This window comes from Sebastes umbrosus, chromosome 4 (genome assembly GCF_015220745.1).
Source record: "Sebastes umbrosus isolate fSebUmb1 chromosome 4, fSebUmb1.pri, whole genome shotgun sequence".
NCBI classification, from domain to species: Eukaryota; Metazoa; Chordata; class Actinopteri; order Perciformes; family Sebastidae; genus Sebastes; species Sebastes umbrosus.
Genome location: NC_051272.1, coordinates 36574078 through 36681468, shown reverse-complemented (window position 1 = coordinate 36681468; position 107391 = coordinate 36574078). Strand labels below are relative to the sequence as shown.

The 107391-nt window shown below is 42.7% G+C and overlaps 6 protein-coding genes across 11 annotated transcripts; all 6 read left to right on the top strand.

Moving 5' to 3' along the window:
* Positions 1–305: 305 nt before the first annotated feature.
* On the top strand, positions 306–16700 carry dkk3b (dickkopf WNT signaling pathway inhibitor 3b). 2 transcript variants are annotated; one of them, XM_037767694.1, is made up of 8 exons: positions 306–747; positions 868–944; positions 1348–1476; positions 2453–2533; positions 10558–10650; positions 11431–11575; positions 14376–14526; positions 16436–16700. In XM_037767694.1, exons 1-8 carry the CDS (start codon positions 321–323, stop codon positions 16458–16460), a joined length of 1128 nt encoding a protein of 375 aa, XP_037623622.1. In that variant the 5' UTR covers positions 306–320; the 3' UTR covers positions 16461–16700. The 2 variants fall into 2 exon arrangements, with proteins under 2 accessions (XP_037623622.1, XP_037623624.1); XM_037767696.1 differs by lacking the exon at positions 868–944 and having other exon boundaries at positions 412–747.
* Positions 16701–20081: 3381 nt separating this feature from the next.
* On the top strand, positions 20082–57212 carry far1 (fatty acyl CoA reductase 1). Of its 3 annotated transcripts, none has more exons than XM_037767687.1 (13): positions 20082–20715; positions 29284–29402; positions 30691–30807; positions 31764–31939; positions 33095–33274; positions 37498–37675; positions 39167–39211; positions 41271–41398; positions 42418–42485; positions 45253–45424; positions 48350–48479; positions 53597–53724; positions 54044–54203. In XM_037767687.1, the coding sequence occupies exons 2-13, from the start codon at positions 29328–29330 to the stop codon at positions 54201–54203; spliced, it is 1557 nt and encodes a 518-aa protein (XP_037623615.1). In that variant the 5' UTR covers positions 20082–20715; positions 29284–29327. The 3 variants fall into 3 exon arrangements, with proteins under 3 accessions (XP_037623615.1, XP_037623613.1, XP_037623614.1); XM_037767685.1 differs by lacking the exon at positions 45253–45424 and adding an exon at positions 44453–44624 and having other exon boundaries at positions 20121–20715; positions 54044–57212; XM_037767686.1 differs by lacking the exons at positions 20082–20715; positions 45253–45424 and adding exons at positions 20800–21183; positions 44453–44624.
* Positions 57213–67384: 10172 nt separating this feature from the next.
* On the top strand, positions 67385–70249 carry LOC119487053 (ovochymase-2-like). Its single transcript, XM_037767708.1, has 4 exons — positions 67385–67617; positions 67723–67820; positions 69687–69784; positions 69895–70249. The coding sequence occupies exons 1-4, from the start codon at positions 67545–67547 to the stop codon at positions 70157–70159; spliced, it is 534 nt and encodes a 177-aa protein (XP_037623636.1). The 5' UTR covers positions 67385–67544; the 3' UTR covers positions 70160–70249.
* Positions 70250–70553: 304 nt separating this feature from the next.
* LOC119487037 (ovochymase-2) lies at positions 70554–87151 on the top strand. Its single transcript, XM_037767689.1, has 12 exons — positions 70554–70705; positions 70779–70942; positions 71075–71276; positions 72872–72901; positions 73077–73167; positions 73469–73602; positions 75973–76116; positions 77347–77471; positions 77568–77661; positions 77827–77958; positions 79160–79261; positions 86816–87151. Exons 1-12 carry the CDS (start codon positions 70597–70599, stop codon positions 86974–86976), a joined length of 1488 nt encoding a protein of 495 aa, XP_037623617.1. The 5' UTR covers positions 70554–70596; the 3' UTR covers positions 86977–87151.
* Positions 87152–90383: 3232 nt separating this feature from the next.
* LOC119487045 (NADH-cytochrome b5 reductase 2) lies at positions 90384–97766 on the top strand. 2 transcript variants are annotated; one of them, XM_037767698.1, is made up of 9 exons: positions 90384–90540; positions 90848–90985; positions 92384–92456; positions 92878–92984; positions 94202–94331; positions 94929–95012; positions 95415–95500; positions 95602–95701; positions 97512–97766. In XM_037767698.1, the coding sequence occupies exons 1-9, from the start codon at positions 90526–90528 to the stop codon at positions 97682–97684; spliced, it is 906 nt and encodes a 301-aa protein (XP_037623626.1). In that variant the 5' UTR covers positions 90384–90525; the 3' UTR covers positions 97685–97766. The 2 variants fall into 2 exon arrangements, with proteins under 2 accessions (XP_037623626.1, XP_037623627.1); XM_037767699.1 differs by lacking the exon at positions 92878–92984 and having other exon boundaries at positions 92384–92452.
* A 1472-nt stretch (positions 97767–99238) lies between these two features.
* On the top strand, positions 99239–106801 carry poglut3 (protein O-glucosyltransferase 3). 2 transcript variants are annotated; one of them, XM_037767682.1, is made up of 6 exons: positions 99239–99602; positions 101117–101314; positions 103239–103522; positions 103676–103880; positions 104535–104731; positions 105281–106800. In XM_037767682.1, the coding sequence occupies exons 1-6, from the start codon at positions 99368–99370 to the stop codon at positions 105719–105721; spliced, it is 1560 nt and encodes a 519-aa protein (XP_037623610.1). In that variant the 5' UTR covers positions 99239–99367; the 3' UTR covers positions 105722–106800. The 2 variants fall into 2 exon arrangements, with proteins under 2 accessions (XP_037623610.1, XP_037623612.1); XM_037767684.1 differs by lacking the exon at positions 99239–99602 and adding an exon at positions 100840–101040 and having other exon boundaries at positions 105281–106801.
* Positions 106802–107391: the final 590 nt, after the last annotated feature.

Below are 107391 nucleotides of genomic sequence, written 5' to 3'. Positions count from 1 at the left end.
TAGAGTTGTGATGTCCCATCAAACAGTTGTGACAATTACACTTAGAGTTTAGAGAATGTTAAAGGGACTGTTTCAGAAAATGAGTCAAAGAGATTGAAAAGCACTGTAAATTAAAACATATCAGTTATATCAGTTTGTGATATTAGTTCTTCAATAACTCTCACAAACTTACTGTACTTCATCTCATAAGTATAACAATAAATTGGGATTATTCTGTGCATGAGGTGAACTTCACGTCTGTGAACCCGTGCCAACAGCCTCTCATCTGTTCTAATATTCGTGTTAAATCTCATCACTACAAGCAGCCGTTTGATTCTGACATGTACTTCACTAAATACAATTTGAACCTTTTCCACGCCATTAAACCTGATTTGTTCCAGTTTATAACCCCCCCCCCCCCCCCTCACCACCTCCGCTCATCAGACTTTCCAAATAAAACGGATCCAGCTGTGTGCGGCTGTGCGCCTCCGTGCGTCACACTGCTCCGCTGCTCGGTAGACTGGCAGACCGACCGAGACAGAGAGACAGAGAGAAGGAAAGATGTCCGGTATCATGCTGCTGCTTGTTGCTCTGACTCTGTGCCTGTGGAGGACCGACGGTTCGGACCGGAGCGGCTCGGACCGGAGCGGCTCGGTGATCCTGCGGGACGTCCTGGAGAGAGGCCCGGCCAGTCTGACCGACATGTTCCGAGAGGTGGAGGAGCTGATGGAGGACACCCAGCACATACTGGAGGAGGCTGTGGACCAGGTCTGCGTCATATTCTATTCATTTATACTAAGGGCACAGTTGTAGGCTGGAGAGCTGAAATAACCAGCCATATATCTGCTATTCAGATCAATCTAATCATACATCTGATGTGTTTTATAGCAGTGGAAACAATCGGTGTCAGTCCCATCACGTTTATTTGTTTTGGCAGACAGCTTCATGTTGACTACCAGACTGAGGTACTGAGCACTACACATAGTTTCCATGTCTGACCCACACCATGTCTGTCTGAATACTAATAGTCCTCATCATAAGAGTTTGTGTCTAGTTCATTCATTAAAAGAAAAAAGCTAATACAGAATAACTTAGTGTGACCGAGAACACCCAATTTCGTTTTGGTACCGGCTGAGACTCCTGGAAGTCAGCCTGCTCTGAGCTCTGTTGTTTTCCCCCTGAAACTGGCCTAATAAGTGTGCTGATTTCTCAGTAGTCACTCAGTGCATCAGCAAACTCTCTCTCTCAGTTCTAGAGGATTCATACTCCTTCACCATATGGAAATCTGATATGGACATAATGGAAATGCCATGTGCTTTATTTAATATACGATTTCTGAATGGATTTCAACATGTATTCTAACAACAGATAACTACTGAGAGTGCTAAATCATCTTTAACGTCGCTGGATCTGCGTACTACTAACTACCACAATGAGACAAAGAAGATGACACCGGACGGAGACGGAGCGGTTCAGGTCCTGGATAGAGCTGACAAGGTAGAGGTTCACTTTTGATCAACAACAAACCTTTTTAATCTCTTTGAGGTCATGTTTCCATAAATGGGCAAAAATCAGCTTTGTTTATGTCCTTTACATTGTTGAGGGGCTTTAGGAATGGGCTGGAGGGTTGTGATACACATATGATGAACACAAAGACTGATTGTTGTTTAAAGGGACTGTTTGTAAGAATCAGAAATTGCTTGTTAACAGCGACACCTGTGGCCGTTAAGTCAACGAAAGTCAGCGTCCTGTTGCTCGCGCTTGTGCTCGCTCTACATAGACATGAACGAGCATCGCTCAAAACAGTGAGGCGACACACGTCAGCTAAAAGCACAATATCACTCTATATTTCAGCTGCTTGGCAATAATGTTAGCTGACCAGACGAAGGTCTCTCCATGAATCAATGCTGATCCTAGAGTTGGCTTTTCCTGCCTCAGACTCCCGACCGCGGCCGGAGGGAACAGGAGAGACACCGGAGTTTTGGTCGGAGACGATAACGTTTCTCTCTGCGGAGCCCCGTCACTTCACAAGACACGGGAAACCTCTGTTGGTCTGGAGGAGCTGCAGCAGTTATTTCTGCACAAACGTCCACTGTACATTCACTAGATATTCTCAGAGCTAAACTAACTCTTCTGCAGTGTGGAGTGTGCACGCACGCACGTGAGAGTGGAGCGACTCCAGCCCAGGAGACCAAAGCTACGGTCTCCTCTGTGTCTTCTGGCCACGGTCGGGGGGGCTGGAGCAAGAAGAGTTGACACTGTTTAACAGACGGGCTTCACTAGATAGAACTTTGCGGTTTTGGTGCTTCCGTGTAGTTTGTGTTGGAGCCACATGTGAGCGCGCATGGAACACCGACCCACAATGATTTATACGTGTAAGAAGTTACAAACAGTCCCTTTAAGTGATTGTAGGGATAAGGGTATTTTGTTTACCTTTTCTAATACAACATGTCACCCCTTTTGCCATTTATAGGAGACAAATAATAAAACAGGAGAGATTCATCTTTCACACATCCACGTGGAGGTTTCTGGTAACTGGAACAGTGCGGATCACGTGAGTCTTTTGCTTTCCCTGTCTGGTCTATGTGAATGATTAGAGGACTATGGGGCCTAATGCATTCTGGCCTCAGTTTCAAGGTTTAAAGGTCCCATATCGTGCTCATTTTCAGGTTCATACTTGTATTTAGTGTTTCTAATAGAACATGTTTACATGCTGTAATGTTTAAAAAAACGTTATTTTCATCATTCTGTCTGGCTGAATATACCTGTATTTATGCTCTGTCTGAAACGCTCCATTTTAGTGCATTTCAACAGAATTGCGTTGCTAGGCAACAGTTTGGGTTCATGTTTACTTCCTGTCAGCTGATGTTATTCACATACACTGCAACAGGAAATAAACTGGGACACATTTAGAATGTTTACGTTTAAAACCGAGTAATGATCTAAATATTGTATATTTGTGACATCACAAATGGACAGAAATCCTAATGGCTTGTTTCACACGCGCAATTTCTGAATACAGGCTCTGTGTGTTTCTCTGTATATTGAGCGTTTTGATAGTTAACATTATTTATATAGCACTTAAACCTGCTTTATAATATAAAATACATGAAAATCTCACTTTTTACAATGTGGGACCTTTAATTTGGTTTCTGCTGACATGATTAGAACCAAACCAAATAGCTGATCAAGATGTGAGTGCACTCTCATGGCTTTTTGAGCATATAGCAGTGTAGCGTGTTAGCTCTGTTTGTCCAGCTGATAGCCTGCTGACTCAGGATTACACAGATGTGTGTTGTGGTTTTCAGACAGAAACACAAAATCCAACCGCCCCACTTTCAGACCAAATGTTTCTCTTTTAGTAGCGATGATACGATCTGAAACGCAGCCCTCTGGAAACACAGATAGAGGCTTGAGTCTTTATCATGTTTTATCACCAGTTATATGCTTTTTTTAACTGAAACATTTTATTCAGAACACTTCATTTAAATGTGTTGCGTCTACTTTAACATTTCCCCTCAGTTTTGTAAATATTCATAAAGTCTGTCAGAAGAGACAGAGAGGTGGAGTGCTTTCTAAAACTGTGGCTGCATTGTCCCAACTCGTTTTATAAAGAGTGAGATCATCCAGCAAACAGACCCCTAACATATACTTTTCACAATTTTTAGCCAATAGGAGGCCAGCTTAGATTGAGGTCATTATTGCTGCTTGCCGCCTGTTTTGCCATTTTACTTTACAACGGTGGTTTTGATCTTTTGCTTTCCTGGCAGCCGTACAGAAAGTGGTTGTGTTAATAGACATTGCTGCTGGAAAAAATGCCAGGGAAGCAAGTAAGCCTGCAGGCCAGGCTGGATAAGGTCTGCTCTTCAGAAATGACTAACTGTATAGAAATTCCACCCTCTATACTTGAATTACACACAAGGTAGTCACAGCAAAGTTGGTTGACTCAGCACTTCATAGGAAATACCCAGTACACATTTTTTCTCTTAAGACTAAAACTTGGATACAGATGGTTGTTGATTACACAAAAACCTCTAACTGTCACCTAAAGCTGTTGCAGCTTTATACAGATGTCTAAAACAGTAAAAAGGTTTTAGACATCTGTGGCAGATTTGCTTAGCTGTTTAAAAGTGATTCAGTTACAGTTAAAGTGGCAGTAGGCTGTATATTTTTGGCATCGTTGGGCAAAAAAATTCCATAATAACCTTTCAGCATATTGTAATTCAAGTGTTCTGAGAGATAACTAGACTTCTGCTCCTCCTCATGGCTCTGTTTTCAGGCTTTAGAACATCTAGCCCGTGACGGGAGACTTTGACCAATCACAGATCATTTCATTGAGAGAGAGAGCGTTCCTATTGGCTGTGCTCCGGTCATGTGACCAGAACTTGGCATTCCTTCAACAGATTTCACAATGGCTTCCGCGTCACAATCTTTCTCATTTTACAGCTAAACCGTGCACTACAAGATGATTCTGAAAACATCTGATGAGATAAATAGGCTTTACAGTAACAGAATATTGATTCATATTTGATCAGCGCTGCCTAGTTTGACCGTTTGGTCGGAGTTCGCGAGTGATTGACAGCCGGCTCTCATAGACGGCAGATGGACAGCAGACCTCAGATCAGCTCTTACTGCTTGTTTTCCTCCGGTCTGTGAAATCTTGCAGATGCCGTTAGGAGCACCGGAGGACACAGAGGAACATGATTTTTTTCAGGTTACCTGTTTCATGTACTACTGTCATGATATAGCGACCGTTTTATAAAAAAACTACTTTTTTTTAATCATATTTGCTCCATTAATTTAGATATTTTAGTAAAAGTCCCTAGAGGTGTATGACTCAACTTTTCCCCATGGTCTAGGGTGGAAAAAGTTAACAAAAATCACAATAAATCATAATCGCAATACTTAAAAATCACAATACATATCGAATCAGCACCCAAGTATCGTGATAGTATTGAATCAGGAGATAAGTGAATCGTCTCAGACCTAATCATTAAGTATTTATGATGGAATAGACACAGAATCAAATTAAATGTGCCAGAGGAACAAAATTCAGGCTTTAACAGCCAAATTTTTCTCCGGGGGGGGGGGGTGCTTTATCCCGAACCCCCCTAGCTGGTTACTTTTTCCCACTGGCTGGATACTCCATATACTTGTGGAATTTCCTATTTATTTAAGTAGCACAGGCCTTTGTCACATGGATGTATGTATATACACATTTTTTTTCTGACTTCGGGTAGCTCTCTCTTCTTTCACCACACATGTGTTTGCATCCTGGTCTGTGTGCAGATAGCGTAGGAGGAATAAAAGATATCATAAAAAGATATATATATATGTGTGTGTGTGTGTGTGTGTGTGTGTGTGTGTGTGGTAGCGGCTCCTCTGGAAGGAAAATAGATCGATCTTTAAGTATTTAATTCAATGATGGTTTCCTTTAAGAAGGTCCATCTTGTTGCTCTCGGCGCCATTATCATTAGAATTTGTTTATCATTAAATTATAAATTCCTCATCTTCCTCATCTTTAAGATGATTCGGTAATCGAATTTCTGATGCTACAAATGCAGTCCTGCCCCGTCACTCTTTATTCTGTGTGACTTCTAACCTGTTTTTATCTGAGAGCAGCTCCGAATTCACTGCAGAAGCATTAAATCAGTCCGACTCAAACACACAACGGTAGCTCTCTGCAGAGCTACGACCACTTCTTCTTTCTTTCCTTCTTTCTTTCTTTCTTTCTTCTTATTCTTCTTCTTCTTCTTCTTCTTCTTCTTCTTCTCAGTTACAAGGTTCCTGTGGTTCCATAAAACGTCTTAAATTCAGTCAAATGAAATAAAATCAAGGTAATGCTGGTCATAAATTGTCTTTAATTCACTGTAATTGTTCTGTTTGTGTTAAATTTGCAGATGGTGCATTTAAGGCTCATGGGAAAATTGTGATGCATCATAATCTACCGTAAACGTCCAATAATGTGTATTTGTTTGATTAGCTTAGTATAAGATATTGTTTCACATATTTTACTAATCATTTTCCGAAATTTTTCGGATATTTTTCACTAATAGTTTTCCAACATTTTTTGGTTATTTTTCAATAATATTTTTCCATAATTTTTCGGATATTTTTCACTAATCATTTACTGTCATTTTTCAGATATATTCAACATATTTCCAAACTGTTTATCATGCTTTTAGCCTCTTTATAAATAGATGTTATTTTGGTTGCGTGTCATCTTTTGGCTGTCGTCAGTTGTGGTTGCTGATGGGGAAATGCAAGTTTAATGACAAATGGTTGGAAGGAAGGAATATAAGTTTCGGAGGTGGTTGGTGCCGGCAGGAAACAAAGTACGATGTTATTTATGCTGAAAGACTTACACGTTTGTGTTGTTTTTCAAACAAAGTCATAAGCTTATTAATTTTTTTATATATTTTTTTATTACACACGGTCAGTGGATGCACACACATGTAAAGGAACATAATAAGAACACCAGCAGATAAAAAAAAGACCCACCACTCACCACTGATTGAGACTTTCCTCCAGTTTAACGTCATTCAAACACATTTAGGTTGAACTGGGCACAACTGGTCGACTAACTGGTGATTTGTTTGTTTTTAAGTGGCCATGAGCCAAAAACAGGAGTACAGGAAACCGTGATATAGCTGTCCAGCAGTGGTGCATGTTGGGTAACTGTCATGGTGGCTGGTTAAAGAGACCAAAGCACACTTTAACACCAAACACCGCTGTGAGACAAATCGGTACAAATTGGTATTTATCCACTTTATAGGATTACAAAGGGGCCCCTGTGGGGCGTCTCCATGGGCCAGAGACCGAGACCGAGGGAGAGCGGGGGGGGCCAGAGACCGAGACCGAGGGGGGGCCGGGGATCAGGAACTGAGGGGGGGTTAGAGGAACAAAGACGCTCCGGGAACCAGACTGTCAGAGTCCGTCTATACTGGTCCAGACTCAACTCTCTGCTTCAGTGGAGGAAGAAGTTCCAGCATCCTTTACTGAAGGAAAAGTAACAACACAGCCAGAGCTGAAACCATTAATCAATCAGTCAGCCCATCAATCGGAAATTTATTGACAGATATTTAATCAAGTAATTGGGTAATTGATTATTTGTTTAAGTCATTTATTTAACAAAAATCCCAAATACAATACAGTTTCCAGATGTGTGGAATCGCTGCTTTTCTCAGTTTTATGTTGCTATTGTTTCATTTTATAGACAATATGATTAATCGACTAATTCAAAATGTTCTTTTGACAGATGCAACAGTTTGAAGATAATATTTATTTTAACTATGTATATAGCAGTGTTAGGGCTGCACAGTTAATCTAAATTTTATCAAAATCGCAGTATAGCCTACTGAAATTTTCTAATCGCAGGAGGCCCAATATTTGTGTAAGGCTAAATGTGTCCAAATACTGTTTTTAAATTTATAATTTTTTTTCATATTTTTCCGACATTTTTCGGATATTTTTTCCCATATTTTCCTAATAATATTCTGATATTTTTCACATATTTCACTAATAATTTTCCGACATTTTTCGGATATTGTTCACTAATAATTTTCCGTAATTTTTTGGATATTTTTCACATATTTCCGAATGTTTTATCCTGATTTTAGCCTCTTTACATTATTTTGTTACAGTTACTGTTATTTTGTTATTGTCATTACTCTTTATGTTATTTAGTTTAGTTTTCACATATTTTACTGATAAGTTTTGACATTTGACATTTTTCACGTATTTTCAAATATATTTACTATTTTTTCACGTTTTACTAATAATTTTCCGACTTTTGTTCGGATATTTTCACATATTTGAAAGGCTAAACGCCAACAAATTTGAATTGAAGCAGAATACTTACTTACTAAACATTTTTGTGAATTTTGGAAATGATTACATCCATCTTTTTTTCAATACATTTTTTTTAATTTTTGACTTTAAAACACCCTGGAGTTATTGTAAATGTATAGAACACAAGTCACAAATAAACCTATGCAGCCACCACTGGAATCTAATTCTACTAATAATAATATTAGTGTAGCCTGATCTTTATCTGACACTGGACAGAAATACCAGGTTCAAACAGAATGTGGCCCACTAAGTACCAAAAATTATATATTTATTTCTTATATGTTGTATAATGCCCTTGTTAAGCACTTTGTGACTAATGTCTGAAAGCCCTATATACTGTAGATACATTTTACTCACTTACTTACTTAATACTGGGCCTGTGAGACTAATGACAGCTGCAGTCATCTGACATTTATTAAGATAATTACAGGGTATTGTGTGGTGCGTGTTTTGTAGCTTCCAGTGTGTCTCAGTTCTATTAATAATGTCTTATTTTATTGTTATTATTATTATTATTATATATACAGTATAGGAAAGCTTTAACATCAGAGCCAGTTATACAGTGATATATTTTAAAGATGAGTTATAAACACATCCTGCTTTCGGGCTCTTGATCCTGTCTGTGACTTTGACACAGTCAGAGGTTTCAGGGACTTGGCTCTGTTTCTATGCAGATTTTCCAGAGGCAGCACACACAAAGATAAAGACTGAAAAAACAGTGGTGAGCCAGCGCTGTTTTTGGCAGACACTGTTTCCTCTGACCACTGGAAAAGAGTTGAACTCAATCTCAAATATCTTATTAGCATTCCAAGAAAAGCCCAACTAAACCAGTCTGATGTATACTACAGGAAAAAATCTGCCCCTAAAACCATTCAATTATTTAAATAAGCAATATGCAGTGTAATCGTTACCCATTTTGTAGCATGCTGTACTTGGTGTTCCTGCAGATATCTGATTGAACAAACAAGGTTTTACATCACATTTATATATTTCTAACTCAGCTGCTGTGGAGTTTGACAGCAGAATGTGTTTCAGAGATCTAAACATTTAGGTTTAGTGTCAACTAGCGATGCACCGATACCACTTTTTTTCAAACCGAGTACGAGTACAAGTACTTACATTTGTGTACTCTCCGATACCGAGTACCGATACGAGTACTTCTCTGTGCCAAAAGACCCTTGTTAACAGCCAGCTGGAGGCTGTGAGCGACACACGGCAGGCTGGGGAGTCCCGCATACGAGGCGGTGCGCCGCCACCGGCTCTAGGTCGGCTTGGAAAGACTCGGGGCGAAGGTGGCTCGAGGCCGAAGCTTAACAGTGCTCCCCGCACGGACTGTCGACCGCCATGCTGCGGCCCACGTAAAAGGCGTCAGGGGTCTGTGGCGATGTGTGCAACCCACCCGACCCGTCTTGAAACACGGACCAAGGAGTCTAACGCACGCGTGAGTCAGAGGGTGCAAGCAAAACCCTGTGGTGCAATGAAAGTGAGGGCGTGCGCCGGCTGAGGTGGGATCCCGGCCCAGCAGAGGGCGCACCACCTGCACGTCTTGCCCGCACTGTCGGGGAGGTAGAGTGTGAGGACCCGAAAGATGGTGAAGAGAGGTTAACGTCACGCTACCGTAAAGTGGTATCGGTGCCGTTGTATCGGAGCCGTTTTGCGAGTACAAGTACATGAGCAGAGTATCGGACACGATACCCGATACTGGTATCGGTATCGGTGCATCCCTAGTGTCAAGCAGTGAGTCATACAGTCATACTGGGAGTCAGTTCTATTAATGATGAGTAATAGGCTGCACTGGCATCATGGAGAGCCTCCCTATATGATTTAACACTATCTTACCAGACTAAACAAGATTCTTCGTGATTGGTGGAGATGGACTGTGGCTGGCAGAAACACAACTTCAGAGACCATCAACCACTAGGAACTCATTAGATGGGGAGTGCAGTGGACAGCTGTTTTAATGTGATACAGGAAAATGTAAACCATAATTATATTTGGTTGAGTGCTTCCTGATGGCGTGGCATATTACAGTCATCAGATGAACTATATATTAATACAATTATTTTACCTTAAAGGTCCCATATCATGCTCATTTTCAGGTTCATACTTGTATTTTGTGTTCTACTAGAACATGTTTACATGCTGTAATGTTAAAATAAAACTTTATTTTCCTCATACGGTCTGCCTGAATATGCCTGTATTTACCCTCTGTCTGAAACGCTCCGTTTTAGCGCATTTCAAGGGAATTGCAATGGAATTGCGTTGCTAGGCTTGCTTTGCTTTGGGACCATGTTTACTTCCTGTCAGCTGATGCTATTTACATACACTGCAACAGGAAATAAACTGGGACACATTTAGAATGTTTACGTTTAAAATCGTGTGATGATCTATATATTGTATATTTGTGACATCACAAATGGACAGAAATCCTAACAGCTTGTTTCAAACGCACAGTTTCTGAATATGGGCTGTATGTATTTCTCCATGGATTGAGTGTTTTGATACTTTCACAGTGTTTGTATATCACTTTAACCTGCTTTATGATATAAAAGACATGACAATCTCACTTTTTACAATATATGACCTTTAAATCAAAAAGTTGAAATTGTGATTTTTGTTGAGACAATATGACAACATTTATTTAAATGAACACTACAGTCTAATTTGACCCGCTTTAATTCTGTGCTCTGTTACTGACTATACAACTCTTGTTATCTGTCAATTCAGGAATGCATGGTGGATGAGGACTGTGGTGACCTGAAATACTGCCTGTATGAGATTGAGGACTCCAAGTGCCTCCCCTGCATACCAACGGATATGGTGGGGATTCAGTCAGTGCTGCTTTAGTTAAAGCTGCACTGATCAATGTTGGTGTTTCAACAATGGATCAAATGGCTATAAGTTTAATGTGAAAGTTGTAGCTCGTAGTGACAAAAGTGACATTTTGGCCAGTGGCCAAAAAGTTAGTAAATGCTGCTTTAAAGGTGTCGAGTGTTCAAATATCAGCACCTCATGGTCAAACTAAATGTCATAGAATGGGATCACGGCCATAATCAAATTGGCATTGGCATCGTTGATGCTAGCTTTTTATTGTGCTGAATCACTAGCATCAACTTTCTGCATCACATTGCTCATAAATCATTTGCATCTTGTCACAAATACCATAGCCGTGTCTTGGTAAAAGGTAACTTTAAAGGATAAATAGTGAAAGTAAATGTAGTATTCATCCCCTGTTCATCAGTATAAACAGCACCCTCTTTCTGCTCTGTGCCATAAAGCAACCTCCCTTTATTCTGCAGAGCAACCCAGAGTAAAATAATCTGACCCAGTGCTGTAAAATGAAAAATAAAATGTACCAATAGAAAGTCATATATACATGGATTATCAACACGATGCAAACAGTAATAAAAAACAATGTTAGCTGAAGTGTTAATCCTGTACAGTAACGCATCATTAATAAATCAAATGTCACAAGTATCGAAATGTTTAAAAAGCTACACATAGTGTCTTTTATTGGAAAACTACAAAAATACATTAACCATGTGTGCAGCAACAGACCAAGTGTGCTTTACTCTGAATGTACGTGTGTCCCCACTTCAGCCCTGCACTAAGGATGAGGAGTGTTGCTCAGATCAGATGTGTGTGTGGGGCCAGTGTACAGTCAACGCCACCAGAGGAACAGAGGGAACTATCTGTCAGGGTCAGAGTGACTGCAGGACGGACCTCTGCTGTGCCTTTCAACGAGGTGAGCTTTAACGGTGACTAACCTCAGAGACTGACACAAAACAAAACACACTCTTACTTAACCTGCCATATTCCACATATATAGTATGAACACAAATACATGCTGTAGTGTAGGGTTTGTTATTTTAAAGGGACTGTTTGTAACTTCTTACACGTATAAATCATTGCGGGTCGGTGTCCCATGCGCGCTCGTGTGTGGCTATGCTGTTCAGACTCAGACTCCAACACAAACTACACGGAAGCACCAAAACTGCAAAGTTGTATCTAGTGAAGCCCGTCTGTTAAACAGTGTTGGCCGCGGTCGGAGGACGCGGGGGAGACCGTAGCTTTGGTCTCCAGGACCGGAGTCTCTGCTGTACTCTGCTCCTCTGCCTGCCTTCACACACGACGCTCTCGTTCTCCCTCTTTCGCTCCACTCTCACGTGCATATGCACACACTCCACACTGCAGAAGAGTTAGTTTAGCTCTGAGAATATCTAGTGAATGTACAGTGGACATTTGTGCAGAAATAACTGCTGCAGCTCCTCCAGACCAACAGAGGTTTCCCGTGTCTTGTGAAGTGGGCTGAACGGGGCTCCGCAGAGAGAAACGTTATCGTCTCCGACCTAAACTCCGGTATCTCCCCTGTTCCCTCCAGCCGCGGTCGGGAGGCTGAGGCAGGAAAAGCCAACACTAGGATCAGCATTGATTCATGGAGAGACCTTCGTCTGGTCAGCTAACATTACTGCCAAGCAGCTGAAATATAGAGTGATATTGTGCTTTTAGCTGACGTGTGTCGCCTCACTGTTTTGAACGATGCTCCTTCATGTCTATGTAGAGCGAGCACAAGTGCGAGCAACAGGACGCTGACTTTCGTTGACTTAATGGCCACAGGTGTCGCTGTTAATAAGCAATTTCTGATTCTTACAAACAGTCCCTTTAAGGTCAAATTCATTTAGCTTATACTGTATGTCTCCACATGTCCCTCATGTAAGCTTTTATTTTCCCTGTCCTTTTTCCATAATGTCATTTTCTCATCTACACTACTATATTATATTTTCAGTTGTATCCACTATTGCCTCTCATATCCTTTTTTTGTTTTTACGTTGCTTGAAATGTTCTAATGCATTTTGTAGCTACTACTGTTATTTTGAAGTGAATTTAGGTGAACTGACCCACTTCATTTACAAAAACACATATTCTCACTGACCACTAGTCATTTAGAAGCTTCTATTTATCCAGGTTTTTAGATGTCTCTAAGATTCCTGCTTCCCCCCCAATACAATGGAGGTGTAGCAAGGATAAAGGTTAAACCACTGGAGGTCAGCAAAAACAAAAATCTTCAGTGGCTGTTAAGTTGCTCTTTAAGGTTCTTATCTCTTTCTATCTTCAACGTAACTAAAGTCCATATACAGCACACGGTCAAATATACTGTATGAAGTGCCCTCCAGTATCAAATGGAAATGATGAGGAAAAATTACTGGCCATTAATCCAATTCAATTGTATTCATATAGCACCAAATCATAACAGAAGTAATCTCAGGGCATTTTTCATATAGAGCAGGGCTGCGGTGGAATAGTGAAAAAATGACGTCCTAACGTCTTCTCCTAACCACTTCTCCTTGACCTCGATGGAAAACGTCATGAGGTCAAGGAAAGATGAGAAGGAGAATTCAGAAGGACTCAGGAAAAGACTGCTCTTTCACTAGGCTCCGTAATTATGATGCGACGGCGGATGTTAGTGACGCAGGTCTGCTGTGGTGAAAATAGAAATGTTCTGAAGATGGACTACAAACGGCGCTGCTCCCTCCGTGCGTTGTTAAATAGGTCTTTCAATGACAGACTGCTTCACCCGCGGTGTGTTAAAGAGATACTACAGGTCCTTCTGCTGCTGGAACACTCTATCAATAGATAATAAAGAATCATCTGACCTAACGTGGACAATATATGATTAATATTGAGTTAAATAGTTGGAGTTATGAAGAAGGGGTAGGATCATATACTTCTTCCAACTTCTTTTCAGACATGTAATATTTATTTATGTTGATTATTTGTTAATTGATTGTTTACTGTTCATTTTATTTGTTATTCTTGTTTTGTTTTTTACTGAGGTATTTGTTACATGTTCACAATAAATAATTAATTCAAAATAAAGTGAAACGAAATCAGTTCACTCATATTCAACATGAATCCCAATTAGTATATGAGCGTATGAAAATAATATGCAAGATAAGCATATCGTTTGTTATCAGGAACGGCCGAATGGTGCGTCGCTTTAAATGCTGCGGACGCAAGGAATTGTGGGATGTTATTCTCTCTTTTCCTTTGGTAAAGGATGGTCCAGTGTATCCTCTGCTAAAGGAGATAATAAAGGAAGCATAGAAGCTCCTTTCCTCAGCATGTAGAGAATTCGAACAGCTCTTATCATGGCTGCTACTGAGATACTTACAGGTCATTTCACTCCGTTAGGAACCTTCCTAAGCAAAAAGGACTATTCGAATGCAACCCAGGTATAGACCATACTCTAGTGCTCTTATCACACTCAGACCAAATAGCATACATTCATAGAACTTGTCTGATTTTAATTAAAGTAATTATATGATTGTTTTTCACTGATTGATGTAATCTGTCTAAACTCTTCAAACATGGCCCAAGAAGAAGAAAACTGAATGGAGACATCCATGGGAAAATACTCTTGTCTGAGACTAGTGTTAATGTCGAAGTATCTGATATGGGCTTTATATTTTTGCTTTGTGTGTAACAGGCAAAGTAAAGACAGTTTTGGACTGCCATTGTTTTTTTCTCTCTGCTGCTTCCTCCAGAGCTGTTGTTTCCAGTGTGTAATCCCAAACCAGAGAAGGGAGAGTCCTGTCTGAGCCACCCCAACCTGCTGATGGACATGCTGGCCTGGGACCAGGAGGGTCCCCGAGACCACTGCCCCTGTGCTGATGACCTCCAGTGCCAACCTCAAGGGTGAGAGCAACACAGAGTATACATGTACACTTATAATCCCCCAAAAATAAGGATGTGCAATAGTTTTAAGTTTTTTTTAGATTGAAGTAAAATCTTATTGTTGTAAATTTGTAACATACATCATACAACTTGGGATAACAAGTGATCTAAGTTATACTGTATGTGGGGGAACACAGTAGAGAGCTCGTTCTCATTCCCAGGGCGTCAAATATCGAGGCTTTGTCATGGCCGTCGGCGTACGGTACCACCGCACAAGGCACCCTTTAGTATGAAACGCACCGGGTGTTCCATAAACTACAATATAAACTAGTTTGGTTCATATCACGGTTTTGGGGTCACGGTTTTCGGTTCGGTTCGGTATATTTGTTACAGCGAGGAGGTCATGTTCCGATTTCAATATGCTTTTCATTTATTTGACAAAAATAAATTAATAGATGTTTGTCTTAACAAAAGTATGGCTTACATAAAGAACATAAACATAAACTTCTTCATTGACAAATCTTAATTGAAAGAATAGGTCTTCTACAGTTATTAGTGAAAACAAAAAAGGCAGATTTGTTATTTTCTTATAAATATGATGAAATTATAAACTAAGGCCGTACATTGAAGCATAAGCTCAACCAGAACTATGCCAAAAAACGTTGCGTTTATGAATGAGGTATGAGCTGTGAGCTTATAGCTCATTCAACAGTGGCTCATTGGTCATAATTCTTACTATAACAGTTAAGGCACTCAAATACTGACATATTGTCAATAAGAAAAAATACATTACAAAAATAAAATCCAAAATGTAAGTAAAAAGGCTGTTGTAAATCCTAAACTGCTGCTTATGCTAGTTTATAAAGGGCAGGCACAACAGACTAACATTCACACGTGAAGGCTCACACACTTTGACCATATGCTTTAATTCTGTATTGTTAACGATGGAGTGTTGTCGTATATGCAGCGATAAACACTCTTCTAGCATTAGATATTACTTTGTCACGGTGTGAATCTGCAGTGGGAGGCTGACTGAACGCTGTGTGGGGGAACGGACTCTCCGTCCAGTCTGCTTTTGTTTCGCTCCGCTGATCAACACATTCGGGTGATGCCGTCATAATTAAATGTTTCAAGTCTCCACATATAAACCCGACTTCTGTTGAACAGTGTCGGCGTACAGTTTGACACAAATTGTTGTCAATTTAACTCGACTATCGGCTACTGGGCGCTACAGCGCTGCTACCATTCCTTGTGTGCTGCTAAAACTTTCCGGGTAAAACTCACGCTCCAGAGTTTCTGTTCCGCGCGTGCGAGTAGTAAACATAAACAGCTGTTTGGGTAACGGCGAACCGAAAGGATTTTTGCGGACCAAACCGAACGTCCTGAACCAAACGGTTCAGGTCAAATACACGAACCGTTCCACCCCTACTGTAAACCAATCCACGGCAACAGTAAACTCTCCGAGAACATGCGCCGGGAGTGTGTCGACGTCGTTTAAATAGCAAATAGACACAACGGGCGGGTGAGAGGGGAGGTGGATGGGCCCAACAAACACAAGACTTTCATCTAGCAGACCGCTGGTCATGTCCTGTGCATTCCCGTGTCTTAAGTATCACTTTAATGTTGCAATCAGCTGTTTGTTCGTGTCCCGTGTTCACAACCTTCAGTGTCATTTTCACCGTACAAACGTCGTAGTTTTAAGTCCATCCATGTAGTTCTTTCCTAAACCTAACTATAGTGGTTTGGCCTAATCCTAAAGTGACACCAACGGGTAACTATAGTGGTTTTGGTGCCAAAAATGAAGTGACACCAAGGGACATGACAAAGTGGCGGTGTGTGACGAGTTGGGATGAGACTGTGTTGGAGTAGAAGTAAGCAAAAGCATTACTGTAAATTTTTTCCTAAATTCCTTCTTTTTTTTCTGATACAGACGTGGATCTGTTTGTGGAGAGTAGTCCTGGAGATGGAGAAAGAAAGAGGAAGTTATACATAACCCCGTCCAGGAGCTACACTAACATCCTTACTGAGCATTGACCAAAGAACGACCCGTCTGCTGATCAACAGTTTATAAAAGAATATCGTGTTGTTTCAGGACAAGACTTGCACTGTATTATTTATGCCTTATTATGACCAATGCCTACTATCATGCACCAAATAAAAGACTTGTTTTTAAGTTTGACTGAGAACCAAGAAAAGCAGTATTGTGGTATTCACAGATTCAATATGGACCCGTGTTGGCTGGTGATTCCAAAAACTGGGGAGGACAGGAAGAAAACCAACCCATGGCATCATGTTACTTTACACTAGTTGGCTACTTATCTCTACTTTCTTATGTTCAACGAAAAATAAGGCAGTAAAACAATGGCTTACAAGATTTTTTAAAAACACTGTGTGATGAACCTCGTGTGTGATGAACCTCGTGTGTGCTGCATGCCACCTTAGTCCCGCCGTGGCAGCGAGGCCAGAGACTGCGCCAGCAGAGCGGAGCTCTCCGTTATTTCTCCGACAGTGTGCTTTTAATGTCCCTGTAGCAATTTCTGATTCTTACATAGAGTCCCTTTAAGACGAGGAATCCAGAACATTCATTCATATAACGGTAATTCATAATGTAAAGTGTTTGTTTACCTTGATAGACAGACATGGATTGAACCTAATGGAAGAGGACAGGAGACCTCAGGGAGGGACAGATGAAGAGGAGGCAACACAACAGACCTCTCGTTCCACTGAAACACTGTCGAACGGTCTGCAATTGCGTCCTCAGGTCTTTTACAGCGACAATCCTCAGTTATTTGACTCAAACGTATCCAGGAAATCACATTACAGACACTACCACTGACTACATGTGTAACGATACGGTCACAGATTAGCACTTTGACCATACACGGTCCAGCCATGGGCTATGTTTCGGCATAGTCTTGTTGTTAAGATGGTTGTCAACTAGAGCAGGACACAGCACTGACCACTAGAGAGCAAACTGTTGTCCCTTCTGTGTGTCAGGAAGTGTAAGCTGTAACACACACATACACACAAATGAGAGGAGCCGCATAAAGGAAATATTCAGGATGACGCTGATAGTCACCTGATTTTAATGCAGACTGATATGGATCACACACACACACACACACACACACACACACAAATAGTACAACTATAGGAAACAAAAGGGTCTTTGACTTGAATATCAACGTTCCCTAGATTTTGGATTTAGATTCAGTTTTTCCACAGAGAGAATAATATCTAGACGCCTCTGTCCACGTTTTGATGCAAAATTTGTCTTCTTTTATTTTTGGAATTTTTCCTTTCAGTTTTTTCAGTCTATTTGCATTTGAAACTCTTTGCTTATGCAAAATGCCTTAAACAAAACTTTCAATGGGAAAACCAAAGATCCTGCACTTTGGTTAAAGGTCCCATATTGTAAAAAATGAGATTTTCATGGCCTTTATATTATAAAGCAGGTTTAAGTCCTATATAAATACTGTGAAAGTATTGAAACACTTAATCCAGCGAGAAATACACACACAGCCCGTATTCAGAAACTGAGCTTTTGAAACAAGCTGTCAGGATTTTTGTCCATTTGTGATGTCACAAATAAACAATATATAGATCATTACACGGTTTTAAACATAAACATTCTAAATGGGTCCCAGTTTTATTTCCTGTTGCAGTGTATGTGAATGACATCAGCTGACAGGTAGTCATGGACCAAAACTGTTACCTAGCAACGCAATTATGTTGCAATTCCGTTGAAATGCACTAAAACAGAGCGTTTCAGACAGAGGGTAAATACAGGCATATCCAAGCAGACAGAATGAGGAAAATAAAGTGGGTTTTTTTAACATTACAGCACGTAAACATGTTCTAGTAGAAACCCAAAATACAAGTATGAACCTGAAAATGAGCACGATATGGGACCTTTAAGACCTCTTATATGGATACCTGTGAACTGAAGTGGGAGAAGCAGTTGGTCTTAGATTCAGAAGTATGTTTCCCACTGCAAACAATGTTAAACCTGTTTAACCTTTGTTCTCAATAAATGCTATTCCTGTCAGTTCAGGTATAGCCTACTACAGTACAGAGCCTCATCCACCTTTTCTATACCAGCAAGAGCTTTCAAGAGTTCTTGTAAGGTTTTCATCGCAATCAACATCTGTATTTTTCAGCTTCAGCCAACTTTAATCCAAAATACAAATGTGTACTTCAAAAATGTATTCATCAAGTTACACAAAGCTCAGCCAGCGTTTGTTGTCTGTGTGGGCATAGTGGCTCAAAAGGTCCTGATTTTAAAAAGGGGTCTTATTGTGTGGAAAAAGCCATCCTGTGTCGGTGGGCTTCCCCTGGATGTGCTGGATTCCCCTTCATGAAAACACACACTATTAGGTATACAACTGCACCTTGCCCTTAAGGCTAGATTACCAACCGTTAATAACGGTAAGTGCACTGGGGCCCCAGACCCCTAGGGGCCTCAAATGTCCCAGGTTCAATGCATGTCAATTGGTTTTGGTAATTTGATTGCAAATGTGTAGGGGGAATTTGCACCAATCAGCTAAGGTGGGTCTGGCATTATTTGTCTTTTAGAGAGGCCCTGTGTCAAAATGTAGTTTTAAGACATTAGTGTAACCTGCGGGCCAGTTTGTATTTTTTCAGCATTTAGAGTGCTGGTTTTATTTCTTGGTGTCTGTATCATTTCACACAGGGTTGAGGAGGTCAGTCGGGGCTTGTGAGCAAATGTTTGCCCTGGGGCCCCCTTAACAGGTTGATCTATGACTGCTCATGAGTAAGGTGGAGAGATGGGACTGTGCCTTGTTAAAGAAGAGGATGGGTCAAGTGCAGGGCATTAAGTCTGCCATAAATGATTCATTTCAAAGTGATGCTATGTGGGCTGAACACAGTGGCCACAACTGATTATTACAGGATGGTGAAAGCAGAAACGTAGTTTAATTGTAGCACTACAAGTAGAGAGAAGAGTCATATAGTAAGCAAACTGGCTGAATAATGTCAGTTAGCAAAATATATCTAAAGGTTCACATTAGCTAAGAGGCCTATAGCCACCACAAGCTGCTTGTCAATGGCATGGATGTATTAAAGCTGAAGTAGGTGAGATCGGAGCAAATATGATTAAAAAAAGTTATTTTTATAAAACGTCGCTATATCGTGACAGTAGTACATGAGACAGATAACATAAAAAATCTGCAAGATTTCACAGACCGGAGGAAAACAAGCAGTAAGAGCTGATCTGAGGTCTGCTGTCCATCTGCTGTGTACGAGAGCCGGCTGTCAATCACTCGCGAACTCCGACCAAACGGTCAAACTAGGCAGCGCTGATCAAATATGAATCAATATTATGTTATGTTAATGCCTAAGTCTTTAGCTGTAAAATGAGAAAGTTTGTGACGCTGCCGCCGCCATTATGAAATCTGGTGAAGGAACACCAACTTCCGGTCACATGACCGGAGCACAGTCAATAGGAACGCTCTCCCAATGAACTGACCTGTGATTGGTCAAATTCTCCCGTCACAGGCTAGATTTTCTTAAAGCCTGCAAACGGAGCCAATAGGAGGTGCAGAAGTCTAGTTTTCTCTCAGAACACTTGAATTACAATATGCTGAACGATTATTATGGGATTTTTGCCCAATGATGCAAAAAATATACTGCCTACTACCACTTTAAGAGAAAATGGTCATACCAAACCAGTAAGGCTGAGGCTGTAGCAGCAAAACCTTTGAGTGTATTGAGTTGAGGAAGTGTGTGTTTTATAACCATGTAGGAATTAAACCTCTGTGTTAGCCTATTTCTTGTTTCACATTGTTTCACAAGTTACACAGTGTGGCTGTGTTGGGAGGTTTTGGATCCCCTCAAGTTGGCATGCATACATTATTTGTCACCTGACTGGAGTTCTATGCCCACCCAGATTACCTGTGGACACCTTTAGAAGGCGCCTTTTAATTCCCCTGAAGCAGTTGTTTTTTTTATTGAGACGGAGTGAAATCCGGAGGAGTGAGAGCTCCTTTCACCCTATCTGTGTCCCGCTTACGTCACGGCGGTCCGCTGGTGTATCCGCCCTGCTGCTGCTGCTGCTGCTTCCTGCTGCTGCTGAGGCTCCACTCCGTCGCTGCCTGTAGCCTGTAGCCGTCTAGCCGTACCCGCTGCTGCTCCTCCTCACTACCTACACATTCACAAGTTCAACAAACCGGGGAAACGTCGACATTTCCGGTACGTATACCCTTCGAATTCCGTCCACGGAGCCGTTTGTTGCCCTGTAAGTCAACTGTGGAGCCCGTTCCCGGTTCTCACTGCTGGTGTGACAGGCGGCGGCTCAACGTGTGACACCGACGAGGAAGAGATGGAGGGAGGGAGGGAGGGAGTGTGCTGGTCGGAGATCCGCACGCAGATATAGGGAGCAGCTCTGTGGACATTTACCGTACCCCCCCGCCCCCCACCTCCCCTCACTAGCCGACCACAGAGACGTGTGTCACCGCTGCGACCCCCCAGCAGCCACCGCGGCGCTCTCACACAAACATCTACATTCAACGGTGGAAAAAAGCGGTTCTCTTTTTCCCCACCCACCACCGTCTGTGTGTCTGTCAGTGTGCTGAAGCTCCTACACGAGGAGGGTTGAGGAGGCTCTTCTTTGAATGTAAGCCGAGGTGCTGGCTGGCTAGCTGCCTCCCAGGCTTCACGGTAATCCCATTAAAAGGCTGTCAAAGCCCAACAGTCGCTGTGGTTTTACTGGAAGCGTCGCCCACTGTGGCCGGTGGACGGTGAGAGGTCATGATGGGAGGCAGCTGTGTGTAACGAGCATCACGGGATCCGGTGTTTCGTTTGTGCCTGTTGGAGTCTGGTTTCAGTCTGTGTGTGTCAGTCTGCTCTGATGAGCTGCTCCATGTCTCCATCTCCTCAGCACTGCTAAACATGCGGGATTGTTGCAGTTTTGGACTGTGAGAGGGAAATGGTGCCCTCGTCAGGTTTAACAAGTGTTATTTAAAATTTTTCAAAGCTATTGACTAATGTATTGTGAACTTAAACTAGACTTTTGGAGGCAGTTTGTGATTCCACAGAATAGTGAAACCATCAGTGTATGAATGCAGATCCACCGTGTGCTCTTAAAGGTCTGCCTAGTCCGAGTCAGACCGGCCCACTTTCTAGTAAAGTGACCAGTCTCTTCTTGCTGTTGATGGTCTCATGACATTCCTCGTGTCTTGTTTAACTTGTTGTGGGTGATTTGAACTGAAATACAAGTCCACACAAGCCATGTGCAAAAGATGGTGCATTGTGACATCACCGTGAGCAGGAAGTTGTCATTTCTTACTGGAATAAGTACGATGGAGATATTAGGGCCACATTGAGAAAAAAAAAAAATCAGATTTCGAGAATAAAGTCATATTACCAGAAAAAAAGTCGTAATTTAATGAGAATAAAGTCATAACTTTACGAGTAAAAAATTATATTACGAGAATAAAGTCATAACTTTACGAGTAAAAAAGTTGTTTCCCCAGCAGGTCTGTGTGGTTCTTTCTTCGGAATAAACGCAGTTTCTTGCACCATCTTTTCAAGGTCCTGATACTGATGATAATGTGGTGCTGATGTGCCAAAAGATGAAGTATTTCCTTATATGTGAAACCTTTACTAAAGTATAACTTCACAAGATGCTCCACGTTCTTCATTTTCACACACGCTGCTCTATTTCCCCTCTAAAATAACACCTCAAATTATTATTATGATTTTATTCTCACAATGCTAAGACTTTTTTCTCGTAAACCTATGACTTTATTACTATAATATTACGACTATTTTCTCGTAAACCTATGACTTTATTACCATAATATTACGGCTATTTTCTCGTAAACCTATGACTTTATTCTCGTAATATTATGACTTTATTCTTGAAATCTCAGATTTATTTATTTTCCTCAAAGTGGCCCTGACACTCCGTCGTAGTCTTTGTGACCAACTCTTACAATCTATAAATGCTTTCCCTGCTATCCCTGGCAGAGGGTTTTTACATTAGTAAGACATGGGTTGCTCCTCTGAGACAGTTTTTTGTCATCTGTCTGTAAGCTATTTAACATCAGCCACAGGTGCCCAGTTTAAGCATTCTAATGCGTCTGATCAATTATTCAGAGTGAAGATGTGGCGTCAGCCTGCCTGTAAGCTACAGTAGCTCTGTGACAGACGCGTGATCAAAGGCCACAGCGGGTCCAGATTACAGAGCTGCCGGTTTGTTAGCATGCAGACAAGAGAGGATCTTAGTTTTCCAGTCTTGGCTGATCAGTGGGAGAGTGTGACTGTTCTCTGTTCAGGGAATACTGCAGAGGCCAAGTTGTCTTTTGTCCCAGTTCTGCATCGTTCCCTCCGGCATGGAACGCAGTGACATAAACAGGACACCAGCTTGGTGTGTCAAGATTTCTTTTTTCATGACTTCTTCAGGACAAAATCCAGAAGTTTCTCTCTTTCCTTGGTCCATGACCACATTTTGTTTGTTTTCTCTAATATGGACACACTGGATATGTAGACAAGGCAGCAGGAGGAAACATGAGCCTTGGTATAGTCCTTATTACCTCAGTGACTCGCTGGCAGTCATTCTTGAGCCCTGTCTAAAGTTGTCCACCCTCTCTAGGGTTCGGATCTGAAGCCTTGTTTGCAGCCTGGTTTCTGCCATTTGAGAAACTTCTTCTGTAAAGCAGGACATTTTGTTGAGTCGCATATGTAATACACACAATATGCAATGGACTTCCTAGATACCATTCTACCAAGTAGGGATACATCGATACCACTTTTTTTCAGACAGAGTACAAGTACTTACATTTGGGTACTTGCCGATACGAGTACTTCTCTGTGCCAAAAGGCCCTCGTTAACAGCCAGCTGGAGGGTGTGAGCGACACACAGCAGGCTGGGGAGTCCCTCATATGAGGCGGTGCGCCGCGATCGGCTCTAGGTCGGCTTGGAAAGGCTCGGGGCGAACGTGGCTCGCGGCTGCAGCTTTACAGCGCTCCCCACCCGGACCTCGCTGCACCGTGGACAAAGGGCTCGCTGCGCCATCTCTCCCCGCCGGGGATGGCTCCCGGTATGACTGTCGACCGCGGCGGAACTGTTTTCAGACTGTTTTGCGCCCCAACCGCGTTGTGCCGCCAGATCGGGCCACCGGACCCATCTTGAAACACGGACCAAGGAGTCTAACGCATGCGGGAGTCAGAGGGTGCCAGCAAAACCCCGTGGCACAATGAAAGTGAGGGCCGGTGCGCGCAGGCTGAGGTGGGATCCTGGCCCAGCGGGGTCGGGCACACCACCGTAAAGTGGTATCGGTGCCATTGTACCGAGTACATGAGCACAGTATCGGACTCGATACCCGATACTGGTATCAGTATCGGTGCATCCCTAGTTTGTACTATGATAACACACCCTGACTTTACTCACTGAATACTGAATGCTAGCACAAGTTGTGGCCCAACAACGTTCAACCTGCGTTGATATTAAACAAGAACCCAGATGTACCTACCTCCAGCTTGCCACCTGGACCACAGCTCCTACCTCCCAGGTCCCTGCTCTTGAGCTGGCCCAGGCCATGGAGTCAAACACAAACCTCGTGACTGTGGTTGTCCTGTCTGCATATTTTGTTTTTATACCTAAACCCTGTAGACCGATTTGTTTTGCATGTTTCCTTAATATTTTTTAGTGGATAGCCTATTACTTTTATTTTGGTTGATGTCTAAACAGTATTTTTATAATTTATTAGCCCACTACTATACAGGTGGGCATATTTAAAGCTCAATATCAGCTCAGCACAGCAAGAGTACTGGCTGTAAATGTAGATAAAATGACCAAATACATGCACATAAAATGCGTTAAAATCACCACCACAATATTTACTGTACAAGAATGCCTACAGCCAATTTAGTAATTCTTACAAAGTTTTCAAGAAGACATGAGCTAGGAGTAGCTGAGTCTGCTGTGTGTAGTGGAAGAATGATGAGTGTGAGCAATGCTGCATCGATGAATGAACCACTCTGCATCATCTGGGCTAGTGTTAGCCAGAAGGCATGTGAGAGAGACATGTTTTTGATTCCTATACTTCATGCTGTGTGTGGTGTAAGCCAAACATGACGGATCAGCAGAACCGCATCATTCTCACCGTGAAGCCTGCTGGAGGCAGCATGCTGTGGGGCTAGTTTTTTGCTCCAGACACTTTGAATGAGGGTTTATATCCCAGAGCGCTGCATGTAGTCCCACACTGTAGTCCTACAGTCACAGAACTGACCTCATTGTACACGTTGTGACTTATTACTCTCTCTCTCTCTCTCTCTCTCTCGTGTTCTTGTACATCCTGAAGCAGCCTTGAGTCAGCGTGCAGCTTGGCCGTAGTCGGCTCTGGCGGGCTTACAGCTGAAGCTTGCCACTTGGCACAGAATGTGATGCAGCAAACTGTACATCTGCAGCACTGGCCTGAGCCTGAGCAAGTGTCCACAGAGCGTAGCGCACAGTAGCACAGTATTCTGTTAATGTCCTCTTTCAATTCAATTTCAATTATTTGATGTGTGTGATCTGCTGCTGCAGTGTATGATGGCAGAATTCACTGACAGGGTTTAACTGTGTATTTCTATTGAGACTGGTAGTAACGAGGCATGTTTGGTTTTATACATTCTGTGTGCCGAGCTCTGCACACAAGTTGGTCAGAAATGGGAACTAAGAAGGGTCTTTCATGCTACTTGTTCTCCAAATCACAAGCACGAAGGCTTGATTATAAACTTAACCCCTGAGTTCCTGATTAGAGGCCCAGTTAACACTTTACTAGTCCAGTGTGACGGTATGCAAAGCTGAATAACTGGTTTGACTGTAACTACATGAGCAGTGCTGCTGCTGAAGCTCAAGCAACTATAACAACAGCAGACTCTTATTGAACATGTGTTGGCGGTGTAAAGTCTGCAGGCAGTACTGGACTGGATTATTGTCATGGTTTCAAAATGAATACCAAACATGGTTTTAGCTTTATTGACAGTTTAACCTCGATAATCCCAGATGGCTGATTGTAAACTGTTGGTTTCAGATTGAATTCCTTGGCACCACCATATGCCACACTGTGAAGTGGGAGGCCAACACCAGCCATATAATTATACCCCTGCGACAGCGTATATAGCGTGTGTCCATCCTTCTGTCCGTCCTTCCGTCCGTTCGCGTCTCACACTTTCGTCTCCGGAGCAGAACTGGGAAACTATTTAATTTAGGACGTTTTCCAAATTGTTACAATGCTGCATATTGCCTCTAGTTTGGTTTGTGTTCACACGGCAGCATTTACAAGCGGTCCAAAAGTTTGATGCGCAAAGAAACTGCTCTGTAATTGGTCAGAATTTCCATGCTGGAAAACTCCCTGAAGTAAACAAAGAAGAGCAGACTTCCAGAACGCAACAATAGAGGGACAACTACGCGGCTTGATCTTGGCCCTGGTCATCTTTTTTTTTTTTTACCTCGTAGCAATGCTTTAATCCAAAAAGCTGCAATGCTTTCTCCAGTTGGGCCGGATCGAGGTCGGAGCATGTTCTCACCACAAACAAAGCGTACCGAACCATACCGCAGTTCGTTTGGAAGCAAATCGAGACCACCCCTTCAAGGAGATCTCAGTTCGCTTGTTTTGGCGCTGCACCCGAGTGCGATTGCCGTGTTCACACCTCCCCAAACGAACCGCACCCAGAGGGTAAACACTCCAGGGTTCCATTCAACCCAACTAAACAAGGCAGGTGTGAAAACGCCCTTAGGAACTTCAAATTTGGTATGATGGTGGACAGTGTGGTCTAGTTGCGCCTTTTGAGGCTTAAAAATGCCCCCAAAAAATCGTTGAAATTTTGGACAAAACTTTTTTTTCTTTTTTTCGACTTCTATTTCGTTTCCGAATTAGAACTCAAACTCTTGTCTTCTACTGACTTTATCCTGAGGAATGTGAGCTAATAAAAAGCTAGATTGTGCTCAATAGACTAATTCCATTAGTTCCAAAAGGGCAAAACCTTTGGCCCTGCTTTGGTAGGGGTCAAGTGGTGAGCGGGGGTGGGGGGGTGGGGGGGGGGGGTGTGTGTATGTGAGCCATGCTCACTTTTGCCTTGTTAACACAGCCCACCAGAGGCTTCACTTTCTACGCCAGCTTACACGGTTTGGTGTGACTGTGGAGAGTGTCTTCGCCCTCTCAGTCAGTCCCAGTGTGCTAACACAAGCGCAGCACGGACAGAGCTGAACACACAGCGTATAAGATCCGTCCGTCTCCTCCATGTTTGCCTCCAGTGTGAGATGCAGAAGGTGATCGCTGACTCCCCCTCACACTGCTTGCTCCCTCTTCAGATCCCTCCCCTCTGGGAGGAGATTCCAGAGTTTCAGGTGAAGCACAGATCCTGAGACTGTTCCATACTTGAACTCTGACGCACAAACACTTTTAGACCAAGCATCGGCCAACGAGCACTTTAAAACGAATGTAGCGGCCCAAAGCACTTTAGGATCTTTTATCCTAGTGTGTATGTTTCAATGTATAAATGTGGTTACTGTTTTCATTATTTACTTCTGTGTGTGTTTGTCTGTTTTTAAGAGGTGACCTGGGGCAAGTTCCTATTAACTGTGTTGACGTGGCAATAAAGGATTGCCTGAGGTCCTTTGAAATCCTGTAGACAAACATACTGTATAACCAGTGTAGTCCTGTTATTCAGCGTTTATCTGCTCACAGAACCTAGATATTTCTGTTGTATTTCCATCTAGGGGTGGGCGATACATCGAATATAGTCGATGTATCACGGCATGTCCCACGCGCGGTATATAAAATGACAATATCGCGAACATCGACTACAAATTGTCATGTAATGTTTTTAAGGAGCAGGGAAGCAGGCTTAGCAGGGAATTCCAGACGTCCCTCTCCCCAGCAACGTTTTCCAGCTCTTCCTGGGGGGACCCCGAGGCATTCCCAGGCCAGACCAGATATATAATCTCTCCAGCGTGTTCTGGGTCTACCCCGGGGCCTCTTACCAGTTGGATGTGCCCGGAAAACCTCTAAAGGGAGGCGTCCAGGAGGCATTCTGATCAGATGTTGAACCACCATAACAGAAATGTTAATGATTAGATGAGTTATCTCCTGAATGGCCTGTTATCAGCTTGGCGGTGTCATTCTGCTTAAAACCAACATAATGTGACTGATAAGGCCACATACAGTAGTGCATAGAGTCAACACATCCCAATGGGATCTCCTCTTCTCTAATGATTGCCACAGATGAAGGACTAGAAAGATCCGGTCAGCCGATTAGTCGATCATCAGAAAATGAATCTGCAATCTGATGATCAGCTGCTTCTCATTATGAGCAAAATCACCAATATTCATTGGTCTCAGCTTCTCAGATGTGAAAATGATGACATCACCTTGGCTATGGAAAATGATGTTGGCTATTTTTCACTATTTTCCAGATTTTTTTCTAGATGAAAGATTGAATCAGTTAAATCTAAAAACACAAGTGTCAGCTTAATTGATAAGAAACGTTAGTTGCAGCCCTCCTTGGGACTCGTGTATCTTTCCCAGTCTGTATACTTGCAATGGTTGCAAATGGCTCGCCTGTATGTTACGGGATAAAACTGCCGTCTAGACTTACTAGTTTATAGTCGACAAATCTGAAGTGTCTGCTAAACTGTAGGGAGTTTCATACTTGCTGTAAAAGCCCCTGAAATGTTGGTTTGATATTTTAAGTAATTCTGTAACATTAAATGATCGAGACATCAACAGTGAAAGTAACAAACTAGAGATTGTCTTGTGATGGGCGGCTTCACGCTGGTGCAGTGGTTAACACTGTCGCCTCGCAGCAAGAGCGTCGCAGGTTTCAAACCCGGCTTGGGGCCCTCCTGTGTGGAGTTTACATGTTCTCCCCCGTGGTAACGTGGGTTTTCTCCGGGCTCTACGGTTTCCAGGTTAGGTTAGGCTCGTAGGTGTGAATGGTTGTCCCGTCTCTATGCGTCAGCCCTGTGATAGTCTGGCAACATGTCCAGGGTGTACCTCACCTTCGTCAGCTAGGATCGGCTCGGTTACAGATGATGGATGGATCTTGTGATGGTATCACACCAGCCACGACGTGTAAAGTGTGGGGGGGAGGGCCCTTTGCTCAGACCACACCCATCTTCAAACTCTGTCTTCATTTTGATCTCAACTACACATCTGTAAAGTTTGTATTCAACATAATACCGTATTATCTCAGTGGAAATGCACTGAAACAAATTAGTAAATGTGACACAAATATAAATGTAAATGTGACACAAAAAGGCAACTTATGATTTTGGCCATTAAAAAATATGCTTGGCTGGGGAATTTTTTCATCTACCAGTCACAACCACAACTGTTACCAGATTTACATTCCAATATTTCTAAATCCTGATTGGAACATGGAAGTTTGTGACATCACTTTTTCCTCAAACTCTTCATGAAATCTGTCCTGTAAAACGTTGTCAGAAAAGTAGTGATCATAGAGGACCGCCTCGCACGGTAAAAAAAACAAACAGGCACATATTCAATAAGGTCCTGTTGTCTCTTTGCTGTTCTGTGTGTTCCTGACAGAGTGGAGCTTATGAGGGCTGGAGTCTGCACAACACCAACTTCCTTCTATAAAGCTACAGTCCTGACTTCCTCATACAGTGGATCTTTATTTCACTCATTTAGATTCCTATCTTCAGTCTCCACATGGGGAACGCCTCATAGAGCAAGTCCAGGCATGATGCCAGTCTCATAATTGTAACTGCGCCTTTTGTCTTCTCTTATTTCTGTCCTGTCTTTGCAGGTGGAGTGGTGTCAGGGAGCTCACTGAACAGGACGACCGACATCATGGTGGTGAACATCCCAGAATACTATGCAGGAAAAACTGTGCTGATCACCGGAGCAACAGGCTTCATGGGCAAGGTAAAGTAGTAGTTGAATAGGCAGGGAGCCAACTGGGCATGAATGAACCAACAATGTGAGCTAACATGATGCAAGATGAACCTCTGTGGAAATTCTTTTCACTCCAACACGACGCTGTACTTGCCTGCTTTTATTAGAGCGCACACGTTTCTGCTAACTTCACATTAAGTATATTTACATGTAGATTTCAGGTCTGTTCACGCCATATAGTCACGCAGGAAGAATGAAGATTGTCCACCAGTTACAACAGTCTTATTGTATGCTGAATTGTGGGTGTTATGCTGTGAAGGCATGAGTGAGATTTTTTTTTTTATATATATATATATATATATACTTTTTTCCCCTTTTTTTCAAGGTTGTTTTCAAATATGCAATTTACAGTTTGTAATTACAATAGTTTATAAACCAATTTATAAGTAGTTGAGCTTAGAGACGAACACAATAAGTACACAAGAGAAAACATCAGTATTTAAAATTGAAATTAAAAAAAAGAATAGAATGAAATAAAAATAAAAAATGAATAATAGTAATACAAAGAGAAAAAAAAGTAATAATAATGATAATAAATTTAATAACAAATAAGTTAATAGAAAACAAAAAAAGGTGGAGGGTGCAGAGATATAGCAATATCATTTACATGGCCACACACATGTGTCCGACTTCACATGTAAGGTCACCTCCAGGCATACTTTATATATATGTGCATGCGTGCTAACCCACAGAGTCCATCTCTTCTCAAAAACATCCTCCATATTCCTTATTTTGCGAGTTCCCTTCCATAACTTTTACTTCTTCAATTAAACTTTTCCATTTTTATAAAATTTGTATGATGTGAAACCGAGTATGATGCGCTCTGCTTTTAAATACAGAGGTTTTTTTTGAAAATGTCTTCTATAAACATAAAAACTTTGACCAAACCAAATTCAATAGACTGCATGTGTAGACAATGTGTAAGTGAGTTGCGTTACTTTCGCCACAGTTTCTCCAGCGCTGAGAACATTCTTAGTTTAACAGCAGATGCATGAATCCCTTTTTAGTTGAGAACAACTGATAAATGTGGCAAAGCATTCACATGGTCGTCCTTTAACCGTCTTATTCTACCAAACACAAACACAGCAGCCGTTGTTGTTCAGATGTTGTGGAGGAGGAAGCAACACCTCAGTTTACTCCTCTCCACTTCTGCAATGGACAAAAAGAGGAGGTTCCAGTTCTGAGTAGTGTGCAGTGCCTGCGAGCATCAACTGAACAGAAGGTGATTTGGTAGCTCTTTACCTGCTCATTGTTAAAGGTGCTGCTGGAGAAGCTGCTGAGGTCCTGCCCGGGAGTCAAAGGTGTCTACGTGATGGTCCGGTCAAAAGCTGGGCAGAGCCCTCAGGCCCGCATCGCTGACATGATCAACTGCAAGGTGAGAAGTGGGCTCAGAGATGCTCCATCTGATGGGGGTGTGTGTGGAGGAGGTGAGGGACCAGCTATGTGTAAAGTTTGAGCATAATGCAGGAGTTGATGCTATAACTCGGTAAAACACAGTTTGCACCACACAAGCTGGTTGTAACATGGAGTTAAGATGGCAGATGGATGTGACGGTTGTTGTGGGAGGAAATTTCTCTTCAGTGTGTTTTCGGTGGGAGCACATTTCCTGTGACCGACTACATCCTTTGTCACTTATGATGACACTGACATGCACGCTCAGTGTTGTGCTCTTGTAATCTTGAAGATTTTCATTTGAATAAATGCCAGTTAAGTCACTATCTATCGCCAAATGAGGTAACTCAGTGATGATTGAGCATCTGGCCCACTGATGAAGGCCCTCGCCTTTGCAGTATTAGGAACTGGGGCTGTATTCAAAACCGCCTACTACATACTACTGAGGACGGTTAAAGTGATGTATTTAGCAGTATGCTAGACCAGGCTTTAGCCTTTAAACCAGCTCTTAAAGCACTGGACAAAAGAACAAACTCGTACCACTATTACAATATTATCCAAAAATACAACTTTGAAATTAGAGAGCAGCCGTCAGTAGGGATGCACCAATACCACTTTTTTTCAGACCGAGTACGAGTACAAGTACTTACATTTGGGTACTCATCGATACCGAGTACCACTACGAGTACTTCTCTGTGTATCGGAGCCGTTTTGCGAGTACGAGTACATGAGCACAGTATCGGACCCAATACCCGATACTGGTATCGGTATCGGTGCATCCCTAGCCGTCAGCCATGCATCACTGACACTACCAACAGTAAGACAGGGAATAGAAGCTTTTCTCTGACGTAAATGTATGGACACTGAATAACTGTCCTATGATTTTCAGTTTACTGTGTACTGTAACATCATTTTGACTTCATCATTTTCCCCACTCAGTTGTTTGAAAGATTGCAAGAGGAGCAGCCGGGCTTTGCAGAGAAGATCGTAGCAGTGACCAGTGACCTCACACAGCCGGAGCTGAATCTGAGCAAAGAGGATCAGAGCATCCTGGCTGACAACGTCAACATTGTTTTTCACTGTGCCGCCACCATCCGCTTCAATGAGCCACTCAAGTGAGTTGTCCCTTTATTTTTGCTCAATGTCTTGATCTTAATATCTTGATGAACTTCTTGGTAATATGTACAAATATTATATACAGTCCATTGTTTTCCTGCATCTCTCTCTCTAATGGCACTTTGTCAGTTAACCATGTTTATCCATGTGTTTTTCCCTGATCTTGTACGATTGGTAAGTGTTTATGGTCTGTTGTGTTTACTCAGTCAAACTTAGTCAAACTTAGTTGCGTGTTGCAGGGTTCTTTCATGTTGTGTCCCGTACACAGACAGAAATGTAAAACTTTAGGTGGAGTTACATGCTGGTACTATTACTTGACAAACAACAGCGTTTGCCGACTCCTTTTTTCTGTCTGTCTGTCTGTCTGTCTGTCTGTCTGTCTGTCTGTCTGTCTGTCTGTCTGTCTGTCTGTCTGTCTGTCCAAAGCTAATCTCTTATATTCCTGGACCCATCAGCCTAATATTTTTTTGGTGCTCATTTATGACTGTATGCTGAAGGACCTCTCCTAGTTGCAGTGATTCACACTTTTTGAAAACCTATTTTATTGACAACCTATTTTTTTTAAAATTGTATTTATTTTATTTGTTTTTATACCGTCATTGGCTGCTGACTCCTCAGCCCCCTTGACCGCCCGGTAGACGCCCAGGTTTGGACCCTTGTTTCCGCTAGGGATTAGAAATTGTTCCTCTCTTGATTTGCAAGCCAGAGCTTACTAATTAACACAGAAAATGGAATCTATCTTCTCGTCTTGCATATCTTGACCTCACTCGGACGCCAAAACATTCCGTCTTAGGCCAATGAATGATCCATGGCCTGTGGCTGACAAGTGATCGACCCCTGAGCCCAGCATCGTGATTTAAAAGCTCCTGTCCACACCAACACCGGGGTGCAGAACTGCATCGGCGTTAATAGCATTCATTGCGTGCTTTAAAAAGTAACAGTTCTGATTCATCAACAGTGTGCAGGTTGATTTTTGCGAGTGCAACTGGAGGTGGACTCTAGGGCTGTCACTTTTCCCCAAATCAAGTTTGACAGATACTGGTACAATCCCCCCCCCGTTGCAAATAACAAATGTGTGGGAACCAAGAACCAAAATATCCTGCACACTACCGATCACTTGTACTCACCTGTACTGTCTTCCTCTCCCCTCTCAGAGACGCCATGCAGCTGAATGTCCTGGCCACCCAGAAGATGCTGGCACTGGCCCACAGGATGAAGCACCTGGAGGTCTTCCTTCATGTCTCCACAGCCTACGCCAACTGTGACCGAGAGCTCATTGAGGAAGTTGTATACCCTCCCCCCGTAGACTACCGCAAACTCATCGATTCTCTGGAGTAAGTTGATCTGGACTGTTTCCAGTGAACGGCTACTGCAACAGTCAACAACCTGTTGTGGTGATTGTTGATTTGGATGGCCTTGTTTATGTATACAGATGTGTGGAGGGTCTTTTTTTATCTTTAGTATACAGTAGCACTAGCATGGGATTATGGTTGAGGTTTTTAAAAGGATTCTTAATTTCTTCAGATTGCTAGATGCATAAAAAGCAAGTAGGACTGTATTATCAAGATTAATGTCAGCGACACACCGAGCAATGGCAGCTTAGCCATGGCTGTAGAGTAAACAGCTGCTTAGTGCCACTAATGTTGGAGAGGGCCGCCAGTCTTAGCTGCTGAGCTAGATTAGTAAAGCATTAGGAGCCTGCAGAGTGAGCGGATATGAGTGGGATGATTCTGAGGGATCGGGTGCATAGTGTCGTAAAGCTTTTGAGGGAACTCGGATGGATGCGTGCAGAAAGACAACACGCTGGGTTTGCCTGTGGAGGTTTGAACAAAACTGACCTTTTGGAAACAGATGCAGACTTGAATGCAGAGTTGCTTGGTCGTAAGGGAGACCAGTTAGCTCAATGGACTGAAATGTGATGTTCTGGATGCCTTTCCTTGCTGCGAGTGTAGAACGCAGGGCTTCCAGAGTCCGACCAAAAATATGTGTATCTCTGTCTCTGCTGTCACTGGACCCTACACTCGCTCGTCGCTGCACTCATTACGCTCCTCATATATCAGGGGTCAGCAACCTGCGGCTCCGGAGCCACATGCGTCTCTTTAGCCCCTCTTCAGTGGCTCCCTGTGGATTTATAAAAATGGAAATGTATAACTGTTTTTTGTTTACATTTTCATTTTATTTATCATTGTTGTAGGTCTATGGTACGACGATACGACGGAGTATTAGGGCCACATTGAGGAAAAAACATAATAAAGTCATAGGTTTACGAGAAAAAAAGTCATAGTATTATGAGAATAAAGTCAGAAGTTTAGTATATATATATATATATTGTAGTAGTCGTTTTACATGGTATTTTAATTTTTTTTTCGTAAAGTTATGACTTTATACTCGTTATATTACAACTTTTTTTCTCATAAAGTTATGACTTTATTCTCCTAATATATTAAAACTTTTTTTTAAAATAGTATGACTTTATTCTCATTAAATTATTACTTTTTTCTCGTAAAGTCATGACTTTATTCTGGAAATCTCAGATGTTTTTTCCCTCAATGTGGCCCTAATACTCCATCGTACATTGTCTCTTGGGCCCTCACTGCATTAGACTTATATACTATATACTTAGACTATAAACTGTGTTACCTTCATCACAATGCTCAAATGTTTTGTGGCTCCAGACAGATTATTATTATTATTATTTTTTTTTTGCCTAAAATGTCTCTTTTGATAGTAAAGGTTGCGATCCCCTGTCTTATGCCAACAACGTAACATGTAAACATGTGGATTGCACTTAAACACGGTCTTGGCCAGTTTCATACGGTAGTACCACGAGCATCAAAACTGGCGTGTGGTATTTTCCACGTTGTTTTCTTCCTCTACTCTCGTTCGCAGTGCGAGACGGGGGCGCGGAGTAGTGGGGGACAATTGGCTCCTTAGACCTCCTATTTCCAGCGTCCTACTGTTGGCTCAGACAACCTCATCTGACTCAAAAAAAAAACATTTATCTGCACCTTTATTCCTGTTTGCAATCATTTACATAGTGTGTTATGAAATTACCAATGTGTATGGGAACTTACAAAAAAAGGTAACGGTTAAAACATTACTGCAGCACTAAATGTTGGGGCAAAAAGTTTTGGGTGCATCTAAATTATGAGCTGGTGCACCTACCTGTAACATGTTGGGCACACCAGTGCAACCACTATAAAAAGTGTGACTGGAGCCTGGGAATGTTTCACGTGTTCCATTCAGGGTGGGTCAGATTTACTTTGTTTGCTTATAGCTGCACTTCAAACCGAACAGTTCTCGACCTTTGTGCAAACTATGTATAATCACATGTAAAGGTCATATCTTTCAATGGTAACCAAGCTCAACGTGAGTTCAGCTCATCTAACCGTTGAAGCCTTTCCGTGGTTTAAATATTTGATGTTATTAAATGATTTAGCAAAGAATTTAAGAGACAATAATTCCATGCAAAACAGTGATGTGAAGCTGTTCCGCTTCAGATCACTCAATCAATTATCATTTAAGTGCTTTATAAATACTGGTCAACTTTCAAAACGCTCAATATACGGAGAAATACACACATAGCCCGTATTCAGAAATTTAAACAAACCGTTAGGATTTCTGTCTATTTGTGATGTTACAAAATATACAATATTTAGACCATTACACGGTTTTAAACATAAACATTCCAAATGTGTCCCAGTTTATTTCCTGTTGCAGTGTATGTAAATCACATCAGCTGACAGGAAGTAAACAAGGACCCAAACTGTTGCCTGGCAACGCAATTCCATTGCAATTCCGTTGAAATGCACTAAAACGGAGCGTTTCAGACAGAGGGTGAATACAGGTATGTTCAGGCAGACAGTATGAGGAAAATAAAGTTGTTTTTTTTAACATTACAGCATGTAAACATGTTCTGGTAGAAACATAAAATACAAGTATGAACCTGAAAATGAGCATGATATGGGACCTTTAACATCTACTATATTATTGTCACTAAGAACCTGTTAAACAGTGTGATAACTTAAAGGGCCAATTTAAAGTGAGAGTATAGTAGTATGGTCATCCCATAATATGGTCTTGGATGAATGAACTTGAGACTGGTGTCATTTCAAGTAGGTGGTACAAAAGATGATTCTTTTCAACATGAACTTTTACTACAGATAAATGGACAAACGCGCCACATCGCGATGTAATAGAATGCAATTATCAGATCGCAGAAGCTACGATAAACATTAGTTACACAACGACCAGAGGGTCAGAAACACAAGTTTCAAACATGCGAATGAGAGTAAATGAAAAAAAAAAAAGCCGGGTTTAGGTGACATCCACATGTTGACATGTTACTTTGTTGTCAGAGAGAGCAGAGCGCTGGGAGCAGACGGCTGTTCAGGTGGTGACGAAATTGGCAGTAAAGTTGTCAAGTTGGTAGTAAATGAACTGTGATCAGTGAACTAGAGATCAGTCAGATTCATATATGAATGTTCACACCAGGCCTGTTGTTCTGCTGTGCTTTTGTTCTTTATTCACTTTTTATTGAAGTTAAGTCATGATGATTATTTTGCACCGGTCCACTGTGATTGAGAAGATAAGGAACTTTCTTCTAAAGCCATCAATCAAAAACACAAATGAGAGAATGATGTCTAAGAGGATCAATGCTGATGAGTTTCTCCTCTGGGATATCTCAACATCTACTAGATGGATTTTTACACGTTTTAGTTTCCTGATGGTGGTGACCTCCTGACTTTTCCTCTAGCGCCACCATGACATTTTGCGTTTGTGAGTGAAAGGCCTCAGTATCTATCGGCTGGATTGTCATGAAATGTACACATTCAGGATTAACTGTGATCACTCTCAGCATGTTAGTGTCGTCATTGTGAGGAGGGATGCACCGATACCGATACTGCATCGGATATCGGGCCGATGCTGACTCAAATAGCTGGATCGGATATCGGCGACAATGGGGCCGATCTATTCAATTCAATTTTATGTTTATATAATATATTTATATATTATATACTGGAATTTTAATTCCTTTTGACCAATTTGTTGCTGCAATAAAAAGGTTTACACCTGGTAATTTTGAGGATTTTTTGCCAAATTGCTGGTGTACGATTTATTATTTTGATAATAAATAATAATTAAATAAATGTATATCTAAATGATGTATTTATTTGTCACATTTTGTTTTGTAAAGTAATGTTTAAGTTGAGCCTGATGTTGCCTTACAGATAAAAGAATGATCCCAGTCGCTTCCACACAGTGAGTTCGGATTGGTACTCGGTATCGGCCGATACACAAAGCCCGGGTATCGCTATCGGTATCAGGACTGAACAAGTCAGATCGGTGCATCCCTAATTGTGAGCATGGTAGCATTTAGCTCAAAGCTCCGCTGTGCCTCAGTACAGCCTCAGAGCAGCTAGCACGGCTGCAGACTCTTGTTTTCATTTATTTCACAGGATGTGAAGACACATCTGCGTTAGTACTGTCGCTGATTTAATAAATGTAGCCAGTATAACACCGGTCTTATTTCTTCTTCTCCTTGTTTTTGGTGCAGCTGGATGGATGACGAGCTGGTGTCAGCTCTGACTCCCAAGCTCATCGGGGAGCGTCCCAACACCTACACCTTCACCAAAGCCTTGGCTGAGTATCTGGTGCAGCAGGAGGCCGGAGACCTCAACGTAGCCATCATCAGACCCTCCATAGTTGGAGCCAGCTGGAAAGAGCCCTTCCCCGTGAGTGATTTAGGCTCTTGCATTGCTTTTTCATGATTTTTTTTTTTTTTTTCCATGTCGGCAACAGCCGTGACCGGAGGCATCGTGTTTTCAGGTTGTCCGTCTGTCCGTCCCTTTCTGGTGAACGTGATATCTCAGAAACACCTGGAGGGAATTCCTTCAAATTTGGTTCAAACATCCACTTTGACTCTGGGATGAACTGATTAGAATATGATTAGATCATGTTTTTGGCGATAACAAAATTCATATGCAAATTAAGACAATTTCACACAAATGTCTAACAGGATTAAATGTTATGACATTTTGGACAGACATGATGTAAGCTGACACTTGACTGGTTGGCGGAGGCAGACAAATGCAAGGCGGTAATTCTAGTTTAACTAACTCGAAGTCAGCGAGAGAATTACTGTTGAATAGAAATTGTTCACTGCATCCTAGATTAACTTTGAATGCTGTTTAAAATGTATCAAGAAAAGGCAAAGCATAGAGAACTACAAATCCCAGCTGGGAGTGTCTTGTTGTCTTCTGGGTTTGTCCTGTTTTTAAAATATGTGCCAGTCTTCTGAATAATACCATACATTTAAAAGTGTTTAGAGGCAGAAATCTGCTTTCTTAGAACAAGGTCATGTTGAAAAAACCCAGTTCCACATAGGTTCTGGAGCGTAGGGTGAGAAGCTGGTCGACATAGTGAGCAGGGAGAGGAAGTCATTGTTTCAAGAGTACAGAAATAATGACATTTGAAGCAGCCATGTTTTCTGGTGTGTGTTGAACACCACCTGTGCCACAGATTTTAAAAAACTGTGGAAGAAAGAACTGTTCCTTAGGACACTACGCAGATTTCCAGCCCACTCCTCCGGTCTCTTCTCTGAAACAGCGGGGCTGTTGGGAGCAGCTGAGCAGTGAATGAGGAATGTGAGGAATGTAGAATGTTAAAAAGATCTGCACACCTTTTGCTCTTGGCCAATCGCTGTGGAAAGCAGAAGACATTGCATTTCTGGTTAAGGAAAGTTTGAGACACAGAGACAGCTCCTGTCTGAATATCTGAAAGGTACATTTTCACAGTTATCAGACAGAAACAGTCCCATCAAAGTGTGTGTGCGGCGATGTCAGCAACCCACCCGACCCGTCTTGAAACACTGACCAAGGAGTCTAACGCACGCGCGAGTCAGAGGGTGCAAGCAAAACCCCGTGGCGCAATGAAAGTGAGGGCCGGCGCGCACCGGCTGAGGTGGGATCCCGGCCCAGCGGGGTCGCGCGCACCACCGGCCCGTCTCGCCCGCACCGTCCGGGAGGTGGAGTGAAAGTAAGGTGGGATCGGTGCCGTTGTAGCGGAGCGGTTTTGCGAGTACGAGTACATGAGCACAATTAAAACTACTATTATCAAAAAGTCAGTCATTTATCAAGAAAAAGTACGAATGTATTATCTGTCAATTAAAGAGCTAATGGTTTCACTGCTAATTCTGTGCTCCTTTCCTCTGACTGCTCTTTCAGGGTTGGATTGATAACTTCAACGGACCCAGTGGAATATTCATAGCAGTAAGTACTGACAGAGGTGATCTGTATCCTGCAGTGAAAACCTTGTCTGTTCTCATCTGAACGTGATCCATCTATGACACCAAGCTGCATCAGGAGAGGTCCAGTACTAATCCTGAGAAGCATTACCTACTGCAGCTTTGGCTCCTTTAAAGGACAACAGATTGACAACTTGCTCCAGATGCTTCTTTGACACAATTACTAGTTCATCTAATGCTTTGAGCTTTTTGACGGGTTAAACCAAGGGTCAGCAACCTGCGGCTCCGGAGTCTTGAGCCCCTCTCCAGTGGCTCCGGAGTCTTTAGCCCCTCTCCAGTGGCTCCGGAGTCTTGAGCCCCTCTCCAGTGGCTCCGGAGTCTTTAGCCCCTCTCCAGTGGCTCCGGAGTCTTTAGCTCCTCTCCAGTGGCTCCGGAGTCTTGAGCCCCTCTCCAGTGGCTCCGGAGTCTTGAGCCCCTCTCCAGTGGCTCCGGAGTCTTGAGCCCCTCTCCAGTGGCTCCGGAGTCTTGAGCCCCTCTCCAGTGGCTCCGGAGTCTTGAGCCCCTCTCCAGTGGCTCCGGAGTCTTGAGCCCCTCTCCAGTGGCTCCGGAGTCTTTAGCCCCTCTCCAGTGGCTCCGGAGTCTTGAGCCCTTCTCCAGTGGCTCCGGAGTCTTGAGCCCCTCTCCAGTGGCTCCGGAATCTTTAGCCCATCTCCAGTGGCTCCGGAGTCTTGAGCCCCTCTCCAGTAGCTCCGGAGTCTTGAGCCCTTCTCCAGTGGCTCCGGAGTCTTGAGCCCCTCTCCAGTGGCTCCCTGTGGATTTTTAAAAATGGACTGTTTTGTTTTTACATTTTCATGTTTATTGATCATTGTTGTAGGTCTATGGTACGACGGTACGACGGAGTATTAGGGCCACATTGAGGGAAAAAAAAATAAATCTGAGATTTCAAGAATAAAGTCATAATATTACGAGAATGAAGTCATAGGTTTACGAGAAAAAAAGTCATATTATAAAGCAGTAATTTAACGTGTTATTTTTGACTTTTTTCTCGTAAAGTTATGACTTTATTCTCGTAATATTACGACTTTTTTTCTCGTAAAGTTCTGACTTTATTCTTGTATTATTATGACTTTTTTACTCGTTAAGTTATGATTTTGTTCTCGTAATATTACAACATTTTTTTCTTGTTAAGTTATGACTTAATTCTCGTAATATTACAACTTTTTTCTCGTATAGTTATGACTTTATTCTCGTAATATTACGACTTTTTTTCCCCTCAATGTAGCTTTAATACTCCGTAGTACATTAGTGCTTTGGTCCTCACTGTATTAGACTTATATCCTATATACTTAGACTATAAACTGTGTTACCTTCATCACAATGATCAAATGTTCTGCGGCTCCAGAGAGTTTTTTTGTGGGTTTTTTTGCCTAAAATGTCTCTTTTGATAGTAAAGGTTGCTGACCCCTGGGTTAAACAAACCCCTTTTTTTGTTTGAAATGACAAACGTTCCCCCTGTGGGTGGAGAACAGCCATTGTTGGTCTATAGTCCATGTAGCGTTCTGCAGAGTGTTGGCTTATATCATCTAACCTGTTCTCTGATCCGACTGCAGATATGTACTCACAGGGTGTGGAAGGAAATGGTGTGGGTGGGGTTGTAAACACTGTGGAGCTGGTGGAGCAGTTCAGATTATCCAGCTTTTTATCAAACGTTTCACTGTGTCATTAACCTCTGAGTGTCCTTCCACTCACTGCAGCCGAGCAGCTTTCTCTTTTAGCTCATTATGTCACAGTGCAGTTATAAAACAAGAAGATAAACTACCAGTATTTACAGAGCGACTGATGGCTAAGCCCTCCCATCTCTCTCAAACTGGCTGCACGTCGGAGAGCCCCGGGATCTGGCGTGTCAAAGTTCAATCAGATTGAACTGTGTGCGATGCAAAGTAGGCAGAAAGTAGGCTGTGTCTGACTGTCCCATTAGTCCAATACTTGAAGTTGGGATCTGTGGGATTCTTTACTGACTATAATATATATACGTTTTGGTAAACTTGTCAAGTTAGTATTGGTCTTTTCTTCCCCTTCTCTAGGCCGGTAAGGGGATCCTGCGTACAATGAGGGCGTCTAATGACGCTGTGGCTGATCTGGTGCCCGTGGACGTGGTCATCAACGCCACGCTGGCTGCAGCTTGGTACTCTGGATCACAGACACTCAACAGGTTCGAAAACACTTGATCACATACATCTTCTGAGGCCTGTACTACGAAGCGAGTTCAACATACCCAGGGTATCTTCTCGTTATCTGGCTTCACTAACCCTAACAAACGAGATCCCGCTAAGCGTTCCTACGACACTGGTTATCAACTCGATAAATCAACCCAGAGTTTCTCTATCTGGATATGAGCACGTTCACATGAACGGGCTGCAGCATATGAACAATCACAGACATGAAGAAGTATACTGACAGCAGAGCGGCACATTTTACAAAGGAAGAGCGAATTATATTTGACAAATAGGAAGAAGTTAAACACAGAATCCAGACTAAAAGTGACATAGTTGAAGCTGCCAAATGCAGGAAGAACAACTGGCAAAAGAAAAAAATTGCCGATGTGCGAATGTGTAAATTAACAGACTTATTAATTTAACGGAATACTCAAAAGTCAGATCTAGTCGTCTAGATGGGGCAGTGATGTATAAATAGCTTTCAGAAGTGTAATGGATGAGGTCATTACACTTCATTATGACCTTTGACAAAGTTGTGTCATGTGTGACTATTTCAGCCTTTCAGCTCCGTCCCCGACTCCAGCGGTGTGAAACGGACTTGAGAGCAAGTAAAAAAAATTAATTTAACAACATAATTCAAAGCGGCAAACACCCACAGCATAAAACCAGCTGTCCTTCCTTCATGTGTCAGTTTAAACTGTGTTGTTTTTAGTCTGGATTATGATTTAAACTTCCTCATATGTGTGTAATATTATCATACGATCTGCGCACCGAGCTCTGATTGGTCAGTAGGCGGTGCTTTTATAGGAGTTGATCTCTTATCTGGAACATAACCTGCTCCGGAGCAGGTTAGGCGTTCAGCTAAGTTACCATGGCGATCTACGTCTGCGTTACCTCGCTAACCCTAAATCCTGCTTCGTAGTTCAGGCCTCAGGTCAGTTTGGATTGAAATGTTGATTGTACTTTGAAAGTAAAATTCAGTGGATTTCTCTGAACTATTCCGTCCATTTTCCAGGTCTAGAAACATCATGGTTTACAACTGCACGACCGGTGGGATCAACCCGTTTCACTGGGGGGAAGTTGGTATGATGCTTGTTTTCTCTTCCCCTAAACACAGCCTCTGTACAGGCCCCTGACCATGGGAGCTATAGTATATCTAATGACATACTCTGATTGTAACCCGATCCCCTGCCTGCCACACCCACACTGAGAGCTTTTTGTTCTCCTCTTCCTTGTTGATCCTGTTTGTAGCTGGATCCTTATGAATCCCACCCTCAAATAGAAGTCCAACCCTGTTGCACACAGACATTGAACCAATCCCACTCCTTGTCCTTTTAGTCACACTACATACATTCACTCCTGAACTTAAACAAATCAGTAACGTCAACCTATACTGGCTCGGCAGCCTTAAATCACCTTGTTCCAGCTGGTGCACGGTGAATGAAATAGTTGAGTCCTCATTAATGTAAAGCACTCATGGAAAGTGAGATGTGATGTTGGATTCAGGATGTTAGGAAAATTAATCCATACTGCCTAAACAGCCCCGTGGATTTAAAGTTGTCCTTTGATGCTGTTTTTCTTTTGCCATTCTCTAAACTTGTGTAGTCCAGCTCTGTTTTTATTACACAGTGCTCGCTTCAGGGGGTGGACAGAATAACGAGAACACCTTATAATCTAATGCTGTCTGATACAAGAAATCTCAAATAGTATTTAGTGACAGGCTAAAGTTCACCCTGGACCAAAACATTCTCACCCTCAAGGTCCATTTTAGTGTCCGTTCTGGAGATTTCCATCATCATCCTCATTAGGGATGCACCGATACCACTTTTTTTCAGACCGAGTTCAAGTACAAGTACTTACATTTTGGTACTCGTCGATACGAGTACTTCTCTGTGCCAAAAGACCCTCGTTAACAGCCAGCTGGAGGGTGTGAGCGACACACGGCAGGCTGGGGAGTCCCGCATACGAGGCGGTGCGCCACGACCGGCTCTAGGTCGGCGTGGAAAGGCTCGGGGTGAAGAAGGCTCGCGGACGCAGCTTTACAGTGTTCCCCCCCTGTACCTCGCCGCACCGTGACGGGGCTCCCTGCTCCCGGTGCGACTGTCGACCGGGGCGGACTGTCCTCAGTGCGCCCCAAACCGCGTCGTGCCATAGTCCATGTAAAAGGCGCCAGAGGTCTGTGGCGTTATCGTCAACCCACCCGACTTGTCTTGAAACACGGACCAAGGAGTCTAACGCACGCGCGAATCAGAGGGTGCAATCAAAACCCCGTGGCGCAATGAAAGTGAGGCTGAGGTGGGATCCTGGCCCCGGGGAGTCGGGCGCACCACCGACCCGTCTTGCCCGCACCGTTGGGGAGGTGGAGACTGAGGACCCGAAAGATAGTGACGAGAGGTTAACGTCACGCTGCCGTAAAGTGGTATCGATGCCGTTGTATCGGAGCAGTTTTGCCAGTACGAGTACATGAGCACAGTATCGGACCCGATACCCGATACTGGTATCGGTGCATCCCTAATCCTCATGATCCCAGTCTTGTACAGCAGGTGGAGTTTGGCCCAGCAGGTTGGAAGTTGATTCACGGCCACAGCAGTTCACAAAACATCAGAAAATGAACTTGTACTATTCCATGACAACTGGGCTCGTCTGCTGAGGAAGATCATGTGACATGATCAAAAGCTCCAGAACAGCTGTTATTAGACCACGCTGTGAAATTGTTTTGCCCAAATAATGAAGCTCCAGTATTTTCTGGAAACTCTCAGAGAAGTCAATAGACATGTTAATCTGTAGAAAGTTAGATTTGCATCATTCTGTTTAGTTAGTCTGTGTCTTGTGAGGTACACAGTTATAGTATACTAATAATCTATCATTATATTAATATGTTCTACTAACATTTGGGTGAAATACATGAGCTTTATCAGAGGAGGTATTTCATTCTTTGACAGATTGATTTTAGCCAGCAGTACCAAAGCTTTCAGTCAAGCATATAAACAAGAAGAACTGTATTGACCTGCTGATTGCTGACCTGTGTTGAACAACCTTCTGTCTCTTAGAGTACCATGTAATATCCACATTCAAGAGGAACCCCCTTGAGCAGGCCTTCCGTCGGCCCAATGTTAATCTCACATCCAATCACCTAATCAATCAGTACTGGATCGCCGTGAGCCACAAGGCTCCGGCCTTCCTCTATGATCTGTACCTCAGGCTGATTGGACGAGAGCCCAGGTAACCATCATCATCGCCGACTCGGACGCGCCGCACCTCTGCTGCTGTTTTAACACCAAAACCCCCTCTCTCTCACACACGCGCACACACACATCCTCTGCTGCTTTAGTCCTGTCACTTTTCTTTTTAGTGTGGTAGCCTAACGTGGTAGCTGCGATGCTAATGTGTCACATGATGCTTGTGTGCAGTTGTTGTTGTTGTTGGGAGGTGAAGAATGTATAACCCAGCTGCTCTCTTAACTGATGGGTTCTGCACTCTTTCCATCTTGCTACCTGCAATGTTCGTATTCTCCGTTGGGTTCCCAAAATGTCAGCGCTAAGGTCATCTCAGTTCAGCTGACCAATGGACTGAGGTGGACTTCAGTCTGAAAGACACTTCTGGGAACCCAACCCTGGTGTTGGCCCTGTGAAAAAACCTTTGCTAGCTGCTGAATTGTCAGTTAAGTGAATTGGATCAGTTGTCTTTTTGAAATCCAGATAGTAAAAGATGTCACGCTGCTGCTGTAGTGACTAGCGGTGGTCATCACACAGGGCCTGCATGGTGCCTAGTGTCCATAGGAGGAGGAACTTCTTCACCTAGTCCTCTTTGTGTCCTCCTGTCCTGTCGTGTGTGTATCTCTCTCCTACAGAGTACTGTATAAACATGACCTTCAAGAGCAATCCCTTAGAGCAGGCCTTCAGAAGGCCTAATGTCAATCTGCGCTCCAACCCCTTTACTAATCAGTACTGGACCACTGTCAGCCACACGCTGCCAGCCCTGCTCTATGACGGCTATCTCTGGCTGACAGGCCGCAAGCCCCGGTAAGGTTGCAACTGCCAGTCAGCCCCCCCACCTTTCCCACAAACCCACCCTCCCATCCTGTGTGTGTGTGTGTGTGTGAGTGTGTGTGAGAGTGTGTTTGTTGTTTTACCGACTGGTTCTGTGGGATGGTGGGAAACAGAACAAAACCAAAGCAAACGTTTGCTGTGTCTTTACCCGACCTCGTGGTTTCAGCTGGACTTTATTAGTGAAGACGGGAGTCGTGACAACGAGAGCACGTTTTCAGCTTCTTGCTCTGTTTTTTTAGGAATATGTTTTTATTTAAAGGGACTGTTTGTAACTTCTTACACGTATAAATCATTGCGGGTCGGTGTCCCATGCGCGCTCGCGTGTGGCTACGCTGTTCAGACTCAGACTCCAACACAAACTACACGGAAGCACCAAAACCTCTTGGTTGTATCTAGTGAAGCCCGTCTGTTAAACAGTGTTGGCCGCGGTCGGAGGACGCGGGGGAGACCGTAGCTTTGGTCTCCAGGACCGGAGTCTCTGCTCCTCTGCCTGCCTTCACTCACACACCGTGCTCGTTCTCACTTGCTCTTTTGCTCCACTCTCACGTGCATGCGTGCACACTCCACACTGCAGAAGAGTTAGTTTAGCTCTGAGAATATCTAGTGAATGTACAGTGGACATTTGTGCAGAAATAACTGCTGCAGCTCCTCCAGACCAACAGAGGTTTCCCGTGTCTTGTGAAGTGACGGGGCTCCGCAGAGAGAAACGTTATCGCCTCCGACCAAAACTCCGGTGTCTCCCCTGTTCCCTCCGGCCGCGGTCGGGAGGCTGAAGCAGGAAAAGCCAACACTAGGATCAGCAGTGATTCATGGAGAGACCTTCGTCTGGTCAGCTAACATTACTGCCAAGCAGCTGAAATATAGAGTGATATTGTGCTTTTAGCTGACGTGTGTCGCCTCACTGTTTTGAGCGATGCCCATTCATGTCTATGTAGAGCGAGCACAAGCGCGAGCGACAGGACGCTGACTTTCATTGACTTAACGGCCACAGGTGTAGCTGTTAACAAGACATTTCTGATTCTTACAAACAGTCCCTTTAAAGGAGACTTCCCTTTTTGTGAACATGACTTCCATTATTGCCATCCCCCCCCCTCCACTTCTCACCCAATCATGGAAAATCCCAAGGCACCATGGGACTTTTTGGTCATTTAAAAAAAAAAGTTGTGTCCAGTCAGAGACAGATGACGTCCCACTGAACACAACCCCCCCCATGCATGTGAAGTGACTGATACATCCACATGTATGTGTTCTCTCTTCTCTGTAAGCCAAGAGGTATTTCAGACGTTAGATGTAGCCCAGTACCACCAAGCATTCGCCCCTCAATACAACCGCTCTTTAGCCGCTGACTTTGCACGTGGTGTTTGGCTGTCTGAAATGAATTTGGCTTAGTTTGCTGACTCACATTCTAGGGGGGTTGTGGTTTGATTTGATTGGTTCTGTCAGCAGCTGCAATGTAAGTAATGATTATCTCTGCCTCTGTGTGCTGATCAAACATGCATGTCTGTCACGTCCTCTGAATCCTTCACAGGAGGAAATCTGAGTCCTCTCGATCTGCCTCGACATGTCTTAAAAATCCCAGCATGTCTTCAGATAGAGCGGGGCCCATCGCCGGACGAAGGCCTTCGTATTCAGACACAAATTGAAATCGTCGCAAACCATTCGATTACTGTCAAAGGTTTTTAGAGAACAGTTTCAAATTCATTGCATTACAAACGTACAGTTTGAGGACTCAGAGACTCTCCTGTGATCTCACTATAATGGCCACTGCTGTTTTTAACATTCACACCCTTATTACCACAACACTGGTTACTGGTTTGGGAATGATGAAGCTCCAGAAACCTGAACTAACACAGATGTATATTAACTGGATTCACTTGTGTGAACAGGAGGACAATACTTGTCTACATAGGGAGTCGGTGTCCCTGGCAGCAAAAGCAGGTTTCATTTGTTGCATTTTCATTATTTCCTCTGACCTAAATGTAGATTCTGGGTCTCTATACCAGCATAGTGTGTGTGTCCTCCTGTCCCTGCACACACATTCAATCCAGTTAGTCTGCAGCTGAGTTCATCAGTCATCGTCCTCAGGGGAGGAGGAGTCACACACCAGACTACTGGCAGTGCTGTGACGATGTTTGGACAGCCCTCTTGACTATTTGGAAAATAGTTAAAGTGAATCTTTATATTATTAATTTATCTATATATATATATATATATATATACATATATATATATATATATATACTGGCATCCGTTCTCTCTATGAATCATTATATCATTTGAACATGTCAGAGCCAGACCTGCAGAACACGGTGTCCACGACAGTTAATGTTAACATTGTAAAAAATAAAATGGGGGGTGTGTAGAAAACTATGGATGACCCCAAATGTCCAAGCTTAGCTTAAAATAATAAAGTCACAAGTTTAGATCATTCAGGGTCAAGAGGTGCACAAACACACATGGCACTGTACAGCTCCAATATCACCTGCATATGTTACAGTTATCACAATCAAAATCTGCCCGAGGCACAGAATGTGAAACATGTCGTTCTGAGCTAGTCGATGCACATCTGTTACGGTGTTAAATGACCAATTGTGAGACTAAATCAGAACCCCCGTTGTTCCTCCTCTAACGTTGATGTTTATCTCTGCTCTCCCTTCATTATTCCTCCTCTCACACTTGTCCACCCCTCCATCTCTGCTCCATCCCACCACCTCTCTCTACTCTACTCCACTCTGCTCATGCATCTGGCCGTACACTCCTCTTCTCCTGCATCGTCCTCATCGATGTTTTGTCGACCGTCCCCCCTTTGATCCGTTCTTCTTTTTCTCATCTTCCTCCACATTATTGCTGCCGTCCCTCATTCTCCATCTTGCGTTCCACCACCCCTTTTTACGACAGGATGATGAAGACAATCACACGCCTCCACAAAGCCATGATGGTCCTGGAGTATTTCACCAGTCACTCCTGGGTGTGGAACAACGACAACGTGGCCATGCTGATCGGCCAGATGAGCCCTGATGACAAGAAGGTACTGTAGGGAAGGACGCGCATGACGCTGATCCTCACATCATTCACACTGTGTACACCCCCCCACACACACACTCTACACAGCGAGGAGGCGGCACACTGATTAACCACTCCATTAGTAGGCTGGCTGCAACACAGTGACTTATTCATCCACTGGTGACGTCTACTAGTAGGAACAGGGGAGCTGTCTGCAGGAATTTGTGGAGGATGTGACTGTCACTTTATGTCCTCTTGTCTACACATTAGAGCTGTTGTTCCCGTACTATGAGACACTGACATCCATTCATATCTGATGACCAAATACTCTTAACGCTGTGTATTACAGACGTAGGCAAAGTTGTTGGTAACGTTCCGTTAAAGAGAGAAAAACCCACAATGGTCACTGAAATAACTTGAAACTGACAAAAGTAATAATAAATAAAAATTCACTGAAAATTAACTAATGAAAATCAGATATTGTTTTTGAATTATGGTTCAGCAGAATCATTTAAAAAAACAAACTAATGAAACTGGCCTAGACAAAAATGATGGTAACATTAACTTAATATTTTGTTGCACAACCTTTTGAGGCAATCACTGCAATCAAGTGATTTCTGTAACTCTCAATGAGACTTCTGCACCTGTCGACAGGTATGTTGGCCCACTCCTCGTGAGCAAACTGCTCCAGCTGTCTCAGGTTTGAAGGGTGCCTTCTCCAGACAGCATGTTTCAGCTCCTTCCACAGATGTTCAATAGGATTTAGATCCGGGCTCATAGAAGGCCACTTCAGAATAGTCCAATGTTTTGTTCTTAGCCATTCTTGGGTGTTTTTAGCTGTGTTTTGGGTCATTATCCTGTTTGAGGACCCATGACCTGCAACTGAGACCAAGCTTTCTGACACTGGGCAGCACATTTCACTCCAGAATGCCTTGATAATCTTGAGATTTCATTGCACCCTGCACAGATTCAAGACACCCTGTGCCAGATGCAACAAAGCAGCCCCATAACATAACCGAGCCTCCTCCATGTTTCACATTAGGTACAGTGTTCTTTTCTTTGGATGCTTCATCTCTTCGTCTGTGAACATAGAGCTGATGTGACTTGCCAAAAAGCTCCAGTTTTGTCTCATCTGTCCAAAGGACATTCTCCCAGAAGCTTTGTGGCTTGTCAATATGCATTTTGGAAAATTCCAGTCTCGCTTTTTTATGATTTGGTGTCCTCCTCGGTTGTCTTCCATTAAGTCCACTTTGGCTCAAACAGTGACGGATGGTGCGATCTGACACTGATGTACCTTGACCTTGGAGTTCACCTCTAATCTCTTTGGAAGTTGTTCTGGGCTCTTTGGTTACCATTCGTATTATCCGTCTCTTCAATATGTCATCAATTTTCCTCTTGCGGCCACGTCCAGGGAGGTTGGCTACAGTCCCATGGACCTTAAACTTCTGAATAATATGTGCAGCTGTAGTCACAGGAACGTCAAGCTGCTTGGAGATGGTCTTATAGCCTTTACCTTTAACATGAAGGTCTATAATGTTCTTTCTGATCTCCTGAGACAACTCTCTCCTTAGCTTTCTGTGGTCCATGTTCAGTGTAGTACACACCATGACACCAAACAGCACAGTGACTACTTTTCACCCTTTAAATAGGCAGACTGACTGATTACAAGTTTGAAGACACCTGTGATGCTAATTACAGGACACACCTTAGTTTAATATGTCCCTATGGTCACATTATTTTACATCTTTTCTAGGGCTACCATCATTTTTGTCTAGGCCAGTTTCATCAGTTTGTTTTTTAAAATGATTCTGTTGAACCACAATTCAAAAGCAACAGCTGATTTTCATTAGTTAATTTTCAGTAAATTTTTATTTATTATTACTTTTGTCAGTTTCAAGTTATTTCAGTGACCATTGTGGGTTTTTCTCTCTTTAACGGAACGTTACCAACAACTTTGCCTACGTCTGTATATTAGGAAGTCTACAATAGTATTTGAAGTTCCTCATTTTGGAAATAGTTGTCTTGAAATGAGTTTTAAATGCCTTTCTCCCACCTAGCAAGTTGGTGCTGTTAGCAGCTGAAGGCTGCTAACAGCACCAACTTGCTCAGGAAGGTTCCTAACGGAGTGAAATGATGCTGAAGTATCTCAGTAGCAGCCGTGATAAGAGCTGTTTGAATTCTCTAAATGCTGAGGAAAGGAGCTTCAATGCTTCCTTTATCATCTCCTTTAGCAGAGGATACACTGGAGCATCCTTTACCATAGAAAAAGAGAGAATAACTTCCCACAATTCCTTGCGGCCGCAGCATTTAAAGCGACGCACCGTTCGGCCGTTCATAATAACAAACTATATGCTTATCTTGCATATTATTTTCATACGCTCATACACTAATTGGGATTCATGTTTAATATGAGTGGACAGTGACCACCATTAAGTTTCACTTTATTTTTAATTAATGATTTATTGTGAACATGTAACAAATACCTCAGTAAAACACAAAACAAGAATAACTAATAAAATGAACAGTAAACAATTAACAAATAATCAACATAAATAAATATTACATGTCCGGAAAGAAGTTGGAAGAAGTATATGATCCTACACCTTCTCCATAACTCCAACAATTAACTCAATATTTATCATATATTCCTGTTTATTTCAATTCCAACCTTAGTAATGAAGTGATATTTTTCACCGGTTGTCCACGTTAGGTCAGATCATCCTTTATTACCTGTTTTTTTTTTTACAAAAAGCTGTGGTCTAATTGGACAGTTTCCAGCGGCCTTCAAAGAACTTACAGGAAGTCCCAGATATAGTGACATCCTGTTAGATCCGATCTGTAGGCTACTTGTAGTTTGCAGACCACATTCAGATTTATTTATATTTATTTGTAAATCTATGTGTAAATGTGTGCGTGTATCTGGCATCGGATTCTATCCTTTATTCTCTTTATGTCCGTGCTATAAGTGCTATATTAATAACCTTCATTATTATTATTATCAACCACACAAGATGTGTTTGTTAACAGATGAAACCTTCATCGCACAATATGAGACTAATAACCTACAATCTAGCGTTAAATATTACAATTACACAGAAAGATGTGACTTTCTACAACACGTGGTGTTTGTTAAGAGCCAATCAGCTCTTTGATCAGGCGACAGCCATGCGTTTCCCATAATGCCCTGGGTCTTGCAGTCGGTGGAGAGCAACTGCGACGCCTGGCTCTAAAAACTGCGGCCACCTCAATCTGGTGAGGTTATCGCTGCTCAACGTGTGCATGACGTTAGAGCAAGTCGGACACAAATCTAACCGGCGTGCATTGGGCGCCGGTGATTGATTCTGCTCAGGCCTGGCTCATCTCCAACGAGTTTATAGAATCAATTTAGCTGTTGACACATTGTTAGTGTTAATAGTAACACCTGTGAAAAAAGGCCTGCTGTGTCTCTGTCTCTCGGGGCAGCGCCGTAGAACCAGCGCTGGTTTATCTCTGGTCTACATGGTCCATAGTGTGTATTCCCTAGAGGATTGGTTTTACTGACCAAGGTCATCTCTAAACTCATCGTCATCATCAGGTCAAATGTGGAATTGGACCAATACTTTGGTTAATGACCAAATATCTGAAAGAAAATGACATTCCCATGAGCCTCAGCTGAACTCTGAGTTTAGTGCTAATTATGTTCAGCTAAGATTGTAAAGCTGGTAGATGTTACCTGCTAAGCATCAGCATGTTAAAGGTCCCATATTGTAAAAAGTACGATTTTCTTGTCTTTTATATTATAAAGCAGGTTGAAGTGCTATTTGAATACTGTGAAAGTATCGAAACGCTCAATCCGTGGAGAAATACACACAGCCCGTATTCAGAAACTGTGCGTTTGAAACAAGCCGTCAGGATTTCTGTAATTTTGTGATGTCACAAATCTACAATATTTAGACCATTTCACAGTTTGAAACGTAAACATTCTAAATGTGTCCCAGTTTATTTCCTGTTGCAGTGGATGTGAATGATATCAGCTGACAGGAAGTAAACATGGACCCAAGCTGTTGCCGAGCAACGCAATTCCATTGCAGGTCCGTTGAAATGCACTAAAACGGAACGTTTCAGACAGAGGGTGAATACAGGTATATTGAAGCAGACAGTATGAGGAAAATAAAGGTTTTTTTTATCATTACAGCATGTAAACATGTTCTAGTAGAAACACAAAATACAAGTATGAACCTGAAAATGAGCATGATATGGGACCTTTAACAGTGTCACTGAGAGCATGCTAGCATTAGCATTCAGGTTATAGTACCACAGAGCCACCGATGTGGCTGTAGACTTACAGTAAATAGTGTTTACATTTTAGATTAATATTGATTTATAGTGATGTAGTGTTTATATATTTACTGTTGCTTTTTTTCACAATTCCCAAAAAACTTCAATCATCCATCAGTGTATGGTGGCTGAACACATTTTTTGTTTGTATTTTATATTTCATCATCATAACCTTTATTTAACTAAGAAGTCACATTGAGATTTAAACCTCTTTTACAAGTGAGACCTATAGCCAAGACGGGGTCAAATAGCAGCATCCAACACATAAAAAGAACATTTAAATCACAACGGCAACAATAGGTACGACAAATACATTACGTCATCATCCAGTGCATTAACAGGGCAGCATGTTGGTCATGTGTTTTGCTATTTAATTGAAACAACTGCAGCTTGCAGTGACCACTTCCTTTACTCTATGTTTAAAATCATTTAAAGAGATCAGGGTCTCAGGTTTAAGCTTGGCCTGCAGATGGTTCCTGGACCAAGGACCGTAGTGGAATAGGCTTCTGTACTGATAGAAGGAACTTTAAACTGAAGCCATTAATGTGACCTTAGATTAGAGCTGTTTTGGAGAATTACAAACTTCCGGCTTAATTAAGTCAGAAGTTTGCCAGAGATGATCTTACAGACTAAAATGTACCAATGTTTTGTCCTCCGCAGAGTGAGGGACGACCATCCTTTTTTTCCCTTCTGTAATATCTACATTAGTGGTACCAGCCACTAAAACAAGTCACCAAATCTAAATGTTGATAATAGATGTCATACCTCTGATACCAATCATTTTAAAGGTGACTGAGAATGTTTCTTGTGTTTTGATCTCTGTAGGTGTTTAATTTCGACGTGCGTCAGCTGCACTGGGCGGAGTACATGGAGAGTTACTGCATGGGCACCAAAAAATATGTCCTGAACGAGGAGCTGTCGGGTCTGCCTGCTGCACGCAAACACCTCAACAAGTAAGAGTGGAATCACATCGAGACACGGCAACAAATCCAGCGTAGTAGTCCTCTAGGACACCATACAGTAGATACATATCCTTCAGTCCAACCTTCCATTAACCAGTGGGGGGGCGGGGAGGGGTGTCAGATTATCATGGAGTGGGTAGTCCAGTCCGAGTGGCAGTAATCCTCCCAGCTTCCTGCTCATGTGAATAATTGAGTATTCAGAAACTTTAGATTAAAAGGGGAGGGTCTGGAGAACTAGACTCGTGTGTTCAGAATAAACCGTCTCACACTTCACGTCTTCATGAAATCCATGATTTGTCTGTCTCCCCAGGCTGAGGAACATCCGCTACACCTTCAACACCGTCCTGGTGGTGCTCATCTGGCGCGTCTTCATCGCCCGCTCCCAGATGGCCAGAAACATCTGGTACTTCGTGGTGAGCCTCTGCTTCAAATTCCTCTCCTACTTCAGAGCTTCCTCCACCATGAGATAATGAGCCCGGGACAGGGCGAGGGGCGGTGGGCGGCGGCCGGCGAGGCCAAGGGGGCCAAGAATTGAAGAAGAACCACCGGCCGTGGATGATGAGAGCTTTTCCTGCTGTCTGTCTCTTGGCCCCCCGCGTTTGCCTCGAGGACTAAGTGGAACCGTTAAACCCCCATGAACACAGACGGGAGCTGCTGGACGAGCCTGGAAGTCCACAGCACGTCTAACTGTTGCATATTTCCGATCCATCTAACCCCATCTCTAGCATCTCATAAAACTCAGACTAACAGCACTGGGACTAGTTAAAGACACAGGATCATCATTCTGTTCATGTCCACACAGTCCAACCCCCCCCCCACCCCCCTTTGGTGCCAGCTTTACTGCTGCAGGGCACCCAAACCTGCTCCACCTCGTCGGTCTGCTCGCCTGGCTGCCTGAAAAACAAAGCTATGCATTGGCTGATGCTCTGCTTCAAGAAGCCTCAGTTGAGTTTTGAGTCAGTCCAGGCTTCCTTCTTCTTCTGGAGCTAAATCTTTCATTGAACAGTAACCACTTCAGCTGCTGTGTAAGTTCAACTTTTTGGTTTTGTTTTCATTCTTGTTCTCCCTTGAGTTTGTGTGTGGTTCTTTTTTCTGCTTGTAAGGCCTATTGAAATGTTATAAAAACCTGGTATTCTCAGCAGGGTTTTAATCTGGCAGCAGCTTTTGCTCGGCAAAAGCGCATGCTGCTCTCAGCTTTCTGGGGCGGCGGAGCCAGGTTTTTTCACATTTGGTTGGAGGCAGTTGAAGGAGGATTCAGCAGAGGCTTGTTCAGGGACAGACTATTCTAGAGATCATTGTTTAAAGCAGACCAAAGCCCTTTACACCCAACAGCTTGGTAGAGATAGAGAGAGAGAGAGAGAGAGAGTGCCCTACCTAGAGTTGTCTTTTACTCTTCAGAGACACACACTCAACACCAGTGCACTCCTGAATGTCCCCCAGGGCTCGTTCCCTCATTAGGACCAAGCACAACGTAGATTGTAATCCGATGGCTTTATCCAGTCAGTGCCTACCAACTCATTGTTCTCACATCAGCATCATCTTACAAATCAAGCTTGTTTTTCTTGCAGGTTAATTCCTTTTTCTTTTTTTCTTTTTTTTCTTTTTTCATATCTGAAAGTCATTTGATTTTCAAGCTTTTTTTTTTGCCAAAATACCTCTTAGCTGGCAGACTGGTAGCTCAGTGGAGGATGAGAACAGAACATATTGTCACTTCTGGCTTCTTTTCTCTACGCTATACTCCAGAATTGAAACTCTTTTTTTCAGTACCGGTTGACCTACTGGGTCACGGACCAGTCGGTCACTGTGGGTGATGACTCTTTTGTTATTACACTACTTTCAGGTAGCTCCAACTGTAGCTCGCCCCCCTCTGTGTGAAAGGTTCTGTTAGTCATCTCCCTCCGTGTGATCGAGTCATTTTATGGGTCCTGGTCTGTCATGTTACTCGTTCATTGAGTTGCTTCTGTAAATAGAAGTGTGCAGGATTTTGGTCATGTGCTCATGCTGTTTATAAGCTGCTGGGAAACCCTTGGACCATTCTGTTGCCTTCATCATTCCGTCTTGTTACATAAGAAATGTCGATTTTGTTACAGAATTGGCAACATGAGGCTCATAATTAACCCCTCTTTGCCAGATTAAGTCTTGGGTTTAACATGCCCGAGGTTTACCTGTCTGTTACTTATTAGGGTGTGACCGTGTGCATATCCCTGGTCGTGCTTGCATGTGTCTGCTCAGAGTGTCTTCGGCCATAGCGGCTTCAAAACAGCGACACGTCCATCCTGTGAATGTCCTGTTTTCATTAAGGAATGCGATGTCGGTGTTTTTCACGCCATTTTTTACAAAGGATCATGTGACTTGGTGGTGGAAAGACGAGTGCAAGTTGTGAGTCGTGCCTGAACTTTTTTCCAATATTCTAACAATGTGAACAGAGAGCAATCAGATCTATGTTTTCTAATTATTTTGTGTACAGCTCTATTTAGGTAGACGATGAAATGCAGATGTATTTTTTATGCTATGATATCGCGTGGCTATTTTACCGACGACAAGCTTCCTGAAGCAACTCCAGCTGCTGTAAATACGTCAACAGGAAGAGCGGTCTGTCCAGAGCTCCATTTAAATGTTACTGTACGTGACTTTACTGTATAGTATGTACTTGTAAATTTTCCCTCTCTGAATGTAATAGCAGAATAACGCAGCCTGACTTGTTCGCACAGCCAGAATCTTCCTTTGACTCCTGAAACCTAAACTAAACTAACAACGCTGTTCCTGGCTGTCATTTTAACATGAAGTGTGCCGTGTGATGAATTGTTGCTGTTTGTAACTCCATCTGCTTTGTGACGGGTCGAGTGAGGAGGTCAGTTCGGCGATGCCGAATGGCTTGTTGGGAGAAAAGCAACGGTGTGTCTGATTTAGGGTTCTCTTCAAGCTTGTTCTTGAGAAGTGAGAGGAACTACCGAATCCTACCAATGGTTTGTTCATCAAACATCAGCATCTACTCCACTTGGAACAAATCCTTAATAGAGTTACATTGATCCATTATGCAAATAATTGAAAACATAGTTTTAAATATCTAAGTATTTGTGTATAACATGAAATATTCATCAGTAAATACGCAATAATCTCTGGACTTTCTCCAGTCTCTGCTGGTTGCCTAGCAACCTCACGATGACGAGAAGACGCCCCCGTTGCACAGCAACGTGTCGGGTTTTTGTACAGATGAGACAAGTTTATACAACATGTTAATAATTAGAGAGCTTCATAGGGGTCGTGGCTGGAAGGTAACCCACAAATTGCAAAACTCCGGTGAGATGGTTAAGGTTAAGGCTTAACAGATTTTGAAAATGTGGGAGAGCCCACACATGACGACATGTTCTGTTAAATTGAACAGTTTTGTTCCTGTAGTGTGTGGAGAGCAACGATTTGGCCCAAACAGCCAGCACACACTAACAAATTCATTCATGAACAACAAGTGTCACGACTAAGAAAAACCAAAACGGAAATCTCACAAAATATCTCGCGATCAAACGTGACTTTAGTGTAAACAAACATGGCCGACGGCGGGGAGGGGGAATTAGTGGTTAGTTTTTGCACTAATTTGTACTGAAAATTCCCGAAGGAAGGATGGATGGGGGAGGGGGGGATTGTGTAGTGTGTACCCGGCATTAGGCATTGACCTGGAATGATTAATATAAGGTTATGATAGGTCGTCGGGCAGCGAGTCTTGCAAGAGTTTTTGCAATTTGCAGGTTACCCTCTAGACACGACCCTTTATAGGTGCTGATTAGTAGATTTTATTATCTTCGGACAGAGCCAGGCTAGCGGTTCAACCTGTTTCTAGTCTTTATGCTAAGCTAAGCTAACAGGTTTTTGGCTCCAGCAAACATGAATGATATCAAAATTAACTTTTGGCAAGAAAGAGAATAAGCGTATTTCCCAAAACTATTCCTTTAAGTTATGTCTGTCAGGTTGTCATAGTCTTCATTTCAGAGCGATCAACAATCAGAAAGTCACCAGGGCTGTACGGGTGTGGTCGGATCACATTTGATCGACACGGGCATGTTGGCAGGCGTTGCTAAATCCTGATTGGTGCATAGAAATGTGTGACATCACCCTTTTCCACTTCAAATAACTAATGAAAAAATCTAAATCCAGAAATCTCACATGACATAACCATTGTGAAGGAAACTATATGAATAATGGATCACAGCTTTGGGAACTCTCATTTTGGATTTGGCGCTCCAGCTGGTTTATATACTGTATATGTAATCATTCTTTACTTTTCCCATGTAGGGCTAAAGGCTCATTCCTTGTGGATATTCAAAACAATCCGTTGTGATGATGCACTGTTGTTTTCATGTACAGATGTTACCAGTCTGTTTTCTTCTCCTTCCGATGGCCTGGTGTATTGATCACTGGTATCAAAGCGGGAGTGATGGTTTTCTTGTTTTCACGTGGCCAACACAACATGGCCGTACTAGCATAGTTAATAATAAGTTTCTCTTCTGAGGTTGGGATAGTTTCAGACTGGTTACAGTGTCAATGCTCATTTTTTAAATGTGTTCATGTGGTTCTTGAGGTGACTGTCGTTTCGTTGCTCCTGCTTGCACGGTGAGCACACTGTGTTCACTTTCAGAAGGAGGAAAAGGAGTTTTTGCCATTGTCAATGTGAAACTCCAAAAACAATAAATCAATGGGTGCCTTTTTGTTTGTAAACCAAAAAAAGAAGGAATAAACTGTTTAATCCTCTTGCTGATCGAGACGTTTGATTTCTCTGTAGACCACGTGATTGACAGTGAAACAAATGACAAAGTAGGAAACTCATGTCCTCTGAGATGAGGCTTGATGGGGGGGTTGTCTTCAACATCTTCACTTGCAGTGAGAAACAAGACCTCTCCAGTGTGAAACAATATCCAGACACAATCTCCAGCGTCAGTTTGCTTAGCAACCAGAGTCAAGTGAGGGCAACAGATCAGACACAACAGCATTTATGTGAACCAGTAGTCGGTCATGTTACCTGCCCCTGTATGGGTATAAACACTGCTGATCTTTCACAGCGTTTATGTGATGAGGACTTTTTAAACAACCTACACACAACTCCACTCACAAATAAGTGTGAGACGTGACACCGAATACGAAAATGTGCAGAGGTTAAAGGTTGCCATTGCACGGCACTGAATATCTCAGCAGATGAATGTGAAAACAGCCTTCTAGTGTCAGAGCACAGTAGAGAGGGGGTGAGATTCTAAATATGTCAACCCAGAATTTGGGGAATTTTTACAAAATTTTGAAAAAAAGTTTGACCTGGTATGGTTTAATTTTGACATTGTATGACTTATCAAGTCAAATGTTTTGTTTTAATTATGCCTAACTGGAACACCACTTCGATTTGACAGAATCTGAAATTGACTTCTCCTTGCTGCACAGAGCAAACAAAACAAAAGAAACACAGCTGCATGGGGGCGCTAACTCATGGATGTATAAAGAGAACTGGATACAGCGTTGGAGGCGGGGCCTCGTTCATTCCTATGAGAGTTGCTCAGTGGCGCATGAAGACAAAATGGCTCGACTTCCGCCTGGAAAAGTACCCGGATCTTGGGCACATGGAACATGCGCAGTAGCATTCGTTCGGTCACATGACTCGGTCACGGCGGTCCCAACATCACGCCGTCGTCACAGCTTGCGTTCCGGCCTCGGTCTGGGTCTCATTCACATGAACAGAGGAAGGGAAATAACTCTGGATTCAGCTATTAGTGCGTTTTACAACTTTTAGGACCTCATTTTTTAAATAAGGACTATTAAAGTGTTCATACTGGGGAGTTGATTCACCTCATAAAAAATTATCCTCTGAGTTACAGACGTCTCTTTCCCAATGTAAGTCTATGGGAAAAAGTATTTTTGGGCCCAATGGCATCACGTGACGGACACGGAAGTTGTAGTACCGCCGTTTGGCCACTACGAAAGTTGGGATCGACGACCGCCGCTCTTCCTGGGGGCTTGCGCTAACTCCATGTAATAGACAGAGCCCTGCATGTGGTCAAACAGGAAGAATCAGCTGTATGCCAGTCTTAGTTTTTATCTCCCTATTGGCTCACAGCGTTCGTTTTTTGGCATCTTCCCAGCTCAAATAAATCCACTTTACACAATGAAACACACTGATAAAATGCTTTGGCATCTTCCAGCTTTACATAAAGAATTCATGGACATTACACACGTAGGCAAAATTGTTGGTACCCTTCTGTTAAAGAGAGAAAAACCCACAATGGTCACTGAAATAACTTGAAACTGACAAAAGTAATAATAAATAAAAATTCACTGAAAATTAACTAATGAAAATCAGACATTGTTTTTGAATTGTGGTTCAACAGAATCATTTTAAAAAACAAACTAATGAAACTGGCCTGGACAAAAATGATGGCACCCCTAGAAAAGATGTAAAATAATGTGACCATAGGGATATGTTAAACTAAGGTGTGTCCTGTAAATAGCATCACAGGTGTCTTCAAACTTTTAATCAGTCAGTCTGCCTATTTAAAGGGTGAAAAGTAGTCACTGTGCTGTTTGGTATCATGGTGTGTACCACACTGAACATGGACCACAGAAAGCTAAGGAGAGAGTTGTCTCGGGAGGTTAGAAGGAACATTATAGACAAGCATGTTAAAGGTAAAGGCTATAAGACCATCTCCAAGCAGCTTGATGTTCCTGTGACTACAGTTGCACATATTATTCAGAAGTTTAAGGTCCATGGGACTGTAGCCAACCTCCCTGGACATGGCCGCAAGAGGAAAATTGATGACATATTGAAGAGACGGATAATACGAATGGTAACCAAAGAGCCCAGAACAACTTCCAAAGAGATTAGAGGTGAACTCCAAGGTCAAGGTACATCAGTGTCAGATCGCACCATCCGTCACTGTTTGAGCCAAAGTGGACTTAATGGAAGACGACCCAGGAGGACGCAAATCATAAAAAAGCGAGACTGGAATTTGCCAAAATGCATATTGACAAGCCACAAAGCTTCTGGGAGAATGTCCTTTGGACAGATGAGACAAAACTGGAGCTTTTTGGCAAGTCACATCAGCTCTATGTTCACAGACGCAAAAATGAAGCATACAAAGAAAAGAACACTGTACCTAATGTGAAACATGGAGGAGGCTAGGTTATGTTATGGGGCTGCTTTGCTGCATCTGGCACAGGGTGTCTTGAATCTGTGCAGGGTACAATGAAATCTCAAGACTATCAAGGCATTCTGGAGCGAAATGTGCTGCCCAGTGTCAGAAAGCTTGGTCTCAGTTGCAGGTCATGGGTCCTCCAACAGGATAATGACCCAAAACACAGCTAAAAACACCCAAGAATGGCTAAGAACAAAACATTGGACTATTCTGAAGTGGCCTTCTATGAGCCCTGATCTAAATCCTATTGAACATCTGTGGAAGGAGCTGAAACATGCTGTCTGGAGAAGGCACCCTTCAAACCTGAGACAGCTGGAGCAGTTTGCTCATGAGGAGTGGGCCAAAATACCTGTGGACAGGTGCAGAAGTCTCATTGAGAGTTACAGAAATCACTCGATTGAAGTGATTGCCTCAAAAGGTTGTACAACTAAATATTAAGTTAAGGGTACCATCATTTTTGTCCAGGCCAGTTTCATTCATTTGTTTTTTAAAATGATTCTGTTGAACCATAATTCAAAAACAATTTCAAACTAACGATTTTCATTAGTTAATTTTCAGTGAATTTTTATTTATTATTACTTTTGTCAGTTTCAAGTTATTTCAGTGACCATTGTGGGTTTTTCTATCTTTAACGGAAGGGTACCAACAATTTTGCCTACGTGTGTAAATACCCTCAAGAGTCTCTGATGCTCTGATTGAGTGAAGCCAGAGACAAATGCTCTGCCACTGATCTGTGAGGGAGGAACTATCTGAGCAGGATTTATAGTTTCTCTCTTGCAGCTTCACACGGACAGAAGACAGAAAGACAATAAGACGAGAGGCAGCGGTGACTGTTTGATAGCTGGCCTCTCTTCATGTATCCATTCAATATGTGGCTCATTAGATGGTGAAAACAGTCCTTCAGTGATGGGAGCCCTCAGTATGTTGTGCTCTCCTCTGCAACACCTGGCAACGGCCGCATAGCAACCGCGGCCCAGCAACCATCACCAGCACTGAGTCACAACCAGCCGTGCAGCCCAGTGGCCCAGCAGGCCCCACACGGCCCTGCACAGATTCAAGACACCCTGTGCCAGATGCAGCAAAGCAGCCCCATAACATAACCTAGCCTCCTCCATGTTTCACATTAGGTACAGTGTTCTTTTCTTTGTATGCTTCATTTTTGCGTCTGTGAACATAGAGCTGATGTGACTTGCCAAAAAGCTCCAGTTTTGTCTCATCTGTCCAAAGGACATTCTCCCAGAAGCTTTGTGGCTTGTCAATATGCATTTTGGCAAATTCCAGTCTCGCTTTTTTATGATTTGCGTCCTCCTGGGTCGTCTTCCATTAAGTCCACTTTGGCTCAAACAGTGACGGATGGTTGCACAAACAGGAACCAGGGGCTTACTGGGCTTAGAGTGGGTGCCCAGAGGCACAAAACACACATACACGCACACACACACACACACACACACACACACACACACAATCCCTCATGCTCTTACTGAACTATACTGTGTATCTGAGAAAGAGAGGGCATTTTAGCACTTAAAATAAATTAATAATCTGGATCATTTTTGTATACATAGATGTCCGTTTTGCTACTTTACTATGGAGGACGTAATCTGCCAAAATCAAAAATAAATAAATGACTCAATAAATACAATAATATCCCATTAAATGTACCAAAATATATATATATATAAAACAAATATAAAAAATAAGTGTAGGCATTAATTAATTGATCAAATTAATTGTCATAAATGACATAAAATTATATTTCTGTTTTAATTTGATTTATTTATTACTTTGTATTAAAGGTCCCATATTGTAAAAAGTGATATTTTCATGTCTTTTATATTATAAGGCAGGTTAAAGTGCTTTATAAATAATGTTAAACTATCAAAATGCTCAATATACGGAGAAATACACACAATTCAGAAATTGTGCGTTTGAAATATGCCTAGCAATGCAATTCTGTTGCAATTCCGTTGAAATGCGCTAAAACGGAGCGTTTCAGACAGAGGCAGACAGTATGAGGAAAATAAAGTATTTTTTTGAACATTACAGCATGTAAACATGTTCTAGTAGAAACACAAAATACAAGTATGAACCTGAAAATGAGCACGATATGGGACCTTTAATGCCCCTATTTAGCTACTCTTCTATTTAATTTCCCCTTTTATTATTTAGTTATTTTTTATAATGCCTCCGCACCAGCGACAGCAGTGACCGGAGGCATAATGTTTCCGTCCATACCTACGTATATCCGTCCCATTCTGGTGAACGTGATATCTCAGGAACGCCTGGAGGGAATTTCTTCAAATTTGGCACAAAAGTCCACTTGGACTCAAGAATCAATTGAGATTTTGGTGGTCAAGTGTAAGCTCAGTGTGATCTCACAAAACATGTGTTTGGCCATAACTCAAGAATTCATATGCTAATTATGACAATTTCACACAAATACAAATAGGGGGACATTCACATGCTGCGATTTTTTTGCCCTCAAATCCATTGTTGTAAATGTATACACCCTGAAGGCGCACTCAAACACAGGAGCGACGCGCAAGTGTTCCCAATCGCTTAAAGGTCCCATATCGTGCTCATTTTCAGGTCCATACTTGTATTTTGTGTTTCTACTAGAACATGTTTACATGCTGTAATGTTCAAAAAACTTTATTTTCCTCATACTGTCTGCCTGAATATATCTGTATTCACCCTCTGTCTGAAACGCTCCGTTTTAGCACATTTCAACGGAATTGTGTTGCTAGGCAACAGTTTAGGTCCATGTTTACTTCCTGTCAGCTGATGTTATTCACATACACTGAAACCAGGAATAAACTGTGACACATTTAGAATGTTTACGTTTTAAAACTGTGCAATGGTCTAAATATTATATATTTGTGACATCACAAATGGACAAAAATCCTGACAGCTTGTTTCAAATGCAGAGTTTCTGAATACAGGCTGTGTGTATCTCCCTGTGGATAGAGCGTTTTGATACTTTCACAGTATTTATACAGGACTTAAACCTGCTTTATAATTTAAAAAAACATGAAAATCTCACTTTTTACAATATGGGACCTTTAAACTGTAGTTATACTTGCGCAAGACGGTGGGCCACCGTAGATGTCGAGCGCTATGAGCATGCACAGAGTTTATGCTCAATGCATTGTTTGTTACAATATGCTTCGAAACACCAGGGGGCGTACAAACAAAATATTCTGTAGATAAGCAAGAAGTCAACGAGTGGTACTGGAAAGGAAAGCGGGCTGCCCGGCAACAGCAGTAAACACTAAACTCCGACATACGTACCGCCAAACATTCCCTTTGTGTACTGTAATTTTTATTGTCGCTTTTAGCTTTTACAAAATTATCTCAGATTCTTTCGCAGCCTGCGGCAAAAAGCCTCTTCTTTCATTTTACTGCCTCACCCTTTTTGTCCGAGAACGTCCCAACATCCAGTTGAAAGGTCAGACTGACCGACACGTGGAGCAGTAAAGTTACTGTGAGGGATTTACGGTGCTGGAAATCCATTTATCTTTGTTTTGACTTAGTTTAGTTTAGTCAGTTAGGCTTCTACTGCTAAATTACTAATGTCATCATCGATGTCATCACAGCTCGCAGGTTTTTGCACCTTGGATAAAAGAATGAAAGCGGCACGGCTGACGTTTATAGACGCTGAACGGCCTCTAACAAGCTATGACATTTTGGACAGACGTGGATGTAAACTGCAAAACTACTTTATTTTGTATTCATTTTAAATTTAAAACAGGGCTGCAGATCAACCGTCCGAAGCTGAACTGTTTCGCGGACCCGCTGCCGGTCTCCTCCCCAAGGCTGATCTGGTTCAGAGTGGGAACCTCCAGGCTGATGCCACCGAGCCTGTTCTCTCCATCATAGGACTCGCCGCCCCGCAGAGTGCCCAGTGTGTGCCACCGATCCTGGCTCGAGCAGAGGCTCTGAGAGGTTTGGAGCCTTTCAGGGGATAAACACTGGTGATGATGTAGATCACGGCACCGAGGAAGGCCAGGGTGCCCACAACACCGCCACCAATATTATGTTTTATAAGATAAGCCTTGCTTACACTGTGTATTTTTGTCATCCACCGGGCACGATCATGGGAAAATAAAGGTTAGCTAGCATAGCCAGCGCGCTAGTTTATCCCTGTGTGTGCCGCGGCTCTCAGTGACAACGGCACCCTGACATCGGAGACTCTTCTTGAGCCCTGATCGGTGGTACACACACGGGACCGCCGGGTGACGAACCCACAGAGAATTATCACCCGACTCTGCAGTTCCCCTCAACTCTCCGTCACTTTTTGCGTCTTTCAACTATAGTTGTTTTGTTTCTACGACCCACAGTGTTTCTGTTTTTGTAGAGCGGGTACATAAAGAATGTCAAAGTGCTGCTTCACACAGAGCTGCTGTCTGGACTTTTGACATTTGTTCCAAGTAGGCGGCACGCATCGGTAAAAACTAGTTGTGACAGAATTCAAGGATCGAAACCCAAGCTTTCTAAAACTTTTTTTTACTGCTTTGGCCACATGTCTGACTCACGCTGTTCTCTTCAACAGCTCAATCATAAAGTGAATGTGGTTTCCTGTATCCCTTCTTGTAAAGCTTTGCCTCAAAGGTCAGGCTTTCACAATGAGCTCTTTGACTCAGGGAGACGGTCACTTCTGTAAACCTAACATCCATCCATCCATTATCTGTAACCGCTTGTCCTATTCAGGGTCGCGTGGGGGGGTGGTGGGGGGCTGGAGCCGATCCCAGCTGTCATTGGGCGAAGGCGGGCTACACCCTGGGACAGGTCTAAACCTAACATACAAAATCAAAAAACATCAACAATGGAATTCTTTTCTGAAATGAAAATCAAATCGTCTCATCTTTTTGGCTGGACCGCAGATGGCCAGCCCCACTAATGCCAGTCTGTCAGCTAGTGACTGACCGACTGACTGAGTGATGAAGTTACAGGATTGGTCGGCCCGATGTTGGAGTTTCCTCATTGGTCGTTGCTCTTTCAAAAAGGCGGAGAACAGTTCTGTGTTTATGTTTTCTGGGGAGCGTGTCAGTGGTTCAATGTATCATTACATCGTGCCGTTGTTGTGCTTGTGCTATTGTTTATGTTCGTTTAAGTTACATTATGTTGTGCTTCGTATTGTGTTACCGTGCATTCACACCAAGCGCTAAGCAAATTTTCGCCTCGCTTTCCTCCAGAAATAACCACAGTTGTGTCTGGGTTCATAACAAACAGACTGTGCTGTGATTTAATTTCAATAAACGGATCAAAATGATGCCGAAATAACGACATTATGATGTTGATTTGTAAAAAGACAGAATTCATGCTTTGTCAAGTCTGTCTGCAACACAACAAGCAAACAAGTTTTAAAATGCTTGTTTTCTGAATGGAGTTTTCGGTTCGATCAGTGCCAGGCTATGCTAACATTGTAGCTGCTCCATCAACACTCAACATAACATCATCTAGGCATAAATACGGCAGCGACGTTGTTGTAAACGGATCAAACGTGAAGCCGAAATAACTACATAATGATGCTGATTAGTAAAAAGTATGAATTCATGTTTTGTCGGGTCTGTCCCAAGGCTTATAGAAAGGAGGCTGGGTCACGGGCAGACTTGTGTCTTGGGGTATGGGGTATAACACATGCGCAGTGTAACTGAAGCTGTGCTCGTGCGTTGCGATTGTCTCAATTTCGGCGAGTACAGGTGAGATTTTACTGCATTACTGTGTAATACCCCCAAAGATACGACGTGTGACCCAGCCTCCTTTCTATATGCCTTGGTCTGTCCGCAAGACGACAAGCAAACAACTTTTAAAATGCTTGTTTTCTGAATGGAGTTTGGATCGATCAGTGCCAGGCTATGCTAACATTGTAGCTGCTCCATTAACACTCCATCTAGGAATAAATACGGCAGAAACAACGTCAGTGATGACATACACTTTAGTGAAGTATGTATATATTGTTAGACATCACTTATATGATGAATGCTTTTGATACACATGCTTTAATAAAAAACTGAAATACGTTTAACCTTCCATACTGTATGTCATGCTAATACCTTTTCACCTTGTATAAAATGTATAATATACTGACTAGTAAATGTTACCATTTACTATTACTGAATGTCATTTGCTTCATTATAAGTTGTCTTTCAATCAAACATAAGTGGAAAAAACTGTTCACAAAACATAATAGACATGACCACTGACTATTGGTGTAACAATTCAGCCACAAATTCACATGCTGACCATAAACGGTCCAGACAGATACTTAGTATTGACCGAGTCTTGTTCTTCTCCTTTTTCTCCATCTGCATGTACGTCAGCATGTGTGTTCACATAATGCAACAGCAGCAGCAGCTAGCCTCTCCTGGATCACCGTCTGCATATTAGGATGGTTCCTCAGCAGCCGGGCTCTTTGTGTTGCCGTAGGAACGCACCACACGGTTGACCTTGAGAGTGCCAACACTTTCTCTCCGTAGATTACTGCAGTTGCATTTCATTGTGAACGCACAAACCACCCACTGCAAGACTTTACTGGCTTGTTAATGAGTATCCCCCCTCACACACACACACACATACACACACCGGGTCTAGAAAGCAGTTGGTTTCCCAGGAGGACCCATTCTTGATGTGTGTGTGTTCGTGATGAGGACCGCCACCACTCTGCTCTCTCTCTGGTTCTGGGTAAAGCCCGCTGGCATCAATGCTGCACCAACAGGTGAGTGATATAGTGGACATGGAAGGCAGACACATAGGACCTTACATGTCTTTAATGAACGCAATGAATGTGGGAAGCCTGAGAAGATTTCATCCTGTCCGTCAGGTTCAAAGTGTGGGATTCCTCCGGTGTGGAGCCCCACGGTTCACTCTCTGAGGGTGGTCGGAGGGGCCGAGGCCACAGACGGATCACATCCATGGCTGGTCAGTGCTTTACCCTTCTTCTTTGAACATGATGATGATGATACAAATTTTGATGTTTTTTTGTGCATGATAATTTGTGTTTTTTTTCTACACTGGGTATACATTGTACCATTTTTAGCCCGTTTCTGGCCCGAATTTTGAGCCGCACGACTCATTTTAGAGTCGGACCGAATTTCAGCTTTGTTGTGCGTCGTTTGTCTTGCAGTGTACAAGGGGGGGGGGGGGGACCGAGGACCGATTAACTCCTCCCGACCGGCCGTTAGACATCGGAATTGCTGACATGTCAGAAATTTTGGTCGGCCGACTACAGGCTCTCACACAGTTGAAGCAGAGCCAACGTCAGAGCCTTCTTTCTCCTCTTTTTACAGTAATCAGAGAGTAGCTATCAAGATAACGATGTAGTCTACAAAAGTTATATAGCTACTAAAACGTAGCTGGCTTACCTCCAATTCTCTCTGCAAAATGGACAAGCCATACTGTCCACGTCTTCCTGGCCACCTGAAAGTCCAGATAACGTTACGCCGCTGCCTTTTTTTTTCCAGCAGACAGGATTGCACAGATGATTTTTCATTTTATTTCAAAATTTATTTTGAACAAATAAAATAAAGAAACAGAGAATGATCATACCAACGAGTGGACAGCCAGAAATAAGTAGTATTTACATACAATGAAAAGCATAAGAAAAATAAATTGTCAAACACTTGATGCCTTGATTTACATATTCCAAAAGGAGTGAGAAGAAGTATAAACTTATTTAATCCCAACCCTTCTCAATAAGTCATTCATTAATAATTAACCAGCTTCCTTATTGAGCCATACATATATTCTAATTACATTTTCCTAAACATGTCCAACTATAATTACTACCTTTAATCTATGTCATACAGAAATATAAATTAATTACTGATATAATTATCCTTATCAAAATATACATTTGTTATCAATCCAGAATACCAATTTATTACTTATAATATAACTTAATCACAATACCAATTCATGACTTACATATTTAACTTAATCATATTGACTAGTTGTTATCTTTTCTTTTCTTATATGCGCATATTTATTTTTTCCAATATACAATTTATAATATACAATTTATAATATACATATATATATATATATATATTTATATATGATGAAGGCAGCACGTTTCTGTCTTGATAGCATTGTGACCCGTACAGACTTCTGCTAGCAAACAAACTTTACCTGCCTCGGAGCTTTCAAACAAATCTTTATTGACAACTGTCAACAGCCAGAACGGCCCTCAGGAGCCGACCGGATGGGTTTTTTCTTTCTATTTTACACGTATACAGTGGGAGCACTCAGGCCGTGGCTGGAACATAAAACCTGAGCTTGGGCTTTAAATTGCAAACGATCTCCTCGTACAGCAGGAGCAGGAAGTACACAACAACATTGCTGAAACTGTACAGCGTATGCTCAGCTTAAAGTGTCAAGCATGGCGAGACCAAATGTAGCAAAAGAATGGAAACCAAGATAACCTCTGAATATTTAGCCATGCTGGCTGCTTTATCTGCGAAGCTGCTGTCAGTCGGCCGAGGCTTCAAACCAGACTGGTGGGGATCAACAAGGTTGTTCTGGTGGAGATGTGCAGAGTTGAGCAAAGACGGCACGCTCATGTGTTTTAGAAAGAAATGGAAGAAGAAGAGGCAGGTCTGTAAATCTGTACATCAGAAGGGTTCCTTTAAAAGAGGGCTCACTCGAGCTGCTTTTAGAGCGTTCAGAGGTTTTCATTTTCCCACTGGTGCTGAACTGAAAGAAAAACTGTTGCTCCAAATGATAAATCAGTGACATGCAGGTACTTCTCTTGGCTTACATCTGTATGTATCCGTTCTCTTTGCTCAGGTTTCCCTGCAGAACAGGGGTTCTCATTTCTGTGCAGGGTCCATCCTGACTGATCGCTGGATAATGACCGCTGCACACTGCTTTACATCACTCTCAAAGTACTGTTGTTACTTTCTTCTGTTCCCTCTTTGGTGCTACAATTTAAAGCGCCTTCTATGTGTTCCTGCTCTGCACGCTGATGAATCCAACACTTCTCTCCTGTGTCTAGAGAGTTTCTCAGTGGTGTGAGAGTGGTGGTGGGAGAGTTTGACCTGAGAGTGGACGATGAAGAGGAGCAAGTCTTTACCATCAAGTCTGTCTCAGTCCATGAGAAGTACAATCACGCTTTGCCTATGACCTATGACATAGCTCTGGTGGAGCTGGATCAGCACATTCTACTGGGCAGGTTTTCCATTTTGACAATCCGTATAGTTCAGGGGTCAGCAACCTGCGGCTCTTTAGCTCCTCTCCAGTGGCTCCCTGTGGATTTATAAAAATGGAAATGAATATATTATGAGAAATAATCTTGATAATAAAAGTCAGAAGTTTACGAGAAAAAAAAGTTGTAGTATTATGAGAATAAAGTTATAATATTATAAAGTAGTAATTTTACGTGTTGTTTTCTTTTTTTCTCGTAAAGTTATGACTTTATTCTCGTAATATTACGACTTTTTTTCTTGTAAAGTTAAGACTTCTCAATTCTCAGATGTTTTTCCCCTCAATGTGGCCCTAATACTCCGTAGTACATTTGCACTTGGTCCCTCACTGCATTAGACTTATATTCTTTATACTTAGACTATAAACTGTGTTACCTTCATCACAACAGATTCTTTTTTCTTTGTCTAAAATGTCTCTTTTGATAGTAAAGGTTGCTGACTCCTGGTATAGTTACTGTAGCTCTGATCCCGTTTTGTTACGTTACTGCTATGTGATGTTTATAACAGGAGCCCATGTCCAGCCAATATGTCTGCCTTTGCCTGGTGAGAGCATCCAACCTGAAACCAGTTGCATTGTGGGTGGATGGGGCCGGATTAAGGAAAGTAAGTAGTTCAAATATTGTTAAAGCAGACTTGAGCTTTTTATTTTGTTATATTCTATTCTACTGTTTCCTAGAGGGTCGTCTTCCTGCGGTACTGAGAGAGGTCCGGTTAGACTTGGTGGACCCGGCCAAATGCAAACACGTCCTCCGGACTGTTAACCGGAGACCGGCTCGGCCCCAGCCGGCCATGACAGTTCTGTGTGCCGGGCCAGAGAGAGGAGGGAAAGATGCCTGCCAGGTAGATCTGCCTAGTTCAGGAGCAGTGATGTGTCACTGATACCTGGGGACCATCAATCAGTCATCACTTCTGAAGGAGCATCCTTATCTGGTAGCTTTAAATAGCGTCTCCTCCCCTTCGGCCTGTCTCCAGGGGGACTCGGGGGGTCCTCTGGTATGTCCGGCGGGTTCAGGCGGCGGCCACTGGGTAGCGCTGGGTGTAACTTCCTGGGGGAAGGGATGTGGTCGGAGCTGGGGAAACAACGGCGGCCGCTCCCCTTCCAGGAGAGGATCTCCGGGGGTTTTCACTGATGTCAGGCGGCTGCTGCCTTGGATTAAGCTGAAACTGAGAGAGGGTAGGTTCAGATTGATGGTTGTCATAAAAAAGTCACGCTGATTCTCTCAGAAGTCAGCATGAGGCCTCATAAGCACATCACAAGATGGGGAATCTGTCTATTTATTTTGAACCATTATTAATCTGGGGTCTATATAGAGCAGGGATCACATGATCACAGTTTGTTAGGATAAGCCAATGCTCAAATGACTAATCTAGTGACTATAATGTGTCAGATGGCTTTCAGATGGTCCTGAGAAGTAATGAATGTCTGCGTGGTGTCGGGGTCAGGGTTAGTAGTCTGTCGACATGAGGCACGTACACAAGAGACACTTTGCTGAACTTCTATTTGGTAAATGGACGTGCATTTATAGAGCTCCTCTCTAGTCTTCTAACCACTCATAGCACTTTACACTACAGCATTCACCCGTTCACACACACACACTCATACACTGATGCAAGGTGCCAACCTGCCCATCAGGATCTAATCTAAATACACATTCACACACCAATGGCACAGCCTTCAGTTTGGGGTATATATATATATAAATATATATATATGTGTGTACAGAGGTATGGTATAACATTTAATAACAATGGTATGATATTAATAAGGACTTTTTCATTGTATTTAGTGAAGCAAGACAAAACAGGTGAAATTTGACAAGACAAACAAACAAAAGAGAAAAATAAATAAATAAAATACATGGGGTGACATGACAGAATAATGGGACAGGCCGATTCTAACAAAACGAACAAAATGAGACAAATAGATAATGGCTGTTGGAGGAGGGAGGGGGGTGTTATTGACAGTGCAGGGCAGTCTGTTGTGTAAGGTTCTGGTGTGTGTGTGTGTACAGTTGTGTGCATTTGTGTGTATGCAGTGTGGGGGGGTCTAGGTTGTTTGTTTGTATTTAAAGAGGAGAAAGAAAAGGGCGGGAAAGAGAGAGAGGAGGTGGGGTGGGGGGGATGAGTATTTTTCGTGGCAGGGGTGGCTTATAATATCTCATGGTCCGACAATATTATGTTATAATATTTTGTCTTTATATATTGGTCTTTATTTGTATTTCTGAGACAGGTTACCCTCCTTAAGCTGCCCCCCAGACCCTTAGGAGGGGGCTGGCTGTCAGAGGTGTCTACTGTCTACTGTCACCCTTCTGCCCATTCTGAACAGCACCCAGACCCGTCAGGAGAGAGACGGTTCCCTGTTGGGAAAGGGATTTTCTTTTTTCTTTTTCTCCCCCTATCTTTACCCTTCCTCCTTCCAAATTAATTTTTTTTTATTTATTTTAAACTGGATGTCAGACCGCCCCAGCCAGGAAATAGGGAAAGGGGAACCTGGATGAATAAGTGAAGGAAAGGGGGAAAGAAGAAAAAAAAGAAAAAGAAAGGGGGGAGGAGGAGTGGTGATACCTGACGGGGTAAAGATGTGATGGGGTAAAGATGCGATGGGGTAAAGGAGGGGATGGGTGTTATGTCAGACGGATATAGTGAAATGTTGTTGGTGCAATGTATTTTTTGCAAGCAATTCTGTATTTATATGTGATTATTATAATAACAATAATAAGTCAAATATATCTACATATTCTCATCTTCATGTTTGTGTGTTTGCTTTAGCTGATGAGCAGCAGGGAACAACTTTATCCAGTGAGTTGTCCTTCCTCTTCCTCTCATCACAGCAACTCTCATTCATCTATATTTCATAATAATGCTTCTCTGATGTGTGTGTGTGTGTGTGTGTGTGTGTGTGTGTGTGTGTGTGTGTGTGTGTGTGTGTGTGTGTGTGTGCGTGTGCGTGTGCGTGTGCGTGTGTGTGTGTCAGAACTGTGCAGCGTGAGAGATGGGCCTGTAACTGACAGTGGGGGGGTTATCAGAAACCCCGCCCTCCCTGGTGATCGCTATGACAACAACCAGTAAGTGACACTCGTTAGAAGGAGAAAGGAGCCTTGATAACTAAAGTATCACTGGTATACCATGTGACCTAACCACCATGAAACCAGTATCCTTTACTGGGATAACCCATTCTCTCTGCTTCTCACTTACTCTGTTCCAGTGAGCACAAAAAGGAGATTATGGTTTATGTATTGTTCAGGTTTTTTTGAGTGTGAAGGTCAGAATTGTCTGAATGCAGAGGAGGAGAATCAATGCATGTAAATAGCTTGTGTGTGTTTAATGCCAGCGCCGTGGAGAACGTGTCTGTCTGTGTGTCTTCAGGTTGTGTGTGTGGAGCATCAGAGCTCCTCCAGGTTTTAGTGTTCTGTTGGAGTTTCATCATTTTGATCTGGAGGACGACTCTCACTGTCGCTACGATCGGCTCACCGTCTCAGTCGGGACCCGCAGGCCTGTCGGTGAGTACCTGACACACACACAGACACACTGACACTGTTTAATGCATCGACATTCATCAGAGGCAGCAGAGCCATCTGCACATCCAGTAGTTCGCTTAAAAGGAATAGTTCAACATTTAAGGAAATACACTTGTTTGCTGTATTTCTGAGAGTGAGATGAGGACGTCTGTGAGGTAAATATGCAGCCAGGGTCAGGGCATGGTTAGCCTAACTTAGCATAAAGACTGAAGGGGCTCTGTCCAAACTGAAAAAATAAACCTACCAACCACTAAAGCTCTTGTTTGTTTAACCCGTACATGAACAGAAATGTCAAAATGACAGTTAGTGATTTTAGGGCTTGTTAGGTGCTATTTCTAAACAAACAACAGCCAAATACAGTTGGTAAGCACAGGTTGAATTTTCAGTTAGTTTTTATTTTATTACTGAAGGCCTAGAAAGGAGGTTATGTTTTCACCGGGGTTGGTTTGTTGGCTTGTTGGTTTGTCCGTTTGTCTGTTAGCAGGATTACTCCAAAAGTCCGTGATGGATTTGAATGGAATCTTTTGGAGGGTTGGGGTGTGGCACAATGAACAATCCATTAGATTTTGGTGGCGATCCGGATCATGATCCGGATTCAGGAATTTTTTTTTAATAACTCCACTCAGCCTGTGCATTATCACCACAGGCTTTAAGACATGCACAGTGTAACTGATGACGCATCACCCTGCCTCTTTCCTTCTGCCTGCAGAGAGAGGGACAGAGAGAGAGCGGGGGTGGAGGGAGGGGGGACACCTACCTGTAGATTCAGCGTTTTATACACATTAAACTCTGTGAAATTACAGTTGAATTCGACCAATGGTTGGTGATTGTTGGAAATAGTAACAGCAACGGTTTAGGTGAGTTTTACTTTGTTTCTTTCCAGTTTGAATGAAGTGTTTTACGATGCTCCGCTACGTACAGCTGATCTCAACATAAACAAGAATACACATAGATGATGGCGCAAGCTGAACCGAGAGGGGGGACGGGGGGGGCAATCGTACTCGGGCGGCTTGGCGGAGGTCTGCGCTCTCCGAGTGCCATTCTAGTTTTAGTTTTGACTGTTTGATTTCATTTTAGTTTAGTTAGTTTTCAGAGTGTATTTTAGTTTGTTTTCGTTAGAGCCAGCTATAATGTCTCAGAAGTATGTAGATATGTAGTACGTACACATACAGAATACATGGTTGGAGAACTGTGTAGGAATGGTCATAATGTTTAATGTTTAATCTTCTCGCTACTTTAATGAAGTGATAGCGGCGTAGCGCCATCTGCTGGAATGTCAAGTTTATTTAATTTTAAGCGTTTTATAAGTTGTGTACTTTAACAAACTCCTCCTGCAGATTTAATCAGATCGACTTCAAATTTGGTCATGACCAACTAAACACCTTAATGATGACAAGTTATTAAAATCCTGAGTTATCGTTGAACGGCGTTGCCGTGGCATGGTGGCCATTTTGCGCCATGAAAAGGAAGTTGTTGTAACTTCTACGTACTTTGTCAAATCTGCTCCAAATTTCTCAGCCACGATGAGGTCATTTACATGCCAAATTAGACTTATAGCCCTGCCCCAAGACGTTAGCCCCGCCCCGTTCATAAGTCATGAACAGTTTTGTCGCAGACTCTTGTGGGAGGTATCCACCGCTATTTCCCTGTTGTTATAACCCTGTTGTTAAACTTTGCACACTTTTCAGACGCAGTGTAAATTTCTTATTTTTTTCTTTTTTTTTAAAGTTATTTTTTGGGGTGATTTTTTAAGTATTTATTGATAGGACAGTGGATAGAGTGTTGGAAAGGGGGAGAGAGAGAAATGACATGCGGAAAGGACCACAGGCCGGATTTGAACCCGGGTCCACCGCCTTGGCCATACATGGGCGCTCGCTCTACTGACTGAGCTAACCAGCCGCCGTAAATTTCTTATTTTAAGTGTCTCGTGCTTGGGTGTTGAAAAATGGCTCGCTATCGCCCCCTACAAAGTTGGAAAAATCGACCCCCTGGTTTTTTTTGGGGTTTTTTTATCCAGACAATATAGCTTCAGTTTAGTTTTAGATTTTATTCCGTTTCAGTTTACTAAAAATATGTTTGACTGCTTCTTTTCATTTTAGTTAACTATAATAACCCTGGTTCCAGCACATAACTCCTGCTAAAACCACAAAGACATCATTTCATCTCATTTGTGGAAAGAAAGCCAATAAGGCTTTTAACCAAAACTGTTCAACTATTCCTTTAAACCCCCGACCGACAGAGCCAAAGAGCCAGTCATTCACCTCCTGTAACGACACATTAACAGCTCACTGTGTGCACACACAGCACATTACTGAGCTATTTCATGTCGCTTGTCATTCTCTGTTTTTACAGGGACATACTGTGGAAGTGTCCTTCCTGGCCCTGTGCTCTTGAATAATTCCCAGTATGCAACACTTCTCTTCTCCTCTGACATTAACAGAGCAGGAAGTGGCTTTATCATTAGACATCATGCTGTCCGGGGACACTCTAATCCTGGTGAGAAACACAATACACAATGCCAAACACACACATACAATACACAGGTAACACTCAGGTATATGTAGAGTCCGTCACACACACACACACACTGTCCATACACTTCCGACACGGTTGTGTACCCTCTGCCAGTGGATCTCATATAGTGACCTGGGAGTTGTGAGGATAGATGTCCCATGACACAGTAATGAGCTGCACAAGACACACACAAACACCCTGTGTAGTAGAGTAGAGGATGAACCCAGCGGCTAATAATGTCTCTGCTGTTTTCACTGTGCACATGAGTGTGTGTATTTGTGTTGAACTGGTCTGTCTCCTGTAAAAAATACAGTATAGACCTACGATATAGGATAAGGCTACTCTTCTGTCTTCCACTGTTTGAAGAATCAGAAATGTCTTGTTAACAGCGACACCTGTGGCCGTTATGTCAACGAAAGTCAGCGTCCTGTTGCTCGCGCTTGTGCTCGCTCCACATAGACATGAACGAGCATCGCTCAAAACAGTGAGGAGACACACGTCAGCTAAAAGCACAATATCACTCTATATTTCAGCTGCTTGGCAGTAATGTTAGCTGACCAGACGAAGGTCTCTCCATGAATCAATGCTGATCCTAGTGTTGGCTTTTCCTGCCTCAGCCTCCCGACCGCGGCCGGAGGGAACAGGGGGGACAAGGAGTTTTGGTAGGAGACGATAACGTTTCTCTCTGCGGAGCCCCGTCACTTCACAAGACACGGGAAACCTCTGTTGGTCTGCAGCAGTTATTTCTGCACAAACGTCCACTGTACATTCACTAGATATTCTCAGAGCTAAACTAACTCGTCTGCAGTGTGGAGTCTGCGCGCATGCACATGAGAGTGAAGCGAAAGAGTGAGAACGAGCGCGGTGTGTGAGTGAAGGCAAGCAGGCAGAGGAGCAGAGTACAGCAGAGACTCTGGTCCTGGAGACCAAAGCTACGGTCTCCCCCGCGTCCTCCGACCGCGGCCAACACAGTTTAACAGACGGGCTTCACTAGATACAACCAAGAGGTTTTGGTGCTTCACTGTATTTTGTGTTGGAGTCTGAGTCTGAACAGCGTAGCCACACACAAGCGCACATAGGACACCGACCCGCAATGATTTATACGTGTAAGAAGTTACAAACAGTCCCTTTAAAGTTCACCGTTAAGATATGAAGTGTGTGTGTGTGTGTGTGTGTGTGTGCGTGTGTGTGTGTGTGTGTGTGTGCAATCAGGATGTGGGACAGTTGTTGTAGTTGAGGACCAGACTGCTGTCCACAGCCCAAATTACCCACAATTCTACAGTATTAACTGTGTCCTTCGCTGGGTGGTCTACGCTCCACGGGGTCACGTTGTTAAGGTGATGCACACACTGAATCATGAACGCCTGGAACACTTTCAAACACAAACTCCTCATGAGAAATCAAAGGCTGATGGGGATTTTGTCGCATTGCAGCTGGACTTTGCCGGTTTTGAGCTGGAGGAGTCGGACACATGCTCGTACGATTCCCTCACTGTCCTGGGAGATGTGGAGGGAACAGAGGAGATTGGTAGGGAGTCAGCTAAACAAGCTTCATCCCACCTTTGCCCTGCTTTCTGTATGTCTGTATCTCCGTTCCTCCGTTCCTCTCACTGTCTTTACTACATCCTTTTCTGATTCAAAAATAATGTAACATTACCTGCAGTAAGAGGTGGATTTTGTCATGTTTTGGTAGTGGTGCTGTGCGGTGGCAGTATTCCTCCCCCCGTCCTGTCCTACCACAGCGTCATGGTGCTTCAGTTCACGTCAGACAGCAGCATCGCTCACAGGGGCTTCAGTGCTACGCTGACATTCATCAGCCGTGCAGGTATGTGCATGGTATTAATGTGTGAGAGCTTCGTAGTGAATCAGTCTATATGTGTGTGGATCACCTGTTAACTTACTAAAAGTCCATTGGTCTGGGTTCAGGCTTTCACAACTGTCAAATCTTGGGTCTATTCTAACATGACCTAGTTCAGGGATCAGCAACCGGAGCCACATGCGTCTCTTTAGCCCCTCTCCAGTGGCTCCCTGGGGAATTTTAAAAATGGAAATGAATAACTGTTCTTTGTTTACATTTTCATTTTTATTTATCATTGTTATAGGTCTATGGTACGACGGTACGACGGAGTATTAGGGACACATTGAGGAAAAGAAATAAATCTGAGATTTCGAGAATAAAGTCATAATATTATAAAGTAGTAATTTACGTGTTATTTTCCTTTTCTCTTGTAAAGTTCTGACTTTATTCTCGTAATATTATGACTTTTTTTCGTAACGTTATGACTTTATTTTCGTAATGTTACGACTTTTTTCTCGTAATATTACGACTTTTTCTCGTTAAGTTATGACTTTATTCTCGTAATATTACACAACTTTCTTTCTCTTAAGGTTATGACCTTATTCACGTAACATTATGACTTTTTTTCTCGTAATATTCTGACTTTATTCTGGAAATCTCAGAAGTTTTTTCCCTCAATGTGGCCCTAATACTCCGTAGTACATTGTCTCTTTGGCCCTCACTGCATTAGACTTATATACTATATACTTAGACTATAAACTGTGTTACCTTCATCACAATGATCAAATGTTTGTTTTGTTTTTTTGTTGCCTAAAATGTCTCTTTTGATAGTAAAGGTTGCTGACTCCTGACCTAGCAAAATACCAAAAAGACCTGGTTGAAAAAAAGCTACAGTTGAACTAAAACTGTCTAAGATAAACAAAACAATGGAAAATCTTGTTGTCTTTATTTGCAGGATAATACAGAATTAAGTTTGAATTATGGTTAGTTTGGAATGGGATGGAATGGATTACATTTTACAAACATATATCTTTAAATACCTGCTCTGAATTTGTACTAGTTCACCTTAAAAATATATATAATTCCTCGTAAAAATATTAAAACTACAAGCAAAACTAAGTGAAACCCAAACCCAGACCGGACTAAATTTAAACTCCTACTCAGATCAAATAGACCACTGTATGAAATGAAGACATTGTCTTCCTGTCCTTCCTCTGTATTTCTGCAGACCTTCATGATCAGGACACATCAGGTGTGGAGAGTCGAAGAGACGCTCTGAGAGATCACCGAGATGATTTGGTGGCTAACCAGCGACACGTAACATCACACGGTTGGTGGTTTGTTTGTTCAGTTTTTGCATTCTCTGTGGCCTCATTTGCATTTTGTTGACTGAAGGTTTGAGGATTTAGAAAGAGGGCAGTGACAAGAAACCTGGCTCCCAGGAAAATGTTATGTAAGTGAAGAAAGAGCACTGAACACTGATCTGCTGCGCTGGAGCCGCAGCGATCAACAGCTCCCAGTGGTTCATCCAACTCTCAGAGTGAATGAAGGATCCTCTGTGTCTTCCTGCTCCCTACATGCTCATAAAGCAAAACACTGATGAAATGTGGAGCAGAAAAAGTCTTTTTGTCTGTCCACCAGTTGTGTTATGGGCTCAACAAAGCAGCAAGCGTCACTGGCATTTAGAATGGCAATGGGACATTTAACAGCAGAGCTACAACTGAGGCATTAGAAGCACAATGACAGCCAGTGTTACCCACAGATCATTCAGTACTATTAGTGTTGTCATACGGATCCTCTCCTCTATCTTTATCTCAGTATTTTTTGAGAAATTGTAAATTCTGAAGTGCAGGTTGAGGTATAAAAAAGTCAAGTCAAGTCAATTTTATTTGTAAAGCCCAAAATCACAAATCACAAATTTGCCTCGGGGGGCTTTACAATCTGTACCGGATACGACACCCTCTGTCCTTTATAGTACGACGATAGGGAAAAACGTAACCAAAAAAAAAAACTTTTAACAGGAAAAAAATGTTAGAAACCTCAGGAAGAGCAACAGAGGAGGGATCTCCCTTCCAGGATGGACAGACGTGTAATAGATGTTGTGTGTTCAGAGTAACAACATAATGAAAATACAACATAGACAATCCATATGACAAAAAATAATACATATACTGTGAACATATGTGAGAAGGTGGATCCAGGAGGATGTCAAGCAGCTTCCCGGCGTCGCCAAACAGATAGAGCCAGAGCAACACAACCTCCTCTCCACGCCAAACAGATAGAGCCAGAGCAAAACGACCTCCTCTCCACACCAAATAGATAGAGCCAGAAAAACACAACCTCATCTCCACGCCAGATAGATAGAGTCAGAGCAACACGACCACCTCTCCACGCCAAACAGATAGAGCCAGAGCAACACGACCTCCTTTCCACGCCAAACAGATAGAGCCAGAGCAACACAACCTCATCTCCACGCCAGATAGATAGAGCCAGAACAACACGACCTCCTCTCCACGCCAGATAGATAGAGCCAGAACAACACGACCTCGTCTCCACGCCAGATAGATAGAGCCAGAGCTACACAACCTCCTCTTGACACCAAACAGATAGAGCCAGAGTAACACGACCTCCTCTTGATACCAAACAGGTAGAGCCAGAGCAACACAACCTCCCCTCCACGCCGAATAGATAGAGCCAGAGCCAGAGCAACACGACCTCCTCTCCACCATGGAACCTAGAGAGAGGACCATATTTTTGTTTTTAATTCACAGTTGCTTAGTAATGTAAACGTATGTTACCCATTCCAGAACAAACAAAATCCCACATTGCCGCTGAACATTGGACAACAAATCCTTGTAGAGCTGTGAGGTTTTCCCTTTTCTTTTCAACTGCTTTAAAAGAGAATTAGAGCATCAGTAGCATTAGTAGTTCAGTCTTCCGCTGGTTGACTGTGTTGGATACACTTGTTTGCATGAGAGGGATCATTCTTCTCAATTAACTCTCAGCAAGTAAGATATGAAACTATTGCTTTAATTGATGAAATAGAATATTCTTATGTTTTATTAATATGATCAAATTAGTAAAAGTAAGTGAAAAACTGGAGTTATTAGTAGTTTTGACAATAGCATAAGTGTGGGGTTTTAATGTACCAGACCTACTGATTTAAAAAGCTTTTCCACAAGATCACGGGATATTCCTGCAGATAGTGAATACTGGCACTAAATACCTTTTTTCAGCTACATTAAAGCAGCAGTGGGTAGGAATGGAGCAAATATGATTAAAAAACTTTATTTTTATAAAAACGGTCACTATATCTATGACAGTAGTACATGAGACAGGTAATATGAAAACAATCATGTGCCTCTGTGTCCTCCGGAAAAAGTCTGTGATCTGGCAGCCATGTTGAGATCAGCTGAGGAAATACCAAGCACCGCCCACCAGGCGGAGCAAACTTTCTCATTTTACAGCTCAACAGTACACTACAAGATGATTCTGATAACATTTGAGTAGAGAAATAGGCATTACCGTGACAGAATATTGATTCATATTTGATCAGCGCTGCCTAGTTTGACCGTTTGATCGGAGTTCGCGAGTGATTGACAGCTGCCTCTGTTGAATGAACAGCCAATAGGAACGCTCTCTCTCTGAAATGACCTATGATTGGTCAAAGTCTCCCATCACGGGCTAGATGTTCTAAAGCCTGAAAACAGAGCCATGAGGAGGAGCAGAAGTCTAGTTATCTCTCAGAACACTTGAATTACAATACGATGAAAGGTTATTATGGAATTTTTGCCCAATAATGCCAAAAATATACTGCCTACTGCTGCTTTAAATAAAAGAATTCTGCATCTGCAAAAACTTTTATTAAAGTTCATGTGAGGTCCTCATCCACATCCTCTGGATCCTCTGCTCTGCAACTGCATCTCCAAGCTGTACACACACACACACACACGTACACAGAACACATACGCTAATCATTCAGCACAGAGTTTTCCCCTGTTCAGTTCCTGTACTGTGTTCAGGGTGTTTCTGCTCGTCTTGCTCCAGAGAGACTAAATCCCCCAACAGACTGCAAGAGGTGACAACAAGGCCTGAGAAGCAGGTAGACATGGCTCTGTGCGTGTGTGTGTGTGTGTGTGTGTGTTTGTATCCTCCAGAGAAAGGCCAAGAGGCTTCTCTTTAATTTCCTCCCATTTGCTCTCTAAACTCCTTTCTCGCACTCTTGTATTATCTTTTATTTCGTGCTTCTTTGTAATTTTCTTTTCCTCAATGATTTATTATTAGTCTGTGTTTCTTTATATGAAGTTTTATAACTAGGGACAAAGACCACGCCTCAAACACATCCGATTTCCACAGCACACCTGATCCGTTCACTTCCCCTTTGACTTACCCTTTTCACATGACCCCGTGGCAGACGAGTACAAAAATGAAAAACCACTGACCCTTAAACCATGGACCAGGAGCTCTTTCTTAACCCTTCAGATAGCGATATGTTTGAAGGAGATTAGTGATCTCCTGAAGTCCTCTGCATCTCCCACCATGCTACGCCACTCAGCCACCCACGTTCTCCCGACACTCTCGGCTTCCGTGCTCCGACGACTCCGATGTCGTCGGTCTCTCGCTTTCCAGCCGTAGCCACGGCCGGGTCAGGACGTAACTCATCCTCTCCAAGTTCTCTCTGTTCCAGAGATATATATTATCTTCCCTTATCCCCCTCCCCCAGGCTTCACAAACAACCCCTGAATTTTCCTTGTTTTCCCTATGCACCGAAAATGTACCTAACCATGACCCCAAAACCGAGGTACATACTATAACCATGAATTTTGTGTACCGTTACACCCCTACAGCTCCGCCTGCAGCCAGTTCCATTTTCATCTTCCTCCGCCTATCAGTTTCATTGACCTTGCTCAACTGATACATCCATCTACATGTAATCCTCATATCTCATATCTTGCTCCTCCCCGAATTGCAAGCTGTGTGGCGCACCATCCCGCCCGGCCATAACATGCACCCTCACAGCCCCTCTACCTTGCACCTCAGCTCCTAATAAAGGAAGCTCCCCCCACCGTCCATCACCCCTAAACCAGCCAACACCCAGCCGACCACCCTCGGCCCTCTTCCCAAAGGTGTGCACAAGAGAGGAAGACCGGTCCTCTACCGGGGTGGGAGGATGGTCTGCAATAACTTCAACCACCTAGGATGCAACTCTTCAAGTTGTGTGCACGTGTACGCTAACTAGTATTAAAAGAAATTAAGCAAAAAACAGTAAGATTGCTGTTCAGAGGTAAATTGGTATGTGGCACTCATCCTCCCATTTCCAAAAGCTTTTTTTGTTGTTGTTTAGTTTGAGTTTAGCTAACATGACACCTGAAATCCCAGTTCCAGCCGCTAGAAGTAGTTATAATGCTAACTGTGAGTTCTGACTGTCCCAAACCATCAACAGGCAACATGGGTCAAAAAGCACAGAAGTCCTCCTCACACATTTAACACGAGCATTAGAACAAAGTATAGAGCATAGATGTTGAGATCACAGAACCTCCCTCATGACATCAGCGTGTATGACAGTCCTGCAGTTGAGCATCATCACAGATAAATGCCAGATGTGTAAAACCTCACATTAGATGTCTGCAGACAGTGTGCACAGGCTAAAATGTGTCAGTACAGGATTTAAAGGTCCCATATCATGCTCATTTTCAGGTTCATACTTGTATTTTGTGTTTCTACTAGAACATGTTTACATGCTGTAATGTTCAAAAAAAATGTATTTTCCTCATTCTGTCTGCCTGAATATACTTGTATTTACCCTCTGTCTGAAACGCTCCGTTTTAGTGCATTTCAACGGAATTGCAACGGAATTGCGTTGCTAGGCAACAGCTTGGGTCCATGTTTACTTCCTGTCAGCTGATGTTATTTACATACACTGCAACAGGAAGTTGGGCTGCACGGTGGTGCAGTAGTTAGCACTGGCGCCTCACAGCTAGAGGGTTGCAGGTTCAAATCTGGCTTGGGGCCCTTCTGTGTGGAGTTTGCATGTTCTCCCCGTGTTAGCGTGGGTTTTCTCCGGGTACTCCGGTTTCCTCCCGCAATCCAAAGACATGCAGGTTAGGTTAATTGTTGACTCTAAATTGCCCGTAGGTGTGAATGTCAGTGTGAATGGTTGTCTGTCTCTATGTGTCAGCCCTGTGATGGACTGGCGACCTGTCCAGGGTGTACCCCGCCTTCGCCCAATGTCGGCTGGGATCGGCTCCAGCCCCCCCGCGACCCCTAACGGGATAAGCGGTTGCAGATGGATGGATGGATGGCAACAGGAAGTAAACGGGGACACATTTAGAATGTTTATGTTTAAAACCGTTTAACGGTCTAAATATTGTCTATTTGTGACATCACAAATGGACAGAAATCCTAACAGCTTGTTTCAAACGCACAGTTTCTGAATACGGGCTGTGTGTATTTCTTCGTATATTGAGCATTTTGATAGTTTAACAGTATTTATATAGCACTTAAACCTGCTTTATAATATAAAAGACATGAAAATCTCCCTTTTTACAATATGAGACCTTTAATAAGTATTTATTTACATATGTGTTTCTCTCTCTGAAAAATGGAAAACAAAGTGATTTCAATCCAAAGGAATCATTCAGCTGTCAAACTGTTGAACCTGCTGCAGTCAGAATGAAATATGCAATAAGAATATACAATGCTTATGTTTGGTTTGGATATGTCTAAATTCATTTTGTGATTTACTAAAACAAGAACAAGTTATTATATACAAAAAAAATAAGCCCTAGGCCAAAGAAACACAATCGTTCTGTGTTTTACCAGACTGTCAGAGTGCCAGTGAACACAACACACACTGGGCATCCAGCAGGTACAGATGATTATCACATGATACAGCAATATGTGTTATGGCTACAAAGCCTATCTGTTTCCCCAAACAAGGCTTTATTAATTCTTCTATATCGAGATATTCAACTCTAGAGAACACTTCGGTTTCACTGCCAAATGATTCATTTCTCAGGTTGCTGTGCTTCCCAAACATGTTGGCCTCCTAGTGTTTGATACTTTTTAGATATGTGAAGAACAGGTTGGGAACTACCGCCCTTAATTATGCATGTGATAACCATACCCTTCATACTTCATGAAGATTACATGCTGATATATTGTAAATTATTGGATTTTTCCAGCGAGTCAGTGGTGATTGTTGAGGACATGGTAGACCTCCTAACATCCGCCACCATCACCAGCATCCACAACACAGAGCAACAATGGGCCTTTATCTTATTGTGGTATAAACATTAATGTCCTGTGCCACCGGAGGTGACCTTCCATCTTTCAGTAGAAAACCTCATGAAAGGGAACATCCAGTACAAGATAAGGCCATGCATGTTTGTAGGTGCAGAGCTCCCTCTAGTGGCTGTTTATTGGAAATTGAAGTGAAACCTAATATGAGAACGGTGCTCTTAAGAGTTGGAAATTGTATAAATGTAACGCATTATTGTAGATGATGAGAGGTCATCAGTGTACTGTAGTGGTAATAGAAGGACATCAGTACAAGTCTATTCATAAGACTCTCACTCTTTCTGTAAAATTCTCTGAATAATGTGTGTATGTCTGCCTGTTTTTATTAGGATTCGGATCATGTGTTTTTTTGTTGGACTGGCCCTTTAATTGTTTGCCTTCACACTGGTAGCAGCACTCGGGAACTGGAAACAGGATCACAGCTGTGACAGATGACTTTATGTGCTTAAATAAGGCATGCCTTATATTTCACAGCAGACCGTTTGTCTCTCTCTCGGTAGGAAAAGCACAGGTGTTACCACGTATTTATGATGGTTGCATTCCATTTAGGTGAGCCAGTTCCAGGGTTCTCTTTTCGTGCGTACTCACTGGCTGACACTTAAACCTGCAGTAGGCAGAATGTGTTTGTCATCATTGGGCAAAAATTCCATAATAACCTTTCAGCATATTGTAATTCAAGTGTTCTGAGAGAAAACTAGACTTCTGCTCCTCCTCATGGCTCTGTTTTCAGGCTTTACAACATCTAGCCCCGTGACGGGAGATTTTGACCAATCACAGGTCATTTCAGACGGAGGCAGCTGTCAATCACTCCGACCAAACGGTCAAATTAGGCAGCGCTGATCAAATACGAATCAATATTCTGTTACTGTAATGCCTATTTCTCGCCTCAAACGTTCTCAGAAACATCTTGTAGTGCACGGTTTAGCTGTAAAATGAGAACGTTTGCTCCATCTGGTGAGCGGTGCTTGGTATTTCCTCAGCTGATCTCAACATGGCTGCCAGATCACAAACATTTCTCATGCGTGTTCATGCTGGGAGCTGAGCTGCAGTGTGACTGCTACTGACCACTGAGCAGCTCCAGTGCAGCAGCTGGAGATCAGTGCCTGGCTCAGGGGCACTTTTACAGCAACCGTAAGAGAGCAGAGTGGTACTGATGAACTTGTTGGTCGTTCTCTTGACACAAGTAAAGAAATAAATTACAACAAGCCAGATTGTATCGTAAAAATGAGTTCAGCTGGGGGAACTGCTATATTACAATACTGATTTAAGACAAGTAGCATTTTGGTAGACTGTGATGAAAGTTACTCCAGCACATGAAGGAAATCACCCACTAACGCTGAGATGTGCTCTCAAGGTTCAAAGAAAATGTGGATCCCACACATTACAACAATTTCATGACAAAATATGACACACGGATCAAGTTTACCAGTGTAACATAGTGTGTAAGAGACTTTTGAAATTAGACGTGCATTTTTTGATATTCAGAAATGTTATTCATAATGTGTGATAAGAGAGATAACATACAGGGGCATGGCTCTTTTTTTACAGCATTCCTTACTTAATTCCACATAACTCTGTTGTTTAGTGAACTTGGATGCAGCAGACCCAGGTGTGCAGCAGTCCAGCAGCAGAGCCCTTTCCCAGCAGGCTGATGTGGACCATAAGACCTCAGAGGATCCCAGACTGCATATGGACATGGGCTCAGATGATGAAGACTACAGCGGAGAGTCCTCAGGGCCTTGGTGATAACCAAATAGAAGAAGGCCTTCTAGACGGTAGACAGTATGTGGAATTACACGGGTGGTATGTTGGTGTTTTAAAGCTGCAGTGGGTAGAAATGGAGCAAATATGATTAAAAAACGTTATTTTTTATAAAACGCTATATATCACTATATCCTGACAGTAGTGCATGAGACAGGTAATCTGAAAGAAATCATGTTCCTCTGTGTCCTCCGGTGTCCTCCAGTGCTCCTAACGGCATCTGCAAGAGTTCACATACCGGAGGAAAACAACCAATCAGAGCCGAGCTGGAGTTTGCAGTCTCTGAGCAGTTGTCAATCACTCACAAACTCTGACCAAACGGTCAAACTAGGCAGCGCTGATCAAATATGAATCAATATTATGTTAATTCCTATTTCTCTCCTCAATTGTTTTCAGAAACATCTTGTAGTGTACTGTTTAGCTGTAAAATGCGAAAGTTTGTTGAGAACAGTTGAAGAAATACCAAGCACCGCCCAGCAGCCGGAGCACAGCCAATAGGAACGCTCAATAGGAACGAATGCTGTCTTACTGAGATGACCTGTGATTGGTCAAAGTCTCCCATCACGGGCTAGATTTTTTAAAGCCTGAAAACAGAGCCATGAGGAGGAGCAGAAGTCTAGTTTTCTCTCAGAACACTTGAATTACAATATGCTGAAGGGTCATTTTTTACTACTACTCCTACTGAAGCTTTAAAGGTCCCATATTATGTTCATTTTCAGGTTCATACTTGTATTTTGTGTTTCTACTAGAACATGTTTACATGCTGTAATGTTAAAAAAAAAACTTTATTTTCCTCATACTGTCGGCCTGAATATGCCTGTATTTACCCTCTGTCTTAAACGCTCTGTTTTAGCACATTTCGACGGAATTGCGACGGAAATGCAACAGAATCGCGTTGCTAGGCAACAGCTTGGGTCCATGTGTACTTCCTGTCAGCTGATGACATTCACATCCACTGCAACCAGGAATAAACTGGGACGCATTTAGAATGTTTACGTTTAAATCTGTGTAAAGGGTCTAAATATTGTATATTTGTGACATCACAAATGGACAGAAATCCTGACAGCTTGTTTCTAATGCAGAGTTTCTGAATACGGGCTGTGTGTATTTCTCTGTATATTGAGCGTTTCGATACTTTCACAGTATTTATACAGGACTTGAGCCTGCTTTATAATAAAAAAAACATGAAAATCTCACTTTTTTATAATATGGGACCTTTTTAAGTCCCACTATTGAGCACTGATTAAATAGTTTATAACACTCTGTAATTTAGGCTAGTTATAAACAGATATAAGTGTCAACACTATAACTCCTCCTCCCAGAAGTGGAGGTTGGTGTGCAAACAGATACTAAATGACAATATAGTAAAGCACAGTTATAATAATATAAAAGATATCTTCATAGGAGAAGTTATACTTATAGTTTAGAAGCACTTTACTGAATGTTTGTATACTGCTCACAGTACAAATGCTAAAAAGAGGGACTTAAAGTAAAGTGTCATTATGAGGTGTCTTTCATGTTGGCAGGTGCTTATCATTTATGTAGAGCACTTTACTTTATCTGTCCTAGGCCATGGGATAAAGTCTAAATGATCATAGTTTTTACTGCATGACGATTCTAAAGACACATTTTATGATTGCATCCCTCTAAGATCTCACGGTCCTCTTTGTTTTCAGGACTGTTGAAGTTGTGGGTTACTTGAGGACAGACTTATCATGTATTATATTAACCCTCTGAGACCCACAATAGACCTGTTTTTGTCTTTTTTAGGGGGGTACAGGAGGTCTTTAGGGGGAGATAGCAGGTCAGCAGTAGATGTCACATAGAAGTGGTGTACATCATCTGAAAGCTGGGAACATGAAGATACATTTGAAATGCCGCTAAGCACTGTGTGTCAAGTTGTTCTAGTCATAAATCAGAAATAAACATGAATGAATGAATGAATTATTTAAAATTAATTGTAAAAGTGTATAAGGGTTTAGAACATTATGATAGAAGTTGATGGCCATCCCCATGCTCTGTTATGTCTCATAAATTGTTGCAGCAATGTTTTGGTTGATACCATTTGTTACACAGATTTGCTGCTCAATTTAACCTTTTTTTTTACCACTCAAGAATTGATAAAAAATTAGAAAAAGCCATGCTGTGATTTGGGATCAAAAACTTTTGACATTTGGAGATTTCTGAAAGAATTGCATTTTTTTGGCGATTGGATGGCGAGCACTTGTGTTATGTAAACTGCTAAAAAACAACTTATTGTCAATCTAGCTAGGAAAGCCATCCATCCTCTGAATGCTCTAGGTCTCTAGTCTGATCCATCCATCCTCTGAATGCTCTAGGTCTCTAGTTTGATCCATCCATCCTCTGAATGCTCTAGGTCTCTAGTTTGATCCATCCATCCTCTGAATGCTCTAGGTCTCTAGTTTGATCCATCCATCCTCTGAATGCTCTAGGTCTAGTTTGATCCATCCATCCTCTGAATGCTCTAGGTCTCTAGTTTGATCCAAACTACTTCTCTTCTGACGTTTGTGTTTTTTAAACAGAAAACAAAGGTTTTATATTGTGATATTTGCTGAAAATGACTAAACAATACAGCCAACAGTAGCCTCAGTAAAACCTCCCTCCAGCCAGCTGTCACCTTATTAAGGTGTTTGTAGTGAAATGAGGAGGTATCGTAGGCTATCAGGTAACTCCTCATTTCAACTTCATGAATCAGCCGTTCCTCGTCCGTTGCGGCGCTTTCAAAGCGATCGACAGGAATAAATAAAAACAGGGTGTCTGACGAAAGTTCAGCTCAAAACGGCACGCTGCGCAGCGCTTCGTCGCTTGCAGCCAGTTAGGAGTCGGACGTTCCTCCAATAGAAAACAATGCAATCAAACTGATTTTGACACCTTGTAATATGTAGGCTGCACGCATCCCAATACATTAGCCCTCTCTGCATTATATATATCACATTCCCTCTAGATTTTTTTTTGTGAACCCCCAACCTTAAAGTTCAAACTGCATCTGTGGTTTGTGGCTGTAAAGGTTCATGAGGCTGTGATTATCCTAGAGGTCACCACAGGTCATTTTATACAGTGAGGTCAAATTTTAAAAAATGGTCAAACAATGAAACAATGAAATGTCTCCTATGGGGACTAACATCATCACACATGAATACAGTTGGGCTCATTGGATCCACAAGAGTCTCAGCTTTACAGTGAGACCCAATTTATGTAATGTACGCCGGTGAGTCTCTCCGCCCCTCAGTCGGTGGTGTGACTCCTCTCTGCTCCCTGCTCCTCACTGCTGGAGCTCCACCACTGGGCCATGTAGTGTCATGGTGGGATACATCTTCCTATTGGTGCTTTGGACCTTGTGTCACCTTTCCCCCAGCGGGAAGCCACGCCCCCTTTCAGGGGCCTCTGTGTGTGTGTGTGTGTGTGAGAGACAGTGAGAGAGAGGTGGTGAGAGGTGACTGTGTGGACTCTGGTTTCTGAGGGAGTGAGGAGGAGGAGGAGGAACAGGAGGACTACTTATTACATGTTGAAACTATGGATCAGAGCTTGGTGAGAATTAACTTTCACTTCATTTCCCTTTTTAATTATTCCACTTATTTATCTTTTTCATTGCCTGAAAGTTGCTATAATCCTTAAAGAGTTGCTCAATCTTCCTCAGATTGTGAGATTTGATCGACTCAACATTTCTCTTTCATTCTTTGATGCTGTTTAACTGTAGTGCAGTGTTGATAATGCATGTTACTGTGGTATAATTAAAATGATGGGAAACTATTGCTTTTGCAGAACTACAACCTTGACTGTCAGTTTTGTGCAGTGTATGTCTCCACAATATATGTATGTGATCTTTGTCTTGCAGATAATCGCGGTGGTGGCGGCTGTTTGTGTGGTGGTAGTGAGCGTGCTGTACTTCCTCCTGGGAGAGAAGAAGAAGAAGCTGCCCTTCACTCTGCAGGATCCTGTGGTCAAATACCCCCTTCCCCTGAAAGACAAACAGGTAGACACAAACATTTATCGACATCTCTCAGACGCATTCACATTCAAACCTGATTATACGGTAATTTTGTATTCAACTGCTACAGCAGTTAGAACAATGTTAATCATTTCTTAAGACAGTCATTTTGTTTATCAGTGTGCAAACTGTCATAATGGACTAGAATGAGAATAAGGGTTGGCTCACCCAAACACATTTTCTTACTCACCTCCAGCCATGCAGAGCAGTTCTGAGCTATCTGTCTGAGATTTCTGGCTGTTTTTTTATTTATTTTGATTGTGGTGTTCACAGCATTGAAAAAGTTAGTTTTGAAAAATTTAAAAATGTGCATCTTTTTTCCAGAAACAGTCTCTCTGTTAAAGCATCAGTAGGCCAGATTGGAGCAAATATGATTAAAAAAAGTTATTTTTATAAAACGGTCGCTATATCCTGATAGTAGTACATGAAACAGGTAACCTGAAAAAAAATCATGTGTCTCTGTGTCCTCCGGTGCTCCTAACGGCATCTGCAAGATTTCACAGACCGGAGGAAAACAAGCAGTCAGAGCTGATCTGCTGTCCAGCTGCTGTCTATGAGAGCCGGCTGTCAATCACTCATGAACTCCGACCAAACGGTCAAACTAGGCAGCGCTGATCAAATATGAATCAATATTCTGTTACTGTAATGTCTATTTCTGTCCTCAAACGTTTTCAGAATCATCTTGTAGTGAACGGTTTAGCTGTAAAATGAGAAAGTTTGTGACGCCGCCCTCATTGTGAAATCTGGTGAAGGAACGCCAAGTTCCGGTCACATGACTGGAGCACAGCCAACAGTAACAGAATATTGATTCGTATTTGATCAGCGCTGCCTAGTTTGACCGTTTGGTCAGAGTGATTGACAGCTGCCTCCGTCTGAAATGACCTGTGATTGGTCAAAGTCTCCCGTCACGTGCTAGATGTTCTAAAGTCTGAAAACAGAGCCATGAGGAGGAGTAGAAGTCTAGTTTTCTCTCAGAACACTTGAATTACAATATGCTGAAAGGTCAACATGGGATTTTTGCCCAATGATGCCAAAAACATACTGCCTACTGCAGGTTTAATCTGGATAATCCACAGATCACGTTGTCACAAATTCCCATTGGAACAACTTTCTGTCCCTATGAAAAGTAGAAACAGTTACATTCTATAATGCTGCTTAAATCAATGCTCTGTTCCTATTTCAATTTTAATTTACTCAGCATGTTCCCCTACAGGGCTCATTAAGATTTCATATTTACATATCTATCTGTAGCTTGAAGCCACCTCCATTTACAGTACATTAGGTACTGTATAAAGACCACCCAGTCTCAGGACATTTGTTTTGCAAGCTGTGATACTGAACTATTTCTGTTCTCTTTGTTTTTGTATTTGTGTCCTTGTACAGGAAATCAGCCATGACACAAAGAAATTTCGGTTTGGCCTTCCATCTGTAACTCATGTCCTTGGACTGCCAGTAGGTACTGAAACAGCCCTCGTCTCTCCTCTCCTCGGGTTTAATTCTTTGCTCTTGTTAAGATTTTCTGTCAGTGCTTTAAGATGAAGTTTCAGAGCGTTCACACACTCATATCTGAGCAGCAGTTGCACCTCTTCTTATGGATCGCCATCACTTCAGGCCGTATGCGTGCCAAGTGTCTTGATCTTTTGAGTCTAAGTATCTTATATAATATATGGCAATAAATAAGAACACAAGATGAGATCACTTACTCTGTTTGTAATATGATTGAACTGCAGCACATCAAAGGATATAGGTGATATACAGTATATATAGGTATCAGAGAAGGACAGTCCTCATACTCCTCCAATGATTCAGCATCTTCCCCATCCTCTTATTCCCTCAAATCCACCCCGTCTCCTCCTCCCGTCTGCCCACTGCACCAGGTCAGCACGTGTACCTGTCGGCCAGGGTCAACGGCAGTCTGGTGGTCAGAGCCTACACTCCAGTATCCAGTGATGAGGACCAGGGACATGTCGACCTCGTGGTCAAGGTGATTCACATTACTGATATGACACTAAGTTGGCCCATAGGTTGACTGCAGAGGGTTCTGGGTGGGTTATTTGGGTTGTTGTAGGTATCAGCTATCTTTTCCTATGAAAAAGGGTTGTAATATCAGTAACAGTTTATAAGTAATTTAATGATGCTTGACATACATGGATTGTGTGCTCTGCAGCTCTTTACCCCTCCTTTGAAGACAGGCTGATGAACTAAAGAGATAAAAAAGACAGATCAAGTGTCATGCTACAAGAGGATACATAGCAGCCAGAGTTTTAAAGTTATAGCCACTAGCTGGGCAACGTAGTGGAGCATTTAGCACCTAAAGAGACCAAAACAATGCTAAAAGGAGAATGGATATTGGACTTATATTGGCAAGGAAACATGAATCCAAAGGAATGCTAATGTTGCTCGATGTCTGCACAATGTGTAAATAAACTTTGCTAACACGTTAGCAATATCAGCTTTATCGGGTAATAATAAGCCAATGATGTAATGTTTACAAAAGAATCAATTCATACAGGTTTAAAGGTCCCATATCGTGCTCATTTTCAGGATCATACTTGTATTTTGTGTTTCTTCTCGAACATGTTTACATGCTGTAATGTTCTAAAAACCTTTTTTTCCCTCATACTGTCTGCTTGAATATACCTGTATTCACCCTCCGTCTGAAACACTCCGTTTTAGTGCATTTCAATAGAATTGCAACGGAATTGCGTTGCTAGGCAACAGTTTGGGTCTATGTTTACTTTCTGTCAGCTGATTTTATTCACATACACTGCAACAGGAAATAAACTGGGACACATTTAGTATGTTTTTGTTTAAAACAGTGGAATGGTATAAATATTGTATATTTGTGACATCACAAATGGACAGAAATCCTGACGGCTTGTTTCAAACGCACAATTTTTGAATACGAGCTGTGTGTATTCCTCTGTGTATTGAGCGTTTTGATAGTTTAACAGTATTTATATATCACTTAAACCTGCTTTATAATGTAAAAGACCTGAAAATCTCACTTTTTACAATATGGGACCTTTAACTAGATGCTTTTATATTTATATCAACAAACATTAGCCAGACTCAGGTGCCTTACTATTGTCTTGTTAGCAGGATAAACTATGCTAACAATGCTAAGAGGTGATCTTAATGCCCCGTAGAGGCAACGATGAGCCAAAGCCGATTCAACTTGTTGTTTTTTTGTGACTGCAGGTGTACTACAAGAACTGCCACCCGTCCTTCCCAGAGGGAGGGAAGATGTCTCAGTACCTGGACAACATGGCTATTGGAGACACCATTGACTTCAGAGGACCCAGTGGACTGCTGGTGTACAAGGGAAATGGTTAGGGATGCACCGAACTGACTTTTTCAGTCCCTATACCAATAGCGATACCTGGGCTTTGGGTATCGGCCGATACGGAGTGCCGATCTGATACCGGTGTTTTAATTAATGAGCTGTATGCCTCACTGTGTGGGATCATTCTTTTATGTGTAAGGCAACATCAGGCTGGACTTAAACGTTGCTTTCCTACATTTGTAAAACAAAATGTTACAAATAAATACATAGATATACATTTAGGGAACTGTTATTTATTATTAAAATAATCAATTGTACACCAGCAACCTGGCAAAAAATTGCAATTACAATTATGTAAACCTTTTTAATGCAGCAACAAATTGGTAAAACTTAAACAGGAATTAAAATTCCAATATATAATATATATAGTATAGAATTGAATTTAATAGATTGGCCCCCATCACCGATATCCAATCCAGCTATTTGAGTCAGAATCAGCCCGATATCCGTAGAAATGGTATGGTGTGTGTGGAAAGACAAGAGAGAAAGAATAATAAAGAAAGTCAGCAGCAGATGTCACTGTGGTTCAACAGAAGGCTGATACGTACAGTACTAATGCTGAGCCTCACTCCTCTCCTGCAGGTCAGTTCTCCATCCGACCAGACAAGAAGTCAGAGCCGAAGGTTCGGAAGATCAAGCATGTTGGAATGATCGCTGGTGGAACAGGTTCATTGACATTTATCTACACTCTCAATCGCTCTGATGTACATGCATGCATTTACTGATACTGATGGAGAGCATCACAGAGGCTCTGCAGCCTGGGATCTGTTTGAGGGAGATATGAAGTGATTCCCTGAAGTGTGCTCATTGATATTAATACTTACCAGCTGTATAACTGGATTGTATATGTGTGTTGAGAGTGGGAGAAGAACAGCTCTACAAATCTGTTGTGACTTTTCTCTCTTATAACATAGAGTACGTGTAAAGCTGTAATGTAGGACCATCTGATGATATTGTCTCTGTCTCACTGGAGACAAAATCATTATTGAACAATTAGAAAAGGTGACATTAGATCTCCCCATAATAGCCATCCTCTGAGACTAATATCAGTGTCTTTTACCATCACAGGCATCACTCCTATGCTGCAGTTAATCCGCAGCATCACAGCAGACCCCGGTGACAGCACCAAGTGCTCTCTCATATTTGCCAACCAGGTCAGCTCTGTGTATATTGTTTTGGGAGATCTTTCCTTGTCTCATTTTAAAAAAGTTCATAAATGGGAAATAACATCTCTCTCTCTGCCTCACTCTCTCAGACTGAGAAAGACATCCTACTGAGGGAGGAGCTGGAGGAGGTGAAGAAGAACCATCCTGATCGAGTTCAGCTGTGGTTCACACTGGACAAACCTCCGCAGGGTAAGGCAGCACATCTTCAACTATAAGGACCCAACGACAGGGGGCCTGCAGGGCCCTACTCAGTATGAGCTGCCCTGGGTTTTAAAAGTGCCCCCTGGAGCATTTTAACATTCAGAACAGCAGTCTTTCTATTTCTTAAAAAAACATTAATAATATTACCTCTGACCAAAGAAGCATCAGACTGTATGTGTAATGGGGCAAAAAACACGGCTACATTTTAATTAAATTTTTTTAAATTTGAAAGTAGCGATGTATAATGTGAAAGTGGTCTCTGGTAGTGATGAACCCACAGAGAATTATCACCAGACTCTTTCAGCATGTTTCAGTTCATTGTTTGGTTCAGTCCCACTGCTCTCAATAATCTCATTTCCAGCATCAGGCATCTAATAAACCCACTGTGTGCTGCCTGGCCAGCACCAAACCACAGACAGACAGAGGCCCTGTTCAGACCTGGTATTAACATGCGTCCTCAGTGATCCGATCACAAGTGGACAGCTTTAAGTACAGGTGTGAATGCACTCAAGACGCATTGAGATCAGATCGTTCAGACCACATTCAGAGGTGGTCTGGGCCACATGTGACCTCATTCTTTTAGCAGTGTGTAGTGAATGTGTCCTGGGCCACATTAAAGCTGAGAGTAGGTGAGATTGGAGCAAATCTGATTAAAAAAAGTATTTTTTATAAAACTGTTGCTATATCGTGACAGTACTACATGAAACAGGTAATCCTGAAAAAAATCATGTTCCTCCGGTGTCCTCCGGTGTCCTCCGATGTCCTCCGGGCTCCTAACGGTTCGCTCCCGGACGGTGAACTGGGGACTCCCGTCAACGAATATCTGTTGTGCTCCTGCAGCTGGTACACCGCTGCATGCGAGGCACAAATCTTGTCGGTTAACGGTTAATAATCGGTTAACGAGGGTCAGTTATCGGTTAAGACATTTTTTCAAAATGAGCATCCTTAATCACTTCCCATAATGTGTGATCTGTTGCAAACATATTCCATGACTAATGTATCACGTGTTATCATAAAGGACATACAGTACATGTGAGTATTAGTGCATCAGTGAGTAATAAATCCGTCTGAAAGCCCGGCCCTGTGCTTTCACTGCTGAATATTCAGAGTGGGGAACCGAACAAAGACTCCTCAGCTGCAGGAAAATCTCTACAGGCTGAGGATGGAGATAGTTCCAACAAGGTATTACAGTAGCTTAGCATCACGTCTTCCTTTGCATAATCCTTAAAGCAAGCAGAAGTTAATGAGCATAATGTTGTTACATAATCTCTGTTGGGAAGGCCTCGTCTTTCATTAGTTCCACACAGAATAGAACCACATGGGCCCTTGATCATTATTCATCAAGAGAAGTGGACTCGCTCTTTGTTAGCGGTGTCATTGGTTGGTCGCCTTGGAGGGAGAGATGACTATCTGGGACAACCAGCTGAAATCTTCTCCTGGAGAAAATAACATTAACCCTTTCTTTGAATGTCCTGTCTCTGATATCTTAGAAGAAGAGATCCTCTCTTTGGTTCTGTCCCCCCTTCACCATTGGGCATCCCTCTGCTGAGAAGAAACACATATTAAAATGCAACTGTTGAATATTAGTATTTAGAGATTAAGTGAAAAAAGACAGGCTTCTCTGGTGAATAAACCATATTTATAAACCGTATTATGTCAGCACAGAAGCACGATGGAAGTACGTGTTTTTATTCTGAATTTTCCCAGCTATATAAAAAGATAAGATGTTGAGCTGCAAAATCTGTTTCTCTGAAGTTGAAGGTTGGTCTTTCTTTCTCTCTCTTGTCTCGTCCTCAAGATTGGAGCTACAGTTCAGGGTTTGTGACCCGTGACATGATCAAGGACCACCTCCCTGCTCCGTCTACTGACGTCCTTCTTGTCCTGTGCGGTCCTCCACCAATGATCCAGAACGCCTGTCTGCCAAATCTGGACAAGCTGGGACACAGAACAGAAAACATTTTTGCATACTAGTGTTGTGATTGACTACAAAACGTGTTTATTCCCTGTAATCATCCAGTCACTAAACCAACCATCACTGTCTGAACAACGTTAACATTCTAGTACCATCGTGGTTTTCATTTAAGCGTGTGTGATTTTGATGTCAGTGACTCTAGAACAGAGGTCAGCAACCTTTACTATCAAAAGAGCCATTTAGGCAAAAAAAATAAAATAATCTGTCTGGAGCTGCAAAACATTTGATCATTGTGATGAAGGTAACACAGTTCATAGTCTAAGTATATAGGATAAAGTCTAATGCAGTGAGGACCAAAGTGCAAATGTACTACGGAGTATTAGGGCCACATTGAGGGGAAAAAAACATCTGAGATTTCCAGAATAAAGTCATAACATTACGAGAAAAAAGAAAATAACATGTAAAATTACTACTTTATAATATTTTGAATTTATTCTCATGATAATACGGCTTTTTTTTCTCATAAACCTCTGACTTTATTCTCGTAATATTATGACTTTATTGTCTAAATCTCCGATTTATTTTATTTCCTCAATGTGACCCTAATACTCCGTCGTACCGTCGTACCATTGACCTACAACAATGATAAATAAAAATGAAAACGTAGACAAAAAACAGTTATTCATTTGCATTTTTAAAACTCCACAGGGAGCCACTGGAGAGGAGCTAAAGAGACGCATGTGGCTTCGGAGCCGCAGGTTGCTGACCCCTGCTCTAGAACAAGTGAACAAAGCTGTACCATAAAATGGCTACGTAATTGCCATCAAAATGAGCCAGTAACATCACTATAGAAATAAACACTATAAACAGCATTTCATCCAATGTCCTCTGTGATTACCTTTTGTACAATCGTCAGTCACTTTTAAAATTAATCTTTTTTCGACGACTTTTTTCTCGTAAAGTTTATTCTCGTAATATTACAAATTTTTCTTGTAAAGATATGACTTTATTCTCGTAATATTACGACTTTTTTCTCGTAAAGTTATGACTTTATTCTCGTAATATTACGACTTTTTTCTCATAAAGTTACGACTTTATTCTCATAATATTACCACTTTTTTCTCGTAATATTATGACTTTATTCTGGAAATTTTAAATTTGTTTCCCCTCAATGTGGCCCTAATACTCCGTAGCACATTTGCACTTTGGCCCTCAATGCATTAGACTTATATCCTATATACTTAGACTATAAACTGTGTTACCTTCATCACAATGCTCAAATGTTTTGCGTCTCCAGACAGTTTTTTTGGTTGTTTTTTTGCCTAAAATGTCTCTTTTGATAGTAAAGGTTGCTGACCCCTGGTATAGAATAAGAGGTGCTACAAGCTCTGAACATGTTTCTGATTGACTACATCTGTAAAAGAATGTATATTTAAAATGTATTTGGTATATTGTGATTGTGATTATTTCTTGTGAAATGTAATTATTCATTAATATGTAATTTAGCTTTGGCAATAATGTAACCTGAACATTCATGCCAATAAAGCTTATTTGAATTTGAGTGGTTGACATGATTTTGTTAATACTGTAGAGTAGAGCTAACATTTCCGACATACCATGAATGCATCACCGGAAGATGGGCGTGTTCCTCTTCAGCAACATGTCGGCGTAGGACTTCTTATTAAACTTTACAGTGAATATTTACTACATTTAGACGTCTAGTGGTTATCAGCTGGAGGAACATGGTGTGTGAGCGCAGCGCAGACTTAGTTAAACCTGCTCACTATGGTTTATTCACTCAGTGTCTGGTTTTAGTGTTGATCAGCCTGAACTTCCCGGTTTGTGACTGTGAAGACATCAGTCCAGAGACATGTCTGATCTGGGGTCCAGGTCTGAACCCGGACTCAGTCGTACCGGTCCGTTACTTCTTTATCCAGGCGGTCAACTCAGCCGGAGACAACCTGACTTTATCTCCAGGTAAATACCCCACTAACACCTTACTAACACCTTACTAACACATTACTAACACCTTACTAACACCCACTATGAGCTACAGGTGTTCAACAGATCACTGCACGCTGGAGCGGCTGCTGCTGATGGCTAAAGCTAGCTCATTGAAACTAACGATGCTGATGTGGGAACATGTTTTTTGTACATGATCAACAGATGTAGACTACATTCATCAATAGTGTATTCGTGTAATTATCGCGAGATCTGATGAGTAAACTAGAACTAATGTCTCACTCAGATTTAGTGCTCATTGCCACATAATCCTGAAAAAGTCTCTGGTGTCTGTACCGTTACTGTAACTACAGCCGGTCATCATGGACCCGGGCCAGGCTGCAGCAGCAGGTCATCGTGGACCCGGGTCAGGCTGCAGCAGCGGATCATCATGGATTCGGGTCAGGCTGCAGCAGCGGATCATCGTGGATCCGGGCCAGGCTGCAGCAGCAGGTCATCGTGGATCCGGGTCAGGCTGCAGCAGCGGATCATCATGGATCCGGGCCAGGCTGCAGCAGCAGGTCATCGTGGATCCGGGCCAGGCTGCTGCAGCGGGTCATCATGGACCCGGGTCAGGCTGCAGCAGCGGATCATCATGGATCCGGGTCAGGCTGCAGCAGCAGGTCATCGTGGATCCGGGCCAGGCTGCTGCAGCGGGTCATCATGGACCCGGGTCAGGCTGCAGCAGCGGATCATCATGGATCCGGGTCAGGCTGCAGCAGCAGGTCATCGTGGATCCGGGTCAGGCTGCTGCAGGGGGTCATCGTGGATCCGGGCCAGGCTGCAGCAGCGGGTCATCGTGGATCCGGGCCAGGTTGCAGCAGAGGGTCATCGTGGATCCGAGCCAGGCTGCAGCAGCGGGTCATCGTGTATCCGGGTTAGGCTGCAGCAGCGGGTCATCGTGGATCCGGGCCAGGCTGCAGCAACGGCTCATCATGGATCCGGGCCAGGCTGCAGCTGCGGGTCATCGTTGATCCGGGTCAGGCTGCAGCAGCAGGTCATCGTGGATCCGGGCCAGGCTGCAGCTGCGGGTCATCGTGGATCCGGGCCAGGCTGCTGCAGCGGGTCATCGTGGATCCAGGTCAGGCTGCAGCTGCGGGTCATCGTGGATCCGGGTCAGGCTGCAGCAGCGGGTCATCGTGGATACGGGCCAGGCTGCTGCAGCGGGTCATCGTGGATCCGGGTTAGGCTGCTGCAGCAGGTCATCGTGGATCAGGGTTAGGCTGCAGCAGCGGGTCATCGTGGATCCGGGTTAGGCTGCAGCAGCGGGTCATCGTGGATCCGGGTTAGGCTGCTGCAGCGGGTCATCGTGGATCCGGGTTAGGCTGCTGCAGCGGGTCATCGTGGATCCGGGTTAGGCTGCAGCAGCGGGTTGTCGTGGATCCGGACCAGTTCTGCTGGCTCTTTACACAATGTAATGGACGGCTTTAATTCAGCACTGCAGGAAGATTAATTCACGACACTTAAATGTTCTTCACATGTTTTTTTAGGTCAAGACACATTTAAAGTGAGGATCAGTCCGCTGGACAAGATGGAGCACATCCGTATCCACGTCCCTCCACCTCTGGACAGAGGAGACGGGTCCTTCATCATCCGGTACCGGCTCTACGGCTCTGTGGTGAAGGGCCTGAAGGTTGAAGTCCTCCACCAAGAGGCTTCTGTTGCCAAGTCCCCCTACACCATCCAAGGTCTGTGTTGTGTCATGCATTAATAAACACCGGCACAGGTTCATTACTCAACTCAAATTATTATTGTCCAAAATTAATGCTGCTTTTAAATCTGTACAATACTCAACACCCTCTGACCATTAAACCCTCAATTCAGACTAGAAAACAGGAAAGCAGGCCTCAGGAAGGATTTGTGAAAAGTTAGTCTGAGATGAGGTAAACTCTGACTTAGTTAAGCCTGATATGAGGGAAACTCTGAGTCAGTTAAGCCTGAGATGAGGTAACACGTAGATCAATGAATAATGATCTCTATCACTCATGATGTGATTGGTCACACTGCTGGAACATAATTCCTCTAATATTGTAGATTGTTAATATTTGTGAGAGATGCTGGATGGGGGTGCAGCTGCAGAAAGGAGTTAGAGAGTGAGTTTTTATTAAATAGGCTGCGTATAGTCTGAACGGGTTTTAACAGCATTTCACTGACTCCAAATGGATGTCTACAATTTAACATCTACTCTATTCAACCTTTAAATCACCAAACACATAATTACTGGATCAGACTGTGAGCTCACGTCTCTATGTTTAGACCCCTGTGTTTTCTTAATGGACAACACTGAATAAAACATTGATTGTATGATTGACACTTTTCCCCGCTCTGACTTTTTTATTGATAAATGTGCACAGTCGGCACATGAATTAATATCACCACGTCCACTGGATTAGGCTCTGCCCCTTATTTACCTGTTGCCATGGTGAATTGTAGTATCAGAGCTCTATTGATGATGGCTTTTTATTAGGGGTGTAACGATACGTTTTTACAACGATACAGTACGATACGATTTCTATGGTTTCGATACGATTCAAGGACGATATTTGGCTCATCTAGAGCGATACGATATTTGAAATCGATACAGTAACTTTTTTTGCCAAAAATTCAATCAGTGTGACTGAAATAAATATGTGATACTGGACAAAGCAGGTCAGGATTCTTCAACGTTTTTCTTGTAATGGAATCAGGGATAAATTAATTATGGATATAAACAAGTAAACAATGATTAATGGCAAATACATACACCTTTTATTAGAAAATAATAAAAAGTGCAACTGCAGGACCCGCTGCTTCAGTTCTCAAGATACAAGGCAGTGCAATATTTAACAAGAAATAAACTGGGAAAACAAAGTTTGGAAACTTGTGTTTGGTGGATTATTTCTCTGTTGTTACAATGCTAATTGGCATTGTATTTTACATGGTTGGAAAGCCTGTTTATTTACCTTCACAATGATGTCCAACTTGTAAGGATCATGCATTTGTGGGATGAGCAGCACAGCTGATCATGTGGGTAGCGCCCAAGAAAAATGTTCCAAAATGCTCTGCCAATGGTAAACAGTGTATTCTCATAAGGCTACCAGGAAGCCTGCAATGACTGTTCTTCACCGTCAGGCCCGTTGGCGCTGGTGTCGACAACAAAGACAATGGAACCTGAACATGTGGGGGAATGTCATGTTCAGTGATGAGTCCAGGTTCTGTCTGCCAAAGTTGGACGGCAGGGTGAAAGTATGGAGACGATGTGGAGAACGCTATGCTACAAATGGAGTAACAGCTTTTGGTGGGGGCAGTGTCATGGTGTGGGGCGGCACACACATAATCAGCTGTGCTGCTCATCCCACAAATGCATGATCCTTACAAGTTGGACATCATTGTGAAGGTAAATAAAAAGGCTTTCCAACCATGTAAAATACAATGACCATTAGCATTTTAACAGCGGAGAAATAATCGACCAGACACAAGTTTCTGAACTTTTTTTCCCAGTTTATATCTAGAACATGCATCATTAATTCAGTAAAAATGTGATGCAGGAAACAGTAGATGGAACAATGCCACCTTGCTTTGACCTGCTGTGTCTCCCCTCATCTAACGCAGAGTGTCATGTTTAACGCTCAGGTCCAGTGTATCATGAATACTGCGACTGCCCAGAGCCCGATGCCTCCGTGTGGCAGAGCGTCATGCGGTGTCCCGCCGAGGAACCCCAAATTCTGTCTGACTTCGAAGCTTTTCCGATGGTCGACCTGCAGCGTCTCAGACAGGAAGCACCTCACAGATTCATCAACAGAGGAGGTCTCATTCACTACGCCATCATCGACAACCAGCTGTACCGCCGCACTCTGGGAAAATATACCGACTTCAAGATGTTCTCTGATGAAATGCTGCTCTCTCTGACCAGAAAGGTGAGGTTGTGTGTGAGTTCTAGGAGGAGGTTAAAGGATCATACTGGGGTTTTTGTCACATTTACTACATGCAGTATCTTCATATTACTGCCGAGAGACTGCACTGCGTGGCATCATTTCAATCTCCCGGGATCTTTCATTTTGCTGTTGAAGGTGAGGGTGCCCGACGTGGAGTTTTACATCAATGTTGGTGACTGGCCGTTAGAGACGAGGAGGACGGATCCTGTTCCGGTGTTGTCGTGGTGTGGCTCTCTAGACACGCGGGACATTGTCCTCCCCACCTACGAGGTTACACACTCCACCCTGGAGACCATGAGAGGTGTCACCAATGACCTGCTGTCTATCCAGGGAAACACCGGTAACACACACACACACACACACACACACACACTCCTCAGCCACTGTGAGGCCTGCTGTGGTGACGCTCCGTTTCTCGAATCGCACCACCACGCTAACAGAATGCATTGCGCGGCTGCTTACATAGACAATGAATAGGAAGCGTGGAAGTACGTGTGGTCACGTACCATCAGTCAGCTCTCCTCTTTAAATCCAACTCACTGTGAATAACAAGTTCCAAAACTAAAAAGGACAAAAGCATGTTTTTATTTTACATTTAAATGTTAGTCTCCCCCCCAAAAAAACAATCTAGCAAACTATTTGTAGCTAACAGCTGCTAAATTTATGGAGACTCTTATTTGTACGTAACTATTTATTTGGGGCAGGCTGTGGCTCAGAGGGTAGAGCAGGTTGTCCATCAATCGGAAGGACAGTGGTTCGATCCCCGGCTGCTCCGGGTCACATGTCGATGTGTCCTTGAGCCACTTAATCCCAAATTGCTCCCGAAGGCTGAGCCATCTGTGTATGAGTATTGAGATTAGATCCTGATGGGCAAAGTTGGCACCTTAGCAGCCTCTGCCATCAGTGTATGAATGCTGACATATAGTGTACATTCTATCACTTAGGAACTCATACTCTCACATTTTTGGGGTAACATTTGGACCACTTTTTCCAGGGCCTCCATGGATTAATAAAACCGATCGGGCGTTTTTCCGTGGCCGGGACAGTCGAGAGGAGCGTCTTCACCTGGTCTCTCTGTCCAAGAAAAACCCTGAGCTGCTGGATGCAGGCATCACAGGATGGTTCTTCTTCAGAGACCGGGAGAAACATGTCGGCAAAGTACCGCTTGTTGGATTCTTCGACTTCTTCAAGGTGAGGAAAGATTTAGAAATAAATGAATATTTTATTCTAATTCTTTTTTTTCATTTTAGAAGTCGAACCTCAGCTCCTATGAAAAAGTCTATAATAAACTGTGTAGCCAAAATACAGACACTCAGACCCTTAATGACAAAAATATCCCCATTGAAACCCGTTAAAACCACAGTGTTTGATCCCACGACCATTACAGCCCTGGTGTCCAAATTGTACTTTTTATTATTTTCCACCAGATTGAGCCATTTCCTCCTGGTTCTCCTACGGGGCTAATACATGCTATTTTCCTGGTTTCCATTAGGGGCACTGCTGCCGTATTATTGTTCTGAAAATGAATGAATAGTTGCTAGGTCTGATCTTTAACTCAGTGAAGTGGAAAATAATATTAATATATCACTTTATGGCAGTTTTTTGACATGGACATTTTGTCGTCTAAAGACATCAGAGCAACTTTTTTAAAGGGATGCACAAGGGTTAAGGTCACACCATCATAAACAACACAATTACAAACATTTAAGAAACACTTGATGTGTTTTCCCTCTCTTTTAGTACAAGTACCAGGTGAACGTGGACGGAACAGTGGCAGCGTATCGGTTTCCTTACTTGATGCTCGGGAACAGTCTGGTTCTGAAGCAGGACTCGCAGTATTATGAATATTTCTACAGCCGTCTGAAAGCAGGCACTCATTATGTTCCCGTGAAGAGAAACCTGTCGGACCTTTTGGAGAAAGTCCAATGGGCCAGAGAGAACGACGTCGAAGCACAGGAAATCGCCAGGGCGGGTCAGACGGCGGTCCGAGAGCTGCTGCAGCCCAGCAGACTGTACTGTTACTACTACAGAGTGATGCACATGTACTCGGAGCGGCAGACGGGACAGCCGACGCGGCACGCTGACATGGAACTGGTGACTCAGCTGGATGACCACACTGCTGCGTGTACATGTGAGCGTAAAATCCACAAAGAAGAAACCGATATGAAGGATGAACTATGATGGAGTCGGTCTTTAGTCTTTAATTAACTGTAACTTTTTCTCTGAAACATTCCTGGCATATAAAGAGTAAAGGGAACTGAATGTTCCTGATCCTCACATGAAAATGTGAATTTCACATTTTTTACAATTAAGTATTACTATTATAATTTGTGTTTTGATAAAGGAGGTTGTGCTTCAACAGTTGGATACATGGGGGAGTGCAGGACCCAAATAAGTTGTGCTTTTATTTTGGATGGTAAGTGAAGTTTTAAGAATGATTTAAAGGTCCAATGTGTAGGATTTAGGAGGAGCTATAGACAAATCTGATGAAATACCGGAAGAAACCAAGTCGCCATTACTGCTGTGGCATCTCCCTACAATACGTGTTTGAATGTGAGCTGTCAGCTAAGTTACCGCTGCTTAGCTAAAGTAGCTAACGTCAGTGGGCTAAAGACACTGTCTAGGAGCTGCGGTGGTCCCACAGAATAAATGAACTCAATCAACAAACTGTGGCATTATTGTGAAATATAACGTTAGTTGCTCTAACTATGGCAACCTAAGAAACACAAAGTAAACATCATTAACTGGTCGGCATCACAAACACAACTAACCGCGTTAACCGGTGACTCTCAGCCGAATGCGTTGTGGTTGCTCGTAGTGACGGCAGCTGTGTCCTCGTAAAAGCCTTCAATTTGACTTTAAAGGCAGGGTGGGCGATCTTGAGAAACTAGCAAGAGTACACTAGATTTTTAAAAATGATCCAACTTGAAATCCCAGCTCAGTGTTGCCAACTCGTTTCCAATAAAAGTAGCTAGCAGCGTCAGCTCCAATAGTCCCGAAATCTAGAGAGAAAGTCTCCAAGTCATCAACACTGACAGTCCATCCCTTCAGACCTCCCTCCAAAGCCACGCCCAAAACCCCAGAAAGAGGGCCGGTCGTCGATCCCGACTTTTATGGTGGCCAAACGGCGGCACTGCATCTTCCGTGTCTGTCACGTGATGCATCGGGCCCAAAAAGACTTTTTCCCACAGACTTACATTGGGAAAGAGACAGGTAGATAGACAGGGAGGTAGCCCGTCCAATCACAAAATCATGAAATCATTAAACGGGTTTATTACAGTCCTGCGACAGCCACAGATGGCAGATTTTTGATCTTTTATTTTTTGTCAGATCATTTGATTTATTGATTATTATTGATTTATTAAGTTTCTAAAATCTTAATCAACCCTACCTTTAATTAATTTTAAATACATACTTCTCTGTGTCCATTATCTACTCCAACCATTTATGTAAGTTATTACGAGCAACCACGGTAGCATTCAGATGAAAGTCACCAGTTAATACGGGTAGCAGACAGTGAGTCATGTCGCGCTGCACATCGTGGAACACACAAAGCGGTCGCTGGATTTGTCTATTAGCAGAAATGGAATATAGTATTCATGACTATGTTTTGGTGTATAATCACCTGAAACTAAGAATGGTTGTGTTTTCTTTAGCTTAGAATGAGCCCTTCATATCTAAGTAGGGAGCGGTTTCTCTTCAGTCCGCCATGTTGCTCCGCCAAAGTACCAAACACTGGCTCTAGATGGCCTTTCCCGCTTTTACGTTTATCTGAAGGCCACCGCAGTTCTCTGACCCGCTTATTTAACTGCGGTAAAGTGAGCTGCAGAGTGAAAAACTGCGGCACCGCC

Coding starts and splice junctions, on each gene's coding strand:
- LOC119487045 (XM_037767698.1), top strand. Junction 92,457..92,877: donor TGTCCTTGGACTGCCAGTAG/GTACTGAAACAG, acceptor CCACTGCACCAG/GTCAGCACGTGTACCTGTCG. Junction 95,702..97,511: donor ACTGGACAAACCTCCGCAGG/GTAAGGCAGCAC, acceptor CTCGTCCTCAAG/ATTGGAGCTACAGTTCAGGG.
- poglut3 (XM_037767682.1), top strand. CDS start 99,368: ATGGTGTGTGAGCGCAGCGCAGACTTAGTTAAACCTGCTCACTATGGT. Junction 103,881..104,534: donor GTCTATCCAGGGAAACACCG/GTAACACACACA, acceptor CACTTTTTCCAG/GGCCTCCATGGATTAATAAA. Junction 104,732..105,280: donor GATTCTTCGACTTCTTCAAG/GTGAGGAAAGAT, acceptor CCTCTCTTTTAG/TACAAGTACCAGGTGAACGT.
- LOC119487037 (XM_037767689.1), top strand. CDS start 70,597: ATGTTTATAACAGGAGCCCATGTCCAGCCAATATGTCTGCCTTTGCCT. Junction 73,168..73,468: donor GATCGCTATGACAACAACCA/GTAAGTGACACT, acceptor GTGTGTCTTCAG/GTTGTGTGTGTGGAGCATCA. Junction 77,472..77,567: donor CACGGGGTCACGTTGTTAAG/GTGATGCACACA, acceptor GTCGCATTGCAG/CTGGACTTTGCCGGTTTTGA.
- far1 (XM_037767685.1), top strand. CDS start 29,328: ATGGTGGTGAACATCCCAGAATACTATGCAGGAAAAACTGTGCTGATC. Junction 31,940..33,094: donor CGCTTCAATGAGCCACTCAA/GTGAGTTGTCCC, acceptor CTCCCCTCTCAG/AGACGCCATGCAGCTGAATG. Junction 44,625..48,349: donor CTGATTGGACGAGAGCCCAG/GTAACCATCATC, acceptor TTTTTACGACAG/GATGATGAAGACAATCACAC.
- dkk3b (XM_037767694.1), top strand. CDS start 321: ATGTACTTCACTAAATACAATTTGAACCTTTTCCACGCCATTAAACCT. Junction 945..1,347: donor ATGTTGACTACCAGACTGAG/GTACTGAGCACT, acceptor TTCTAACAACAG/ATAACTACTGAGAGTGCTAA. Junction 14,527..16,435: donor CTCCAGTGCCAACCTCAAGG/GTGAGAGCAACA, acceptor TTTCTGATACAG/ACGTGGATCTGTTTGTGGAG.
- LOC119487053 (XM_037767708.1), top strand. CDS start 67,545: ATGAGGACCGCCACCACTCTGCTCTCTCTCTGGTTCTGGGTAAAGCCC. Junction 67,618..67,722: donor CATCAATGCTGCACCAACAG/GTGAGTGATATA, acceptor CCTGTCCGTCAG/GTTCAAAGTGTGGGATTCCT. Junction 67,821..69,686: donor ACGGATCACATCCATGGCTG/GTCAGTGCTTTA, acceptor CTCTTTGCTCAG/GTTTCCCTGCAGAACAGGGG.